At 34.1% G+C, this 144,179-nt stretch overlaps 3 protein-coding genes across 4 annotated transcripts; all 3 read right to left on the bottom strand.

Moving 5' to 3' along the window:
• Nucleotides 1-43,675: 43,675 nt before the first annotated feature.
• On the bottom strand, nt 43,676-51,569 carry LOC125059531 (collagen alpha chain-like). The gene is made up of 10 exons (XM_047663987.1): nt 51,425-51,569; nt 50,789-50,823; nt 49,926-49,962; nt 49,431-49,453; nt 49,182-49,233; nt 47,961-48,130; nt 46,858-46,933; nt 46,131-46,309; nt 45,035-45,223; nt 43,676-43,849 (listed from the first exon to the last, which is right to left on the bottom strand). The coding sequence occupies exons 1-10, from the start codon at nt 51,480-51,482 to the stop codon at nt 43,703-43,705; spliced, it is 966 nt and encodes a 321-aa protein (XP_047519943.1). The 5' UTR covers nt 51,483-51,569; the 3' UTR covers nt 43,676-43,702.
• Nucleotides 51,570-53,452: 1,883 nt separating this feature from the next.
• Nucleotides 53,453-75,811, bottom strand: LOC125059506 (collagen alpha-2(V) chain-like). 2 transcript variants are annotated; one of them, XM_047663958.1, is made up of 11 exons: nt 75,573-75,766; nt 74,943-74,995; nt 74,361-74,394; nt 74,006-74,025; nt 70,965-71,034; nt 67,491-67,669; nt 66,357-66,462; nt 65,153-65,245; nt 57,559-57,725; nt 55,456-55,665; nt 53,453-54,009 (listed from the first exon to the last, which is right to left on the bottom strand). In XM_047663958.1, the coding sequence occupies exons 1-11, from the start codon at nt 75,631-75,633 to the stop codon at nt 53,866-53,868; spliced, it is 1,137 nt and encodes a 378-aa protein (XP_047519914.1). In that variant the 5' UTR covers nt 75,634-75,766; the 3' UTR covers nt 53,453-53,865. The 2 variants fall into 2 exon arrangements, with proteins under 2 accessions (XP_047519914.1, XP_047519922.1); XM_047663966.1 differs by lacking the exons at nt 53,453-54,009; nt 55,456-55,665; nt 65,153-65,245; nt 66,357-66,462 and having other exon boundaries at nt 57,580-57,725; nt 75,573-75,811.
• Nucleotides 75,812-87,362: 11,551 nt separating this feature from the next.
• Nucleotides 87,363-99,960, bottom strand: LOC125059523 (collagen alpha-1(V) chain-like). Its single transcript, XM_047663977.1, has 11 exons — nt 99,745-99,960; nt 99,086-99,138; nt 98,491-98,524; nt 98,163-98,182; nt 96,844-96,913; nt 95,005-95,192; nt 94,218-94,323; nt 93,085-93,177; nt 91,207-91,373; nt 88,186-88,380; nt 87,363-87,569 (listed from the first exon to the last, which is right to left on the bottom strand). The coding sequence occupies exons 1-11, from the start codon at nt 99,803-99,805 to the stop codon at nt 87,423-87,425; spliced, it is 1,134 nt and encodes a 377-aa protein (XP_047519933.1). The 5' UTR covers nt 99,806-99,960; the 3' UTR covers nt 87,363-87,422.
• Nucleotides 99,961-144,179: the final 44,219 nt, after the last annotated feature.

Below are 144,179 nucleotides of genomic sequence, written 5' to 3'. Positions count from 1 at the left end.
AGCTCTTCGGTCTCATGTGATGTCGACTAACCTTTTTGCTATTTCCTTAACTTTTTTTTACATAATTTTAGACACAGACTTTCATGAGCCGTGCAGACCTCGCAGACTAACAGAACATTGAACCAATAAACCTTTTATTTTTATCCTGTGCATATATTTTTATATTAAGTCATTTTTATAGTTCCGAAAGATAGAAAACCTATTTACATCCTGTATAAGTTTTTAAGTAATTTGTGATGCAAATATAGTATTAGGATCATTGTTTCATTTAAATACTGAACATAGGGGAGTGAGATTTTAAGACGTTGCAAAACACCAATATCGATTTCGTAAGTACAAGGTATTGTATTAATTTTATCTCTGTTAGTTCAATCTATCTTTTTTTTATTTACGTTATTCATTTTGTTATTTTAATGCTTTCGTTTTTAGTAATTCATTGTGAAATGCGGTGTTAATCTTCAGGGAAACAAAATTAAACTCCGTGGCTTTTTTTGGTTAATATATAATGATTAAACAAATTATTTGCAACAATTTAAACGTATGCAACATTTAGCAGATGGTCAGAACCTCTTAATCAATGTTCATAGGGAGCAATTAAGAATATCCCGTCAACAAGGGACCAGGAGAACATAACAACGCAACACGTATATAAAATAATCCTAACACAAAACATAGAAACCCGAAAAAGATATAATCCTCTTTATACGTTATTTTTATCAATTGAGCACAAAGGCAGGGAATTTCATAAGGTTGCAATCAGCCGAGCAATTATTTCCCCTGAGTCTCGAACTCGCGCTCATACAGATAATATGTTGCCTCAGTTTGCCGACACATCGTATTTGTTTTCTTGAAACGTGTAATATAATATTAGATTGCGTACGTTGGTGCTTTTACTTTTCTTTCATGAATATTGCCTTTTGAACTGGGGGAATATGATCATATTATTTGCGTAAATCAAAATGTTTAAAATATAAAATAAAAATATATTCGCTCTCTATGTATTGCTTGAATGTAACAAAATACGAATACTAAATTAACTGATTTCAGTTCATTAATACACGCAAGAATGTTTTGAGATGATTTTCTGTTAAGCAGTGTTGGCCTAGTGGCTTCAGCGTGCGACTCTCATACCTGAGGTCGTATGTTCGATCCCCGGCTGTGCACCAATGGACTTTCTTTCTATGTGCGCATTTCACATTTGCTCGAACGGTGAAGAAAAAAACTCGTGAGGAAACCGACTTAGATACAAAAAGTCGACGGCGTGCGTCAGGCACTGGATGCTGATCACCTACTATTAGATTTAAAAATGATCATGAAACAGATTCAGAAATCTGAGGCCAAAACCTAAAGAGGTTGTAACTGATTAATTTTTTATGATTTTCTGTTAATATGGAAGAATAAAGTCAGACATTTTCAGCTCTATCAATCACCGTAAAACAGTCTTACAATTCAGGTAACTTCTGAGATGAGGCCACTTGAAATGTGCTTTATTTCCTATGTAAATACGCTTAAGGAGAGATTTCCTCAAACGACCCCATAGAATTATTACCTTAATGAATGGTTTGAGTTTTCCCTTACCAAAAGTTGTATAGTTAGTACCTTTTCAGAGAACTTCCGTAAATAGAAAACGAAATAATATGACCGCATTTTCGGAACAGATTATTATGTTAGGGTAACAAAAATCAAACGTGAGTTTGGGATTCATTTGAATGTATGGTGACTCAATAGTAAGAAAAGTGATTATTGGAGGTCTATTTAGATAAACAGGGCGTCCCAAGACTGTGTGGGACGTCAAAGGGAAAGTACCTTAAATATCGTAGACAGGATAGTAGGTTCGATCCCTGGCTGTGCACTAATGGAATTTCCTTCTATATGCGCATTTAACATTTGCTCGAACCGTGAAGTAAAACATCCTTAGGAACTCAACTTGCCAACAACTTGATCTAAACACTCGACGGCGTATACACAAATCTGAGGACCAGATCTAAAAAGGTTGTAGCGCTACTGATTTTTTTTATTTTTTCATTATAAACAAGAAACCGTTAAAAGAATGTTTAATAATAAACTACAACATTAGTTTATTACAGTTCTTATCTATAACAATTGAATAGCAAAATTATGGATGAACCAGTCACCTTATAACTTATTTACTCTAAATATAAATCCATTTATTTCCCCACTACAAATTAGTTGCACAATCTAAGCAAAAGACGCAGCAAAACTATCAACTCAGAACGACGAGCTATACAAATAGAAATTCAGAGAACATCTCCCACAACAAATTCAATTATTAAAGCGCTAATGCAAGCTGTATTAGAATTCGCTAGAGGCATCTTTTAATGCAACTAGATAAGATTTAAGGGAGTACTGGAGCGTATTAGCAAATGTTGTGATACATTCAAACTTTTACGAGCTTATAATAGTTACAATAAAGCTTCTAACGTGTTATTTTTTTTTTTTTTTTGTACTACACGAATAATATTGGTAAGTGGAAAGCTTTTTTTTTTTAAAGACAATTCACACCAATTGACGTAGTCCCAAGCTAAACTGGTAAAGCTTGTGTTATATCCATACATATTAAAGATAGATAGACATATAAATACATATTCGAACACCCAAGACCTAAGTCCAACACCAAATGCTCATCACAACGATGTTCGTCTCAGCCGGGGATCAAACCCGGGACCCATGGGTTCGCAGTCAGGGGTCAGTCGCAAACTAACCACTAGACCAATAAGTCGTCTTGCGTTGCAGATTTTGCCGCGCACCACCGCTATGTGGAACCAGCTGCTCGCTGAAGTATTTCCGAACCAATTCGACTTCAACTTCAAGAGAAGAGCGTACCAATTCTTGAAAGGCCGGCTACGCATTTGCGAGTCTTCTGGCAATGTGAGTGTCAATGGGCGGCGGTATATCACTTAACATCAGGTGACTTCTGCTCGTTTGCCTCCTATTATATAAAAAACTTACGCAAATGGTTGAATTTAATAAAGATTTTTTGTAACATTGTTGATATACACAAAAGAATTTAATCCTTCCTTCAAACTTATTTTATTAAAAAATTATATAAGCGACTATATCTAACATGGAAGTATGTAAAGGAATAATCAAGTATTGTTATTTTTATAAAACTTACAAAAATTTGCCGATTCCGCATTCCTATATACAAGAGTGGACTTTAATAATGCAAGCTGTAAAGCGTAGCAGTGAGTGGGACGCGCTAAATGGCCCATAGAAGGAATTTACTACGGGAACGTGCTTCAATACCAACTATGTGATAAAGGGGATGCACTCTGCAACTACTGTTGCAAAGAGTTTTATCATAAGTAGTATTTTTAATATCTGAACACGTTCATTGATTTTAGTGTAGGCTAAGATTTTGTATGCCGTTATATAGTTTCTTTTATATATATTTTGTTGCTTTGTTTTATTGATTTAATTATTTATTCACACTTCTTTACACACAAGAAAACTTCGTAGTATATATATCTATGAGATCTAAGAGTGCCTGTTACGCTATAAGCCATCTTTATAATGCAACCCGTGTTTAAGGTGAGCTTGAAGTAACACGGATAAATTCAAAAAGATTAGAAACAAAAGAAATATGTTTGTCTTAATCATAAAAACGATTCCAAAATCATGTTTTAATATATATATATATATATATATATATATATAATCGTTAACCAAAAAATAAAGTTATAATATACAATAAAGGCAAATTGCACGAAGTTTATATTACTAGGGAGTGCTAAGGGTAATTCTTATAGCCTATGGTAAAATACGATATTAATAATGTGTGACCGCGTCCTTCAGCTGTTTGAAGTTATATGATTACAGTAAACTGAAGTTTATTACTGATAAGGTAGCATATAAAACAGTACATAACATACAACTGAAATGTGATCCTATTATAATAATAAACAAAAAAATACAAACTATTGTAAAATACTTTATGTTTTTGTATTTGAAACAAACTATTGTGTTTAGTCTTTAGAGTGATATTCATGTTGTATGATAAAAAATTCACTAGAGACATTGAATCTGTAGTAAAATATATTAATTTAATGTCCAAATAACATAGTTTCTCTAGAGTGATAAGTATATATGACAGTTAATACATATTTTACGCGTCTACATAATTTCCCGCGAGAGTACGTACTATGAAGTATTACTTTTGTTCCTTCCTGTTCCAGAAGTATATATTATTTTATATTGTTGTATCCTCATAGGGAATAGAGTTCTATAGTGCCATACTATAATTATAGATTGTGTTTGTTCAGACCAGCTGCATGGCTACTCTTTAAAATTCTCTATTTAAAGTCAAAGTCAAACAATTTATTTCAATTAGGCCTATTAAAAAGGCACGTTTGTAAGTTAAACATATTTAAAAAAGTGACTCTAGTTGCCCCTTCAAAAAGGTAGTTTCATATGGAAAAGAATATGCAAGAAACTCCTTACTTACTCTTTTAAAGTTGTTTTTACAATTTTTTGAATACATTTATTTGATGATTAAATTATGTGAAGTTCATGTACCTTTAACAAAAAAAAACTACTTCAGTAAAATAAATTAGGCACTTTGTGTAATAAAACAATGCAGAAGATAACTAAATTATTGTGATACATGGTGCTGACAAATATTGCAACTGTAAATTTTACATTATTCTTTATAAAAAAGAAAAAAAAAACAATAAATAAAAAAATTGTTATTCTTTGCTCAAATCCTCTTTGCATTATTATAATAATATTTTTTTTGTTATCTTGTTGTCTAAATCTTTTAAAGAATTGTCGATTTGTTTCTGTGGAACTGTTATACGCTTCAATATTTTCAATATATTTTATTTGACTTTTCTGTTTCGGCCGGTGATCTACTAAAGTCTACTCTAATAAAGCCTCATTTCCCTCGACAAGTTTACCATACTATGCAATTTGTAAGTGTAGAAACTCGAGGGTAGAATATATTGAAATGAAATCTCAAAATGTTAGTCTTTCATTTTTATTCGCAGCCAACTAATTACTTAGCGAATATTACTAGACCTATGCAATAAATAAAACGGGCAATCCATTAAGTTTAATGTATGAGATCAAATGTGATACGTTGCATCGGCGAATAGCATTCAGCTGCATACACCGTGATAGAAATTTAATTTACTTTATTACTTAGGAGTTTTAGGAAAGGACTGAATAAGTAAGATTTAAAAAGCCGTTCTATGGTTCGTATATAAAATGTAGTGATTTGTGGGTATAATTAAAAAATGAAACAGGATTTATATTTTATCTGTGTTCTATATTTTTAAAGCATTGTATCTATAATATTTTTATTTTATAATTAACAAAACTACATTGTTTTCAGATGTCTGATAACTAATATGATGTTTGATAATTTTAAATGTTCTCTGAGATAATTATTTTCAATATGTAACTGTGATTGCTTTTGAATATTCAACGAAATAACTGAGTATAAAAACGAATCAGACAGATTTCATCATGACGATCGACTATTAATACGTTTTTTGTTATGCTAAGAAGGATAATTTAACCAGACCTTCATGGGCTAATTGAAAACAGAAATTTTCTTCCAAATTAAAAAAAAAAACCTCACTGACTCAGTTAATTATAAAAACGAAGTCAGTAAATGCATTATGTTAACTACTAGGTAATGATAATAACACGCCCATAAAACTTAAAAGAAATGTGTCTATGGTAGGAGAGCCCAAGAGGGGATTTCGGGATTTACTAAAGCGCGGCAGATTAATATATAGGGGGATACCTTGTACCTGGTTAAGTACCTCCACAAAATATGAGGCCCATATATAAAGCCGCACGTGAAGGAGACAGGATCAGTTTAGTAAAAAAAAATTGACCATCAGAAATTCCCGAGCGCGTCAGATTAAGGTAGGGTGAGTTAATTACATCCTAAAAAGTGTATATTCCACTAATCTGACAATTTGAGAGTGACGGAAAAAAAGGGGAGGGCAACAAAGTTGTAAAAAAAAAAACGTCATCTCGACATTCTCGAGCGTAGCTAATTTTTTTTTTATTTTGAAGGAAATAATTCAAGAATAATGAAAAATATATAATCTGACGATTTCCGCAAGCCGAAATAACAAAAATTCGTCGATAAAGTTAAATGCGTGCAGCTGCGTGATGCCTACATTTCCTTAAACCGATCGGAATCTACTAAACGGCGTTCTAAATATTTCCGTCAAAATTACATTTCAAAATATATTTTTTTAAAGTGGTTTCTTTATCGATCAACTTCAAAAACTAATCCGCCTTTGAGCTTGAAAAACCACGTCGATTGCCACCAAGCTGGTCAAAAGCGGTTGATTCGTTCGAGAGATATCGTACACGAAAGAAACCCGAAAAAGTGTTTTTTCGGGATTACTCCGAAATTTGTGGTTCGATCAATTACAATTGCAAAATTATTTATGAGGATGATAAAACTGTGTCGAATGCCGCCAACCGCGTGAAAATTGCTTGATCCATTCAAAAGTTATTGCGGTTTGAAAATTCCAAAAATAGTGTTCTATGAAACTTCTATCAGACTTTCGAGCTGGGAGAGCTCAAATGCATAGAAATGTTATTTCTTTGAATTAAGCGAGCTCAAAATATCAATTTTAAGCGCCCAGGAATGGAATTAGCGGGAAGTTGCAGGGATGGCCCTTTAGGTGAACCGTTTTTCTATTTTTTTTTTGGCAGATCAGGCGAATACCTCTAGATAATCGTCAGATTATGAGACAGTACGTTTAGAACATAAAGATGAACCACATATATCTTAATCTGACGCGCTTGAGTATTTCAAAATTGCGATTTTTTTTTGCAAATTAAGAAAATGGCTGTGGGTTTGCGTCCCATCGAAATCGTCAGATTAGTGAATGAGAGCTTTTTTTTGGTGCACTTAACACTCCCTTAGAAAATCTGACGCGCTCGATAAATTTTTTTTTTTTAAATTTTCAACCCTTAAATACAACCACCCGCATCATGCAAACGATCAGATTAACATACGTACATTATTAAAAATACGTAGGGCATAGATGCTATCAATATCTGACGCGCTCGAGGATGTCCATGCAACAGTTTTTTTTTACATATTTAACTATCTATAGCCGCTTCCCCCACCGATGAAAAGGAATTTATCATATAACATTTTTTTCTTCTTTTTATCTAAGCTTTGCATCCCAATAGGTCTCTACGACGCTCGAGTAAATCCCCATTTAGCATCGTGGGCTCCCCTACCACTACGTCTTATTGGCTGTCAAACATAACTGTCAAAGAGACTTTAAATAAATCCTTGCATAATGAAGTAAGTATATGTCAAGGTATAATAGGGAAGAAAGGAAAATTATGCTTTAAGTAAAACAACTAAGGTAACATATGTTATAATAAAAATAAATAAACTATAGTGGAAATGGGCGGGGCACATGGCAAGAACAGAAAAGTGGAGCAAACAAGTACTAAACTGGTGCCCAAGCTTCAGCAAGCGAAAAAGAGGGAGACAACTTAGAAGGTGGGTAGACAAAATTAAAGATACAGCAGGTGGTACATGGCAGAGATTGGCACAATGCAGAGATGAATGGCGGGATTTGGAGAAAAAAAGGGGTCACAGATACACTTAAAGAAGATTGAAATAGAAACGTGTTTAAATGTCTGAATTAAAGACTATTATTATTATGTCAAAATAACAAAACACGATGCATTGTAAGAGTTATTAACTTATAAAGGTAAAAAAGATGTAGATCTCTGACCATACTGCACATTTATAAGTTGCTTCTTCCTCATGTTAAAAGTATACTACTAATTTTATTTATGTACTCGCTAAACAATTTTATAATACTTTCCACTAGTTTGCAAATATTTTATATAAACTAATGGATGCGAGACACAATAAATGTTAGTTTTCAACTCCACATATGAACACAGTGAACGTGTTAAAGTTTGAAAGATATTTAAATTTATTTCTTCATGAATTTCCCCTATTATGGTCTTTGAATGCTTCAATTTTAATTCTACATTTTCTTAACTTAAATTATTTAATTCGTGGCCCAAGATCGAGGTGAAAAGACATGGCAAATGGCGATCATATTTACAATTTTTTAATTTATATATTTCTTTATACTCATTCAATAGCAAACTTATTAATAAAAAATACATAATATTACACATAAACAAAACAAGAAAACATAAAACCTTAACCTTTTTATAACAAATTATGATATTGCAATCCTTGTGAATGTGCAACTAAAACTAAATATACAAATCAATCTCGATATTGAGATGCGGTTTTGGTAAGTCTGATTAATAGTCCGATTTAATAGTGAAAAATAATAGTGACCAATACTAGGGGATTCTAGTATCACTCTGATACCCAAGTGAACAAAAGTTGAAGCGATACAAAATATCAAAGAAAGTTAGTCGTTGCGAAGAACATTAAAAGTTCGGAATACAGTTCATTAGCTTGGGGAGTTTTGAAAACTAAACAAGGCTTCACAAGCAGTGTTATACTTACATTACTCGTTAACTTTTTGAAAGTAAATAAATAGTAGTTTAAAAAAAACTAGAACACACGCTTTTAAAGCACATCAAACTAAAAAGTGAAAAATAATTCCTAATTTAGGCTGAAAATGGTAATGAACAAAAAATACTGGTTTTATTGAGAAAAAGCGTGGGGTGCTCTGTGCCATATTTTTCGTCTATCGAGCAACCCTGTAAAAGCGTGTGTTCTAGTTTTTTTAACTATTATTTATTTTTTAGTTTTTTTTTTTTTTTTTGGATTATTGCATTGTCATCGATCTTTGACAGGTGCGCAAAATCTGTCCGTTAAAAGTGGGTCAAAATCGAGTCCGAAGAAGTCGGTTACATACATACATACAGGTGAAGCTAATATAAAGCGTGTAAAGAAGCTAAAGTGTTAATTAATTATTTGCTTATCAACAAAACATCAAATAATATCTTATTTGCTTTAAAACTAATCTTGGACGCATAGTTCGTTGTTTAGATTTTTTCGTACACTAACTAGATTAAAGAGAAAAGGCGTAAAGGGATATTTTCAAAAGATAAAAGTCTAATACTCCTAAAAAGTCTTATGATACAGTTTTGACAGTAATTTTAATCACAACACAAACAAAATTTCGCAAAGAGAAAACTTTACTTTAAAGAGTAATTTAGTTTATTTAATGACTTATAAATTGAATTCGAAAATCTAGAGAGGTCAAAACCTTTGAGTCTCAAATAAACAATTTATAAGAAATAAAATATGCCAGTTTATATATTTGTTTTGAGCTAAAACAGAAAAAGAACTAACAAATATTTTAAAAGGAACTAATAATTATTTTGAAACAACTAAAAATTGTTTTGCTAAAAAAATCGTGCATAGAACTTTGTCTTACCAAATCCAAAAGCGGCTGAATTCTTACATAAAAAAACTTTTATACAGTAAACTAAGACATAATATTGCCTAAAGCATCTTATGTAAAAAAAACTTTAATTTAAAGTTTGTTACCAGTTTCCTGGCCGGTATTCGTGCAAACTGCACTTCCTTATAAGCTTATTTTCTTCAGAGGGACTCGAAAATTTTCTTTAGATTAGTTTCTCTTGTTGGGGAAAATAGAAAGGAATAAGGAATAATAAGTTTGTGTCGCCCCTTAAATTGGAATTCCCTTCTTTTATACAAAGATTTCCACTGTTAGCTTGGCTTGAGAAAATAATGTTACTTTGCTTATTACAAGTTGTTTGTGTCGTTAAAACTTTTACCCTGTATTTGATAATATTAGTATGAACACGGGGATTTTAATTCTTAAATTAGTTATATTAGATGTACGTATTTTGGGGATCATGAACCAAGAAGATTTACTTTTGCAAATGAGAATAGAATATGCAGTTGAAAAACGAAATTTGTTCTAGAGAAGCCGTTGATAAATCGCAATCGATCAAAATAATCCTCGAATCTCAAAAAATAATCTCAAATCTCTTAGAGAATAATAATATATGGTGTAACTGTTCGCAGGTATAGTAACTTTGAGAAAGTTACAAGAATACAATAGGTCATGTCACCTTGACTTTGATAGTAAAATTTGAATCCCAACCTGTATTTACCTATACAATGAAATCAACATTCTGTATTTCAAACTTTATTGAGACTTTTGTAAATATTAGATTAAAAACAGACAATTTTATACTATCTTTAAGGTATAAAGACATTTATGAAGTTTTTGTTTTTATTGTAACGATAACTCGATATCAACGAAAACTCGTCCGCATCCACAGTTCATTGAATATAAAGAGAAAGCGCTTTATAAGGTACATTTTCGCGTTTTTGCCAATTTCGAGACAAGGTGGTCCCCTTTCAGCAAACAGATTAAATGATTCGTGAAACAAGAGGCTTGTTTATCAGTGTGAAGACGCGTCACCCTACAGGGCATGGGACAGGTATGATTCTGTGTCATATGTCTAATTTACAGACTGGCAGGCTACGTATAAAAAGTATTCCTTTCGCAAATTTTTATGCAAATTCCCCACTAAGGCGCAGGCAATTGTTTATGAATATTTATCCTATGAAGATTTGGTGCTCCAGATTTTGTTGGGTATGTGATGCTTTTTCAATTCCTCCTACACTATCAATGCTATTTGGTTGTCCAAAGCTCTGCCTGTATCAGTGCAGACCGGTGTGGTTGCGGTGTAACCTCCAACTCTGATTTTGTTCCCTTTGTAGTAGAGACTCTTGGGTCGTAGGGTCCAAGTGCACATGCACTAATTAAAGATTTAAGTTGGCACCTGGTACAACCGGTGCCCCCAGAGCTGGTGCTTTCCTAGCTCAACGGATAAGTATCGCAATACAGCGAGTAAATGCCAGCATAAAAGATATACACTGCCACAAGGACCAAATTTGTTTTAATTTTCTAACTATCCATTATTAATTATTATTATTACTATGTAGGTTAATAATTTAAAAAATATTGTATATTTGTGTTTTGGAAATAAATATTTTATTACCAACTTACAACATTGTACCTATGAAAAATTGTTTGTTACCCTGTGCATGTACTTTAGTAAAGTTTTCGGTGTTGTATATGTTCCGGAAGAAATTGCTCTTAGCAATAAGACCAAACGTGTTAAACAATACAAAGTATGAAAGAAACAAGTTTTTTACATCCAGATATTATTATTTTCAGAGGCAAATAATGTCACCCTTTGAGTAAAAAATCTAAATTCATGTATTGTTTAAATAAGTACATTAATTAAAATTCTAATTAATCAAGTGTCAAAAGGTAAAAAAATATTATGCAACAAATTGTTGTGGGATATTCTGTAGGCACATGAATAAAAACTGATTGTCATATGCGTAACCAAACAGTTTGTTTTTGAAACGAAACTATTCCAATTATTCCGAACAAAGAGAAATCAAATATTGTATCGTAAAAATATATAGAAAACTCGAGCTCGATCAACACGATCAATTCGTTGAAAATACTTAATGGTATTTTTATACACGAGCTGTCGCCAGCGAACTTACGTGTGAAATATAACAGACTTCAAAATGGACTATAAATATAAAATAATGATTGCTATTTGATTTGGTTTTATACAAATCTACTACTAATCTTTGCGGCATTATCATTTTAAGTGTTCGAATTTGAACCGTCTGGGCGTCCAAAACTTGTGGATTTTCTATGTGAAATTAACACTATCCCAGCATAAATTAGACCCAAAAATCGAAGACACGTGAAGCATAGAAGGCTGATTATTATCTATAAAAGAAAATCATTATATACTGTCCAGTCTAAGCTGTAATTTTGGTATTGATAGTATATTCAAAATATACTATTCAAGGTAAAAAAGAAATCAGTGGCGCTACAACCTCAGATTTCTGAATCTGTTTCATGATAATTTAAAAACGAATACGTGATCAGCCTCCAGGGCCTGGCACACGCCGTCGACTTTTTGGGTCTAAGACATGTCGGTTTCTTCACGATGCTTTCCTTCACCGTTCGAGCCAATGTTAAATGCGCACATAGACAGAAAGTCTATTGGTGCACAGCCGGGGATCGAATCTACGACCTCAGGGATGAGGGTCACACGCTGTAGCCACTAGGCAAACACTGCTCAATTATTATTCAGGGCAGCATCGAACATATGCGCTGAATATCAACTCTATATCTGACCCCAAGGAGATATTTAAATGCTGACTTATTGACACGTCCGTTAAAATCATACAAGTTTTGGCAATGTCTATATAAATGTATATACTCGCTATTCGTTTAAAAATACGCGCGACTGAAACTTCTTGAGCAAAAGAAAAAGGCAAATATTTTAATTCCAATCCAATTTGATTAGCGAACCACGAAATGTAATGCGGGCTAAGGGCTGATTTAAAACTGTCACGTCGTCAATAGATGCGATTTCCTCAAATGACTTGATCAATATTCAGGAGACAAACGTAACAATGAATTCGATAGAACTGGGTTATAACATAATTATCAAATTGCATTATAAGCTTTATAAAATCTTTACTCTCTAAAAAGTCTCTTTCCATATAAAAATATAATTAATTTAAAGGCCGGCAATGCACTTGCGAGGCTTCTGGCAATGAGTCCATGAGTATCAGGCAGTCCATGCCTCCTATTACATAAAAAAATACTTCTTTTAACAAGTACTTTCAAAAAGTGCCTGTATTTTTTTTACTTAAACTATAGTTAATAATGTATCTAGATCCTTCCAGAAAAGAGCGTACCAATTCTTAAAAGGCCGGCAACGCACTCGCGACCCCTCTGGCATTGAGAGTGTCCATAGGTGGCGGGATCACTTAACATCAGGTGAGCCTCCTGCCCGTTTGCCCCCTGTTCTATCAAAAATGCCATAGCATAGCTATAATTTACTTGTATTATTTTCATTCAAATGTTTCACGAAAACGCCGACGAATTTTTCTTTATCACAATTAAAAAGTTCACCTGATTCTAGATTTCGTATCAACTAGCTCTAACAATGCCACTTTCACACTGGTCATACAAGTAATATATTCCGCAAAAAAAGAGATAATTACAAACAGGCGCCATATTTACCATCACCCTCTGAGTGTCTAAAAATGTATGCTGAATTTTCAAAAGTATCAAAGATGCCGCCGGCGTCGCATCTTATTTAACACCAAGAGGGTCGATTGGACCCCCACTTAATCACATTACGCGAATAAAGGATCTGGATAAAAGGATGAGATTTGCATGAAACGCCAAATTTCATTAAGATGTCCTTACGGTTAGCAATTTTGAGGCACAAATTGTGCTGAAATTAATATATAGAAATGTTTTCGTTCTAGATATAGTTTAGATCTCTATTACAGTGTTACATATATATATGTGTATATGTTGTATATATATAATGGTATTAATTGCTTATACGAGTACTGGGAATAAATAAGGCGCAACTGCGTTTCTCTGTGAATATAAAAGAAACAACATTTAAAGCCTATATTCTAGGTTTTGTAAAATAAAATAATACTGTTAGCGGACTAACGCCATCTTGTAGCAGAAACCTATATAAAGCGTGGCAACACCGGCGTTGACTCACTTTTATTTCGAGACTTCGTGCGGAACGGACTTGTTACTAACCTAACCTCAGTAGATTTTAAAAGTCTAAAGTACCTACACGTTCTAATCTTTTGTGTTAACTAATAATACAATAAAAAAAATAAAACATCTTACATCTATTATGTCAAGTGACAAATTAAACATCGTCGATCAGACGGCAAAGAAGAAAAATAAAATATAAAAAGAGCTTGTATAGGAAAATATTAAATATTATGTTTTTCTTACATATATATTAAGATTAAAAATTATGTAACATGAAAATTACAGCAGATATTTGAAAGCAATATAAAAAAAACAACGCAGAAATAATGCACAGGCGATAATTAAAGATTTAAGTTGGCGCCTAGTAGATAGTACCGGTGACCCCAGAGCTGGTGCTTTCCTCGCTCAACAAATAAGTATCACAATACAGCGAGGAAATGCTGTAAGCGTTAAAGGTACACTGCCACAGGGACCAAACTTTTTAAATTTGTTTTAACTTTCTTTTTATTCATTTTAATTATTTTTATTACTATGTTGACTAAGTAAATAAACAATCTATAAGATTTCACATTGTGCTTAACAATTCTAAGCCCCCCAAAGATTTTCAATTCACTCTCGACACTATGAAAAATAGTGAATAAAAACTCGCCTTTTATCTTCGTAAATTAATTGACGCACCCCAATATTATACAATACGGGCAATTCCATTCACATCTACAAAGTTGATCAGGCGTGAAGTCTTTTATATTTGAAAGCACGTGTCAGACGTCGACAGCACGCCGGCCGGACGAATTCTACCGAATCTAATGCACTCAAAACCATGCGACATTATATCGAATCTGGTAAAATAGGGTACGTAAACAAAAGCGAAATATAGTTTTGCGGAAAAATCAATGGTGAAATGCTTCCGACAGGAATTTTACGAATGGCAGGAGGAAACCGGATCATTATTACTGTCTATAGAATGAATTGAATAGTGGCGGCCGACTTCCGTAAGCTTTTTAATGATTATTGTATTTTTCTTTGCACTTAATCAACTTATTTTAAATAGAATACATAACATAACAATTGTAAAAAGTGGACGAAGGATAGAACGGTCTTGGTTGCCATGGTAACCATTTTTTCCATAGAAATATGTTTTATAATATGTTTAATTTAGTACTGCACTAAACAAGTCTTTAATGTATGCGTAGCCACGGTTAAGCTTTAAAATGAAAGGATGATACATACCAAATCTTTTTATAATCATAATTAGAATTTATTTATTACAATATATTCGGTCAAAAATTATCGGATTACATATCGTTTTCTTTTAACTGATTGAGACATTTGGACATTACAAACTAACCTTATTTAAAAAATACATACTAATAAGTAATTTAGTCTAATCTAATTTACTACTAGGGATAACAACATAATAACAATAACTTTATTGGACGCTTTTTTGGCAAAGACACTGTTCTTGTGTTCTATTTGTTCCAGGTCTTAACTCGTACATCGATTACATACATTATTCTAAGCCTTAGCGAACAAACTTATTTTATTACTCTGACAGAGAAAATATTCTTCTTAATAATCTGATTGAGGGACAATTTTTAAGCGACTAAACTATTGTACGTGACAAAAATTCTTAGAGCGATAATAAAATCAACTTGTGAATAAAGACCAAAGGGAAAGAAATTAGGGCCCTTTTATGTCAAAGGGGATGGATAACTTAATAAACGGCTTATGTGTGAATAACAAGTACTTTTAAATGTTAACAAACTCAAAAAGAATTCGGTCTCTGGACATGCATTAATATAAATTTAATACCATAAGTGTTCACTTGCTCAAACGGTGAAACAACTTCATGAAGAAATCAGAATGTCTTACACGACAAAAAAACGTTTGGTTGCACTCCGGGAGTGAAAACTTGAATATTAACGTTGTACATTTTGATATTTTGAAATGGTTAGGGAATCATTTTGCACGAATTGCTTTAATTATCAGTATAAAAGTACTATCATTTATGTGGTAGAATACAATATTTATTTATTGCGCTATCGTACACAAACATGACAATTTATATTACATTAAATACGCCGCGCCAGCTGTCTACTCTCCATCCGTCTTACGAATTTTCGATCAGGTCACGTGTCTTGCGCGAGTTTAACATTTTTTACCCATACCAAAAAAAAGTGAACAACGCTGCTAAAGAAGTTTTCACTTCAAAAATTTTTTATTTGTGAAAGAAAAGTCATGATTGCAGGAATATGTCACACCGCGGGCTGTGCGGTTGTAAGCAAATCTTCATCACCTGTCTGGTGTCGTCCATAGCTCTCAAAACCCAATGGAAACCCCGTATTGCTCCAATCACTATTTAGTGTTTGTCATATTCTATTTTCAAATCTTAAGGGTGTCTTCATTCATTTCTTTAACAAATATATCAATATTATCCTTTAATAAAATCAACGCCGTAGACTTATGAACTGTAAAAAATATTTTTATTCCCCTAAATGTGTATTCCCAATAATTATCTGGTCCATTAAATCTGTCTGGTATGTTATAAATTACATAATAGCGAAATTGACTTACCCGCATGACACATTATTCTGATTACGTTTTATATTCGATAGTTCAGTGGTGATTCGAATCTTGGGAAACAAATTTGTAAGACCTTGTAAAAACTCAAAATATCTTTATTCAAGTGGGTAACCAAGTACACCTATGAATTGTCAAGTTAAATTAATTGTAAATTTACATTTACTACCAGTTCGCAAGTCAAGGGCTTAGAGCGGGTAAGAAGAACTGGCAAGAAACTTTCCGCCACTCTTTTTAATCGCCAAGTATTGTCATACAAATTGTTTGAACTGGAGCAATTCAGTAAAATAGGAAATACATCTTTCTTTGATTTATCGTCATATTATTTACTTAAGAAGAATTGTATGTTATTTCACAATAGTTGTATAATTATTATGTAAAAGATAAACTCCCTTATTTAAAAAAAAAAGTGTAATCGCTTAAAATAGTTGGGGGAAGATTGGGAGAAAAATGCTCAAGATAGAAAGAGAGAAGTCAGTTGTAGGAGTACTATATTCTATAAGAGGTCCTTGAAAAGTATGATTATTTATGTATAAAATTTAAGGAATAAATGTGGCTTCATTATTATCATTATTAATGTAATTGCACCGTTTTACGTCAAGCACTCTGTCTGTAAGGCAAGGCAAGGCCAAAGATATACATTGATAAAAAAAAATATGCTTTTATTTGGTTCATAATAAAAAGGAAATATAACTTGCAATAGTATTTGTATTTTGGAATTTTATTATTTACGTAACTAGTCATAAATATTCTCATTTGAATTGGATTAAATATAGTGTAATATTTATACAAAAATAAATCTACTTTTAATATCACATCTTTGGTACGAAGTTGCTTGTACAAGGAACTCACTAAACTAAAAGGAAATTCACCCCAAGATACCGAAATATCTAACTAAAGATTAAACAGACATGATCAATACCATCCCCTACGCCCCTCACATCAAAGCCCCATTACGAGATAAATATGCAATTTATTACATTTACTAATTTACATACATTTGCGAGGTACTTGGGCACGTTAGTATGCAGGTTGAAGTATGTTATATTGTTATAAATTGAGTAACTTGAAGCTTTTATGGACTTGAAATAAATTCGAAAGGTATCCAAAAACCAATTTTTGTATCCGTTCTAGTACTAGGTGAAAAATTTCAAAGGCACCTGAAAGTACTCTAAATAATGGATTTGATTCTTATATATATCAATTATCGTCCCAAAGTATAGGATATTTCCGGATATATTACGAGCCAACAACTCTGATATAGCAAGTGTATTTACAAAAAATGTTTCGATACAGTTTTCTATTTAATTTTTAAAAATAACGGTATGTTTGACTTTATATGCGGTTTCTATAGAGTACATTTCCTCCACGTGGTAATTAACTACTTATTATTTACTATGGAGTACGACGCTTATACATATATAGCACATGCACGTAATGCGGTAACTGATCTCTTACCACTGAACCAGCTCTTATTTAATAAATTTGACTCATGCATTGAATTCATTGCATTTCATTTCACTTGCGTTTCAAATAGCATTTAGCACTCTAATAACTTAATGACTGTTTGTAACTAAATACTAAACAAGATAAGCATTAGTACTAAATAATAAAAAAACGATGTCATACATATACCTATATTATTTAATTTATTACTTTTATAAGTAAGCCACTCGATAGCCATAAATTGCGATTTCCGCCCGAGTTACTTAAATACAAAACAGCATTAAAAATATAATAGGTGGGGTTCCAAAAGTAAGTTGAAATTGAGTTTCTCTATTAGAATCGACATATAAATGGACAGAGGGAGTTTTTAAAACTTGCCTGCGGTCGTGTCGCGTGTGCCGATGGCAGAACGAATTTGGCAATACGAGATTAAAACAAACACAAGTTTGCTTTAAAAGTGCTTTTGAATTGCATAGTTGATTTCATTGTAGTTCTTTTATTGTAACACTAGTAGACTCGGCCAAGCGTTGCTGTGGCTAAGATGGTGGATGATGGTGTTCTCCTACCGTTTCCCTTGAATATTTTACTAATATGTAATATAACAAAAACCTTAGCCACAGCAACGCTTGGCCGGTCTGCTAGTCTAATATATAAAATTCTCGTGTCGCGGCTCGACCGATTCTCATGAAATTTTGTGTGCATATTGCGTATGTCTGAGAATCGGACAACATCTATTTTTCATCCCCCTAAATGTTAAGAATAGTGCACCCCAAAATATATTTTTTTTAATTAATAAATATTTTTTTTCTGTTTTTATTTTTTTATGATACAGCATTAAAAAATACATACAACCCCTAACTTTCATCCCTCTACGATCAACCCCTATTTTTTATTATAAATGAAATAGGTACATGGCAAAAGTTATTATGTATTAAGATGATTTGCTGTCAGATTCTTCTCCATTACTGCATCAGTTTCGTGAAGCGTGTCTTGTTCTGTGCCAGATGCAACAACTTTTCTGCAGTCACAATACCCGTCCAACTAGCTATCACACTATAATGACGTTATAGTATTATCAACCTGACAGAAAAGATATATCTATGGTATATGGTTGGTGGACTCAGTTTCCCCACTTAGGGAGCGTTCAAGTATTACGTAACGCGTTTTTTTTACTTTTGTAAAACGTTACGATGCGGGGCGGGGATTGAATTACGCGTTATTGGTAATATTATTTTCGACTTACACCACATAATAGTAACTAAAGAGACACAAGGTGGTCACGAAACGTTCTACTATACTTGAGTACAGTACTGTACTAGGGTACTGAAAAACGTTACGGCGAGATACATGGGGGGGGGGTCAATAATCTTCAAAAATTGCGTTACGTTATACTTGAACGCTCCCTTAGACGCTCATTAGGTCTAACTAAGCCAGCCTAGCCCCTTCCGAAGGACAGAAGTCTCCTGGACACTTCGCAAGCTTCACGGAGCGACTTCACTGCTCCGAGGATTTGTGCACTTTGGGAAGCCACAGCCACGCATTCCAAGCTACGTGGGTGACTGATTCCTTTGCGCTGAAACAGCCTCTGCACAAGGGATTGTCTGTCGCGCTTAGAACCAAAAGATGTTTATTAAAGAGACAGTGCCCCTAATTGTCAATATAATTTTGAGACTAGTTCTGATGAGGCTAATAATTCCCTTTGTCACTAGCGGGTTAACTGCTGGCAGAGCCATTTGTAACTGTCTGCGTTTCGCGACCATCGGTGATTTTGGAGTTCTGTGGATTCTGTGGATCAGAAGGGCACGCAAGAAGGGCAAGGGAAGAAGCGGGTACGAACCAGCCGACATCATTCCTAAGCCTCACCTCGCAAATTCGCCGAAATAGTAATTTGGCATTACAGAGACCACAAATGTTACGACTGTATTTTTCCGCACCGACTAGTTATTATTTTCAAGATGTTTATTGTTTAACAAAATGTAAATGTTACAACTTAAATAAGTTTCAAAGAATAAAACTCCATTCTCAAACTTTGTGAAGCGATTAAGACAAATGAAAAGTGCAAAAGAGCTGTAACTTAATGAAAAGCGGTTAAACAAAACCTTCTCAACCAAAGTTCTTTGCTATACATCTTGGCATGAAATTAATTGTTACTTGAAATATTCATCTCATGATGAAACGAAGTTTAAGACAAACGTGTGACTTGGTGAATTATATGTAGTTTAAGTTTGTTTAGCAACTTAAGTTTTCTTTGCATTAACTAAAGGAAATGCTGCCAAGGATATCGTAGGGAAATTATTGTTATAATATAATTACTATAATTATAATATTAATTTAATTTTGTATCAACTTTTATTACTATATTAATGTACCTACACCTTTAAATCTTAATTTATTTTTCTTCGTTAAGTTATTAATTTTATCCTATTTATAGTTTCTACAAATAAATATACACTAGTAGTCTCAGATTAATTTATTGATTTTCTTATTTTCTATTCTTACAGTAACTTAATAATACAATATAAAACTTATTAATACAAATTTTAAACTAAGAACATACAATTACATATAAACAAAACAAGAAAACCTAAACCTTTTTATAACAAATTATATCCTTGTGAATTCAGCCAGTATGCAACTAAACATATCGGTCTCACATGCAATAGTATTCATGGTGAAACTTCAATATGCCTCTACGGCATAGTGATTAACACACATAGCGGTCTTGAGTTCGACTTATAATGAACTAATTAACGGAAATAAATTATTAAGGTCTACAGACAAAATATTAAACTTCTGCACTAGACACACTGACTTTTGTAAGAAATGCCAAAAAAAACTTGTAGCGCTACAACCTTTCTAGATCAGATTTATGTATCTATTTAATGATCAGTTGTCAATCTAATAGGCAAATAGGTGATCAGCCTCCTGTGCCTGACACACCGTCGACTTTTAGGTCTAAGGCAAGCCGGTTTTCTCACGATGTTTCTATCACCGTTCGACCGAATGTTATATGCGCTCATAAACGTATTCTTTCACCGTTCGATAGTAAATTGCATATTTATATTAAAATAGCAGACTTAAAAGGCACATCATGAGAATTTTTTACTTCAAGCAATATTATGCATATAAAACTAAATTATTTATTTGAGTAAATAGCTTTCTCTACTCAGCGAGCAGTTTTAAACACTATCACTGTTTTTGCACTAGTTAGCAATTTGTACGTCAACCGCACTAGAGCAAATATTGATGAAACTTGATACCCGAAATTTGGACAGTGATATAAATCCCTATACAATGGCAAATAATCTCGTCTGCAATTCGTTTCACGCAACCCCTCACCCTAAATCAAAGCATGCGTCGCATCGATGGAAAGAGCGAATCAGTAAACGAAAAAAAAATCCATACATATTGTGATGAACGCTATTTTTTGTTACCAATACACTCTGACATAGTATTTGTTACTGTTTATAAAATAGACAGCTTAATATGGGCTCATTTAGGCGGCGGGTAAATAGGCATCTCCTGGATAGGGGTCCTCCACGTCTCACTTTTTTTTTATTTTTATAGAACGGGGGGCAAACGGGCAGGAGGCTCACCTGATGTTAAGTGATACCGCCTCCCATGGACACTCTCAATGCCAGAGGGCTCGCGAGTGCGTTGCCGGCCTTTTAAGAATTGGTACGCTCTTTTCTAAAACTTTCACTTATCATCAGGTCCTGTACAAAAAAAAATGGCTAACGGGCTGGAGGTACAAACAATAACGCTGTTTTCTTGTGGGATATTTTACTATGTGAGGCAGTTGTTTAGTTTTTCTTTCAATTTAATTTTATTTGTAGATTAGAACATTCTTGCTGGGTTAAATTTAAGTTACAACAGTTATTAATAATTTCATATATGTGTTACGAATGCACTATACTAAGTCATAATTGTAAACTATGTTACTATAATACTAAGTCATAATTCGTTAATCGTAGCAACGTTCGAGAGTGAAACGAAACGTTACTGTAACTGTCACCCGCACAATGCTACAGCGCACATACTATTATTATATTTTATATTTCTTAATCGTTTTAGGAACTAAAAAGGCCGGCAACGCACTCGCGAGCCCTCTGGCATTGAGAGTGTCCATGGGCGACGTACCACTTAACATCAGGTGAGCCTCCTGCCCGTTTGTCACCTGTTCTATAAAAAAAAACTTATAATACTAATGGTATAGTTTTATAAAAAAATATTCCTCTCAACAAAAATTATTTTAAATATTACTTTATATATCGTAATACACAACCCTAAAACTCGTTATTTGTCGGATTGTATTAAAATAATACATTCCGTTTTACCCTCGCAAGTGTTATCTAAGATCGTGATTGCATAAAATACTCATCTCTCTTGTCTATGACAACGGTGAGTATAATATATTTGCCCGAAATCAAAATCTCAGTATTATTTATAGATACCGATTAACATCTATATGTATGTGTACTTTGTATATGAATTATCGCGAACACTTTACAGGAATAAACAAAAGTGGACAGTGTTCTTTGGGCCTCACTCATTTGTTTATTAATTAAATTTAATTTACAAATTAATTACGATATCTATTGGAAAAGTATGTTCGGTAGTTTTTTTAGTTAACTGCGTTTATACAGACACGGTCAGGGACTTTATGCTACAATAAAATTTCATCATCGAATGTCAAGCCAGAATACAAAATATCATCCGTTTCACCTCAACGTCCGTCGTTCCACAACTGAGCGTTTCTTAAGGCAGTTTTTGGTGCGCACCACCACGATGTAGCACCAGTTGCCTACTGAAGTATTTCCGAACCAATTTGACTCAAGGTCCTCGAAGAAAAGAACGTACCAATTCTTAAAACCAGCAACGCATTTGCAAGCCTTCTGGCAATGTTGGTGTCCATGGGCGGCGGTATCACTTAACATCAGGTGAGCCTCCTGCCCATTTGCCTGCTGGTACATAAAAATAATACAATTAAAGTTGGGTGAACTTTATTTAAAGTATTTACGTAAATAAAACAAATTAGATAAGGTATATTTTTGTGCTGTATTTCTCATTACAAATGTAAAGAGTATTTTGGCAATTTCGTATAATAACCACGATAATGGCACTTGCGGGCAATTACTTACTGAAATAGACCAATTAATAACATCTGAGCTCGAATAAACTCCACAAACGTGATACTGCAAGACCGAGTTACTAAATAACGTAAATGTTTTATTATTTTTTAAATATTAGACATAAAAACATCTACAATTATTCACACAACAATTCAGGAAAAAAATCATAAAACTAGAGACCTCTCATTTACTCTGCTCTGACTGGTTGGACAATCAGAATAATCAACTTGAAAATATGTAATTATTTTGCTAGAAGACACTGAAAGTAAGCTATGTATTAAGACTATTTAAATTAACTACCGAATGAAGAAATAATCTTATCTCATAAAAAAATAACACGCCGAAGCTTAATTAAATATTAGATTTACTCTTTGTTAAATTACTTACTAAAATAATACATATATACTATCTCGTCATCACAATTCACAAACTAAAGCTTAAAAGAAAGACGTATATACGTTAGTTTAATCGATATTTTTTTACGATAATGTCGTAAGTGTTTTACATTAATTGAAGAAACACAATTGAATTCTTAGAGATGTTTTAATAAGTAGTTTTTTAAACTAATCAATAAAGTTACGTATTAATAACTGTTATATTACCCGTTAATTGAAGTAAATTGAATTCAATTTAAGCATAACATAGGCGCCTTGTCGCAAAACCGCTTCAGGGTATGCACGTGCTCTTATGTAATTTACTTCCGAAGCATATGCAAATGTGCCGGATTACATAAGGACTTTATATAATATGGTGTAAGTGTAATTAAATACTTATAACCTAATTAAGTGTTACTGAATTTAGAATATGGGTAATATTTACTATGCAGTAACAAAAGTCCTTATTAAAAACCTGTTATATATTATTTTACTTTGATATTATTATTTAGATAAAATTCTGTAATTGGCTATAAAGCTGTAGATTTTTTTAATTAGCTTATTTCGAGATTCTGGCTCTTATTATAGCGGCTTAAAAAGAAACACAGATTACATATTTGCACCGTAGGAATCTACTGATATGTATTTTTGGTCCTTCGAGCCGGATGGTGGAATATATTCTTGAACTTTACAGAACTATTGAAAGCCAAATTCACCAAACAATAAAATGTTAGCCCCGCTCTCCAGAGACAATTCCTTAATCGCAACAAGTCAGAAACGTTTACGCTACGGCCTCATAATTACATTAACTACGCGATTTGCTTTTATTACAGGACATTCTTATACGGGGAGTTCCTTTTTATTGGGTACTGATATGTATCTTCGTAGTACGCCTTTATGTTTGGATTTTATCAAACAAAACTTTTAATATTAATTAGATTTTTTTTGTTTTTTTGTTAGAGCTTTGGCTTCAGCGTGCGATCATCCTTGACGTCGTAGGTTCGATGCCCGATTGTGCACCAATGAAATTTCTGTCTATGTGCGCATTTTACATTCGCTCGAACGGTGAAGGAAAACATCGTGAGGAAACCGGCTTGCCTTAGACCTAAAAAGGCGACGGAGTGTGTCAAGCACAGGAGGCTGATCACCTACTTGCCTATTAGATCATGAAACAGATACAGATATCTGAGGGCCAGGCCTAAAAAGGTTGTAGCGCCACTGGTTGTAGATTTATTTGTATTGTGTGTTTGTGAAGTCCAATTTACTCATTTAATGACAAATTAAGTTACGTTAAATGTCATCGGTCGTTATGAAAATTAACATTATAAGTTTTATGTTAGAAAAAGTCATTTGAACACCTTGTATAAGTGGGAAGACCCTACCGCACCGGTCTAGACAAATTGTCGCACCCCATGTTCACATTATTGCCGATATTTAATTGTTTGCGTAATTTATTTCCCGAAAGTAGGGACTGAGTTCATACCTACAAGACAATGTTCATACTGCGATACCGTTCAGGTCAAAATTCGACCTAATCTAAGCTAAACATTCACTCATACATTCTTTCCAATTATAGTCAATTGAAATTACGCAAATTAATGACATCATCAGATCAAACAATGATCTTAAATGATGTGTATGTGTAATGGTAATCATTAAGAATTATTATGAAATCTAAGCTTTCATTTGAATTCGAAATAACTTTAAACTAAATCTACTTTAAGCACTTTTTTATATTACATAACTAAAATATACTAAGTAAAAATAAATCAGTTACCATGTTCACAAATATTTTATAATTTAAAATATTTTGAATATTAAAAATGATTTTATACGCCGTAAAATTTGATTGGTTTTGCTATTAAAAATATGATGAAACGCATATTCCACAATACATTTAAAAACCCAAACTCCAATCCTAATTTTTTTTTTTTTTTTTACCATGCGCCTAGTATGAACATTCACGTTACGGACTACCGTAGGGCACTAGGCATGACTAAACGCCGTTCCCAATTTCAACTGCCGTCACATTCAGTACCCCATCCCGACACTTGCATATTTCAGTGTTAGTAACGCTTTCACTCCAGCTTTCAATTTACTCTTTGAATAATTGGACATTTTTAATCTGTATCGCAGATGGTCAGTAATTAACAAATTTATTAAAATTTTGCTGTTAATTTTATAAATTACCGTTTTAAGCGTTAAAATCTTCAATTTTGGATTTATTAAGTAAAAACAGTGAATATTAACGTGACTCTTTTAATTTAAATGTTTAATGCGAAATATCGTGTTAGTAATTAACAAGGTGACACAAGAGTACTCAGTGCAAAGTTGGCCTTGTCGCTAATAACCGACTACTTCCAACTCAATTCATTGCAATTTTATCTTTAGTGTTCACTGCAATGTCTCCTATATTGAGATTACCTAGTGAGGCAAGATAAAACTCACGCTAGCCCCCCAACATTCAAGATGCTTATATGGGCCCATATTTCTCAATGTAACTTGGATCAGTTATAATCTAGTGCTGTCTATCACTATCGATAATGGGCTCGGCTAATTTATCCAATAAGAGAAACGAGCTTCATCCGTGACGGCTTATCTTAATATGTTTCCGCTGATAAGACTATTGGATATCCCGCACTATCTATATATTCAATTACATTAATGTCCATTAGCTTTATTGTGAAAAATTAGATTGCTCCAACCAGTTGTATGGCAATATCAAAATCAAGTCAATAATCATTGTCTAAACAATATAAATTGATATTTTTAAAGGAAACAGATTGGTTTTCTAATTTCGTAATGGATAAAATAAAAAATAAATGGTATTTATTACAGATGATTATTTCCAAATTTTCTCAATAATCAAATATATATAATATAAATAATAAAAATATATATAAATTTAAAGTTTTTGCCGCTATGTGGAATGAGTTGCCCACTGAAGTATTTTTGAACCAATTCGACTTAAGATCCTTCAAGAAAAGAGCGTACCAGTTCTTAGAAGGCCGGCAACGCACTTGCGACACTTCTGGCATTGTGAGTGTCCATGGGTGGCAGTACCACGTAGTATCAGTAAACCTAGAAGCATTATACGCGATTTTTAACTTAACGGGGGATGTCTGAAATTAAAAAATCGAAAAATTACGCGCTTTGCTTGTACGTGATTGGTCAAACAGGATGATGAATTTAGTTAGGTATTTAGATTAGGATAGAGATGCTGTTAACTATCATGTCGTGTTTAGATGTAACACTTTTCGAGTGCAATTATATTCACGAAAACAATACCGCTAGAATATCCTAATATCCGTATTGTGTTTCGATCCGTAAAACTACGTTTATTTAGTATCTTATTTCTTTTTATGTGAGACCGCAAGATGTTTTATGAAATTGTTTTTCCGGGACATTAGCCGGCCCTAATTATGGGCCCGAACTAGAGGCCAATTTCCTTGGACGGTCATGTTGACTATGACAAAGTGCGGGGAAGAAACAATTTGGTGAAGACGTGTCTTATTAGGCGGACAAAGTCGACTAAAATGAATTTTTCCTACATGTTGCTCTTATCTATTACGGCTTTTTCAGAGCGTATTTGATGTATGTAATTAAAGATGTGTCTTAATTGATAGTGGAATATTTGAAATAGATTTGGACATTTGATATCCATTAGCATCAAAAAACCGAAGAAGTGTTCGATGTGTAATATTCTTTGTGTATATTTAAGTCTAGCTCCACCGTTGGTGCACCGATCTCCATGATCTTGGTGTCGAATGATTTATAGATTAGCGTATAGGGTTTTTTTTTTGACAGAATAATACAATTAAAATGTTGGTGCCTTACATTGTGGTTTGTATTAATATTAATCAGGGGGCGCGACAAATGCATTAAAAAAGAATTCTAACACTTGCTTTTTTTTTGGTTACCGTTAAGCTATTTAATAACTGACTGTCCATTTATTGGCCGTGATAGTATATATTTTTTAGCAAAAATTACTTTAAAAAACGCTTTAAAAATACACATACAGTATTAAATCTCCTGTTGACGTGCAATTCACATCATAATAAAGTTCTCATGAAAAAAAAAGTGCGTGTGTACAAAGTACACATGTCAGAAGTGAAACTTTGGCTAACGAAATTGTAACTCACGTTCATATTTATACAAATCTAAAACTTTGACTTAAAAAACACGTGGCATTTTAATTTACAATTCTTCATTTGAGATTTCAATAAATTACTAATATTTCATAAATTTTCTTTACGAAATTGAAAGAGCATTTCTATAAGGTAATTTACCCTTCTCACTCTCTCTCAATCGGTCTCTATCGCTCTCTCCCTTTTCTTCGACAAAAACGCTGCACATATTCGTGACGTTTTTTAGAAATATTACCCTCAGGCGCCTAAAGAAGCGCCTTTCACTTCAAAAATTTGTTGATGACAACAAAGTTCTTTAAAACTTAAATCTATCAAAGGTTTTAATATTAAATTCACGTAAACATGAAGCTTGTGATGAATTTAAAACGTCCCAGTGAAAGAAATTATTTAATACTCATTAAGAAATGTCAATAAAGCGTGTTCAATTTACATAATTGATAGGCTAGTCAAGTTACATATGAAGTCCTTTTGGACGGGAAATGAAATGATTTGTCGCGGAGGGTGCTCGTCATAAGGGATGAGGGTGAATGAACTCGTTCACAGATGTCTATTGACTTAATCTTAAGGGACCGTTTCAAAGAGAATGTGTAAATGTCGAAATTTAAAATCGTCGTTCTTAGAGTTAGTAAGTCGACTGAGCTTTTTAGGTATTATCTAAGCGTTATTACGTCACGCAATTTGGAGATTATTGACCCCCCCTCCCCAATACCGCCGTAACGTTTTTCTGTAGCCAATAGTAAAACGTTTCGTGACCACCCAGTGACTCTTAATACCTAAAAGTTACCATTTTAGAACAGGATAAAAATTGTTACGTAATACTTGAACACTCCTAAATGCTTACAGTTCACCAATAAAAAAACTTTATTTAAATTTTATATTTTAATTTAATTGGGTTAAAATTATTATAAATGCGTTTAATAATCACTATTTAACTCAATCCGTAGCACTGAAAAAACCGTCGAAACATTTAAAATAAATTCATTCCAATTATTAACTCATTTATTTTATTGAAGTTTTTCTTTAAGCACGTAACAAATATAAATTTTCACTTATTTTTTTTTGGAATCAGGATAATAAAACATTTGCAATCAGTTAGAATTAAACAAAGACGCCATTTCCGTATACGAAATTTGTATAAATGATACACCCGGTGAATAATGGTTCAATCTTGGGACTACATAAAATAAGATACGTGAAAATTGCCAATTCTTCATAATAAAGTCTACGAATGTTACATATCTCTTGCCCAGATCCTTGTTGATTTGTTGTCTGAACGATACGCAGGCGTGGCTTATTTTCGTTCTGTTTTGCTGACAATCTTCACTATGAAAGAGTTATATTGTACGAGCCAAGGCTGTACATTTTGCTCACTCAGACTTCCTTAGTTTTATAAGCGTGATGATTCCCTATGTACGTTCCAAGGCTCGTACAGTTTGATCTCTAAATCATGGGAGTTACACCCCGAGAGCATAGCCAGACGTAGGCACTCTCTTTGACTGTTAAATTGCACTCATTTGTTACATAGCAATTAACATTCCATTATTTAGCTCATATACTATTGTTATACGCGAGTGATTAATACAGAGTAAGACAAAAATCTTCTATTATTTAAAACACCCGATGGCCAAGGAACCGTACGTATATAGATGTCACCGTAAAATTGTAAACACCGTTAGATTGTAATCTATCTCGCGAGATTATAAACTGTCGAAAGATTGTGAACCTCAACGAACTGCTTACAATTTAACGTATTATTATTCGGTAGTTATATGAAATTGTTGAAAAGTAAAATTAATCTGTAATTGACCAAAGAAGTTTGAATGATAACTAAGTTAGTGTAGTACAATCGACCGAATAATAATACGTCAAATTGTAAGCAGTAAGCTGAGGTTCACAATCTTTCGACAGTTTATAATCTCGCGAGATAGATTACAATCTAACGGTGTTTACAATTTTACGTTAACATAGACACTCTTGCGCTGATCAGAAACAATATGCACATAATACAAATTATTAGGGGGTTCTAACACAGACTTTAACGTCCTTGCAACAATCCTGACTGACTGTCCAACGTATATTGTATAGCTAAAGCAAATGAAAGACATGAACATCACAGAAACAAACTTAAAAAAACAAAAGTTTAAGAGACATTGCTAAAACTTACTAAAAAGAACACAGTTTGCTAATAATAATATATACACATAATATGTCACTTATAATACGACAATACATTTATTTAAGCTTCGTTACAATAAAGAAAATCTAATAACATAAATTATTAAGGAAGCAACGGGCTAACAAGCGATCTCTTCCAGGCAACCCTAGTAAAAAGAGAAAAATTAAGGTAAAGTACAAGAAGTGCATAACCAAATCCACTAAAATAAAATTTCAATTAACACTGAAAAATTATTAAAAACTTATGAACTAAATGCTAATTTCACGGTTCATGAATTACAATACAATAACAAATAAATAAAGTATAGGATATGGTTATTGGTCATGTAGAAGAATTTGAAAAAGTGGTAAGGGAGGTAGTCAAGTATGGAGTCTGGGAGCGTATTCCTCAACTTAATGGCGGTGATCCTCAACGCATTGCCTAAAAAGGATGAGTTGTGAAATGCAATTTCCAAAAATCATCTATTAGAGAAGCGTACCGTAAAGTTATAAGGACCTGAGAATAGTCGGGGATTTAGGCACAAAATATATGTTATATAAAAATGACCTCCGGGTGAGAAGTAACGTATTTGAACTTGAAATAAAAATAAATGTACTGTGTACTTCGGTACCAATCTGCCGAATGTTTAGTGGTAAGATGTTTTTAATACCACGCTAGCAATTTCGTAATCTTTACTCACTTGAGATTATTTACAAACAAAACCTAATATACAGTAGAATGTTGTGTTAGCAAAGGTCATGTGCACGGTGACATTCGCCAAATGAGGTTATATGTGGCGAACCGTAAATAATAATATTTATTACGCTTACTTAGCAGTACGCTATCGTATACTTAGTTTTATGTCAAAAGAGGGCGTTATTGTTTTTGCAAATGAATCTACGATAATATATGTTTTTATTGCATTATAATCCAAAGAGCACCTTATAAATTTATTAATTGCAAATCTATGTAGTATTTTGTATCTACTAGGGATGTTGAGGGAAGAAAACATCAAACTATTTTATAACTAGCTGACCCGGCAAATCTTGTTTTGCCATGTATATTATTTCTGGGAATTTTTTTTTTGTTCAATAAAAATTACTATCTACTATACTAAAAAATAGGGGTTGAAAGAGGGGTGAAAAATAGGAGATGTACCTATTTATTTTTGTATGCTGTATCATTTAAAAATAAAAACAAAAAAATTGTCTAAAAGATAAAAAAAAATTGTTGGAGTGGACACTGGACACCCCTTATTACTTAGGGGTTTGAAAGATAGATAGTAGCCGATTCTCAGACTTACTGAATATGCATAAAAAAAAATCTTAAGAATCGGTTTCGGAGCAGGAGTATGGGAACGAACATTGTGACACGAGAATTTTATATATTAGATTATAAATAATGCAATTCTAATGAATTCTCAATTACTAAACATAGAGTAAGAACAAAGTCTGAAAGCCTCTTTCGAACGTTTCATCTACTAGTCATAGCTCAGAACACGTTCAATCATGCCTATACTTACATTCAAAGTTTTACCCGAGGGAAAGAATAGCGATTTGAGCAAATCCATCTAAGATTGAATTGAGCAAGTTTTCTTCCAGTGTGTCAAAAAACTTCTAATTCCCCTCACCGCTATTGAATTTCCCAAGCAATAAAATAATATTAATCTCAAGGGGATAAGCGGGATTTCATTCTTTTACTCCCAGTTGTAACTTCGTATAGCCCCAAATTATTGCCAGTATAACGTGGATAAGGGTAAAACGGGCTAATCTATGGAGCCTTATTATTTTTGGAGCTTAAAAGATCTTAGCGGAACAGGAAAATATTGCCCAGGTTTCATTGCCATTAAAAAATATAAAGATTTGATTTTGTGAACTATTATATTTTTATATACAACATTTACTAATTGATTAAATTGAATAAATATTCCTGTTCGAAATATATAATTTTAGTTTAATAAAATTTGGGGATCCAAAATATTTTTACTCGGCAGATCGTGACAATTTATTAGTAGTCTTTGTTTAGTTTTACTCGAGTTATGTTGGACGCATTTTTATTTATACCATTTTGTTAATTTTATTTGTTAATAGTTGCGTCCTCAATTTATAAGATTATAGTGAGTGTTTTTGTGAACTATTGTGAGGCAAGATATCAGTATCAATCTAACCTCTCTTTCTTCCAAAACTAATACAATTATGACTGAGAATATTGTGACTTTCTTTTTGGTAAGGATATATCGTAACGAGGTATGTACTCAGGACGTATTATCCTAGTATGAGATTGTCTATCGACGGCCACCGAACCGTTCTTTATGGTACAGTCCCATACACAGGATTTTATTTATTAACCTATATTGTATGTATTATATGACATGAATGGAAAAATTACATATGGAAGTTAACATTCAAGATAAATAGAGGCGTACAGTGTTATTTAATACTTTTTAGTACAATTTAGAGTCCGTTATATTTTTTGTTTAAAAATATTTTTTTTAAGAAAGCCATAACGTAAATCTTTCGTTCAAAAAAAATTTGGAATTTCTCAGTGAAACTTATAGGATATTTGTTCCTCTATAAATCATGGCGAATATTATTTTTGTATTATTTATGTCTTATAAGCAATCATCTCGATATAAGTTCGCTTGAAAGGGATTATGTTTTCGATAAGTTGAAAGAGGGGAGTGAACAATAAATTAAGGAAAGAATGTATGAGCACAACAAAGTAACAATACAAAGAAATTCTCTAGAGGCCAATATTTGTGTTTTAATTAAATGAGAATGGGAGGGCTTTGCGAATCCATAAAGAATAATATGAAACAGATCCTATATACATTTTGTAGCTTAACACTTAATTAGGAAATTGTAATTTTAATAAATTTTTATTATAGTAAAAATAAATTTAAATTTATATATTCTTTTTTTTATTTCTATGAACGTTAAAAACACTGTAAATATTCTATATTTGTGGGTTATTAAAAGAATCCATTTGTCACTTAAAAAAAAAGGAAAAAGTCATAGGTGGAATTTTTAAAGGTGCCTGTGGTCGAGTAGACCGTAAATTTGACAATAATTATAAATAACTCAACATATTATTATGACATTATATTAATGTTCTTATTATATGACATTATGAAAATTAATTTGACATTTTCATGCCTATTTTTATATGACTGATTGTGCGGATTTTTATAATTAATCGATCTTAATGTACCACTTTCTTTACAAATAAACGATTTATTATTATTATTGCTGCTACATTTTTGCTAAACTCTAAGAAAATGATATTTCTTTATAAAATTAAACAAAGTTTATAATATCATGAAAGCAAGTTCATAATATCTCACTATAGACAGACCTCATTTTAAATAAAAAAAAATATCTTCCGAGTCCCGTAATTGTTACCGATAGAATTTTATTCCACAAAATACTCAAGATAACTACAATACCAAATGCCAACTTGTGGTCGAGAAAAACGCAATATTGCATGACTTTGAAGGGAAGTAAGTGTACCCTGTGGATTTACTGTATTAAATTGGTTCAGCCAGGGCTGCCACAAACTTTTAAAATTTCGCCCATTTGCGTGAGAGTGCCACATGAAAGTTTAAGCAGGTTCGTGAGTACTCACAAAGTTTTCTACGATAAAGGTGATAGGACGAAATAAGCTAAATTAAATGCTTTAAATTTTAGCTCCCTACTTGCGACTATATAAATCGTCGTTCCGCAACTGAGCATTTCTTGAGGCAGTTTTTGCCGCACACCACCTCTATGTAGAACCAGCTGCCCACTGAAGTATTTCCGAACCAATTCGACTTAGGGTCCTTCAAGGAAAAAGCGTACCAATTCTTAAAAGGCCGGCAATGCACTAGCGAGCCTACTGGCAATATGGACACTCCATGGGCGACGGTATTACTTAGCATCAGGCGAGCCTCCCGCCTGTTTGCCTCCTTAGAAAAAAATTAAGTCTTTTAAATCTTACAATAAGAATATTGCAGATGTATTCTTCTCTAACTTCAAGTTATTGGAGATATTTCTTAGGTACTCTGTATTGTCAATCTGTAGCCAAGAATAGAACACGCAAAACTATTCAAATTCAAAAATCATTTAATCATATGGGTAACACATGGGTACACTTATGACTTGTCAGTAAAGAAATACATATTAATGCTTCTAATTTTACATTTAGTGCCAGTTCTCAAATCAAGGGCGTAGAACGGAAGAGAAGAACTGGCAATAAACTCTCCGCCACTCTTTTTAATCGCTATATTTTTTTTTTACACGTTTGTAAGGATAGTGTAGTCAATTCAAGTTTATAACTGTTGACGACATGTCAAATTAAATAAGAGTCTCATTTATTAAACATCAAAATAGAGTTATCAAACGTATTAAATATCTTTACTTATCCTATTACCGCATATGGCACAGGGCGTCCACAGAGACCTCCAACGCGTTCTTGAGCTTCGCATTTACTGCTCCAAGACTTTCCGGCTCTCTTCAACTCATCTGTCAGTCGCCTGGTTTGTTTATCGCAGCTACCCTTTTACTATTATAGTGAATTTCATCACTCCTCTGTATTGGATAATGAAAGGAGTCCTTTGAATGTGGCCTTATTATTTAAAAACCGAATCCTATTTATTGTTTTTAAACAGCTTAATGAAAATCACGAACTATGGAAATACATTAAAGTCAAAATGATTCAGCGCTGCCACCCCTACGTTGTTTGAGTGGAATGACAGCAGCATTGTCATCTAATGGCGGGCAAAGCCGTCCTCGGAACTTGAGTGGTTATTGCAGTTATTGCTTACAATAAGACGTCCCCTAAAATATTGATGCGAGCGCCTTTTCGTTACCAAACGGCGTCGTGCCAATTTTTTACTACAATAGGTTTTTGACGTGATAACGTCTTATAATTCGATGGAGCCGGCTGCACGCACGAAAAAACATGACGAATGCGGCGTTACCTCGCTCTGAGGTGTATGGAACACCAAAGGCTTGAAGTGCAAGCGAGAGCGCGGAACGGGCGACAAAGAGGCACAATCGGCCTCCGCGTTCGGCAGCGTTCGACATCTTTATTGTATATAAAGTATATTATATCGTATTACATCGTTTATATTGTAATCGATCAACTCAATTGTGATTTCCATTTACCTCCTTCTCTATATCCATACAAAATATCTATCATACAAATAAAATTAAACTTTTCTTTTGAAAAATGCAACCATTCCGTCAGTATTATGAAGTTTTCACGTTTCACTATCGTCAGTAAACCGACTTTACAGACAACCGATATTTTAAGTTATTTTGTCATTTGATATAAATGGAAGTTATAAACATTTTAATAATGATAAAGCTCGCACAAATCTCTCATAGGCATTATATGGGCGCCCACGAGAGACCGTCCGGCGAGGGATTCACTGCGCGGACCTTTTCAACTTAGGTACATTATCATAGGTCTTTGACCTCTGTCCTTTCACGTTACCGTTCACCACATGAGGTGATTTGGTTGGTCCTTCCCGTTTACCTAAATATCAAAGTTAGCATAGTTCAAATAAAATTATTATTATATACATTTATTAGTTTTTGAATTAAACACCTAACGCACCATTGTCACCTACATATATATATATATATATATATATATATAGAGGTGACAATGGTGCGTTTAGTAACTGAGACCAAAATTTCCTACATGCAATTGTTAATACAATTAACAATAACAAAGGCAAGAAGGCTGTTTATGATCTCAGGCTTTCTTTCTTAGACATTTCGGCACCTCAATAGTTTAGTTTTATAATCTGATAACAAAAACAATTACACTTAAGTATGTTGTTCATGTCTAAATATGAAAATATTTCTTCGTAATAGAGAAGGGCTGTGCATTATAAAGACTGAATTAATGTATAGGTTTTGTGTTAAACCAAACAAAAGTACCTCATGTTTACGTTATAGAGAGTTTTTCGTTTATACTGTATACATGAACGATTCTAAGAACAACCTTACCTTATACTAACTACTCACAAAGCAAGATAGCTACATATGAATTACACATTTTGCTCATTACGTATTACATTCGGGGAAGTTTCGTATTAAATTCCTTTTAAAGTAATTTATATCAGTTTACACAACACACGTGTCTTCCATTTACTAATCTTCCAAGACTTCAACTTTACGAAGAGATTGCGAAGTTCGCTCTCTTCGTACTTATGACAATAATTAATGCTCATTCTATTACGGTTGGCTTGATTTAAAAATAATGTATGTAATCGCTGGAAATACGAAAGTTATAATATGAAAACAGAATCAAACATTTTTCTAACTTTCACTCATTATAATATATTACGTAAAGTGGCGTAATGTACGTTTCAGAAATGATGGTTTGTTTAACACTAGGCCTAATAGTACTTTTTGTATGTTACAGTTAATTGTCATTAGTATTTGTTGAGTCAGTTATGTGAATAGTTGTTGACGCTAATGTAACAGAAAGATTGAGTTTGATGACAAATATTGTTTAATCTTTGATTTGATTAAATTTTAGAAAGGAACGAAAGGCTGTCAAGTCATCAATGAAGTTTCGTTTAGAAGTTTAGCGAAAATGTCTGAACTGAAATTTCATGATCCAATTTAGTTACTTTAGACGTAGACATATAGTAATAACAAAATCACACAAAATAACAATAATCAAAGAATAAAATAAAATAAAAAATATAATGAGAGAAATAAAAAAAAATCCCTTTTCCAATTCGGTTCGTTTCAAATACACAGCACACACGTATTATACATGCGCTGGTCATTCTGCCAGAGACCACAGCAGTTGCCAGAGAACAAACACAGTTTTTCTACGGTTGTAAAAAAAATATAATAAAACTATTTTAGTAACACAAGGAAAGTTCCAAATGTATGAAATATACTAAAGACGCGTGCAAACTGCAAACTATCTCTAACTTTGAAAATTCCGTCCGCGTAATCGCCCAAACATACTTCCCAAGGGACGCGGTCTTATTCAGTACTACCCTATCTCAAACATTCTTACAGTTTAATGTATGCAAACGCATTTTGTTTCAAAGCCTAGCTCCCGCAAGGAACTGTTACTTGAACGCCCCCAGGCATACAATTCTTCAGTTTTTCAACATCTCTGACACACATGCTCTTTGATCTCAAATGCGAATATTGTGTCAGAATCAGTTAAATATATTTTTCTTTCCCCAGTGATGTAATAAGTTTAACTTAAGTTGCCTTAGACCCTAGTTATTTCTAACAGGGATTGAAGTCTATATATTCTATTATATATTTTTGGCTCCTGCCCTATTTGCAATAGGGTGAAACATATTTAAGTTGTAAGCAGTAAGCTTTGCCTGTCTATATAAGTATTAAGTACACTAGGTAAGCCATCTGATGTTAGGTGATATGACCCACTGCCAGAGGGCTCGCAAGCGCGTTGCCGGCTTTTTAAGAATTGGTAGGCTACTTTCTTGAAGAATTCTCAAAAAATTATAATAGCTCAAGGTGGTCTGTGTTGACTCCTGTTTCTCGCTTCTGCCTCAAATAGCACATAAACTGAAAATACTCCCGAGCTCTCTTATAAAAAAAATGTTACACTGCTATCTTTGTTTTGCATTATTAAAGCTATTGCATAATCACGCTCAAGTGCCCCATGACACTTAGTCAAAGGCCCTACCTAGTTCAGTCACGCCACTGATTCGAAGGTACACAAAAATGCAGGATTCTTTCAAGTTTACGTAAAGCAAAGACTGCTCAGACTTTTGCATGTATTTGAGGAAATATCTGCCTTTGTTGTCTTTATAAGATTGTTAAAAGGGCAAAGAGCATAATTCATAAAGGGGCTAGACTTGTCAGGTTTGTTACGACGTATAATATATCAAGAGGGCGTTAAAGTCAAGTTAAGCTCACAAAGTTGGCATCATCAATCCGTCCAGCTAAAAATAACCGTCCCCAATGCGACTTCGACGACAAAATATCAACAAAGCACCATGTGGTATTAACGCCGAAATAGAACGCGTCAGAATCACACGTGGCATCCGAAAACAGATCGTTTCCTTTAAAAAAGTTAATTTGGCGTTTTTTGTGGGACAGTCTCATTTTTAAGGATCGCGGGCATGTGCCCTCATAATGACACTTTGGTGTAGTTATGTGACCCTTGTTTTCCGATATGGGGTGACTTTTTTAATTAAATGCAATCGATTACGGATGTTACATATTCTAATACACATGGTAAGATTTACGGGACTCACAGGAAGTAATAGTGCTATGGGAAACTAATTAATACAAAGAACACAATTACAATTAATATCGAACTTTTAAGTTTTTAACAAATTCATCAAAATAATTAGCCAGCAGTGTTGGCCTAGTGGCTTCGGTGTGCGAATCTCATTCCTGAGCTCGTATGGTCGATCCCCGGCTGTGTACCAATAGACTTTCTTTTTATGTGCGCATTAAACATTCGACCAGTGAAGGAGAACATCTTGAGGAAACCGGCTCGCGTTAAGCCGGTTGCAGACCAAAAACTAAGCTATGCCAAGGCTAAACTAAGCTATGCCAAGCAAGCTAGGCTAAGCTAAGCTAGAAATAAATAGCGTGCACACCAACAGCTAAGCCAAAGCTCAGTCAAGCCGGTTGCAGACCGAAAACTAAGCTATGCCAAGGCTAAACTAAGCTATGCCAAGCAAGCTAGGCTAAGCTAAGCTAGAAATAAATAGCGTGCACACCAACAGCTAAGCCAAAGCTCAGTCAGTGTGGCGAAGGATGTGCAAATGGTGTGCGGGCTAGCGGGAGGGGCTTAGCTTAGCTCGTGTAGCTGCGCATCGGCATACACAACTAAATTAGCTTCGCATATTTTAGTTAGCTCACATAGCTTAGTTCGCATAGTTTGCGGTCTGCACACAAGTATGGAAAACTGCGTCAGCTATGCGAGCTAAGCTAAACTAACTTAGCTTAGCTCTTGGTCTGCAACCCGTATTAGACACAAAAAGGCCGACGGTGTCAGTCATAGGAGGCTGATCACCTAAGTATCACTTAATGATCCTGGAACAGACACAGAAATTTGAAATTTTTGATTTTTATAGTTTTTTGTACATGCAACAAGGCTTCAAGAATATATTGACCAGATAGTGTCATAATATTTAATTCCTTAAACTTATTCGTAAATACTAACAACATTTGAAATGTAGAGATATGGAAATAAAAAAGGCTTTATTATTGTTATTATGTGCTCCGTATTTTCGAAAATGTACCAAATTCATATTAACGTCACCGTAAACGTAGCAAAAATTTCCAATACGATTAAAATATTATCCTCAATAACGCGTTTCAAAAGAAATATATCCAATATTTATCCTCTTTGAGTACGCAATGGCTGTAGTCGGATCGAAAAGTATTCGCATTAACTTATTAAGAACAAAGGCGGAGTATATTAATAAAATTCCAACGAAAACCCGCGGCTGAAGTAGTTCCCAACTCGAAGAGATTAATGATTATTGCTTTATGAATGGTTCTACTTTAATTATGAGCTTTATCGCATTGCCCAGTTTTATTGGGTTTTACGTAAGGTCTCGTAAAACGAATTTCAGTTTCTGGTGCTTATTTTTGTCGTCTTAGGAAAGCACTCTCTTCGAATCTGACTTTTGTTTTACTGGTTATAGAGCAAGATCCCAGGGCCGCCAGACATCACGTATTTTCTGACGGATGAAATGTGGACGATTGGGTAGTGTTAGTATGTACTATGATCGTATGCCTACCTGCTAGCTTGGTCAAACGGCCAATTTCCAGGTATCAGGTAATCAAGGTACACAAAAACATTACTTACTTCACGTAAATTCTCATGGCTGATTTTTATATATGTTTTCGAGTGTATAGTTAAAAATAAATTGTCAATACTCCCAGACACTTTCCGTCGGCCATATTGCTTAACAGACGCTTTAAGGGTCTCAAAATAATTAGTCAACTTCACGTAAATTCTGACGCTCCATTTTTATATATGTTCATCCGACAACTATTTTAAAAGCTTTGACAAGAAGACAGACCGATCCAAGGGGCCAATCATCCCCTAAACTAAATTTTAATATCTCTATGAGTGGGAGAGCATTATCTACGCGCATGAGACTGAGTGAGACCGACTGCGCTGTTAAAGCCATGAAAATTACTTGAACAGATATTTTATATTTTTTAGAATTTTTGTTGACAAGTAAATTATAGCAACAAAAATAAGAAAAAAATTGACACATAATAAATAATACTAAAGTTAGCCGACATTTTTTTTTTTTTCAATTTATTAATTAGAACTAAAAATATTTTTTAAAAATACCACTTATATTTAAATAGCAGCAATTTTTTTAATTAATTATTTATTGGAGATTTGGAATCAAAGTGGAAAAATATTAATTCTTCAATATTTCTTAACAGTGGCTTTTAATCTTCATTATCATCATCATCAAATATCAATCTTGAAATTGAATATCTAAATCGTGATCGTCATCATCAGCATTATCCTTATTTTCTTCCTCTGTAAAAAACAAGTTAAACAATGAAGGTCTGAAAAAACTAAAAAGATACAAATAATATGAGAAACGAAAATAATTTACCTGATTGTTCTTCCAGCGACTCACTGACAGAACCCGGTAATTGATCTCCATCGAACCAATGAAAATCATATTTACCATTTTGTAGTGTCCAGCCATTGTTTTCGGGGTTGAAAATATTTATCATCTTCATACTTGCATTGTTCCAAAGCTAGCCCGTCGAAATTGTTGCCAAAGCTCACTTTTACAAGGTGGTAAGTTACTGGCATCGAAGTTTCTTAAATTCTTTCGATTGAATTCTTCATTTATATCAGATACCGTGTATGTAAATGATAAACAACTGTAGTCTGGCAGCATCTACATCAATTATTCCAGGAACGTTGTAAACATCACAGATGAATTTTTATTATTATTATTATTATGTTGAATACACGTTCTTCTTCATCTACATCACCAACAAAATCCAACGTACCAAAACGGTGAAATGCTTGTTGGTACTCTTCATTTTTCTTCAAAATATTAAACGGCTTTTGCTTGCCCTTTTTGAATAATAATAATTTTTCAAGTAATTTTCATGGCTTTAACAGCGCAGTCGGTCTCACTCAGTCTCATGCGCGTAGATAATGCTCTCCCACTCATAGAGATATTAAAATTTAGTTTAGGGGATGATTGGCCCCTTGGATCGGTCTGTCTTCTTGTCAAAGCTTTTAAAATAGTTGTCGGATGAACATATATAAAAATGGAGCGTCAGAATTTACGTGAAGTTGACTAATTATTTTGAGACCCTTAAAGCGTCTGTTAAGCAATATGGCCGACGGAAAGTGTCTGGGAGTATTGACAATTTATTTTTAACTATACACTCGAAAACATATATAAAAATCAGCCATGAGAATTTACGTGAAGTAAGTAATGTTTTTGTGTACCTTGATTACCTGATACCTGGAAATTGGCCGTTTGACCAAGCTAGCAGGTAGGCATACGATCATAGTACATACTAACACTACCCAATCGTCCACATTTCATCCGTCAGAAAATACGTGATGTCTGGCGGCCCTGGGATCTTGGACCATTATATCAATACGATATTGCGTACTAAACTTTCTTATGATCAACTAATTTACGTAAACTAAAGACCTCTCTTACTCAGAGTTTCGCAGTGTTATCCAAAATTTTGTTTGTAAGTGTTTTTAAATTTACGTATTATGTATTCTATTAGTTAGTAATCATTGTAAAGTATAAAGCCTGCCGTGTGTTAGTGTATAATTACATATTATTGTTATTTTTGTTTGTTTCTAGATGTAGGAGTTTATTGTTTTGAACGAACATTCATAAAATAAGACTGATATAATTAAACATAGTATGTTTAAATTGATTTAGTACTACTAAATAGCTACAAAGTGAACACAAAAGAGTTTATAAATTTAAATTAAAATTTATAAAAGGCTTCGGATGTTTTGAGTATGGACTCGTGCATTTTTATTACGTGTTATGTATTATGTAACTTGTAATTGATTTTCAATTTCCACTGTTGATATATATAATAATTGCGCTATATTATTAACCTATATCCTCAAACCGAAATCTTTATCCGGGACCGAAGGAGTTCACGAACTTTGAACCCAGGAACTTTAGACTTGTTTTTTTACAAAATCAGGCAAAAGCCTTTTTGCCCCAACTGTTTTGATATTTTCTGATATAAAAATTTAATTATACAACTACAGCTAACATTAATCAATTTAACAAAAAACAATAACTAGCTTTAAAATATAATAACTAAAATATATAATTAAAAGGAGTCCCTTTAGGAAATGTTCCGAAGATACTGGCAGCGTTCCCGCTTAAAATAGCTAGACTAATTCTTTGTCTGAGGTAGCTGCCCGCTCTTCGGTCTCCTGTGATGTCGACTAACCTTTTTGCTACTTCCTTAAAAAGCCTTATAGCACTAGGACCAAGGGTCTCAAAACCGTAATTGCAAGCTTTAGCTTTTTCAGCCGTTTCACAAGCCACAACAGTGTATGTGCGGCATGTGTTTTCTGATATATGCAATAATTCTGATACTAGAGATAATATTGTATATAGGAAGTCAGGATAATCATTGAGAGATAGGTATTAATTCTTCAATAAAAATGTAGGCAAGCATCCTGTTATAAATATTTTCTTGATATAGTCACCGATTTTAAGAATATGGTAACAATTTTAATGAGACAAATGCAAAGTTCATTATCAAATTGTATTTTTTGTTACAGCGGAAGTTTCGTTAAAATACCACATTTAATGGCTTAGTCATTTTGCGTTGTATTGATATAATTTCAATGACTCAAAGGAAAGGATGGTAGAGAAAAAACGATGTACTGCTTTTTGACGTGAAACTTCTTTAGGCGCATGAAGTTAAAATTTTTATGGAACGTCACGAAGATGTGCAGCGCTTTTATCGAAGAAAAGGAAGAGAGCTATTGAGACCTATTGAGAGAGAGTGGGAAGGTCCTATTTTTAAGGCGCCGTTTAGTTCAAAGGCTAGGCCGTTAATTGAACGGATAATTAAGCTATTTGGCTGCGACATATTATATATGCTCAATGAAAACACTTTGATAGCGCGATTCAAGGTATGACGTATTGCAGAATGTAGATGTAATGTATGTATGTAGAACACATAGTAATCTATAAGTATGGTGTACACTAACGGGTTACAAAGAATACTTACATGTTTATAGTCTAGACTTTACACTTTGGGTTTACGCTTAACTTTGAACAAACACTTAAATATTCATATTAGCCGGTAGCTCTTAAACTTGGAAATTCTTAAGTTTAAAAGTTATAACTTACCTATAAAAACAGTACCTATTTCCTAAGAGGCATGAATTTTGCATAACGTTATAATATATTTTAATAATGTGATAATTTATCACTATAAATAATATAAAAATTGTCTATAAAGGTATGTCAAAGTCAAAATCATTTATTCATATAGGTAACACAATGTACACTTATGAACGTCAAAAAATAAAAACATATTAAATGCTTCTAATTTTACATTTACTTTCAGTTCTTGAGAACTCAAGGGCGTAGAACGGAAGAGAAAAACTCTCCGCCACTCTTGTTAATCGTCAAATTGTTTGTTTCACACAATGTTTGTAAGGAGCTGCAACCATTACATCATGTTCCACATGACTTCTTAGGTAATTAATAGTTAATTATTAATAATAAATTAAAAACAAAGATTTGTCCTCTATCAGCAGGAGGAATGGTGAAATATGAGCACGCACTTACATTCACGTGGGAACAACACGCAAATCATAGTCGAAATAACTAACATCACCGCATACATGAATTCAAGTCCGACCAGTCACCACAAGTAGCACCCGTTCACGAGTATGACGCATGGCCAGCCATCGGCCCCCTCGCCATATTTTAGGGCCGCCCGACGCATGGACACCGTCACAAGCAATGACATTATGACTCATAATGTATGTATTTTCTATGTAAAATTAATTTTAAGACAAATTTGCACGCTATTATGTGTGGCAGAATATGCGAACTTTAGAACACCATATCATTTTTGTACAATATTCTTGCAAATAAATTATTATTATATTTTGAGTCTTACATGAAATTGTGTTTTAAACATTTCTGCATCTGGTTTGTCGCCTTTCCAATCATGCTTCGGGAAGCAATCCTCTAAACATGCATAATTATATCCGTTAAACACGCGGTTTATAGACATTTGTTGTTTTTTTAAATAAAACAATGTTAAATCATTTACTTATTGATTGTAACAAATTACTTATTGTAATAGAAGCACACTTTAGTGACTTTAATAGATAGTTCCGAATGCTTTGTACTATCCTCGATGTAAAGGTCAGTTATTGGCAAAAATGGTCCAGCCAATGTTATTTGTAATTCAGCTTTACCAGCCTCGGTGTCTCTCTGAAAAAAAAAAACATTTATATAAATTTTTTAATTAAATTTATTAGGTCAACATTTACATTTACATAAAAACTACATTTAGTACTCGTTTCCATATTTGCGGCTAATTAATTTTGAAAGCTATTTTTTTTGAGATACCAATCATTCCTTTTACATGTATAAGATCTTTGTACAAATTCCATTTTTATCTACAGCCGGCAGCCCAAATATATTAGATAATATGTAATTTGCTGACAATCATTTGAGCTTCCGGCTTCCGGCTGATTACTCAATTAATTAACATTTAAATTCGTCTATTATTTTTATTTGATTACTTATCTGCCATTTCCGATAAGTAAATTGACGCATCTGAGTATAGTTAGAATAACAAGAACAATTGGTATGTTTTTGTTAAAACTTAGTTTTTAAACTAGGCAAAGTACTCGGCGCATAATATTGCTCAATGATTTTGACAGGCGTTATATTAAATAAACGGTATATCAATTCCGTAAATTGATTTGGAGAATACTGTAGGCTTTTGTCACAACAAAATTCATAGCAACACAGTCTATGAATAGATATATTATTTTAGAATATTTGTATTATAAATGATAAATTTAAAAAAAGTATTTATTGATTACTCGTAAAACAATTATATTTTATAGGTATAGATAATAAAAGAAACAAACAAAATTTACATTATCAGTTATTATGCTTAACTTTCTTAACAACTGTGTTGTTTTTACAGTATATATATAGCAAACAGCATTTACGCAATATTGCTCCATATTTCGAGCAGGCGCCTTATAAAAAAACATTTTAATACGTAAAGTTTAGACTGTTGGTTCGTACCAACTAAATGATAATTCTAAATTTATTCGTATAAATTTAGAATTATCATTTAGTTGGTCAATATCAGTCATTATACCAATCACTAAAGATCTCGCAAGTTTTCGAATCCAAACCTAGGAACCTATTAATAAATATTAAAGAGAAACATGGGACAGAAGATAGCAATGGGTTTTTGTATGTTTCATTGATAATTGTTTAATTAGACAAGTAGGTTAGACGTTATGATTAGAATGTATTTAAGATTAGCTTAATAAATGCTATACCAACCCCATTTAGTTGCTTTTGTTTTATTTCTTAAAGAATTCGCGTTAATGTTTTTTAAAATAATATATTTAAATAATTATTAATACTCACATTACAAGTGGTATTAATAATTTCATAATACACCGATGTTCGATCTGTAGCTTCTGTTCCAATTTTGAGGCTGTGTAGGAGTAAAATTCTCATGTTCTCTATGCTAACGTATTTGCAGTCAATTTGAATTGTTTGCGTGTTATAATTCAACCTCGGGAATTTGCTTAAATACTCAATATTGGCATACATCTGTAATAAATATATGTTTATATTAAATAAGTATATGTACACACAAAGCAATCTTTGTCTTTGTGTGTGTGTGAATCTTTTTGGAGGAATGATAGTTTCGTGATGACAATAAACAAACAAATTAACCCATTGTGGTTAATTTGGAGGTGGCATTGACGAACCAGAAGATGTTATAATTTATCGTCCTTCACAGACAAGAATACATAATATTCGGTAATAAATTAAAGATATTTAATCTAATTTAATTAATTAATTTTTTTTTTAAGACAATTCACACCAATTGACCTAGTCCCATGCTAAGCTGGTGAAGCTTGTGTTATGGGTACTAGGCAATTATAGATAGATAGACATATAAATACATATTTAAACACCCAAGACCTAAGCACAACACCAAATGCTCATCACATCGATGTTCGTCTCAGCCGGGGATCGAACCCGGGACCCATGGATTCGTAGTCAGGGGCACTAACCACTAGACCAATGCGTCGTCGAGTGATATAAAACTATATAAATTCGTGAACTGACATAAGGTTATGTAGAAGCATAGGAGAGAAGAGGAATTTTACTTGAACAATTTTCTTGTCCGTCCCATTGGTTAGAATTTCTAGTAACCCCTAAAAGCCTTGAGAGGCTAGTTCGGGCTAGTGTCGGAAATCAATATCATGAATATATGGCCAATAAAATTGATACTTATTTAAAATATCGATAAACTTGAACTAATATAATTATATTTAATACTAAACAATAAAAGAAACTGAAAACAAAAACGAGGTGTGGCCAAATTTTTATTATCATTTTTATTTTAATAAAATTGTTTATGATCTATTCTCACACCTACCAAACATACAAACAGAGGAATTTGGTTAGAAATACGTTACCCAAGAGTTTTATATAAAAATGTACTCACCTTATTACCGTATAGTTCGTCCATATTTAAATTTGACTGTAGGAGCCAACATGGCGAGGTTTTTTCGCAGACTTTATGCCATCTCTGACTTGTATTTGGGAAATCGACACATACATTATTGCTTTTAATGTCACATCTTGCGGTGAATTTGTTTACTGGGTTAAGGAAGTAATATTCGCCTGAAAATTTAATTTAAATAATATTAGCCAAACACAGACATTCAAAGCATACACACACACAACATAGTAAAAAGTTATCAATGAACCAGACGCAGTAACATTATGTTTAAAATAATTTGCACTAGGTTTTATGGAAGCGTTTATTCGATATTGTGTTGACGAAGTATGTTAGAGGCGCCTTGGAGTTTTAGTGGGTACAATCGCGAGTCCCGCTTTAGGCAGCCTACGCACTGGCGACCATAGACGCGGCCAGGCCGCCGCGACCATGGTCGCTGGTGCGTAGGCAAGCGCGACATGCGGACATCAAATGTGAAAATCGCGTGGCATCAAATTAGACGCCGCGGCCAACGGTGGCCGCTGGTCGCTGGCCGCAAAGTGCGTAGGGGCTATAGCGATGGCCATATAAAGTCCAGAATTCACTGGCCGCCGCGGCCAGGTCGCGGCGACCATGGTCGCCAGTGCGTAGGCAGCCAAACCCTCCCGCACTAAGCAGTCGCGCCGCGGTAGGGAATGCGCAATGCATTTCCCCAAGTCAAAAAAAATCGTACCCTTGCATTGGTCCGCTGGACCAGGAACCGTGCCCGGGGCTCCAGGAAGACCGGGCAGTCCCCTTATCGCCTGCCCCTGAAAATGTTTTTAGTAATAAAAGTTTTATAATTGGGCGTTAACGTAATTACAAAACCATTCAGAGCTAGACTCAAATACCATAATCAAAATCTATGAAAAATGATAAACTATTTGGCAAATCTTAAACTCTTGTTACACGTGAAAATGAACCTAACGCGAGAAAATTTTCCGGTCGATCATTTATTATGACTTTCGTTGTGGGTTTACTCCACAACAAAGCTATGATAGGCTGCGATTAGCATTTTTTAATGAAACCCCATCTCGTGGCACTATTTACAATTGGTTTAATGAGCTTAAGCGTGGTAGTAGCAATCTCAATGATGATCCGCGTGAGGGACGTCCTTTGACAGTGATTACTGAAGATAGCATCAGTGCTGTGCGACGCATGATAGAGGAAGAAAAGAAAGTGACAAATAGTAGATACGGGCAAGCCTAGGCATTGGTATGAGTCAATTTCAAAAAATATTACACGAACATTTAGGCGTCAGGAAGCTGTGTACCAGATGGATTCCCCATACTTTACCGACGACCAGAAACACCTTCGCATAGACTGGCGTCGCTAATTTTAGATAAGTACAATGGCGGTGACTCAAATGCTGTATTTGACATCGTCACAGGTGATGAAAGCTGGATAAATTGCTACGAACCCAAAACTAAAGATAAAATTCGAGGTATTCGCTTTACGAGCCCTGAAGATGCGGTGAAAGCGTACGAAAATGCCATAGAAGAGCGAAAATGCTAAGGAAGAATGGGCCCACTGCTTTTCTCATTGGTTCCATCGAATGCGACGATGTGTAGAGAGGAATGGAGATTACGTCAAAAAAGTATTGCCAACTTTCTACATTAAGCCCTTTTTCATCTGAACATTTTCAGTGTTACCTAGGTATTTTTTATGTTTCTTAATTAACAACAAGTTACTGTGACTTTTACGTAAGATATTAGTGAGGTATAAGATTATAATTTGACCAACAGATGGCTCTACAGGCATATTTAAAACTAAATATTAGATTTTTAAAAATCATACCGTTTCTCCTTTTTGACCAGTCTCTCCCGGTATGCCTTTATCTCCCTTTGGTCCCCGCACTCCTGGTGGACCTTGGTCTCCACGAATTCCCTTTTCTCCCATAGGCCCTCGTATACCAGGAGATCCCGGGTCACCATTCATACCAGGAGGACCAAGTGGTCCTCGTTGACCTAGATGTGGATATACCATATAATAGCGAGTAATAAAAGCGAGTTTTTTGAGATACGAAAAAAAAACCTGTGTTTGAATTCTGACCGTGTCCCTAAAGATTTTTCTTTATATGCGCAACTAACTTTTGCTCGCACGATGAAGGAAACGAGTATCCATCACTAGCAATACTAGCCATTAAAATGATTAACATGTTAACGTAAAATTGTAAACACCGTTAGATTGTAATCTATCTCGCGAGATTATAAACTGTCGAAAGATTGTGAACCTCAGCTTACTGCTTACAATTTAACGTATTATTATTCGGTAGATTGTACTACACTAACTTAGTTATCATTCAAACTTCTTTGGTCAATTACAGATTAATTTTACTTTCCAACAATTTCATATAAATACCGAATAATAATACGTTAAATTGTAAGCAGTTCGTTGAGGTTCACAATCTTTCGACAGTTTATAATCTCGCGAGATAGATTACAATCTAACGGTGTTTACAATTTTACGGTGACAAACATATTGTTATTTGACTCTATTCATTGTATAAAAAATACATTAATGTACGGCAAGATTAAATTTAGTAAGTATGTTCTTTAAAGTGGTTTAAAAGAAGAGCCAGGTATCTCCTTTTAAACCAATCTCTCTTACACCAGGATCTCCTTTTAAACCCTGTTCTCCTGGTAGCACAGATTCCCCTCATAATCCGAGTTCACCTCGTAATTCTGGATATAGAATTATATAGGTACTTTGTTATACATTGTGCCGTTTGTATGACTTTATATGTTGATATTTTTGGTTTTAAACAATATATGTTATAGATACGACAATAGAGGCTCTTTTGCGGTTTTCTTTAGCACCGCAATCAAGAGTACATGTGCAATATACCATGCTGTTTTAGAATTTTAAATGTTTAATATCTGTAGTCTCACTTTTTATTTCATTTAAAGTATTATTATTTAAATCTGGTTCATAAAATACGCTTATTTCATAAACAGTGATCTTTCTATATATAAAGAAATTATTCTGCAGTACAAAAGGTGCCTGAGGATTACGTACCTTCTGCAGAGCAGGCATTGGTTTTTCCCTTCCATTTCAAGCCAGAACCTGTCTAAAAAATGATTTTATGTTAGGTAATTTGTTACAACACCAATGGCACATAAAGTAAATGTTAGACAACTCAGAAGCTAAGAAAATCTTCGTGAATTTTTCACATACCCACATTCAAATTTGTTGTAATATGAAGGTAGCGTGGACTTCACTTTCTCTTATCAACGTATACGGTATATATTAATACTCCATACTTACTATTCGTATTGCGCATTCTTCATCTAAAACAAAAATATATTTTTTTTTAGAAAATTAATTAATTTAGAAAATATACGGAACGGATTGATAAATACATCAGCATCGCAGAGAAGTGTTGGCCTTGAGGCTTCAGCATGCGGCTCTCATCCCTGAGGTCGTAGTTTCGATCCCAGACTGTGCACCAATGGACTTTCTATGTACGTATTTAACATTCGCTCGAACGGTGAAGGAAAACACCGTGAGGAAATCGGCTTGCCTTAGACCCAAAATGTCTACGGCGTGCGTCAGGCTGATCACCTACTTGCCTATTTGATTAACAAATGATCATGAAACAGATAGAGAATGAGGCCCAGAGTCAGACCTAAAACGGTTGTAGCGCCACTAATTTATTTATTTTTATTGAAAGTTATTTCAATGTAGTCTTGTACATCTGAGATATTGTTTAAAATAATTAACAACACGATTAAAAAATAATTATATTTAGATAGATCATACCCCAAACCGCTTCTATTTTAGGCCCCTCTGGAGTTTCCTGTAATATTAAAAGTATTTGTCTCTTTCATCCTGTTGCAAGTAAAACTGAATAAAATGTTGTTGATCCTTTTTTATTGAAAATATGTATTACAAATCAGTATCTAAAATCTTGAAAATTAATTATTTTCTACAGATTTAATTAGTTTCAATGAAGCTAGCATATCACAAAAAATGAGTTTTGGTAGCACAGACAATCGTTCTATAGTTTCTGATAGTTTTTAGAAAGAGTTCTGGACGTTTACATCCAGAAAATGATGTTTTTAATGCGTTAAATGCCGTCAAATTGATCACAGCAGAGCATTTCTTTTGAATTTCGAAAAATAAAGTCTTAATAAAACAACACATACAAACGAAATAGTTCCCTGTAATTTAAGTGGAAAAATAATGTTATAAAAAAATAAGAGTGAGAAAAAACCTTTTTATTTTTCTCACATTTTAATAAATTAAAAAAAAAAACTATGATGCATATACAGAGGAACTCCACAGTTTACAATTGGTTATTATAAAAGCTTAGCGCAGAACTTTCTTTCAGCAGAGAATAGGCTATTTAATGGCAATTGTTAATACATTTTGCAAAAAAAAATTTGGGTCCCAAACATGGGAACTCGGGTTTCTATCTGATCTTGTATCTTGTGGTAAATGGTCAGCTAACAGAGACGCAGTAAATATTAGTACTTATACAAAAATAATATAAGATAATAATGATTGTAAGATAATTTAAAATTTTATAGTTTTTGGTATTATTACAAACGAATATATAGAGTATCAAAGCTTTTTTTATATTTTATTAGAATTTAGAATAGTGAAACATATAATTTACTTACATTAGGCTGTACTGAAGTAGTACTGAATTCAGCGACTGGAAATTAAAACATTTACTTTTATAATATATATATATAAACCACATAAATCAATCTTATATCGGTTTTATCACAGAAAAATACAAATATACTACTTTATTAATCGATTTAAAGAAACAGGTTAACTGTTTTATCTGTCTATGGAAAATTGCATCATATTTGATTATGTTGATATGTTTTTCCAAGCACGAGTTTTCGTGTCCTCAAATTTCGGAAACTGAAATGACTTTCACATTGATTTCAGTCATAAAGATTTCGATATGAATATTCTTGCTGATGGAAAACCTTCTTAGTTTTTGACATATTTTATTTGATATGGGTCAACGCATTTTTATAGAGAACATACACATTATGTAGTCAGTTTGTAAATGTATTATTTTTATATGAAAGTTATTTGTAGTCTATTTAGGGTCTTAAGTACATTAAAACAGTAATCTGATAACGTTTTTATAACCTATTCTACGAAATATCAACGTAAATGTCAAGCCATTGATTTGTAAATTACGCTTAATGTGATTCGTAACCACAAAACCCAATAATTACATTAACATATAGTAGCATTAGCGTTATTTTCCTAGACATATTTACTTATTAACTTACCATCTCCACATATTACATAAAAACACACTAAAAACACAAACGTCCGAACAATAACCATTGTTAATTTACGCTAAAAAGAATTGTATGTATAAAAATAACTATTCGTTATCCTGTTCGAATAATTATGACGCGGGTTTATCCCGTTGGTCAACTGAATTTTGATAATAATATTACGGCGTGTACATAATGGTTTGCTTTTCACAAAAAATATGTTCTATGAACCATGTGATATGAATTAACCGATTTATGACTTTACAGACGACAAAACATTTAACAGCTACTGAACGTTTACAGTTAAAAAGTTTAAAAAATCTAATTACTATATTATAGAAAGTGAAGTTTTTTTTATTGATAAAAAGCTTGCCAACGCTCGGCACACTGACATATTAGTAAAAACAAACACAAAATACAATTTTTAATGTGACAAGCACTTAAAGGCAAACATGATAGACATGTAGAGATCATACAAATATCAAACCAATTATTAAACAAAAAAAAAATACAAAAAAAAAAAAACAATTAATAATCAAAAAAAGTTCAAATTACAAAAAACTAAACAAAAATCGATTTTAGAGTGAGAGGGGTACTTTAATTTACTATTTATTACTTTACAAAATATATACGTAAAATACAATTCAAAAAAATCCTGTTATACATTAACCTCCTCTAACGTAGTTAGATAATGTTAGAAGGTGTAATGTTAAATCATACCTATACGCTAACGTTTTGTTTTAGGCAGCGATGATAACGGCCCAAATTGAACAGTCTTCTGAAGGAAGGATGGTGAACAGTTCCTGCAACCTAAGGGGCCATCCATAAAGTACGTCACACGTTAATGGGGAGGGAGGGTATCACCGAAGTGTGACATCGTGTGACAAGGGGCATGGGGGGTCAATACTTTTGTGACGTCATGTTAAAATTTTAAATACTAAAACGCAAAGTTTGCATGTGAATTAAAAATTTACGAACTTGATCTATATTTATTATTAATTAAGCATTCTCGCTATGCGATAATCTCTCATGCAACGTCATTTAACTTCTAGAGCGGCGTTGTAATGCAAGTGAGACACTCAAATTCACGAGAATTTTGAATGGTAAGGATTTAAATAGGTTTAAGTCGTCGGCGAGTGCTCGTGAAATGATGGAATTTATGTTGATTTTATTAGATTATTATTTAATAAAAATAAGTAAAAAATGAAAATAGCTGTTTTCTCTCGATTATTTTTAAATACATACATGAATTTAAAAAATGTGTGACGTCACATCAGAAGGGGTGGGGGGGTTATAAAAATGTGACAACCTGTGACAAGGACGGGGGGAGGGGTTCAAACGTCCTAAAATTCGTATGAGTACTTTATGGATGGCCCCCTAAGGGTAGGATCCTCGACCTAACCAACCACTGTCTGGCCCAAGTCAAAGTAGTTGAATATATCTTAACGGTCGGAATAACTTCGTAAGCGCGTTTAATAACATCGCAGTGTTTGAAGCCGCAGAATGTTATTTATTGTCTTTAAACCAAATATTTTAATATGGTTATGTATTATTAGGGATGCATCCGATACCGATACCGATATATCGGCGATACTTTGGGTTTGCCGATATGTCAGCATCGGCTATATTTTATTTGCCGATACAACAATACTTTTCAAATTTCGCGCTAGTAATGTAAACGCGTATCTGTATCGAACTAGAACAAACTCTAGTTCGTTGCAAACGAGCCACGGACTGTCTATGCCCGCGTTTTGTTCAGTTTGTTGTTTCTCTCACCCGCTTTTTCCCCGCGTATTCCATTTCGCTAGACACTAGTTTAGTAGTAGCTTTTAACTGCTATCGCGAGTAGTATTTTTTCGATACCAAATAAAATAAAATAGAGAATTACAAAAATCTTATCAATGTTAATTTTAATTATTAACAGTTACTATTTATTTTATTTTAACAACACTTGTATCTCACTAGGGATTTTGTTGAAAAAACGTATCTATACAATTGCCTTGGAAAGAATTACTCGTTTTATGCAGCCTTGTGGGTGGTGCGCTAATTTTGTCTTTATTACGAGTACTATAATTATGGAAGTTACTATTATTTTTGAAGATATCTATATTTTTCCGCACATACAAAATATTCTCATATATGTATTGACTTGCCAAAATCAAAATATGTAATATGTAATTCCTTAAACTTCCTTCGGACTGACTCCCGTGGGGACAACCCACAATACCGTCAGGTGCATTGATCATTTTTCTGCCTCGCTGCTATCAGCTCATCAGTCGAGGCTACCCTTGTAGTATCGAAAATGGATTTAAAAATATGTGCATATAATATAAAGTACCTATAGGTCTGTATAGAAAATTGCTTAAAAAATGTAATTAAAATTACAGAAATAAATTTGGACACATTAATAAATTTATTTTCTTCACACAAATAACAAATTAATTGTACGTTTATTTATAATAAAAACAGACTTCAGTGTTTTCAAATATAAGTTCAGATTCTTCATTAAAATCCCTTATATAAAAGTCCGTGATTGGTAAGAACGGACCGTTTATTGTCAATACTATTTTAGCAAATCTCTCATAATCTGTACTCTGAAAATAATTATAAATAATATTTTTAAATAAATTAAATCTCAAAAATAAGTTCAGTCTCGTATAACCAAAATTAATTTAAATAAACTGTTGTATTTCTAAAATAGCGTCATCTAGGCATAAAAGCTTAAAGCTTCAAAGTAAACTTTATGTTCTATACGGACTAGTAATAAAATGATACTAGATGGCATATGGCAATGATACTTCTACAGTTTTCTATTGAACTAGTTGCGCCTGTAACTTCACTTAGGTACGTTTATTCCTAGGAATATAGCCTGCCTCAATAAAATATGGTCTATGCAGCGGATAAGAAATGTTTCAATGTGAACACGCATCGTCTCTCTATATCTTAGAAACTACGTAAATCCTGAGATCGTTCACGATATTTTTTCCGCTTTTACATTATTTATCATTGACCGCTCCTATTAAGGCAATATTGTGCGTTTTCCAATTACAGCACTAGATCGCATTATGCGGCATAATGCTCAACGTCGAGTGTTCCAACTACAGCAATGCTTCGCACAATTGAGCACTCTCAAAACGAATGCTCTCGCGAGCTTCTCGCAAACAATACCAACACAGTGATAGAAAATTGACCAGTATTTTTCTTTAAGTTGGCATTTATCGAAATTTTCGTTAGTAAATATTATTTATTGTTGAAAAATTTGTAAGGCTTTCGTTTCGTCGTAGATTTTGAAAATAATTAAAGTTATTTCAAACTGCTAAAAAAAAAATTAGTATGGATGATAAATAGTTACTTTTTTTATATTCCACATTTAAAATATGAATACAATTTTATTTTAAAATTCGGATCTGTAAACAAATTTATTGTACAGGATTATACTTTAGAAAAAAATGCAATGGTTTTGAAAAAGTATATAATTTTTTTAGAAATCATTAAAAAATATTACTCAAAACGTAAATGATGTAAACTTCTTACATGAAACTAAATATTTTACTGTTAATTTAGCTTGTTAAAACCTTATATTCTTTAAAGGTTTTCTATTATTTCAATAAAAAAAATTTTAATGAAATAATTTGATGATTAAAATAAGCGTAAAAAGATTTCAACCAATTATTATTGTTTACCACATTATTTATACATTAATGAGGTGGCTAACTCAATTCATACAAATTCAACATTTTTTTTACAACACTGACTTAGCGCAGCTCTGATTCATTTGAAAACTAATTCACGTTCCAATTAAGCTTCAGCATTATGCGGCATTGTGCGGCACTGAGTCGCAAAATGCTCTGTAATTGGAAAACGCACATTTATAGGCAAGGCGTGTTATTTGTAAATTTATATTGGTGGCATAAAATTTAAAATCGGCTTAGAAGTTTTAGATTTAATGCTCTACAAACCAAAAATTATTAAGACCATTAATTATATAATATGTTTTATTTAGTTTTTTTTTTAATTTTGAAATCAATATAAATACCTACCCTGTAATAAACGGTACAAGCGTCATATTGGACTTCATAATACAATGGCGTCTCGTCCGACGCTTCAATTCCAATTAACAGCATGTGATTTAATTGTATTTGCAAATTGGAATATTCACTCAATGTCAGGTATTTGCAAGAAATGGAAAACGTGTGAGTGGAATGTGTCGTTCCGTTTAAGGTGCTTAGATATTTTATATTGTGTAATTGCTGAAAAATACAGAAAAAATTAATCTTCATTTGCAAGTAGAATAAAAATACTCATTCAAACAGTTTGTGAGGTTGTATGGATCTCTGGGTCTACTGAATTGATTATTATTATTTTTTTACCAATAAATGCGTTTCTTGAATGTATAGTACACACGCCAGAAGTAAAACTTCTTTAGTTAACTTATTTTTAAGTCTTGTTCATATTTATACAAATCTTAAACTTTAGATTTCCGAGACTTAGAGGGAGGGAAAAAGGAATTTAATTAATTTAATTGTCATTAAAAAGTGTCGAAAATTAATACAAATTTATAATCTTGCACCACGGCTTTTAGCTTCTTGCTTCGTTCGCCCTTTCTCACTCTCTCTCAATCGGTCTTAATCGGTCTCTCCGACAAAAACGATGCACATCTTCGTGAAGCTAATATTATTATGGCGTTTTATCCGTAGAAATTTTACGCTCATGTTCAAGAAGTTTCACTTCAAAAAATATTTTCTTGGAAGTCGGGTTTGCAACGCTGGAGAGAAAACGGTCGAACCTAAACGTTTCTTACAAACGCTGGCTTAACAATGAGTGATAATGTTAAAGGAAAAAAATAAATACTGTCATGCATAGCCTAGATACCTAACTGTACAAATAAAAAAACTCGAAGACAGCTGCACCAATTCTGGAACTCTAGGAAGGTTTTTAATGAGAGAAAAAAACGACGGGTTGCACTCCGGGATTGCCGGCAGAAGTGAAAACTTGAATATTAACGTTGTGCATTTTTGATATTTTGAAATGGTTAGGGAATAATTTTGCACGAATTGCTTTAATTATCAGTATAAAAGTACCATCATTTATGTGGTAGAACACAATATTTATTTATTGCGCTATCGTACACAAACAAGACAATTTATATTACATTAAACACGACGCGCCAGCTGTCTTCTTACTCTCCATCCGTCAGTCTGACCAAATCGTTAATAATAAAGCTTTAGACGTTTCGCAAAATTAAACCTTGATGAATTGACTTAAGGTCCAATTCCACATGCATCAATGTATTTGAGGAAAGAGACAAATGAATTAAAACCGTAATTATATAGCACGAATGTTCATAATCTTTAAAAAAAAACATCAGTCTTACGAATTTGTCCTGAAGCGAGTTTTAAATTTTTTACCCATTCCAAAAAAGTGTACAACGCCACTATAGAAGTTTTCACTTCAAAAATTAAAAAGTTTAGTTTTTAGTAGTCCGGACGATCAGTATCTTTGGGGTAGCAAAGCAAAATGTTCCATATTATGTTAGTACGTAGCTTACTAAAAGGGTTGGCTAAGTAAAAAAATAATATTAGGGGCTTTTTTATGGAAGTAATTAATCTGTTTGTGTCGGAAATCTAAGTTACTTTACGGAGATTGAACCCAGATGAAATACAATCCATATTAACTTAAAGACTGTTTGGCCAGAGCAATCTCCTATCTCAAAAAAAATGTGTGGGTGGTACTTATGTACACGCGTTAGAAGTTATACGGCTTTGGCGTAACAAGATAAATTTTTATCTTTCGCCTTATTCAACGTTTTATTATATCCTATTCCTAACAATAGAAAAAAGGTATTTAATACATTGAAAGTTTTATTATATCGCATTATCTAGCTAAATAATATTAAAATAATAAATATACAATTTATTTAAATTATAACAAACAAATAATTTTTACATAATTAAAAAATTTACATTTTTATTTTAAGATGTTGACTATGCTAACTTCAGGGAGTCGGTTCTTTATGACGGTATGCGCGCGCATCGTAAAAATTCTGGCATCATTTTTCACCAACAGGCCTAAAGAAGTATAACTTCAAAAAATAATTTAAGAAAGCATTCAAGCGCCACTGGATTAATTATTAATTGACTTACATCACCATAAAATTTCCTAATATTGAACCCAGACTTGAACAGCCAACATGGCTTCCTGTCGCATAGTGTAGGTTTCTCTTTATACGTTAGAAGTAGACAGGCGCTTTGTTCCTCAAAATCACACTTCACCATAAACTCGCTTTCGGGGTTTAGATAGTAATATCCATCTGTAATCCATCAATCAATTAACCGACTTCAAAAGAGCAATATTGATCTGTATGTGACAAAGTTGCAGTTGTCAGCAGTGTTGGCCTAGGGGCTTTAGCGTCCCTCCCCACCGCAGATGTCCATCCTGCGGGGTCCGAGCCTTGACGTGGCCGGGGAGGGCTTAGTAACTGGGGTGCAAGCCAGCACCTTGGTGAAGCGAATCGGATATAGAGGGGGGCCATTCTATCTGGCCCCAGCGGCGCTTCATGCGCGTGGTATGGCTGGCCTTTAAGGCTGGCGAGGCTCGTCGAATTGACGGCGAGCCCCTAACCTCAAGTTTCTGGCGCCCGGCGATGGGGTGAGTGGCCGGGGGGAGTTCGGTCCCGAGGGCGTCCCAGGGTGAGCTGTCTTACCTGGATAAAAATTAAAGCGAAAATGAAGACAAATACTTGTAAAACTACCCCAGGCGGGTCAAATCCCGCCACCTGCTCGCAAGAGCCGGTGCAAAAGTCCCACCGTACTCTGGGGGGGGACAATCTTCATGATTCCGGCGCTTTTGCCGAGGCGAGCGAGGAGAAAATCATTAGAAATAATACATGCGATAGTAGAATGATATCCACGGACCAACCAATAAACCCGGATCTGAGAGAATTACAAGAAGTGACCGTGGTGCCTGAGAGCACTCTATGTATTACGCCGGTGCCGAGCGTTTCCAGGGACATTTTTGGCGACCATCCAGTTGACGCGCCTACGTCTGATGCTGGAAGGTTATCGGATTCCTCCGCGACATCTATGGTCAGCGCCAGATCACTGGATTGTACAGACCCTACATATCCTAGATTCTGGAGTTCTCGCAAACGAACCAGGAGTGGCGAAGACGATGGCGACAGTACAATCAGCGAGTCGTCTGTTCGGACCCCACTAAAAGTTGCTACAACAAGAAGAGGAAGAGGCCGCCCACCAAAAACCAGAGGGTACTTGGGCTTGGCGCCTGCTAGGTCTGCTTATTTAAAGGCCAAGAAAACGGAAAAGGAAGCCCAGGCTGAGGAGGAGATCCTCGCTTCATTGACTGAGCCGAGTAAACCCGCACCAACACCAGCGGCAATGAATGCAGAAGGGGAAATTTTGACGGCAGATCTAGCGCAGAGGCGCATCGAAGCTAATCTGCAAATGGTAGAGAAAGTCGCGACTAAGTCAAAAAATCTTAAGGGTACATTTGTCCACGCCCTCAAATCCGTCGCTAAGTCGATTAAAGAGGACACAGAGGTACTCGCTCAGATGTCTGTTTCGGATGAGACGCGAGCTCTTCGAAGTGAAAACGAGCGGCTTCGAAACTTTCTGGAGGCGCTCCAAAAAGAGATGGGAGAGTTGCGAGAGCTAATAAAGCAACGCCCTACAGAACCGGTACCAACACCGGACTTAGAGGACCTTGAGGCAAGGCTCATGAGCCGCCTTGTGGATAGGATCAATGCTAGAATAGAAAGCATAGAACCAAGACTCAACCCGGAGCCTCGCATACGACCACCTCTCTCCGCTGACAAGTATAAGCCGGAGGCTGTGGCAACAACGTCGGGGTCCTCCAAGGTTAGAAAGGCGACAGCAGCGCCCACTTCGAATACAGCGGCAACTCAACCGGAGGACGGCGTGAAAAAGAAGAAAAAGAAGAAGAAACCTAAGAGAAGGCAAGAGAGTGTGCCTACAGGGACAACTGTCCCTAATGCTGCCCCTCTGTCACCACCGTGCCCACTGCCAGAGCTCCCCTCTACTAATGAAACGTGGAATAAGGTGGTAAAGAAAGGATTGCGCCGGAAGAAGAATGAAGGTGCTCAACAACTTCCAGCACAACCTAAGAGACAGGCAATGGCAACAGCTGCACAACTGAAGCTCCGTACGCCCAGTTCCGCAGCAGTTGTTTTAACGCTTCCGCCGGATGCCGAAGAGAAAGGCCTTACATACGTAGCAGTCCTAAAAGAGGCGAAGACAAAACTAAATCTGGCTGAGCTTGGTATAGAAGCGGTCCGGTTCAGACGAGCTGTCACGGGGGCCACCATCATTCAGGTCCCCGGGACAGGTGGTGAGGAGAAGGCGGATATTCTGGCGTCGAGATTAAAGGAGGTCTATGGTGACGGAAGAGTCCGGGTTTCCAGACCTGTTAAATCAACTGAGTTGATGATCTCGGGGCTGGATGAAACAGTCACCCCAGAAGAGGTCAAACAAGCCATTTGCTCTAAGGTCAGCTGCTCGCCGGACAATGTGAAGGTCGGTAGCGTCCGTCAGAACAGGACTGGCCTTTTTGCGGCATGGGTCAGGTGCCCAGTGACGGCGGCCAGAAAGCTGACCGAAGGAAGGTTATTAGTGGGGTGGGCTTCTGCCCGAGTTGTTCTCTTGAGGGCCCGAGAACTGAGATGTTTCCGCTGCTTTCAGGGCGGTCATGTAGCAGCACGGTGTACTGCGGATATGGACCGCAGTCACCTTTGTTTTCGGTGTGGTCAATCTGACCACCGAGCAGGAAGTTGCTCTGCAAATCCGCAATGCGTTCTGTGTGCTGCGGCTGGCCAAAGAGCAAACCATCTACTGGGGGGTAACGCGTGTTCGGCCCCCAGCAAAAAGATGCCCAGAAGGACGTGGACCGCGAACAAAACGGCCACTGGTGCCCCACCGATCGGGGACACAGAGCAAATGGAGATAACACCTGGTTCATAGATGGCCCTCCAAATCCTACAGGCGAACATCAACCACTGCGCCAAAGCTCAGGATCTTTTACTCCAGAGCATGGCGCAGTGGTTAATCAATATCACAATAGTATCGGAGCCGTATATGATCCCCCAGAGGGAAAACTGGTTTGGCGACCGCAACGGTTTAGTTGCGATTGCCGTTTCGTTGCCTGAAGGCTTGCCTCAAACCTCGCTAAAAGGAAACGGCTGCGTCGCTGTTAAACTAGAAAAAGTCGTTGTAATTGGAGCTTATTTTTCGCCGAACCGGAGTATTACAGAGTTCGAGGCCTTTCTGGCAGAAATGGGCTCCCTGGTGGAATGGGCTCGACCATTAAATGTTATTGTTGCAGGGGATCTCAACGCGAAGTCGTCTATGTGGAACTCTCCGGTAACCGAAGCCCGTGGCGATGCGGTGGTTGATTGGATCGCCACTCACAACTTGGTGATATTGAATCGAGGATCGGAACGCACATGCGTGCGAATGCAGGGCAGTTCTATCGTTGATGTAACTTTTGCATCCCCGGAACTAGCAAATCGCGTCTCCAACTGGCGTGTACTTACAGAGGTTGAAACGCTTTCGGACCATAGGTACATTCGGTGCCTGGTGAGTCCCCATCAACAGCTATCACCAGCAACTGGTAGATCAAATCAGCCTCCACCGGAAATAGGGCCAAAATGGTCCCGTAAAAAACTGGACTTTGACTCCCTGTCTTTGGCATCTTTGACAGAGGCGTGGTGCCCTAAGCCAAATACTATCTTAGCAGATAGAGAGGTGCAATGGTTCGGAGAGGCTTTGCGACGTATTAGCGACGCTGCAATGCCAAGGATCCGCCCTATTCCGCCCCGCCGACAAGTGTACTGGTGGTCGCCTGAACTCACCCAGCTACGGACGGCTTGTGTAGTTGCCCGACGTCGCTACACCCGATTACGTCGAAGACGCCTTGCTCCACACGAACCGGAAGAAGAAAGAAGGTGCTACGGCGAATACCAAGCAGCAAAATTAACTTTGCGCATTGCAATTGGAGAGGCCAAAGAGAAAGCTTGGGAAGATCTTTTACAAACTTTAGAGCTAGACCCATGGGGGCGGCCATATAGGCTAGTGATGACCAAGCTGCGCCCCTGGCTTCCGCCACTCACTACCACTCTAGAACCGGTGTTCCTGGATACGGTAGTCTCCGCACTATTCCCGGCTAACAGTTCGCATCCAACATCTCGCGACGACCTCCACTATGATGAGGAAGTCCCAGAAGTGACGCCTGAGGAACTCTCTGTTGCAGTACTTAAGCTTCAGAGCAAAAAGACAGCCCCCGGACCAGATGGTGTTCACGGGAAGGTCTGGGTCCATGTCCTCAATAACGGGCTGGAAGAGAGGTTTCGGGAGTTGCTAACCCATATTTTAAAGAACGGCCACTTTCCGAGTAGCTGGAAGACGGGAAAACTTGTATTATTAAAGAAAGAGGGTAAATCACCTGAGTCCCCATCGGCCTATAGGCCAATTGTTTTATTAAATGAAGCAGGCAAGCTATTCGAGCGAGTGCTAGCATCCCGCATAGTAAAACACCTTGCAACGGACGGGCCGGATTTGGCCGATACCCAATTCGGTTTCCGGCGCGCCCGGTCTACCATCGACGCCGTTGCAAGGCTAAGAGACGTTTGCGAGGAGACACTCGCGCAAGGAGGGGTGGTGCTGGCGGTGTCACTAGACATAGCAAACGCTTTTAACACCATTCCCTGGAATACGGCTTAATCTTCCATGACGTGCCAGTATACCTCCGGCGCATGATAAGATCATACCTTTCGGCCCGTACCGTCATCTACCCGGGCCGGGGAGGTTGGAAGGAACACAGGGTTGAGTGTGGTGTTCCACAAGGGTCTGTTCTAGGCCCACTCCTATGGAATATCGGATATAACTGCGTCCTTCGTGGCTCACATCTGCAAGGCGTCAGCCTAATATGTTATGCCGACGACACACTTATCACTGCAAAAGGTCGTACATACAGAGAAGCTTGCATCCTCGCAACGGCGGGGGTGGCACAGGTTGTGGCGCAAATAAGGCGCATTGGCCTCCAAGTCGCCCTCGAGAAATCTGGGGCGGTCTGTTTCCACGGTCCAAGACGAGCTCCTCCTGACGGTACACAATTGGTCGTATGTGGTGTACCCATAAGAGTAAGCCCCACTTTAAAGTATCTCGGGCTAGTCCTCGATTCTCGATGGACTTTTAAGGATCACTTCTCGGCACTTGCCCCGAAGCTCGCTACCACGGCTATGGCACTCTGCCGGTTAATGCCAAATCTTGGTGGGCCGAGTGCGGGGTGTCGCCGGTTATTTGCAGGTGTGGTCCGGGCGAAGGTCCTCTACGGATGCCCCATTTGGGCCGATTGTCTATTCGCTCAAAACAGGGCGATTCTAAGACAGTCGCAACGGGCGATGGCCATAAGGGTGGCAAGGGCGTACCGCACCGTCTCTTGCGAGGCAGCGTGTGTTATTGCAGGAACTGCCCCCTGGCACCTCGAAGCGGCTGCCCTAGCCAAGATCTATTGGCATAGGGCAGATAGTAGAAGTAGGGGTTTCGACCCCCTTCCTGAGCACATAAACAGCTGGAGACGGGAAGCCCAAGTGACCGTCCTTCAGAAATGGATGGATGAGTTACAAGATCACAGGGCAGGAGTCTGGACAATTACATCTATACGTCCAGTGCTCAACTTGTGGGTAAATAGAAGATGGGGGGCACTCTCGTACCGACTCGTTCAGGTCCTCACAGGCCATGGATGTTTCGGTGGATACCTTCACAGGGTTGCCAGGAGGGAGGCATCCCCCATCTGTCACGAGTGTGGTTTTGCAGACGACACAGCGCAACACACTTTAGAGGTTTGTCCGGCGTGGAGCTCTCAACGTAGCCTATTAACCGCCACCTTCGGTTTGGACCTGTCGCTTCCAGTTATAGTGAAAGCTATGATGGAGGCTGACAGTGACGGTCCGTGGAACACTTTCAAAGCGTTCTGTGAGGCCGTCATTACACTTAAAGAGAATGCGGAGAGGGTTCGGGAGTGTAACCCAGACGCCGACCCTCAACGCAAAAAAAGGCCTGGAAGGAGACGTCGCGATTACGCACGCACTCCACTGGGACCTTAGGACAGTATTTGGGCAACGCAGAAGTTGTGCTCACCAGCAGACTTATGACGGAGGCACGGATTAAGGGAAACTGTTACCGTGCCTACCGTCCATAGTAACCAGATGGGGCTGTTGGGTTTTAGTGGGTAGTGTCCATTGCACCATACGGACTGACTCCCACACTCCCTGCGCCACTTTTAAATCGTTGCCCCGGCGCGGGGGTCAGTAAATAGATTTCCCAACAATAAAAAAAAAAAAAAAAAAAAAAAAGGGGCTTTAGCGTGCGAGGTTCGATCCCCGGCTGTCCAACAATTGATTTTCTTTCTAAAGCGGGCCATAGACGGACCGCATGTTGCAGTCAAGACCAACTGCAATATGCGGTTTGCTCAGGAACTGCTCGAGCGATTGTGTATTGCGAATATGAATTTAGTATGGAAACTGCAGATCGCCGTGCAGCGACCGCATATTGCAGTCGGTCTTGACTGCACATGCGGTCCGTCTATGGCCCGCTTTAGACTCGAAAATTCGACCTCATGTGTCATGCAGAGGAGGCTGACATGCCTATTCGGCAAATAATCATGAAACAGATAGGAAAATCTGAAAAGATATTTCTAAAATTTAATAAAAATTTGAAATAGAATAGATTTTTTGGAACTAGACCTAAACAGAAGAATAAAATTCGTGTAAACTATTCTGAAAAAATAGCATATTATACTTATTATTAATTTCACATAATATTTATAATCTAAAAGTAACTTTATCGATATCTTAATTCTTATTATCGACACTTGCATGAACACTAACACACGTCTTGGACGTTCCGCGCGGATGTGTGCACGCAGGTAACCTGGAACCGTGCGCCAGTGCGATTTGTGACTTATTGTAGAAACCCATAGCTTGTCTTTATATATATTTTTACCGTTAAACATTAATCAATTAATAAATTTTAAAAAATGGTGGTTGTTTCATCTTCCCGCATACTAAAAACATGAACGCGTTAGCTCTATCGAAGCTTTTTGTGTTTTACGATCTATTTTACAGTTCCACAGTGTGTTATTTATAATGATTTTAATAAATACCCCATATCCCAATCCCGCGTCCATGCGTCGGTTTGTCTCTTTCCCTAATATATGGCGAGGGGGCCGATGGCTGGCCATGCGTCATACTCGTGAACGGGTGCTACTTGTGGTGACTGGTCGAACTTGAATTCGTGTACATATGCGGTGATGGTAGTTATTTCGTCTATTTATTTGCGTGTATAATATAATGTAAGTGCGTGCTCTTATTTCACCATGCCTACTTCTGAGACAGGGCAAATCTTTGTTTTTATTATTAAGTAACTATTTATTACTTAAGATGTCATGTGGAACATGGTGTAATGGTTGTAGCTCCTTACAAAAATTGTGTGACACAAAAAATTGGCGATTTAAAAGAGTGGTGGAGAGTTTATTGCCAGTTCTTCTAGTCCGTTCTACGCCCTTGATTTGAGAACTGGCAGTAAATATAAAATTAGAAGCATTTAATATATATTTATTTTTGACGTTCATAAGTGTACAATGTACATTGTTTTACCTAAATGAATAAATAATTTTTTATTTGATTTGATTGTAAGAAATACATACAAGGATCGCCCTCAGATTCAATGTTTGCGCACGATTTCGCTGGATTCACCAGGGTACCGGGATTCGTCTTGCTCGGTTCAGGCATTGATACATCTATAAATTATGAATCGCAATAAATTTTTCTTTATTTTTCAAAGCTGTCTAAAACGTCTTTTATATTATATGCGTGTTATATTTTGTTCACTGTATAGGTATATTGTAGATTAGGTATGTAATCCTACTCTAAATCCTATAGGTTACTATTAAACTGAAGATTAAGGAGAGGAGAGTAAATGCTGTACTCTCATCCCCGAGGTCATAGGGTCGATCCCCGGCTGTGCACCAATGGAGTTTCATTCTATGTGCGCATTTAACATTCGTTCGAACGGTAAAGGAAAGCATCGTGAGACCGGCTTGCCTTAGACACAAAAAGTCGACGGCGTGTGTCAAGCACCGGAGGCTGACCACCTACTTGCATATTAGGGGCCATCCATAAAGTACGTCACACGAATTTTAGGACTTTTGAACCCCTCCCCCCGTCCTTGTCACAGGTTGTCACATTTTTATAACCCCCCATCTTGATGTGACGTCACACATTTTTTAAATTTATGTATGTATTTAAAAAAATCGTTGTAATAACAACTTTAAACAATTCGCGTAAGGTTGATTTTGCAATAATATATGGTTGTAACTTATAGAAAGAGACAGAAATAGTGTTTCGGGACACTTTCGAGCGTTACTTTTATTCGAGATTGTGCATCTTGGGTATTTTGGTTTTAGTATTTAAAATTTTAACATGTGACGTCACAAAAGTATTGACCCCCCCATGCCCCTTGTCACACGATGTCACACTTCGGTGATACCCTCCCTCCCCATTAACGTGTGACGTACTTTATGGATGGCCCCTTAGGATCATGAAACAGATACTGAAATCTGAGTCTGAGTCTGAGACTAAAAAAGTAGTAGCGCCACTGATTTTTTCTATGCTGCATCTCCAATTTCATTTGTTAAGCATTAATTGCCTCTTATAGGTATTATGTATATTAGGAAATCTTGAAGGCACTATTAAAATATGAAACACTCGATATATGAATGTAGGTACTTATCACTGTCTGATCTATGACCACAGATATAATTACATAGCTTATTTTTTTATTTTAATGCCCATTTGCTTTTACAATTAAATAATTCATAACAATTTTAAAGTTTTGCAAGAAATAAATACCAATTATGACGTCGTTCTTCGGTAATTCGACATGCAAAAGATGGCTGTATACATCATCAGGGCCTGGTGGACCGGGAGGCCCCGGAAGGCCAGGAATTGACGCACCCTAAAAGTTTTTCTTTAATTAAAAATTTCGGATATTCATTTAACATTGCTAACAGGCTTGTGAGGGCGTTGCCGGCCTCTTAAGGAGTAATACGATTTTGAAGGAAAAAGGGGGCAAACGGGAGAGAGCCTGACCTAATGTTAATTGATACCGTGCGCACGGAAACTCTTGAAGCCAAAGGGCTTGCGAGTGCGTTGCCGGCCTTTTAAGAATTGATACGATTTGGAAGGAAAAAGAGAGCCCGCTCCCTAATATTAATTGATACCACCACCTAGGACACTCAATGCCAGAGGGCACGCGAGTGCGTTGTCGGCAGCTGGTTCCACATAGTGGTGGTGGGCGGCAAAAACTGCCTCAGTTGATACGGACGCGATTTAAGTTCGGTGGCGGTTGTTGTATGGAGTTTAAAATTGATCGTAGATAGGTAGGTACTGTTTTCATAAAATCTTAGGTTTAAAGACATTTATTCTCATAACAGACAAGAGTCACTGACATGAGAATTTATATACTAAAGATACAATATTTATCACGTCGTGGGTCATTGAAGAGCTTCAAGGATCAATTATTAGCGAAGTAGAACTTGGGTGGACTTTCATTTACGCAGGTAACTGGGATCACTCAAGAGATGGTATTTTAGTCTAAATTTAAATATTGCCAGGCTGTCTGCACTTTTTATATTTTGTGGAAGTCTATTATACCGCAGCACTCCCCCAACGCTCAATGTTTTTTTACCGTTAGTGGTTCTAAAGTCTAAACTTAAGTACAATAAGATTGTGTGGGCGTCGTGAGCTGCGCTTCTGAATTTGATTTATTTTAGTGAAAGTAATGTAAGTGTTAGTAAATCTTTAATAATAAATTTAAAAAATGTGATTAATCTTTATAGCTCTGCGCTCGTCTAAGAGCGCTTTTTTAACAAAAGTAAAAGCTAGACTAATCAGTATAAGCTCCTTCTATGTTCATCTTGACCCGTCGGAAATCCAAACGGCGGCGATCCGACGCTTCCTTCAATTTTTTTTTTTAAATCTTACCTGATCACCCTTCGCTCCTTTGAGTCCTGTAGAACCTCGATCCCCCTTTTCTCCCCCACTACCACCTTCACCTATCGGTCCTTTGTCACCTTTCTCCCCCTCTAACCCACGTTTGCCTTTTTCTCCCATCAACCCTTGCTTTCCTAGAGCACCTGCTTGTCCATATATTTTTGGTATCTCTGAAATATTAATGTGTAAGTTTAAGAATGTTTATTATTTCTTTGTATATCGATTAAAACGTTATAAGAACGTCTAGTTCTTTACCTATTATCGTGCCCTATCTTAATTATTAAATAGGTAAATATTATAATAAATTGCAAAATTTATATTAATAATATACATATTTTTTATAAATTATTTCAGAGTAGGCTATTTAGGTTAGAATTGTAATTTTGTTGATGCTTGACTTCGGTAACCTAACATTAGTTAAGTTTCATTTATATATTTTAGTTAATTATAAGAAGCGCAAACTGAATGTTAGCAATCATCGCACACTTGAAGCCAAAATGAGCCCTTTACTTTTTCCCACACACATAAATTGTATTAATATTATATAACATTCTCGTTTCCGATAATGTCCAATTGGTCGACTACACTTATATTATTTATAAATAGCAGAAGTGTCACATAGATTTAAGGTCCCTTAGGGTGCGTACAGACTATGTAACATATTATATAACTTGTGTTTTATAACACGTCCACAGTATGTAACCTTGTTATTCAACATTATAACATAAAACAATACTGTACACATTAGAATAACAATGCAATATAACAATGTTATATAACCATTTTAAATAACAAAAGAAAAACAAAAAACGTAGATGCTGGGTTCGTCCTAGCATACATATCAATAACATGTTATTATAACATGTTTTATAACATTCAGTGTCCACGTTATCTGAAACATGTTGTATAACATGTTATGTTATATAGTCTGTACGCACCTTTAAATAAGTCGAGTCCCTTTTTTTGAAGTGAATGTTCTCATGGTGGCTGTACACACTCGGCGAGAGCCTCTCGCCGAGAGTCTCGACCGAGAGGACCGAGAGAAGAGCGCAGCCTGTACACACTCGTTGCGTTATTTGTATTTAAAACACCGTTAATAATGGACGTGGAAACCGCTGCTGCTGTTTGTCTTTGTGCAATAAGTTATTATAATTTTCTTCACGTTTACCATAAAAAAAAATTACGAAGCCATGGCGAAGAAGAAGATGGTGGATGGTTACTATGCACCGCAACAGAAATAGGTAATTAGGTTCATAAAGTTTTAATATTATCCAAAATTGTAAATTGCTACTTGTATGTATGTTTTACCTTTTGTATGTCATTCATTTATTTTGTACATTATTTCAGCAGCACCATGGACAATCAATTGGCAGAGCTAGTGGCAGAACCCTCTGGCCAATTTGATAATTTTACAAGAATGTCTTTAGTCGACTTTCAATTTTTACTGCAAAAAGTTGCTCCGTTGATAACTAAGAAGAATACTCTTATGAGAGAAGCAATACCAGCCAAAATTCGCGTTCGTTAGACCACATTGTGCGATACGTCCTGTCACAACCACAGTCATCGAGCAAGTGATTGAACGAGTGTGTACAGGTCGCTCTCGTTTTACTCGCGAGACCCTTTGACTCGTGCGCAAAAAACCGACAGGCGACCGATACAGGCGAGACCGACTGCGAGGAAGCGAGGCGAGACGAGAGCTCTACTGTACACTCTCGCCCTCGGCCTGTCTCGGGGTGTCTCGCCGAGTGTGTACAGCTACCATTAAGGCGCATGAGGTAAAATTTTTTACGGAACGTCACGAAGATGTGCAGTGTTTTTGTCGAAAGGGAGAGAGCGATTGAAAGAGAGTGAGAAGGGTGAATAACCTTATAGAAATTATATTTTTAAAATTAAAATTTCGTTAACAGAATTTATGAAATATTAGTATTTTATATTGTATGCAAAATAATTTATTGAAATCTCAAATGAAGAATTAAAATGCCACGTGTTATTATAATCGAAGAAATAAATTAAATTTATTATTTTTATTAGTTTTCGACCTTTAATATTTTAATGACAATTAAATTCCTAAGATATCTTTCTTGTTCTCCCTCTAAGTCTCGGAAATCTCAAGTTTTAGAAGAAATAAGAACAAGAGTTAAAAATTAGTTTACCAAAGAAGTTTCACTTCTGCGATGACGTGTACTTTGTACGCACGCACTTTTTTAAATTCTAGCGTCGCAACGATGAAAGCCAGTTGACACCTAGCTTAAAGCAAAGTGTTTCATTTTTTTGAACATTCCTCCAACAACCGCCCCCTAACGCCACCGAATGTAACTCTTGTCCATTTTATTTTTATTAATAACGCCTTAAATTGTATATTATTTTGTGAGTGTTTAGTTGCTGTGTACTAGTCTAGTCGAAGAGTTGAAAATGGTACAAAATAGAGATACTGCTCTTAAAATTATGTGCGATAGCTCATTGGATACGGAATGACGTCTAGAAAAATGTGCCAAAAGCGTGTATTAGCACATAAAAAATTGCAAAAGTTATAAACAATTAAAGCTGAAAAAAAATGGCATTTCGTTTTTTGCCAATATTTAATAAAAAAAAATTATCACTTACAATTAAGACGGTAGTTCGAGAAAATTTCGTTAGTTAACAATTGTTTAACTTGTTGATTCAAATTTAAAAAAAAATATTCAAATGTGCCGTACTCGCTTTTGACGGCACGCGCGAATCCTAAAAATGTCATGCGCAGACCTATTTTCTGCGTTAAATTAAAATTATAAATAATGGAGATAGAGTTCCGGGAGTTGGGAGTTTTTTATTGGAAATTTCCTCCTCTTTCAGAATCTTCTCTTCTTTTTGAAATCTCTTAAATATTAATAGTTTATTAAATATTGGCAAAAAACGAAATGCCATTTATTTTTTCATCTTTAATTGTTTATAACTTTTGCAATTTTTTATGTGCTAATACACGCTTTTTGGCGCATTTTTCTAATCATCTTTCCGGATCCAATGAGCTATCGCACATAGTTTTAAGAGCATTATCTCTATTTTGTACCATTTTCAACTTGTCGACTAGACTATACTCTACGTTTGTACTTAAGGCAAGGTGTAAATTTTTATCAGTATGACCTGTGTTCCTGTATTAATAGTTTCCTTATCCCTGACTGAAAATTGTGTGTCTTTTTTGCCTAATTGAGGAAATGTCGGGGCATAACTTTAATTGTTAACTTTTTACATCAACGGCCACAGAACCACTCGTTGTGGTACAATTCTTTATTAAAGAGTATTTTTTATTTAAAGCATTCGTGTGGTTTTAATGATCATAAGTATTTTGATTAGACCCTGGACGGGTTCGATTGTTTTGGAGTTGATCAGCTAAAAATATAACAAAGCTAAAAGTTTCCTTATTACTGGGTTACGGGATTAAAATTAGGAAATATCATTTTTTAATCCAAATTTATTATAATAACTTACCTGGTGGATCGGCGTACGCTGTGGAGCAATCATCAACTTTCTCTTTCTCCCATTTCAAACCTGGTCCTGTCTAAACAAATATGTAAATTATTTACCAACATCTTACAGGGAGCTTCCACTCTAAACAAAAGCTAACGTAATCATTCATTTTATTCTATACGTCACGATCAACTAGGAAGGACTAACGCTGGCCATAGACGGACCACTTGTTACAGCCGAGACCGACTGCTCTAGAGTGGTCGTCGCACGTCGATCTGCAGTTTCCATACTAAATTCATATCCGCAATACACGGACCGCTCGAGAAGTTCCTGGGTTGTCGGAGCAGTCGCCGTGCGGTCTTAGCTTAGAGCTGCCGGACACACCATACACGGACTGCTACAAGCGGTTGCTGACAACCGCGCGCCACTCCCTCCCCGCTGAGTACCAATCCCTTCCTCATTATTCCTCATACTACGGTGTCTTCTAAGCCTACGCTTGCGTAATAGTAGTACAAGTAGTAGTGTTTCTTCATCGAAATACATCTTGTAAATACATCTTGTAAATCTTGTAAAATAACTCGCATCAGTATTATTTTGCGGTCGAACACAACTGCTCCAAGCATTCGTAGTCGATTGCATTATGCGGTCGTATTGCATTCGTGTACGATATCAACGCGTCTCGACTGCAACATGCGGTCTGTCTATGGTGACCTTAAGGCTCCGAGAAGCGATTGCCCGAACTATAACCTCTCTGCCCTGTCACAACATACGGGGCACGGGTACCACAGTAAGCATTTTCTCCGTGCCTTTCTGCGATCGTCCTCTCGAAATCTTCACAGCACTGGTTATAGGTAGCAGAAGTGAGGCACGTCAGTCTAGCGCTGGCCGATACGTGGAGGGGATTGCTGCGAATATGTACTGTCGCGCACGCAATACATTATATGCCACTTTGATTAATGATTACCTAAATAACGATATTAAGCTGAACGAAATGTGAAGGATAGCTGCTGCGCATGATTACTGTCGCGCATGTAAGTAATATTACCTATCTATAAGATATAATAAGACAGACAAAAAAGTGTCTGTACATAGAACGTATTTCCAAAAAATACCTAAGATATTTTAACAAGTTTATGGGATGTAGAAAAATAAAAACATTATCTTTTAATTTGTAATCTTTTATTAATCTGAATCAGAGAACGGTATCACGCCTTCAATGGTCTCGCGACAAGGCCTTTTGCTTACTGAGGGCCCGGGCTCAAGACTGCTTCGTTCGTCGGCACTAGCGTCATCTTTATTGCTATCATCGGCACTATCTCCATCGACATGAATAATGAATTGTTCTGTTACCAAATCCACGACATGATCACTCTTTGCATATTGCTCTTCTATATCCTTCACCTTTTTACATAACTTTTGCCAATCCCATGTACCCATTAGTAAAACCTTTTCTTGTATTAGGTCTATACATTTACTGACACTCCATTTTATATTTTTGCTGCCTACATATTGCCAGGCCTGCATGTCAGCTTTTTTAGAAGTAGAGGTTGGTGCGTGATCCCATTGCTTCTTCTTTAACAAATTCAAACGTAACAAAAACAACAAAACGTAACAACAGTAACAATAATATTAATGACGCGACTGTACACGGGATGTGCGCGGGGCGTCGTATCGGTGCGGGGGACGGAATGCGACTGGAGACTGGAGAGCCAATCGACGGCTACGCGCGCCCGCTGTTCATTCCGCTAGCCTTAAGCATGTGCTACACGGTATGAAACGGCGGTTTGAAACGAAATAAAAGCGAGTTGCGCTTTTCGGCTACACGGTTTAAAACCAATAGTGTCCAAAATAACGTTGCGCTGATAAGACGTCTCCGTAGGGAAGTGACATTCTGCATAAAAAATCGTTTTTTTATCAAGCGATTATTTTTTTAGCATGAAAAATCGATTAATAAATAATCGATTTCTCTTAAAAAAATAATCGATTTTTTCCTAATTCTTGAATTAATTTCAAAATAAACACCCTAATTTTTTTATTTTTCATGGTTTTTTTAATTAAAAGTAAACAATAGAAATTATAAACACAAATTAACGTTTAAGAATAATCAAAATCGAAATTAACTAAATCTCGTTTTGATAGATTTTAGGTGAAATTTGATAAATGCTGAGTGTATGCCTTTTCAGTAGCACATTGCAGTATTTTTGTTGTATTTTTAATTGTATGTAGTCTTGTGCTGCTGAATAAATTTATTTTACTTTTAAGTTATAGTTTTATCATCCTCTCGATGTTTTACAAAAAAACAATACATCTTCAAAGAATCGGATTCAATGTATCGCATTGTAAACATCGTTGTATATCGAATATCCCTAATAGTTCGAGGTCCGGGTTATAAAATACCAGACATAATGTCGGGAGGTGGCAGATAAAAAATCGACTATGATTGATTTTCAATTATAAAAATAATCGATTATTTTAAGTATAAAAATCGCGTAAAAAATCGATTTTTTTTCACATCCCTATCCCAAAGACATGGCAGTTCTCTGTATAATTCGAGCAATTCGGTAATAACTTCACGTTCATTTGCTTCTTGTGCCATTGTGCAGAATGTCGTCGTCGCGTGCGTATACCCTCGCCGCCGCAGCACGACTGCCGAACGCGTGGTTTTAAACAAGCGGCTAGACGGTTTCAAACCAAGGGTTTTGGTCGCGGTTTGCAACGCAAAGCGTGCTGCCAAGGGCATACCAAGGTTAAACGAAATTTGGCATAAAACAACTATCCACACGGTTTGAAACCAAAGTTTCAAACCGCCGTTTCATACCGTGTAGCGCATACTTTAGCCTTCAGGTTACCTTATTTTTTACTTCTGCGCAATAACGGTCAGCGCTAGAGTTTCGTGCCGCTACTTGTACTCGTTGTAATACGTATTGAGTATTACGAGTACGAAAAATACTCGTACTTCTTAAAGCCTAGTTTCACGAGTATAATGGTTCATTACCACATACGCATAGAAAAATATTTATTTGAGAATGGTTAATTTTATTGTTATAATGTTTAGTACTTACTATTCGTATACCGCATTCTCCTAGAACAAAAAGTTCAGTTTAAAAGCCAAATTATTTATTTATCATTTTAAATCTGAATACACCAATATTCCTTGTAGTAATTTGGCGCGTTTCAAACCATTACATTATATTTTTATTAAATCTGCCATATCGTGAGAAAATATATGTATTACTTATTGTAAAAATTTATAATTGTATAGGTTATACGGACACCAATAATCACAGCGATGACGTCACTGGGGTTTTTGGGCCGGCCGTGGTTTAGACTGGGCGAGTCTTCCATAGCTGTTGTTGGATGTGAGAATTTTATAAAGGATATTTCTTTAAGAGAAATGTCTTATGTCATAGAGCTTACTCAGTTCAGCTGATATTGTACGGGCTTGAGATTCCTGAAAAGAGAAAACAAGTCAGCAATGATTTACCGAATTAAGTAGGTACTTTGCGTCTTAATTAGTAATACATATATATTACAAAAAAGAACATACATGATACATCCCAGCTCCTGATGTAGTAAGAACTGAATTCCAAGAGTAGGTGTCCAGTACAAAAAAACGTAATTTCAATTAATTAAGGATAAGCTAATGAATTATTAGGTAACTTTATATAAATGCGTCCGTTGTTCCACAACTGAGCGTTTCTTAAGGCAGTTATTGCCCCACTGAAGTATTTCCGAACCAAATTGACTCAGGGTCCGTCAAGAAAAGAGCGTACCAATTCCTAAAAGGCCGGCAACGTACTCGCGAGCCCTCTGGCATTGAGAGTGTCCATGGGCGGCGGTGTCACTCAACATCAGGTGAGCCTCCTGCCAGTTTTTTTCTAAAAAAATGCATTATAATTGTTTTAAATACTGAAAGGCTACATGCAATTACACGATGCTAAAATTACTTGAATTAATTTTTATTAAAATTTTAGATATTGTAAATTTATTTCCACTTACATCTGGTATTGCAGCCTCTTGACTTGAAGTGGATACAGTGCTGGATTCCACTGCTAAAATATTTGTTCAGTATATATAATATCACATAGTATGTGCTGTTAAATGCTTAAATATATGTGTTAAGTTTGCATTTAAACAAAACTAGTTGGTAGTCTGTAGTTTAGTTTAATAATATTAACAATTTTTTTTTCTTTTACGGCTCTGGCACGGTTTGTGCATTAGCCAGCGACAAGTAAGTTATTAACTATTTGGTATTAAAATGAACTTTCAAAAATCAAATTATTTCCTGTATTATATGATAATATACTACAGTTTCTTGCAATTAATTTGTTATAAAAAGCCATATTGATCTATACTAAAATTATGAGTGAAGGTTAGAATTCGTGGTTAATGCAGCAATATGGTGAGAGAATAGTTTAATAAGCATACAAAAATGTATGCTTGTAATGTAATGTAATATTATGTCCAGTTGTGCGAAATCGAGAAGTTCTAGTTCTTATAAATTAATTCTTAATTGTAATAGTGAAGTGAATATATCAAAATAAATTTTATTTAAGAGATATACCATACTTATTTAGTAAAATATTAACAAAGTACAAATAGGTTAACAAAATATAATAAAACACATACCCTCTCCATTTACAAATTGAAAACTATACACTAAAAATACTAAAGTCCGAACATTCACCATTTTGAAACAGTTTTATTCTAAACTTGATCACTATCACTATCCTGTTAATGAGGCAATTTCCTATGATATGGTTTAGCCGGCTGGTCAACAGAAATAGATAAGAATGACTAAATTAGAGATGCTTAAATAATTAGTTTGTGTACATAATGGTATTTTGTGGTTCATTGTAATATTTATATAACCTCATTCGGTAATATTCTAATTATGAAATGAAATACAGACTTTTATTGGCATATTTTATTTACATACTTCTTTAAGAAAAATAAAAAATTAAATTAAAACATTATTCTCCTAACAAAACAATGCTTTAAAATATTTTTTTAATTATTAAAGTACAATGTGTCCCGACCAAGGAGGTTTCAATTCAATTTAAGTACACATAATCTGTAATGAGCGCAACGCACTAGTTTTTTTTATTTTAAACTAGCTGGCCTGGCGAACATCGTACCGCCTAACAGTCGATTCTTTATTTTTTTTAAATACTTATTCTGCTATTCGGGACATCGGTCTAGCTAGTAAGATAAAAAAAAGAAAGTTGATAATACAACAAATACATTATGTCAAAAAATAAAAATTTACCTTCCCGGAACCCCTCCACTAACACTTGAACTTTATGATATGGTATTAAAGTTCAAATTGACTTTTAAGTATTATTACGAATGTTCTGTATGGGAATATAGAAAAGTGTTGTTTTTAGACTTTTTCACTCAATTTTTTAAATTTTTCTCCCCGTAAGAACCATCCTCGTACCTCAAAGAATATTATAAAAAAAGAATTGGCCAAATCGGTCAAGCCGTTTTCATGTTATGTCGTGACAACGGAAAACAGGTTTCATTTTTATATATATAGATTTATCCGACGTTTCGCGTGCTCTACAGCGTGCGTGGTCACGTGGTCACCGTGACCAGGTGACCACGCACGCGCGAGATGGTTAAAATTATGTTAAATAATTGTAAATTTTTAATAATACATAACTTTAATCCGGTTAAAAAGTTTTTTCTTTAAATGCGTAAAGGTTATGTCAATAAAAGACAATACTGTGTGCAACTAATAATTTATTAAATATTTGTTTAACTACACCAATTATTAAAATATATTAAAATATTGGAATAATATAATATAACGAATTTTAATATATTCTTGTCCGCCCCATCTCGTTTATTTGTTTTGTACTTTTACAAAAGCACAAACACTGCTACAAAGCAAAGAATTTGGTTTGTTCCTAAATTGATAGATGGCGCGCATTAACATTTTATCGTGGCCCTATGCCCTCAGTCCTGTTTTTTTTTCATTATTCGACATTAGTCTTTGACATTTGTTAAAGAATATATTATATTCGTGTTCTTTATATTCACAAGTACTTCGGTCATAGGCCTTCTGCGCCGTTCATATATATTTTTGGATTAAAGACAAATGTTACTTGATGTTCACGATATTTTTTTTACCTTACTGTAAAAGAATAAATGTAATGACTTGACATAGAAACATTCATCCAATTGATGTACATTTATATATTAATCTATGTTTATCCGCGAAAATATCTCATCAATCACTAACATTTACTTGCAATTGAAACAGCAGCCACTCTGAAGCGCCAAGCCCAAATTTGCTCACAAACAAAATCATACGACCCTCGGCTATTTACAATGGAAAAATAATAAGAATGAAAGATTGTTCTTGTCCAAATATGTAGTTCGGATAGGTATTACCTAAAGATAATATTTCACGGAAGTGGAAATGACTCATTTCAAATGAGTGACGGGACGATTGATGGCACCTCCCGTTTGTTATTTGAAAAAGCGAGGCCCATTTCTAGTGTTAGCGGAGGATATCAATGGAAACGTCAACAGAACGGAAAATTCAAGTCATTATCCGTTGGAGAGTCATAAGGTGACGGTGACGTAGCGACGAAATTAATTTTCTGTTGATTTTCTGTTGTTTTATGAATTAAACAATAGCAATCGAAATTCGAATTGTCTTATTTATAGACACAAGAGTGCCGACGATGACAGCAACCAGTGGTTGAAACTGTTTTTTTTAATGAAAACGCATATTTAGCATATTTTATTTTGCGTAATAAATTAGAAATCTCATGCTCTCACTATTCTCGTGGGTTCCTTGGTCTTATTCTCCACTTTAATGGGTCCCCGTAACAAGTCGGAAAATGCATATATTATCTATATAATGGTGTTCCTTTTACTCGATTAGGTACAATACTTTTTAAATCATTGAAATCGGTAAATTGGTTGCGAAGATATTACACATTTTGTACAAGCCAACCGCGGCGCGGCCGAAATGCTCATGTGACGTCACGATTTCCCTACGGACCGCGCGGCGCGCGCTCGCTCTTCGCCATTCATTTATTAAAGTTCACTCGATCTGCGCGGGTCGTGATGTGGTTTTGTGGTTTTTATGTGAAAATATGCCGCATTATAAGTACTGTATAGTACCGAAATGTACTAATACTTCAACTAGTACACCTGAAAAACTGTTTTTTAATGTGCCAAGGGACCTGAAAGTGCGCAAAAAATGGTGTACTGTCATGAAGAGGGGTGACAGTACACCTTACATTACTCATGTGGTAAACAGTATCTTAGTAAAACTTGTTTACGAATGTTAAAGAAAAATACAGGGTCGTACTAGGTGTATTTCAATGAATAAATAAATGATAAAAAGTGTAAGTAGTGAAATTTCTAATAACCCTTCCTCAGTAGTCTGGTAAAACCCAGGGTCGTACTGAGGCTCAACTAAATGAAATGTGCCGTTCCCGGGAATATTTCCCAATGCCGGAACATTCCCGCTTTGGGGAATATGTATCTGTAGGTAATAAAACTGTAGCCAAAGTGAATTCTATACATTGAATATTTTTTTGAATAATCGAGGTATGAGAGCTCCATACACGCAATAGAAACCAAAAATATTGTTTTTGAATTTCTTGTCTGTCTGTTGAACGCAACACGTGAATTTTTGACGCCGTTATCTTAGTTCCCTCCATAATGGTGAATCAGCTTGCGATAATGTTGCTTCTTCTGCTTTGCTACAGTCATCTATAGTCATCCGACTTGAGCAGAAGATTATTTCATTCTCATTAGGATTGCTTGTTCAAACAATCCAAGGTAAACGAATAAAGTATACCTACTGATTACTTTGTTTCTTATATTCATTTGCACTGACAAAACTAGACGACAACAATACGCAAGTCGATGAGATTGAAATAAAATTAATCATTTCGTCGGGCACTTTTCTTACTTACTTACCAGCAATGTGCTGTCCGTTGCCTACTAACAATACTAGGAACTAACTCCCAATAAGATTTCCGACTGGCAATGCACACAGAAACATTGAGAAGAATATTCCCGGTAACATGTTCATATCCATAAACCTTACTGGGAATTTTCCCGGGCCTGAATACGACCCTGTATTCCTGACCTACTTATTATCCTGCTGTTTTGATTAGGTTGACAATGAGATTTGCTTACCTCTGAAGTTTCCAACCACGAATTTCAGCGCTTGTATAGTTTAAATGATTACTAAGATAATTAAATACCATTTAGGTAGATTATCGGATTGCGCTTGCTCAAAACCGATATCTACCCTTTTTCTATCACTGATTTGTTATATTATAATATTAAACAAATCAAATCACTTATTAATCGATTGGGTATAAACTGGTGACGTTACGCTCCGTGTTGGACGAGTATCGCGAACAGAATAAACAGCGCGGGGCGCGCTGTGGTTCAGCGGCAAGCGTTGAGATATTGTGACGTCATTGCTTTCGTTCGCGCGGTCAGTAAACCTTGTTTGGTATTTTGCCCATAACTTTGTCAGTTTTGGTCGTAGAACAAAATTTTTTACACCTTATGTTTTAGTTTCTCAAGGACTATAAAACTGCATTTATAACATAAAACCGTTACGGGTCCCCATTGTTTTGTTTACGACATCACGTACTTCAAAACAACAATATAAGAATTTCGCTCAACAAACTTAGATTTTACTTAACCACAAAGAACTTACCGAGACACACGTATCTAAAAAAAAAGTGTGTGTGTAAATAATAAATAATAAATAATAAATAATAAATAATAAATAATAAATAATAAATAATAAATAATAAATAATAAATAATAAATAATAAATAATAAATAATAAATAATAAATAATAAATAATAAATAATAAATAATAAATAATAAATAATAAATAATAAATAATAAATAATAAATAATAAATAATAAATAATAAATAATAAATAATAAATAATAAATAATAAATAATAAATAATAAATAATAAATAATAAATAATAAATAATAAATAATAAATAATAAATAATAAATAATAAATAATAAATAATAAATAATAAATAATAAATAATAAATAATAAATAATAAATAATAAATAATAAATAATAAATAATAAATAATAAATAATAAATAATAAATAATAAATAATAAATAATAAATAATAAATAATAAATAATAAATAATAAATAATAAATAATAAATAATAAATAATAAATAATAAATAATAAATAATAAATAATAAATAATAAATAATAAATAATAAATAATAAATAATAAATAATAAATAATAAATAATAAATAATAAATAATAAATAATAAATAATAAATAATAAATAATAAATAATAAATAATAAATAATAAATAATAAATAATAAATAATAAATAATAAATAATAAATAATAAATAATAAATAATAAATAATAAATAATAAATAATAAATAATAAATAATAAATAATAAATAATAAATAATAAATAATAAATAATAAATAATAAATAATAAATAATAAATAATAAATAATAAATAATAAATAATAAATAATAAATAATAAATAATAAATGTGACGGTAAAGTTTTTTCCAACGCCGATAAAGAAGTTTGACTTAAAAAGGAACATGACGCGTAACCGAAAAACGTGACGCGTAACGAAAAAATGTTACACTAAATTTTTTTCCAACCCCGATAAAGAAGTTTCACACAATTTATATTGGTGGCATAAAATTTAAAATCGGCTTAGAAGTTGAAGATTTAATGCTCTACAAACCAAAAATTATTAAGACCATTAATTATATATGTTTTTTTAGTATTTTTTTTCAATTTTGAAATCACTAATAGTACCTACGCTGTAATAAAAGGTACTTACACAATCGTCACTATGGACTTTATAATACAATGGCGTCTCGTCCGACGCTTCAGGTCCAATTAACAGCATGTGATATATGTAACTGTATTTGCAAATTGGAATCTTCACTCAATCTCAGGTACAAATTTGCAAAAAATGGAAAACGTGTGAGTGGAATGTGTCGTTCCGTTTAATATTTTATATTTTGGAATTGCTGAAAAATATAGAAAATATTAATCTTCATTTACAAGTAGACTAAAAATACTCATTCAAACAGTTTGTGAGGTTGTATGGATCTCTGGGTCTGCTGAATTGATTTTGAATTTTTTTTTACCAATAAATGCATTTCTTGAGTGTCATATTGTATACGAGTTAAGAAAAATGAAAGTGCGTGCGTGCATAGTACACACGTCAGAAGTAAAACTTCTTTATAATCCGGTCAAATTAGACTAAAAAATAGGGGTAAGGTTACAATAATTCGCACTTGGCTGAATATTGGTAGGATTGCTCAATGCACTATTATAATAGTATAAGATCCCGCTATACAACGACCTTCACCGAGATGCTTATTTAATGAAACTTATTTTATATTTAATTTAATATGTCAATAAATATAATCCATATGGGTTGCCTAGCAAATTTCAGTCCAGAGTATGTTTAATTAATATTTAAAAAATTTTTTTTTTTATAATTTGCATGTAGTAAATTTTTTGAACTTTTTTCAATCAATATTTTTAATCAGGGTAGTATTATATATGTATCACTAAAACCGTCTTTTATACTAAAGATGTATATATATACTTTAGTGTCACATAAAAAATATACACATAAATAATTAATGGATTAAAAACAACCTAACTTTTGCATATTCTATGGGCTTCATACTTTCGATTGGTATAGAATTTATCTAATAATCATACCGGTGAAATGTTTAAAAAAATATTTTTTTTTTAAATTAATTAAATATACTCTGGACTGAAATTTGCTAGGCAACCCATATGGATTATATTTATTGACATATTAAATTATATATAAAATAAGTTTCATTAAATAAGCATCTCGGTGAAGGTCGTTGTATAGCGGGATCTTAGACCATAAAGGAAATGTGAAAAGTCCTCATCGATCCGGCACGTGCAAAAAAATTTACTCCGGGTCAAAGATCACAAAAATGGGTTTTTCGCGATTTTCAGCAAAATGGTAAGTTTTATCATAAAATTAGTTTAGACAAAAATTGTAGATCAGATAATTATCTATAAAAAATGTCTAAATACTTTTTTTCCTAAGAGCCACCGTTTTTGAGATATAACGATTCAAAAAGTTGAAAGAGTTGTAATCGTCATAATATGTATAAGTACACCACGTATATACATCACTGAAGCCGTAATACATACAAGCAAAAATATCGTTCTAACAAAAACAAGAAGTTATCACCAACGGAATTCGCTTTCTTCTCGCTATGTATGGAGCTCCTAAAAAAATTTCGTGCTTAGATAAATTCAGATATGCATGTTTCGTTAAAAATACTCGAAATAAAAAAAACAAGTGCAGTTAGCATGTCTTCCTCCAACCTCAGCAGCTGCTCTTCAACATCTTTTTCGGGTATATTACCAAGTTCAAGTGTGGCTTGGTAATCAGTTAGACCGGGGTTGGAAGTTGGTCGACAATTCATTAGAGCCAGTTCAGACTTTACTTCCACCTGCACCAGAACAACTACTAAACACCATTTTTTGCAACTGTAAAAAGGGATGTAGTGCTAAATGTGGTTGCAAAAAAGTTGGACTGTTTTGTTCTGTAGCATGTACAAACTGTCAAGGCCGGTCATGCTCCAATGTTGAATTGCCAACAATTGAAGATTCATATGATGTTGACGAAGAGACATGCGATGTGTCATTATTGGGACAATTTATTAACACCCAGAATGAAGAAGATAAAGAAGGAGAAGGAAGAGAAGAAGAACAAGAACAAGAGAAAGCAGAGGTTAATGATGATTTAGATTCAGACGGATAAATTTTCTTATTTTTTGTAATTTACACCCCTTTCATCATTTTCAACCCTTGTCAATATCTACAGTTATTCAATAGTTTCAAATTAAACAGAATCATAAAAGATCAGTGGAATAGGCCTACAGGGGAAACCACATTTAAAAAAAAAGCGCTAAGTACACTACCTCAAAGGTGGCGTGGAAACGTGTGCATATTATGACGATTACAACTCTTTCAACTTTTTGAAAGTTATATCTCAAAAACGGTGGCTCTTAGGAAAAAAAGTATTTTGACATTTTTTATAGATAATTATCTGATCTACAATTTTTGTCTGAACTAATTTTATGATAAAACTTACCATTTTGCTGAAAATCGCGAAAAACCCATTTTTGTGATCTTAGACCCGGAGTAAATTTTTTTGCACGTGCCGGATCGATGAGGACTTTTCACATTTCCTTTATAATAGTGTATTGAGCAATCCTACCAATATTCAGCCAAGTGCGAATTATTGTAACCTTGGATGTCTAAATTGACCGGACTATTAGCTAACTAATTTTTAAGTCTTGTTCATATTTATACAAATCTAAAACGTTAGATTTCTGAGACTTAGAGGGAGGGAAAAAAGAAGATATGTTAGGAATTTAATTAATTTAATTGTCATTAAAATAAAGTGTCGAAAATTAATACAAATTATAATCTTGCTCCACGGCTATTAGCTTCTTGCTCCGTTCGCCCTTTCTCACTCTCTCTCAATCGGTCTCCCGTTTTCTTCGACAAAAACGCTGCACATCTTCGTGAAGCTAATATTATTATGGCGTTTCATCCGTAGAAAGTTTATCCTCATGTTTAAGAAGTTTCACTTCAAAAAATATTTTCTTGGAAGTCAGGTTTGCAACGCTGGAGAGAAAACGGTCGAACCTAAACGTTTCTTACAAACGCTGGCTTAACAATGAGAGATATACGAGGATTGTTCAATAAATAGTGATAATGTTAAAGGAATAAAATAAATACTGTCATGCATAGCCTAGATATCTAACTGTACAAATAAAAATGAATAGCAAAAATATTTGCTAAGCTCAAAACTCGAAGACAGCTGCACCAATTCTGGAACTCTAGGAAGGTTTTAATGAGAAAAAAAAACGACGGATTGCACTCCGGGATTGCCGGCAGAAGTGAAAACTTGAATATTAACGTTGTGCATTTTTGATATTTTAGAATGGTTAGGGAATAATTTTGCACGAATTGCTTTAATTATCAGTATAAAAGTACTATCATTTATGTGGTAGAACACAATATTTATTTATTGCGCTATCGTACACAAACATGAAAATTTATAGTACATTAAACACGCCGCGCCAGCTGTCTACTCTCCATCCGTCAGTCTGACCAAATCGTTAATAATAAAGCTTTAGACGTTTCGCACAATTAAACCTTGATAAATTGACTTAAGGTTCAATTCCACATGCATCAAGTATTTGAGGAAAGAGACAAGTGAATTAAAACCGTAACTATATTATAGCACGAATGTTCATAATCTTTTAAAAAAACATCAGTCTTACGAATTTGTCCTGACGCGTGTTTTACATTTTTTACCCATTCCAAAAAAGTGTACAACGCCACTATAGAAGTTTTCACTTCAAAAATTGAAAAGTTTAGTTTTTAGTAGTCCGGACGAACAGTATCTTTGGGGTAGCAAAGCAAAATGTTCTATATGTTAGTCTGTCATCATTTTTCACTAACGGGCCAAAAGAAGTATAACTTCAATAAATAATTTAAGATAGCATTCAAGCGCCACTGGATTAATTATTAATTGACTTACATCATCATAAAAGTTCCCAATATTGAACCCAGACTTGAACAGCCAACATGGCTTCCTGTCGCATAGTGTAGGTTTCTCTTTATACGTTAGACATAGGCAGGCGCTTTGTTTTTCAAAATCACACTTCGCTATAAACTTGCTTTCGGGGTTTAGAAAGTAATATCCATCTGTAATCCATCAATCAATTAACCGACTTCAAAAGAGCAATATTGATCTGTATGTGACAAAGTTGGAGTTGTCAGCAGTGTTGGCCTAGGGGCTTTAGCGTGCGACGTTCGATCCACGGCTGTCCAACAATAGAATTTCTTTCTATGTGCATAATTAACAGTCTATAGAACGGTGAAGAAAAACATCGTGAGGAAACCGGCTTGTCTTAAGCGCCAAGACCGACTACAATATGCGGTTTGCTCAGGAACTGCTCGAGCGGTCCGTGTATTGCAAATATGAATTTAGTATGGAAACTGCAGATCGCCGTGCGGCGACCGCATGTTGCAGTCGGTCTTGACTGAAACATGCGGTACGTCTATGGCCCGCTTTAGACTCAAAAATTCGACGTCATGTGTCATGCAGAGGTGGCTGACATGCCTATTCGGCAAATAGTCATGAAATAGATAGGAAAATCTGAAATGATATTTCTAAAATTTAATAAAAATTTTAAATCGAATAGATTTTTTGGAACTAGACCTAAACAAAAGAATAAAATTCGTGTAAACTATTTTGAAAAAAAATAGCATATACTTATTATTAATTTCACATAATATTTATAATCTAAAAGTAACTTTATCGACATCTTAATTCTTATTATCGACACTCGCATGAACACTACACACGTCTTGGACGTTCCGCGCGGATGTGTGCACGCAGGTAACCAGGAACCGTGCGCCAGTGCGATTTGTGACTTATTGTAGAAACCCATAGCTTGTCTTTATATATAGTTTTACCGTTAAACATTAAATCAATTAATTAATTTAAAAATGGCGGTTGTTTCATCTTCCCGCATACTAAAAACATGAATGCGTTTGCTCTATTGAAGCTTTTTGTGTTTTACGATCTATTTTACAATTCCACAGTGTGTTATTTATAATGATTTTAATAAATGCCCCATATCCCAATCCGGCGTCCATGCGTCGGGTCGTCTCTTTTCGTAATAAGTAGCGAGGGGGCCGATGGCTGCCCATGCGTCATTCTCGTGAACGGGTGCTACTTGTGGTGACTGGTTGGACTTGAATTCGTGTACAAATGCGGTGGTGGTAGTTATTTCGACTATGTATTTGCGTGTTGTTGTTGTAAGTGTGTGCTCTTATTTCACCATGCCTACTGCTGAGAGAGGGCAAATCTTTGTTTTTATTATTAAGTAACTATTTATTACTTAAGATGTCATGTGGAACATTGTGTAATGGTTGTAGCTCCTTACAAACATTGTGTGACACAAAAAAATTGGCGATTTAAAAGAGTGGTGGAGAGCTTATTGCCAGTTCTTCTCGTCCGTTCTACGCCCTTGATTTGAGAACTGGCAGTAAATATAAAATTAGAAGCATTTTATATACACCTATTTCTTTTTGACGTTCATAAGTGTACAATGTACATTGTTTTACCTAAATGAATAAATAATTTTTAATTTGATTCGATTGTAAGAAATACATACCAGTATCGCCCTCAGATTCAATGTTTGCGCACGATCTCGCTGGATTCACCTGGGCACCGGGATTCGTCTTGCTCGGATCAGGCATTGATATATCTATAAATTATTAATCGCAATAAATTTTTCTGTTTTTGATTTCTCAATAAGCCCACAGCTCTACAAAACTAATTTTGTCTTTATTACGAGTACTATAATTATGGAAGTTACTATTATTTTTGAAGATATCTATATTTTTCCGCACATACAAAATATTCTCATATATGTATTGACTTGCCAAAGTCAAAATATGTAATTCCTTAAACTTCCTTCGGACTGACTCCCGTGGGGACAACCCACAATACCGTCAGGTGCATTGATTATTTTTCTGCCTCGCTGCTATCAGCTCATCAGTCGAGGCTACCCTTGTAGTATCGAAAATGGATTTAAAAATATGTGCATCACTACATAGTATAAAACAAAGTCGCTTTCTCTGTCCCTGTTTCCCTTTGTATGCTTAAATCTTTGAAACTACACAACGGATTTTGATGCGGTTTTTTTTAATAGATAGAGTGATTCAAGAGAAAGGTTTATATGTATAATAACATCCATTAAATAGTGGAGAAGTACTGTTATTTTTGAGGTTTCTAATGTGATGTCGTAAATAATTACATTTTTTCCGCTTACATTGCAAACGCAGGCTGAACCCTACGAGTTTTATCAAAATAATGTACTAAGTATTGTACACATTAAAAAGGTCTACAGAAAAGTCCGTGATGGTATATGTCTATCTCTTATGGATAACCCACAATAACTTTTTTTTGTCATTTACTTTTACGACAAATAATGGCTAATTTTCGAAGCGATTTTAACCAATACAGCATTAATCCTTAACCAACTAAATATCTTGAATATATTGTTCATTTAATATAGATTTATATGGCCCTTTACACCGTATGATTTAAGTGAATATTTTCGAAGATATTACAGATTTAAAAATTGCGGGACGTAGCGTTTGCGGCGGTACCGGCCGGCCGCACAGTTTTTCTGTAGTGTATTTAGTATCAGCATTGCACCCGTGCGAAGCCGGGGCGGGTCGCTAGTATAATATAAAGTACCTATAGGTCTGTATTAGAAAATTACTTAAAAAATGTAATTAAAATTACAGAAATAAATTTGGACACATTAATAGATTTATTTTCTTCACAAAAATAACAAATTTATTGTACGTTTATTTATAATAAAAACAAACATGAGTTATTTCAAATGTAAGTTCAGATTCTTCATTAAAATCTCTTATATAAAAGTCCGTGATTGGTAAGAACGGACCATTTATTGTCAATACTATTTCAGCAGATCCCTCCTCATTCTCTGAAGTCTGAAAATAATTATAAATAATATTTTTAAATAAATTCAATCTCAAAAATAAGTTCAGTCTCGTATAACCAACATTAATTGAAATAAACTGTTTTATTTCTAAAATAGCGTCATCTAGGCATAAAAGCTTAAAGCTTCAAAGTAAACTTTATGTTCTATACGGACTAGTAATAAAATGATACTTGATGGCGCTTCTACAGTGTCCTATTGAACTAGTTGCGCCTGTAACTTCACTTAGGTACGTTTATTCCTAGGAATATAGCCTGCCTCAATAAAATATGGTCTATGCAGCGGATTAGAAATGTTTCAATGTGAACACGTACCGTCTCTCTATATCTTAGAAACTACGTAAATCCTGAGATCGTTCACGATATTTTTTCCGCTTTTACATTATTTATCATTGACCGCTCCTATTAAGGCAATATTTATAGGCAAGGCGTGTTATTTGTAAATTTATATTGGTGGCATAAAATTTAAAATCGGCTAGAAGTTTTAGATTTAATGCTCTACAAACCAAAAATTATTAAGACCATTAATTATATAATATGTTTTATTTAGTTTTTTTTGTTTGTTTTGAAATCAATATAAGTACCTACGCTGTAATAAAAGGTACTTACACAATCGTCACTTTGGACTATATAATACAATGGCGTCTCGTCCGACGCTTCATTTCCAATTAACAGCATGTGATTTAATTGTATTTGCAAATTGGAATCTTCACTCAATCTCAGGTATTTGCAAGAAATGGAAAACGTGTGAGTGGAATGTGTCGTTCCGTTTAAGGTGCTTAGATATTTTATATTGTGTAATTGCTGAAAAATACAGAAAAAATTAATCTTCATTTGCAAGTATGTAGAATAAAAATACTCATTCAAACAGTTTGTGAGGTTGTATGGATCTCTGGGTCTACTGAATTGATTATTAATTTTTTTGACGTGATAACGTCTTTAAAATCGTTTTAGTCGGGTGACATGTTCAGAAACTTGTGTCACATCAAAACCTCACGAGCGCGATCGCAGGTATAACGAGAGAGAGACGGACCGATCTCCCGTCTCATATCGAGCGCTGCCAGTCATTCCGTGAATGTATGAAGAAAAATGTATATCATAGTCGAATAAGTAAACTTGTCATTTTACACCCGAAATTTATCATCAAAAGTGTGAATAAAACGATAGATGTAATTTACAATTTGAAAAAATTGTTATCTTCATTAATTCCTTACTTCCCAAAAACTTATATCACCAATAAGACGTTATCACGTAAACATCTCGATCGTAAACCTACTTTACAAACAACCAATATTTTTTTTTTACCAATAAATGCATTTCTTGAATGTATAGTACACACGTCAGAAGTAAAACTTCTTTAGTTAACTAATTTTTAAGTCTTGTTCATATTTATACAAATCTTAAACTTTAGATTTCCGAGACTTAGAGGGAGGGAAAAAGGAAGATATGTAAGGAATTTAATTAATTTAATTGTCATTAAAAAGTGTCGAAAATTAATACAAATTTATAATCTTGCACCATGGCTATTAGCTTCTTGCTCCGTTCGCCCTTTCTCACTCTCTCTCTTTCGGTCTCTCCGTTTTCTTCGACAAAAACGCTGCACATCTTCGTGAAGCTAATATTATTATGGCGTTTTATCCGTAGATATTTTACGCTCATGTTCAAGAAGTTTCACTTCAAAAAATATTTTCTTGGAAGTCGGGTTTGCAACGCTGGAGAGAAAACGGTCGAACCTCAACGTTTCTTACAAACGCTGGCTTAACAATGAGTGATAATGTTAAAGGAAAAAAATAAATACTGTCATGCATAGCCTAGATATCTAACTGTACAAATTAAAAAAACTCGAAGACAGCTGCACCAATTCTGGAACTCTAGGAAGGTTTTTAATGAGAGAAAAAAACGACGGGTTGCACTCCGGGATTGCCGGCAGAAGTGAAAACTTGAATACATATTAACGTTGTGCATTTTTGATATTTTGGAATGGTAATCAGTATAAAAGTACTATCATTTATGTGGTAGAACACAATATTTATTTATTGCGCTATCGTACACAAACATGACAATTTATATTACATTAAACACGCCGCGCCAGCTGTCTACTCTCCATCCGTCAGTCTGACCAAATCGTTAATAATAAAGCTTTAGACGTGTCGCAAATTAACCTTGATGAATTGACTTAAGGTCCAATTCCACATGCATCAATGTATTTGATGAAAGAGACAAATGAATGAAAACCGTAACTTTATAGCACGAATGTTCATAATCTTTTAGTCAGTCTTACGAATTTGTCCTGACGCGAGTTTTACATTTTTTACCCATTCCAAAAAAGTGTACAACGCCACTATAGAAGTTTTCACTTCAAAAATTGAAAAGTTTAGTTTTTAGTAGTCCGGACGAACATATCTTTGGGGTAGCAAAGCAAAATGTTCCATATGTTAGTATATAGCTTACTAAAAGGGTTAGCTAAATAAAAAAAATAATATTAGGGGCTTTTTAATGGAAGTAATCTGTGTCGGAAATCTAAGTTATTTTACGAAGATTGAACCCAGATGAAATACAATCCATATTAACTTAAAGACTGTTTGGCCAGAGCAATCTCCTATCTCAAAAAAAAATGTGTGGGTGGTACTCATGTACACGCGTTAGAAGTTATACGGCTTTGGCGTAACAAGATAAATTTTTATCTTTCGCCTTATTCAACGTTTGGGGAGAAAACGACACTAACAATAGAAAAATAGTATATTTCATTACGAGTGCGGAAAGCTTGTCATTGCAAAGAGTTCCATTTCAAGAGCACTATTTCTACATACGACGAATTTATTACGTGGAGAGAAGAGAAAAAAGCAAATAGTTTTTCGGAAAATGTTATGTTGGCATACTTCTACGAACTCTCAGAAAAATTAAAACCTTCTACGTTATGGTCGAGGTTTTCGATGATAAAAAGTATGCTGAAAATAAAGAACGAGTTTTTTTTTGTTTTCACCCATTCTGTGTAGCCAAAGGGAATTATGCCCAAACAGCCAAATCTTCAGTAGAATTTTTTTATTGATATGAAATGGAAATGAAATTTAAACAGATGAAATGAAATGAAACCCAACCTAACTCATTGAATCAAATCATTAAATCTGATATTGAAACAAATTAGTAGCTTCTTTAAAGAAATATATGCATGAATCATACACACTTCTATGATTTTTTTAGTAAAAACTTCGTGGTTGGTTTTTTCTTTTTAATAGACATTATTTTGACAGTTGGGAAAGAGAACGCACGAGCTCGGAAATGGTAAAGAAAAAGCACGAGTGTGTAATAGCCCACATCCTGAACGCTATACGTCCTTGCAATACGTCCTTTTAATACATTGAAAGTTTTATTATAACGCATTACCTAGCTAAATAAAGTAAGCATTTAAATATAACAAACAAATTATTTCTACATAATTAAAAAATTGTCATTTTTATTTTAAAATGTTGACTATCCTAACTTCAGGGAGTCGATTTTTTGTGACGGTGTGCGCGCGCATCGTTAAAATTCTGTCATCATTTTTCACTAACGGGCCAAAAGAATTATAACTTCAAAAAATTATTTAAGAAAGCATTCAAGCGCCAGTGGATTAATTTTTAATTGACTTACATCACCATAAAATTTCCTAATATTGAACCCAGGCTTGAACAGCCAACATGGCTTCCTGTCGCATAGTGTAGGTTTCTCTATATACGGTAGACTTAGACAGGCGCTTTGTTTTTCAAAATCACACTTCGCCATAAACTCGCTTTCGGGGTTTAGATAGTAATATCCATCTGTAATCCATCAATCAATTAACCGACTTCAAAAGAGCAATATTGATCTGAATGTGACAAAGTTGCAGTTGTCAGCAGTGTTGGCCTAGGGGCTTTAGCGTGCGAGGTTCGATCCCCGGCTGTCCAACAATTGATTTTCTTTCTAAAGCGGGCCATAAACGGACCGCATGTTGCAGTCAAGACCAACTGCAATATGCGGTTTGCTCAGGAACTGCTCGAGCGGTTGTGTATTGCGAATATGAATTTAGTATGGAAACTGCAGATCGCCGTGCGGCGACCGCATATTGCAGTCGGTCTCGACTGCACATGCGGTCCGTCTATGGCCCGCTTTAGACTCAAAAATTCGACGTCATGTGTCATGCAGAGGAGGCTGACATGCCTATTCGGCAAATAGTCATGAAACAGATAGGAAAATCTGAAAAGATATTTCTAAAATTTAATAAAAATTTGAAATCGAATAGATTTTTTGGAACTAGACCTAAACAGAATAATAAAATTCGTGTAAACTATTTTGAAAAAAATAGCATATTATACTTATTAATAATTTCACATAATATTAATTATCTAAAAGTAACTTTATCGACATCTTAAGCCTATGATCGACGGGCGAGTAAGACCGTGGTTTTAAATACCGACGAACCTGGCTCGCGGCTCGTTGGTGCTGATCGATTAGCAAGCAAAACAGTCGCAAACATGTCTTGTTCTCTTTCCGACACGCGGTTTTGCATGGCGAGCCGAGTAAAAAATATAGCACGTGAGCCAGGCTCGGCGGTATTTAAAACCGTGGTTTTGCAATGATACACCGGCGAGCTTTACCGACGAGCCATAAAACCGCGGTCTTACTCGTCCGTCGATCAGGCCCTTTAATTCTTATCATCGACACTCGCATGAACACTAACACACGTCTTGGACGATCCGCGCGGATGTGTGCATGCAGGTAACCTGGAACCGTGCGCCAGTGCGATTTGTGACTTATTGTAGAAACCCATAGCTTGTCTTTATATATATTTTTACCGTTAAACATGAAATCAATTAATTAATTTAAAAATGGCGGTTGTTTCATCTTCCCGCATACTAACATGAACGCGTTAGCTCTATCGAAGCTTTTTGTGTTTTACGATCTATTTTACAATTCCACTGTGTGTAATTTATAATGATTTTAATAAATGTCCCATGTCTCAATCCGGCGTCGATGCGTCAGTTTGTCTCTTTCCCTAATATATGGTGAGGGGGCCGATGGCTGGCCATGCGTCATACGGGTGTACGGGTGAACGGGTGTTACTTGTGGTGACTGGTCGAACTTGAATTCGTGTATGCGGTGATGGTAGTTATTTCGACTATGTATTTGCGTGTTGTTGTTGTAAGTGCGTGCTCCTATTTCACCATGCCTAATGCTGAGACAGGGCAAATCTTTGTTTTTTTTTTAGTAACTATTCATTACCTAAGATGTCATGTGGAACATGGTGTAATGGTTGTAGCTCCTTACAAACATTGTTTGACACAAAAAAATTTGGCGATTAAAATGAGTAGTGGAGAGTTTATTTCCAGTTTACTTCTCGTCCGTTCTACGCCCTTGATTTGAGAACTGGCAGTAAATATAAAATTAGAAGCATTTAATATCTATATTTCTTTTTGACGTTCATAAGCGTACATTGTGTTACCTAAATGAATAAATAATTTTTGATTTGATTTGATTGTAAGAAATACATACCAGTATCGCCCTCAGATTCAATGTTTGCGCACGATCTCGCTGGATTCTTCTGGGAACCGGGATTCTTCTTGCCCGGTTCAGGCATTGATACATCTATAAATTATTAATCGCAATAAATTTTTCTGTTTTTGATTTCTCAATAAGCCCACATCTCTACAAAGCTGTCTTAAGGTCTCTTACATATGCGTGTTATAGTTTGTTCACTGTATAGGTATATTGTAGATTAGGTAGGTAATCCTACCCTAAAACCTATAGGTAACTATTTAACTGGAGATTAAGGAGAGGAGAGTAAATGCTGTACTCTCATCCCCGAGGTCATAGGGTCGATCCCCGGCTGTGCACCAATGGAGTTTCTTTCAATGTGCGCATTTAACATTCGCTCGAACGGTAAAGGAAAGCATCGTGAGACCGGCTTGCCTTAGACACAAAAAGTCGACGGCGTGTGTCAAGCACCGGAGGCTGACCACTTACTTGCCTATTAGGCAAATGATCATGAAAAAGATATAGAAATTTGAGGCCCAGACCTAAAAAAGTAGTAGCGCCACTCATTTTTTTCATGCTGCATCTCCAATTTCATTTGTTAAATATTAGTGATTAGTAAGCATTTAATTAATTCCCTCTTATAAGTATTATATATATTAAGAAATCTTGATGGCACTATTAAAACATGAAACACTCGATATATGATATCGAATGAATGTAGGTCTGATCTATGACCACAGATATAATTACATAGTTTATTTTTATTTTTTATTTTAACGATTTTGTTGCACATAGTATTGTCTTTTATTGACATAACTTTCAGACATAGAAAATCCCTTTTTTAGATTATTAGTCGATACCAACTCCGGGGAAATAAATACAGATAACACAACATTTTCTGCAGCTGTGATACTTTTTGACATTCAATACCTTTTGTCTTCAGTCACCGTGACAACGCACACTGTAGGTAAAGCTCGCGAAACGTCGGTTAAATTTAAAATTATGTAAAATAATTGTAAATTTATAATAAAACATAACTTCAAATCCGTTAAAAAAGTGTTTTCCTTTTTTAACGATTTTATTTTAATGCCCATTGGCTCTTACAGTTAAATAATTCATAACAATTTTAAAGTTTTGCAAGAAATAAATACCAATTATGACGTCGTTCTTCGGTAATTCGACATACAAAAGATGGCTGTATACATCATCAGGGCCTGGTGGACCGGGAGGCCCCTGAAGGCCAGGAATTGACGCACCCTAAAAGTTTTTCTTTAATTAAAAATTTCGGATATTCATTTAACATTGCTGACAGGCTTGTGAGTGCGTTGCCGGCCTCTTAAGGAGTAATACGATTTTGAAGGAAAAAGGGGGCAAACGAGCCTGCCCCCAGGAGGAGAGAGCCTGACCTAATGTTAATTGATACCGTGCGCATTCAAACTCTTGAAGCCAGAGGGCTTGCGAGTGCGTTGCCGGCCTTTTAAGGAGTAATACGCTTTTGAAGGAAAAAGGGAGCAAACGAGCCTTCCCCCAGGAGGAGAGAGCCTGACCTAATGTTAATTGATACCGTGCGCATGGAAACTCTTGAAGCCAGAGGGCTTGCGAGTGCGTTGCCGGCCTTTTAAGAATTGATACGATTTAGAAGGAAAAAGAGACCCCGCTCCCTAATGTTAAGTGCTACCGCCACCCGTGGACAATCAAAGCAAGAGGGCTCGCGAGTGCGCTGCCGGCCTTTTAAGAATTGATACGATTTAGAAGGAAAAAGGAGTTATTAAAGATTTTATGAATTTATTTTGTTATTGGGTTCGGGCGTAAGAGCGCTTTTTTAACAAAAGTAAAAGCTAAACTAATCAGTAAAAGCTCCTTCTATTTTCATCTAGACCTGTCGGAAATCCAAACGGCGATCCGACGCTTCCTTCAAATGTTTTTTTTTAATCTTACTTGTTCACCCTTCGCTCCTTTGAGTCCGGTAGAACCTCGATCCCCCTTTTCTCCCCCACTACCAGCTTCACCTATCGGTCCTTTGTCACCTTTCTCCCCCTCTAACCCACGTGGTCCTTGAATGCCTTTTTCTCCCATAAACCCTTGCCTTCCTTGAGCACCTGCTTCTCCATTAATTTTTGGTATCTCTGAAATATTAATGTGTAAGTTTAAGAATGTTTACTACATATTTCTTTATATATCGATTAAAACGTTATAAGAACGTCTAATTCTTTACCTATTATCGTATCGTATCTTAATTAATAAATAGGTTAATAATATAATCAATTGCAAAATTTATATTAATAACTAGTAGACTTGGCCAAGCGTTGCTGTGGCTAAGATTTTTGTTATATTACATAGTAGTAAACTATTCAAGAGAAACGGCAGGAGAACACCAATCCACCATGATTTTTTGGTGGTTATGCCATTAAATTATATGTGAAACGTTGGCACTTTCAACACAGCGCCATCTGTTACTATCAAATAATAAACAAATATTTTGCAATAAAAAATTATATTGCGGGTATAAATTGAGATGCAAGCTATCCTGTCTTTTAAGTTGGATCAAACAACACACGGTGTGCAAATTTGATTGATATCGGTTCAAACAACATTGACAAACAACGTGACACGTAATTTATATATATTAAGAATTTATGTATATTAAGATATACTTACATATTTTTTATAAATTATTTCAGAGTAGGTAGAGTTCATTTTTGGTTAGAATTGTAATTTTGTCGATGCTTGACTTAAGTAACCTAACATTAGTTAAGTTACATTTATATATTTTAGTTAATTATTAGAAGCGCAAACTGAATGCAATCATCGCACACTTGAAGCAAAATAAGCCCTTTAGTTTTTCCCACACTCATAAATTGTATTATATATAACATTCTCGCTTCCGATAATTATAAGTAGCAGAAGTATCACTAAGTATTAAGATCCCTTAAATAAGTCAAGTTTTTTTGTAGTGAAACTTCTTAAAGGCGCATGAGGTGAAATTTTTTACGGAAAGTCACGAAGATGTGCAGTGTTTTTGTCGAAAGGGAGAGAGTGATTGAGACCGATTGAAAGAGAGTGAGAAGGGTGAATAACCTTATAGAAATTCTATTTTTAAAATTAAAATTTCGTAAAGAGAATTTATGAAATATTAGTATTTTATATTTTATGCAAAATAATTTATTGAAATCTTAAATGAAGAATTAAAATGCCACGGGTTTTTATAATCGAAGAATTGAATTAAAAAAATTAAATTTATTATTTGCATTAATTTTCGACACTTAATATTTTAATGACACTTTAATTCCTAAGATATCTTCCTTTTTCTCCCTCTAAGTCTCGGAAATCTCAAGTTTTAGAAGAAATATGAACAAGAGTTAAAAATTAGTTTGCCAAAGAAGTTTTACTTCTGATGTGTTCTTTGTACGCACGCACTTTTTTAAATATATGTATTGTTAATCTAGCGTCGCAACGATTAAAGCCAGTTGACACCTAGCTTCAAACAAAGTGTTTCATTTATTTGAACATTCCTCCAACAACCGCCATCTAACGCCACCGAATTTAACTCTTGTCCATTATGCATTACAATTCTTTATTAAAGAGTATTTTTTATTTAAAGCATTCGTGTCGTTTTAATTATCATAAGCATTTTGATTAGACCCTGGAAGGGTTCGATTGTTTTGGAGTTGATCAGCTAAAAATATAACAAAGCTAAAAGTTTCCTTACTGGTTAAACTGGTACTGATTAAAATTAGGAAGTATAATTTTAATCCAAATTTATTATATATAACTTACCTGGTAGATCAGCGTACGCTGTGGAGCAATCATCAACTTTCGCTTTCTCCCATTTCAAACCTGGTCCTGTCTAAACAAATAGATTATTTACCAACATCTTACAGGGAACTTCCACTCTAATCAAAAGCTAACGAAATCATTAATTTTATTCATATTATACGTCACGATCAACTAGGAAGGACTAACGCTGGCCATAGACGGACCGCAGGTTGCAGCCGAGACCGACTGCTCTAGAGTAGTCGCACGGCGATCTGCAGTTTCCATACTACATTTATATCCGCAATACACGGATCGCTCGAGAAGTTCCTGGGTTGTCGGAGCAGTCGCTCTGAAGTCGAGTTCGCCGTGCGGTCGACTGCTTAGAGTTGCCAGACCCACAACACACGGACTGCTACAAGTGGTTGCTGACGACCGCCACTCCCTCCCCGCTCTCCGCTGAGTATCAATCCCTTACTCATTTCGGAATCTGTCCGTTGTCCGTAGTACTAACTAATTCACCAAATGAAACCACGGACATTCTAAAGTAGTTGAAAAACTTTTTAGTGTCTTTTCTCAGCGGATGTACAAAGTATGAAATATTCCATGCTGATCTCTTGACTGTAGTATTGGACGCACCCACAACTACGGTGTCTTCTACGTCTACGCTTGCGTAATAGCAGTACAAGTATCAATGTTTCTTCATCGAAATCCATCTTGTAAATAAACTCGCATCGGTATTTTTTTGCGGTCGAAGACAACTGCGCCAAGCATTCGTAGTCGATTGCATTATGCGGTCGTGATGCATTCGTGCACGACATCAACGCATCTCGACTGCAACATGCGATCCGTCTATAGTGACCTTAAGGCTCCGAGAAGCGATTGCCCGAACTAAAACCCGTCATAACATACGGGGCACGGGTAGCACGGTAAGCATTTTCTCCGTGCCTTTCTGCGATCGTCCTCTCGAAGTCTTCACAGCACTGGTTAGCACAAATATTACAATAGCAAGTAGAGGCCTAGGCTCTTTTCTCTGTTCTGTCTCTTTTCGAGTTTTACCCCCATAATACGTTAAGAGTGATAAAATCGCTAGCGTATTTTTGACACATTCTCTCATTTATTTAGCGTAATCCATACACCCTGTACTAAAAAGGCAATTGGTCAAAGGTAATATGAGGTCCTCTATAGTTGATCAATCACAATCGAACAGATTACAGAATGCACAATTGTTACGTCTTTTGTTTTACATTCCCATTCGTACTCGTTGGTTTATTACCACATACGCAGAGAAATATATTTATTTGAGAATGTTTTATTATATTGTTATAATGTTTAGTACTTACTATTCGTAAACCGCATTCTCCTAGAACAAAAAGTTCAGTTTCAAAGCCAAATTATTTATTTATCTTTTTAAATCTGAATACACCAATGAAACCAATAAAATTATATTTTTATTAAATCTGCCATATCGTGACAAAAAAAAATTTAAGGTAAAAATTTATAATTGTACAGAACATAGGTTATAGGGATAAGGGACACCAATAATCACAGCGATGACATCACTGGGGTTTTGGCGCCGGCCTCGGTTTAGACTGGTCGAGTCTTCTATAGTTGTTGGATATGAGAATTTTATAAAGGAGATTTCGTTAAGAGAAATGTCATAGAGCTTACTCAGTTCAGCTGATATTGTACGGGCTTGAGATTCCTGAAAAGAGAAAACAAGTCAGCAATGATTTACCGAATTAATTAAATGCCATTTTGCGTCTTAATTAGTAATATATATTACAAAAAAGAACATACCCAGCTCCTGATGTAGTAAGAACTGAATTTCAAGAGTAGGTGCCCAGTACAAAAAAAACATAATTTCAATTAATTAAGGATAAGCTAATTAATTATTAGGTAACTTCATATACTTTCTTAAGGCAGTTATTGCCGCGTACCCACTGAAGTATTTCCGAACCAAATTGACTCAGGGTCCTTCAAGAAAAGAGCGTACCAATTCTTAAAAGGCCGGCAACGTACCCGCGAGGCACCCTCTGGCATTGAGAGTGTCCATGGGCGGCGGTATCACTCAACATCAGGTGAGCCTCCTGCCAGATTTTTATAAAAAAAATGCATTATAATGGTTTTAATAACAGAAGGTTTTCCACTTTGTCATAAGTAAATACTGAAAGATTACATGCAATTACACTATGCTAAAATTACTTGAATTAATTATTTATTAAAATAGATTTTTAGATATTATTGTAAATTTATTTCCACTTACATCTGGTATTGCAGCCTCTTGACTTGAAGTGGATACAGTGCTGGATTCCACTGCTAAAATATTTGTTCAGTATATATAATATCACATAGTATGTGCTGTTAAATGCTTAAATATATGTGTTAAGTTTGCATTTAAACAAAACTATGTAGATAGCACTCCTTATAATTTAATAAGGTAGTTGGTAGTCTGTAGTTTAGTTTAATAATATTAACAATTTTTTATTTTCTTTTATGGCTCTGGCACGGTTTGTGCATTAGCCAGCGTAAAGTAAGTTATTTACTATTTGGTATTAAAAGGAACTTTAAAAAATCAAATTATTTCCTGTATTATATGATAATATGCAACAGTTTCTTGCAATTAATTTGTTATAAAAAGCCATATTCATCTATACTAAAATTATGAGTGAAGGTTAGAATTCTTGGTTAATGCAGCATGCCTTTGGTGAGAGAATAGTTTAATAAAAATACAAAAATGTATGCTTGTAATGTAATGTATTATGTCCAGTTGTGCGAAATCGAGAAGCTAGTTCTCATAAATTAATTCTTAGTTGTAATAGTGAAGTGAATATATCAAAATAAATTTTATTTAAGAGCATTTACTTATTTAGTAAAAAATTAACAAAGAACAAATAGGTTAACAAAATATAATAAAACACATACCCTCTCCATTGACTAATTGAAAACTATACACCAAAAATACTAAAGTCCAAACATTCACCATTTTCAAACAGTTTTATATATATAAACTGTCCGAGATATGGTTAAAAATAACACAATATATTTAAATACATAATTATCCTGTTAATGAGGAAATTTCCTATATGGTTTAGCCGGCTGGACAACAGAATTAGATTAGAATGACTAAATTAAATTAATAATTAGGTTGTGTAATATAATGGTATTTTGTGGTTCATTGTAATATTTTTAAAGTTTAATAGGCTGTTCACAGGTTTTTGGAAATTTTACATTTCACCTGTGCTAATTCAGTAGTCAATAAAAAAAAATGTTTTTCAAAAATATATTGTCACTGATATTATTAAAAGTTAATGATTGTACCTATTGATTTTATAAAAGACGTTTCTCTTTTTATTTTTTTATTATTAGTTTAGATAAACTTGAAATAAATCAAATTATTTTTATTTCTAAATTACTTTTTTACATTCTTTTAACTGCAGAAGAGAGTACTCTCCTCTGTCCACCAGAGGAGAGTAGGTACCACCATCAAAAACATAATATAATTATAGAAGGTTGTAAATGTTAAAGACTAACAAATTTCCATATTATTAGATATAAATAGATTTGATAAAAATTCAACATTTAGTAATATTTTTTAAGGTGAAATCTAAATCTTTTAAATGTTTTTGTAATTAATTCATGCATATACTTTTGCTATTGCCAACAACTTTATTATATAACATACCTAAGGCTTTCAATTTGAAAAGTTCTTACCTTTCCTTTTTTTTAAGTTTTTAGTTTGATTATATATTTAGGTAATCATTAATAACATCGAACTAAACACCATAGGTATTTATTATTATTTAATTATTATAATGTTTTCCTGTTTGCCGCAGGAAGTTATTGGTTATTTTAATGAATAAATTCAAATTTGGAAATTTAGTTTAGCCGCTAAAGTTTAATATAGTTTTGAGTTATGCTATTGGTAGCAAAACTTAAACAGACATATTTATACGTCTATAATAATGTTGGTTTTAGTTTTTATGTCAGTGTGAAATAACAAGCATAATTTATTAGCTAATTATTGAAAGTAAAACGGTTAATTTATTAAATATTCGTTTAAATACACCAATTATTAAAAGATATTAAAATTCGATATATTATAATATATTCTTGTCCACGCCCTCTCGTTTAATTGTTTTGTACTGCTACAAAAGCACAAACAAAGCAAAGAATTTGGTTGTGTTCTGTTCTTAAATTGATAGATGGCGCGCATTCACATTTTATCGTGGCCCTATGCCCTCAGTCCTGTTTTTTTTTAATTATTCGACATTAGCCTTTGACATTTGTTAAAGAATATATATATATTCGTGTTCTTTATATTCCCAAGTACATCGGTCATAGGACGTCTGCTTCTGCGATCAAAGACAAAAAAATTAATATATTCTTGTCCGCGCCCTCTCGTTTATTTGTATTGTACTGCTACAAAAGCACAAACACTGCCACAAAGCAAAGAATTTGGTTTGTTCCGAAATTGATAGATGGCGCGCATTAACATTTTAGCCATGGCCCTGTTTTTTATTATTCGACATTAGCCTTTGACATTAATTGTTAAAGAATATATATTCGAGTTCTTTATATTCACAAGTATATACATATATTTCTCATGTGTTTCTCATGTTCATATATATTTTTGGATCAAAGACTAATGTTACTTGATATTCACGATATTTTTTTTTTCGTAAAGTAAAAGAATAATTGTAATGACTATATAGAACCATTCATCCAATTGATGTACATTTATATATTAATCTATGTTTATCCGCGAAAATATCTCATCAATCACTAACATTTACTTACCATTGAAACAGCAGCCAAGCCCAAATTTGCTCACAAACAAAATCATACGACCCTCGGCTATTTACAATGGAAAAATAATAAGAATGAAAGATTGTTCTTGTCCAAATAGTTCGGATAGGTATTACCTAAAGATAATATTTCACGGAAGTGGAAATGACTCATTTCAAATGAGTGACGGAACGATTGATGGCACCTCCCGTTTGTTATTTGAAAAAGCGAGGCCCATTTCTAGTGTTAGCGGAGGATATCAATGGAAACGTCAACAGAACGGAAAATTAAAGTCAATATCCGTTGGAGAGTCATAAGGTGACGGTGACGTAGCGACGAAATTAATTTTCTGTTGATTTTCTGTTGTTTTATGAATTAAACAATAGCAATCGAAATTCGAATTGTCTTATTTATAGACACAAGAGTGCCGACGATGACAGATACCAGTGGTTGAACCTGATATTTTTAAATGAAAACGCATATTTAGCATATTTTATTTTGCGTAATACATTAGAAATCTCATGCTCTCACTATTCTCGTGGGTTCCTTGGTCTTATTCTCCACTTTAATTGTTTTGTTTACGACATCACGTACTTCAAAACAGCAATATAAGAATTTCGCTCAACAAACTTAGATTTTACTTAACCACAAAGAACTTACCGAGACACACGTATCTAAATAATGTTTGTTTTAAACTTTTACGTTTCCCTTTTGCCTATTAAATTATTTAAAATAAAAAGAAAATTGGTATGAAAATAAGGCTCGCATTAATTCAATCTGTTCGAGAAGATAATAACATATCATTGTTAGTAATGGGCTTATACATTTTTTACCTTTCCCTTTAATATATCCTGATGGATATCCATAACAGATAGACATATATACCACCCTGGAGTTTTCTGTAGACATTTTCAATGTGTACAATACTTAGTACATTATTTTGATAAATCTCGTAGGATTCAGCCTGCGTTTGCAATGTAAGCGGAAAAATGTAATTATTTACGACATTACATTAGAAACCTCAAAAATAACAGTATTTCTCCAATATTAAATGGATGTTATTATACATATAAACCTTCCTCTTCAATCACTCTATCTATTAAAAAAATCCGCATAAAAATCCGTTGCGTAGTATTAAAGATTTAAGCATACATAGGGATATAGGGACAGAGAAAGCGACTGTGTTTTATACTATCCACTATAAACTTTCTTATTTGGCACGATCGTTCGTTCTATTTTTTTTCATTCAAGGTGTGCGTTTGATGCTTAGCCGTTAAATCAAATGCTTGAATGATCATTCGTCCTTTGAAGTGAAGGTGCCTTTCATGAATAATACATTATCAGAAAACAATGTCTATGTTTAGTTGTATTTACGTAATTGAATTAATAAAAAATAAATCAGTGGCGCTACAACCTCTTTAGGTCTGGGCCTCAGATTTCTGAATCTGTTTCATGATCATTTTTAAATCAAATAGGCAAGTAGGTGAACAGCCTCCAGTGCCTGACACATGCCGTCCACTTTTTGGGTCTAAGACATGTCGGTTTCCTCGCGATGTTTTCTTTCACCGTTCGAGCAAATGTTAAATGCGCACATAGAAAGTCAAACAATTGAATTAATTATATACCTTTAAACTTACCATCTTGCGATGATTTATCAACGCATCATATTATTATAAAGATCTTTAGAATAAACATCTCTAATACGGGAAAATCTGTGGCGCCTTAACCTTAGGTCTGGGCCTCAGATTTATGTATTTGTTTCATGATCATTTGTCAATCTAATGGACAAGTAGGTGATCAGCCTTAGTTCCTGACATACACTGTCGACTTTTTGGGTCTATGCAAGTCTCACAATATTTTTCTTCACCGTTCGAGCGAATGTTAAATGCGCACATGCAAAGAAACTCCATTGGCGCACAGCCGGGGTTCGAACCCATCACGTCATGGATGAGAGTGGCACGCTGCTTTTACTGCTTTTATTATTAAAACTGAAAAATAATTATTAGTAGGACCGGTACCCTTTCTCTGTAACTTATAATAATGAAAATAATTACCAATACTCAATATCGGCAATTGGTCTAGTGCTTTTACAATAATTGGAGACTTTTAGAATTATGTGCATATATGGCTAAGTTTTTTAAAGAATTTCATTCTTGGTTTCATGATTGGAATCGATATTAAGAGTTATTCCCCGTTATATTCCACTGTTCCCCGCGCATCCAGCGGCTCCACTTGCACCAGTTCATCTGTTCACCAAGTGAGGCCTACACTTAAGTGTTATATGAAAGCTATATTTCTTCCCAAGATTGGTACGCGAAGCCATTGAAATCAAAAAACACCCCAATTTCAATAGAGAAGACGGCCTAAAATTGTCAAACACCTGGGATCCAATAATATCCAAATTAAAATCTCAAAAAGAAAAACAATCCGCGAAAATAGAGGACACCGTGAGCCATTTTTGCCAAAACCCTCCATCTTTTAGTCGATACCAACTCCGGGGAAATAAATACAGATAATGCAACTTTCTCTGCAGCTGTGATACTTTTTGACATTCAACACCTTTTGTCTTCAGTCACCGTGACCACGCACGCTGTAAAGCACGCGAAACGTCGGATAAAATTTTAAATTATGTTAAATAATTGTAAATTTATAATAATACATAACTTTAATCCGTTAAAAACAGTTTTTTCATTAAATGTGTAAAGGTTATGTCAATCAAAGACAATATTATAGCTATATTTTCAAAAAAACCCGCGCGCAAAATATAAATTCAAACTCTTGTTGATTAGTATTGGCATGTGTTATGATTGGAGCGAAACTTACGTCTATTTTCTGAAAAGAATAAAAATAATTAAATTTATGAAACTGTTTTTAATAAACCGGCTTTTATTAAAGTCGATCCGAGGCCAATGTTTATACGAAAACAACGCAGCACGTGCGATAAATAGCGTCACATTTTTACTTTATCGACAACCAATACACTGATTTGCTTGGGGCTTTAGTGAGATTATTAAAAAATATTAGTGGGGTGGATCCGACCGAAAATATATCCGATCAAAAATTACAAGCTACGAAGATTATTAATGCGATATTTATATCTAGAACGGTAGAATACTTTTTTTGATAATTTATAAACCGTGTTTAAGCAGTATTGGCCTAGTGGCGGACTCTGATCCCTGAGGTCGTAGGTTCTATCCCCGGCTGAATGGAGAACCCCGGACAATGGAGTTTCTGTCTATGTGCAAACATCGTGAGGAAACCGGCTTGCCTTAGATCCAAAAAGTCGACGAGTCGAGTCTAATCCATCTATTAGATTGACAAATGATCATGAAACAGATACAGATCTGAGGCCTAGACCTAAAAAGGTTGGAGCGCCAATGGTTACTAACCGTGCCTATATGTAATCTAAAAACTTCTTAAACGTCCTGTTAGTTCTAAATATAATTACGAAGCAGAGCTGTGCAAAAAATTACTGTTATTATTCTAAAAATACTAATATTACACAAAACAAAAACACATTTAAATATCAAAGAGTTTTTAAGGGAATTAAGAAAATCGATATTACACTGCATTCATCAGACATAAAAGAATTTTCAATTCTTTGAGTTCCCCTTTTAACTATTGATAGTGGAAATGTTTTAACAAAATTAACCTTTTGGGATGTCTAGCCCAGGGACATACATATAGGTATAGACAGGGACTTTTACTTCCCATAAAATACATACAAATGGGTTTTGGTTTTTTAATAAGAGGGTAAGCCGAATATTAGTCTAATATAAGAGTGCAAACCTATGTTACCCTCCCAGTGTGTAGTCGGCTGTGACGTTTTTTACGTTTTGTTGCTTAGATGAACGTCATGGTGCATTATGTAGATAAGAAAAATATCTATGCTTTAGCATAGATATTTTTCCTTTACATCCGCATTTTCTTAGTGGATTTTAATAGATACTTTTTGATATGAAATTATACCCAATATGATATATTTTATGACATAATCGTTATATACAGTGCCACATACATTTCTTGGCCGGTAAGAGCGTCGCTGTAACTTTTTTTTAATTTATTTCATAACCGTGGATACAGAGTCCTTCAGTCTGAATCATAGAGATTACATAAAGTTCTTAATAAGTATGTAATAGATTTATATCATAAATATAACATTTTCTTAAGCAATTAAGTTAATACAAATTGTAATTATATGCAAATTAAGTACAAGATATTAAAACTAAATAACATTACATAAAACTATTCTATATTATTAAACTAAACTATGAATACTAGTATTGCCAGTAAATAAAAATTAAGCATTATAAGGGGAATAATTTGAAGACATGCAGGCTAACTTAATAATTTATTGAAATATCTTAACAAAACAATGTATCTAGAAAATACAGTTCTAGGCTTAAATAAATGTGACACAAACCTAGGAACAATTTTAATATAATATCTTTTAAGATAGCTAGCTATCAGAACCGTTCGATAATTAAAACTTTGTAATTAATAATGCAAGGAATAAAAATAGATACATTTTATATTTTTTATGAGATAGTAAAATAATTTATTGTACGCACCAAAATGGCGACGGTAGTAGTAATTGGAGCCGTCGGCCAAGAAAAGTATGTGGCACAGTATTTTTTATTATTATTTATTATGCATTGCTAGAATATAATATGCCAGCAGCTGCCGGCATTTAATTTAAACAACAAATTCCATAATTTTTAGGGTTTTCATATTTTTTCTCAGAGTAATTCTTACAAGTAAACAGAAATTTTAAGCATTTAAGATTACTTATATTTACCTACCTAATTATACTATACCTTAGATTACCCGGGAGTTAAAAAGGGATGTCGCTATTATTAGTATAATAAGGAACTTATCAGGAATATATCATACCGATTTGCTTGAAATTGAGTGAGATGTGCACCTTTGTAAAAACGTAGTGTTTCGTAAAAAAGTTATTCTTATCCATACTAATTTATTACTTCTTAGACATAATCCAAAAAACGCATCCATGCACCCCACAATGCAGTTAATATTAAAATATTGCGCCCATGCATTTTTTGCGAAAACATGGGCTTACCCCACAAACACCACCCCACAAAAATAATACAAGTATTTGTACTCTTTTATATTATCAGGGGAAAAATCTCATTTAAATAGTGAGTAATATGAGAAACGTGCGGGAGATATTCGTTAGTTTTTTGGTAGAATTAATTGATATGTGTAGAGACTTAGTGATTGTAGAGGCATCCTTTTTCTACATATGAATTTATTAATAGGTTGAAAAAGGATGGCTGTATAACCTTGGCCTTAAGTCTTGGCCTGGGATTTCTGCATCATTTTTGTGGTTTTTCTAATACACGTAAGCCTGTAGGCGTTCTGTTCCTAACACACCGCGTCCACTAATTAGTTGTTAGTCCACTAATTAGTTGTTAGTTCACTAATTAGTTGTTAGTCCACTAATTAGTTGTTAGTCCACTAACTGTTCCTTCATCGTACAAGCGAGTGTTAAATCAAAGTCAAAAGTCAAAAATCATTTATTCATATAGGTAATGTACACTTATGAACGTCAAAAAAGAAATATACATTAAATGCTTCTAATTTTACATTTACTGCCAGTTCTCAAATCAAGGGCGTAGAACGGAAGAGAAGAACTGGCAATAAGTTCTCCACCACTGTTTTTAATCGCCAAGTTTTTTTTACACAATGTTTGTAAGGAGCTGCAACTATTACACCATGTAGTTAGTTGCGCACATAGAAAAATATGTCTATTGGCACACAGCTGAGATTTGAAGGCACGAGCTTGAAGTTCATTGACGCACGCTCAATTCACTTGGCCAACACTCCTCTGAATTCATATACGTATAGATGAAAAATGATTGGAAAATTTATTTAGGTGTCGTATTTTATACAAAATATGTTTAAAGGTTTTCATGTAATTAACACACTACATAATAACAATCATTATCTTGTAAGGTACACAATAATAATTGTATTTATTGCGAAAACATCAGGTTTCCTAACACGTATTCCAGGCTACTGTATTTCAGAAGCCTATAACTTCCCAGCTGCATCTATTGTGTAGCACTATCAAAAAGAATTACAATAATTTAAATAAATATAAAATTAAACAAATTAAAGTTATTTTCTTTTGCGAACTAGCGAATTCCCTCAGAGATACGACCTCCAAATGTTCAAAAAGGGAGTCTACTCCTCCCTGAAAGGCCGGCAACGCACCCACTAAAATGAGTGTCTATGGGCTGCGTAGACTGCCCTTTTTGGTCGTCCCGCAAGCTCGTTTGCCCCCCTATAATATAAAAAAAATTATAAGGTAAGTTGATATATTTTTATTTCATAAATGTCTACCACACAATTAAAGCTTTATAAATAACAAAAGCTCTATTTGAAATGTGGGTGTGACTGTTCCGAAATTTCTTGAACAGATAAACAATCATTCTTATCGCATTTTTATTGTGTTTATTGGGCACCAATTCCTCAAATAAAAACCCTGTTATCTTAGTCGTAAAACAATTCATAGCGCTGGCAATCAAGTAATAGCAGTTAAATATAGTTGCCACTAAACTGATAAAAGGGAGAGGTGTTGTTATAGAAATGTATTGTTTCTTGTAACAATTATAAAAACGCAGTTTCTGGTATTTATTAGGTAAATAATTAATATTAGCTTACTTGAAACCAATATGTCTAGAAAAATTCACCAATACAAAGTCAACGATTTAGTCAATTATTAAAATCATTGGTACGGGCACTGATGCCTTAATACTCAATAAATGAACGGTATTTTCGTACCACGAACGGCTTAGGGCTCCCACAGAACTACGAACACATACAGTCGAAGATATAGTCGCCTGGACCTACAAAAACGTATCACAGTTTGCGCCCTCAGACCAATTTACGATTGCGAAAACTCTCTGTTTACTTCACTTCTTTTACCCTGGCTTCGTACAGTTGATGATGAGGCAAAGAGAGCCGGAGAGACTTGAAGCGAGGTGAAATAAGAGGCAAAAGACCGAACGCGATGGAGACTGACTGAGGACGCTCTCACACTCATTGTGGGGTTATAGGACATTAAGTCAAGTCAAGTGTTAACTTTTAAATAATAATATCGGTTGACCTCTTGTAAATACAATAACATTACAACTAATACAAGATGGTCATTTTCAGGCCAGCAAGCACCAGTCATGAACACACATATACGATTTAATATACTTTATAAATTTTATAAGTAATAGTTGATTAATATTAAATATGTGTTGGAGATATCTAAAGATATCTAAAATATTGTAACGCAATTTATTAATAATATTTTATTTACTATTATTTTATAAAATATGAGTTGTATTTATTAATTAAAGTACTACATTTACTACAATATAACTTACAATCTATCTATTTGAAATACATGACAATTACATAAATTAGAAAAAAATTAAAAGAAAAACTTAATAGAAAAAAAAATCACTACAAATTTTAGTCTACAGTAGTGTGGTGGTGAGGGTGGTGGGAAACACATACTATAAAACTTGTCTATCTAACAGGACGTTTTACAATTGATTAACCAATGATAAATTAGTGTTCACAACAAAAATAGAATCGTGGAAACTACGAAGCTACATTATAAACACGCCATCGCAAAACATTGATGCAAAAACCTGTAATCGACGACAAACCCTATTCATGTACAGTGTACATGGATGGATTATACTGTTGACTTCATAAAGTAACCCTTCATTTTAAATTTAATATGTATTAGGTTTTTGAATATTTTTTTTTAATTTAATTATTTAAAATTAACTTATATTTTAAATTAATTATTTTAAATTTGAAATTGGTAATCAAGTCTATGAAACAAAGTAGTATTATTTTCTCATATAGGTTATATTTGGGTAATTTTTTCAAAGTCTTAATTAGTAATTAGTAGTAGTTTCAGTGTAGTATTTATGATATTTTGGTATATTTAAAAAATGCAAGTTATTTGAAGTGCCCTTGATACAGTGATTATAATTTAGAAGGAACAATTGATTTAAATTATTTTGCAAATACTCCGTACCTGTTCCATATTGATGTACAAAATTGTATATTTCAAAAAGACTAATGTTTATTGTGGGTTATATTTATGGTGACTGTCAAGCAGGTAATGGTATGAAAACACCACATAGTGTAAGAATGTGTATCAAATGCAATTTAGGGGTTGCCCTTAGGGGCGGGAAACCCGTATAATTCGGTATCATGGAGTCCTTTAATATTAACGTATTTATTTACACGACCTCACATTATCTGTGTTAAGACGCATCTAATAGCTAGCTATCTCTGACACTAATTATGTGGACGTGAGGAAATATTTGAAGAGTTCCCGACTTTGTTTAGCATTAATAATTTAATTTTTTCTTTTAAATATTTGGTATTAATTGTCCTTTGTTTAGTATTAAATTTCAGTTTTCTTTTTGTCTATTATGGTATATTGTTTATCTATGTAATCTGTTTTGAATGTGTAATGTGTATGTTATAATATATAAGTGTTTTATTAAATCAATAATTAAGTACTTTACTGGCCAGCATTTTGATTCGAAACTAAAGAAGTTGTCTTTATATTTATTAACTAGCCGTTTCGCGCCCGCTTTGCTGGACGAATTAAAATAAATTTTGTTTCATTATTTTATTTTTTTTCATATTTTTATTATTCTTCTTTTTAACTTCCCGCTAAGAAAATTGAAATATTTCGAAAATCGAGTTTTTAACAGATGTTGACGTTTAGAGGTTCTAGGAAGCCTCCCCGAATGTTTCCGCGGTGAAGTCCGTATGGATAAATTTTCATAAAAGTAAAACAGCAATAAAAAAATGAAGAAACGTTGGAATTTAATAAATAAAGTGTGGTTGTGGTTTAGGCGTGATTGAGCCTCAAACGAAGACCATTTTCATTATATATATATAGAAGATATATATTTATTAATAATGGGCCATGTCGGAATATTAAAAGAATAAAAAATATATAAAGATGCACAGCGCATGGTGGTTATAAACATAAGTTAAAGAATTGCTTGTTTAACTGTTAGTCGATAAATAATAACAAAAAATCACTTTCCAATCGCTCATAACGTCAAACGAAACGAAAAATACGAAACTGCGTGCTTTCTTTCTATTTAGAAATTGCGCTTTTTCTTATGAATAAAGCTAAAAGTTATATACAATAACACCCAAATACTGCAATAAAAATAATACCACAGTTACACACGTCAAAACAAGAAAAACGATAGTTAAGTCATAGTAACGAGTTTATTGTAGCTTAAGAATAATGGAAATTAAGCGGTTTAGAGAAGCTATCAAACAGTGTAAGTCAGCAACGCATCCGGGCACGAACTATACTTACATATTATAATACATATAATGATTATCCTAATGTATTTAATATTATAATAATTTTGAATAAGAGAACGTGTGAGTGTGCATAGAACCGCTCTTTCGCTATTAGACACTTCTTTGTATAAATTTGATAAAAATAGTTTAAAATATTTATATTTTTGATGATTATCCTGTTATATTAAATAAAGTCACTATACGGGAGTCAATATGTACTATGGCAAAGTATTGAACACATTCATATACAGTAAGCAAATTTTTTCAAACAGATATGATGTCTTCGAATATATTTTATTTAAAGTGCATAGGGCGCGAACTTACACAAAATTTTTACTATACATTTCGCTTTTCCATTCCACAATAACTTTAGTGTGGCACCCTTCAATATGAATAATGTGTCAAAAGTCCCTTTTATCTTAGACGAGGGAACTAGGTGCTAGGGAGAACACTGCACTAAAATTCTTATGACCCAAGATAAGGGTATTGATATTGCCTTTGAAAAATGATACAAGGTTTATTTGTAAACTGAGAAAACACTTCAATAAGTAAAATCGAACACGCTTTAATATATATTACGTTATAAAACATTAGTAAGTACTTAATAAAAAGTGCCTTACTAAAGTTGTGTAATTGACTATTACTTATATTTGCCCGTTAAATTTTGGCAGGCGTTATAATTTGTGAATATAATGAAATTTATATGTTAGCATAATTGTCAAACTTTTTTTAAATATTCAGTTTAGTTTTAAATTATAAGTAATATGTTTCATAAACATCTTTTGTCATTCATAGTGTCTTGATTTTAAATATTCAGAAGAATTAAATAAATTGCTGACACATCCATCCAATATAACGGTATTTTATTATTTATTTTTGATTTCGTATATTTGTAATAAAATTGCTGCAATATCATAGATAATTAACTAACATAACTATGTTTTTATTGCGCATACCATAATTACCAAAGATCATCAATGCATCAGACAGTTTTTTTTTGTTTACTTTATTGTCAAGCTTACAATTGACTATAGAAATAAAAAGTCTTAAATCTTATAACAATTACATGTTAATTATAATTAGTACGTGCAGAAATACTCGGAACAGTGAGGTCGCTCCGGGAAGCCTGTGAAGTGCCCAGGAGACTTCTGCGCTTCTGGAAGGAGTTGGGCTAGCTAAATTGGCCAGGAAACTGAGTCCACCAACCCTAACCCTATGTTAATTAGTACGTAAACATGAAAATGTATTTGTATATGTATTATATATTTCTGTATGTCGAAATATTAAATGATTCGAATCCTAGATTGTAGCGACACCTACAACCGAGGCTAATATCACTGCGATGACGTCATACCCTGAAACGCGCTTTCCACCGCTAACGATTTAAAGTCTTGAAAACAGCCCTGTCAAGAACTGACAAGACTCTTCGGATCTAAAGCAAGATTCCATTTAAAAAAAAATGTCTTTGGGGCCTCCGGCCAGCCAGTAGCTTAGAATGCTCGAGGGTTCATTCTTTAAGTCCTTTCTCCACAAACACGGAGTATCACGGCTTTACCTCCCCTACTTATTTTACACATACAAAATCTATGAAGTGTTAATTTATCACGCTCGGTATCGACACGACTGCCCCCTTATTTTAACCCACATATCTCTAATTTAATTTTCAATGAAGGGGTCATAAATTAAAAAGTTTAAAATGACCAATGACCGGAGCAGACGTTTTGACGATTAAAGGCGTCTAATCAAATTGAACTTAGTTTTAATATATCTTTCACTAAATCTTTATAGTGATGTGCAAAACTTTGTGATTGCAACTAGTATTACGAGTATTTAGAAGTTTTTAAGAAAGTTTGTTGCGGGTCAAGATTGCGACTCTTGACTAATTCAAACCTCATATAAAACAATATTTATCTACTTAACTTAACAATTATTCTTATTTTTAACTTTTAATTTAATTTTATTTACATTTTATAAATTTTACTATACACAAGACTTCATTACTAACACTGGTAACTTTTATTATTGTTTTTTTCTACTAAGTATTTATTACATTCCTTTTCTTTCTTTTTTTGCGACTGAGGCGAAAACTAGCTGCTGTAGTCTCTGGCAGTTTGACCAGCGCTGTGGAACATTCTGCTCCTCAGCATAATGCCAGTTCTTCTCTTCCGTTCTACGCCCTTGATTTGAGAACTGGCACTAAATGTAAAATTAGAAGCATTAATATGTATTTCTTTACTGACAAGTCATAAGTGTACAATGTGTTACCTACATGATTAAATGATTTTTGATTTGATTTGATTTGAATGCTGAGCCAAGGCCAATTAAAACCACATCACACACGCATTACACACTTGAAACGAACCGAATGGGAAAAGGGAATTTTTGTTTTTTGTTTTTGATATCCCCCATTTTATTTTTTCTTTGATTATTGTTATTTAGTGTGTTTATCTGTGTATGTTTTTGTTACTAATAAATTTTATGTCTATGACTATATAAGTAAACGTGAAGAAACTGACATAGGCCCAAAATTCTCGGTATTAGATTAGATTTATATATTTTATTAGTTTTTCTTCTGTATGTATTGTCTTATTTTGGTCAGAACAACTAAGCTAAAATTAATTCCTACATTTCTTTAAAACATCGAAAATCTAGAAGCACGCTGGAGTAAAAAACAGCAGAGGTGTAGAACTCTTGGTTTCTTCCCCATTCATTTTTCATAGACTGTATGATATGGATTCATTCAAGTGGCTGTTGAACAGACATCTCCTGGACAGGCGTACCTCCAATAGGCCACATTTTACATAACATCAGATGGGATTGTGGCCAAACCAGTTCTGTAAATAAAGCCTAAGCTAACCATCCAAAATTTAGGATTATTCGTTTAAACGTACATAAGACATTTTGATGAAGTCTGCATAGAAAGACATGAACGCCGAATTAAATTTTTTAGTAGAACATCACTAGTTCAAATGAAACAATAGATTATATGACTGGCGTGACGGATCCATTTAATGTAAAGAAAACGTGCGGGTGTATTATTTAGTATTTTTATTTGATTTGTGCTTTAAATATTTAATTGAATTTAAGCGTTTTTTATGTTTTTTATACGTTTAAATTTATATCGTGAAAAGGCCTAAATTCTTTTCAGTTATAAAAGCAAGGCATATCAATAAATAAAGATAACATATCACAAATAGTGCCAGTGCATCAGACATATAGGTGCTGATTCTGTTCCAAGTGATATTTTTTGCATTAATGATAGTGTAATTGATGACCAACGATGACCTGAACAATTTAGATAAATATATTAAGATAAAATCTTGAGTAATGACAATTATTGAATTATCAAAGAAACAAAATTGTGACGGGTTGGAAGGTGCATAAATCTATATATAAGAGTGTTTCCTCCAACTTTGATTTTGTTCCCTTTGGAGTAAAGACTCTTGGGTAGGTACGGGTAAGTGCACAGGCGCTAATTAAAGATTTAAGTTGGCGCCTTGTTCTACCGCTGAACCCAACGCTGGTGTTTTCTTCGCTCAACGAGTAAGTATGGCAATAAATGAAGGAAATGCTGCCAGCATTAAAGGTACACTGCCACAGAGAACAAACTTTTTAAATGTATCCATTTATAATAACTATTATTATTACTATGTAGGTTAAGAATATCGTAAGTACTTTATATTTAGGTATTACTGTCAAATTGGTTCGTGTCCGAAGTCCAGAACTACTCACACATAGGGCTAATTTCTGTTTTTAATGACTTTTTCTTAAGGCTGTCCCATAACTGTGTACATATTTTTGCGACAGCATGTCTGTCATAGCAATACGTCCCCGTTATAACGTCACTACGCGGTTAAAATAGTACGATCGCAACGATATATTCGTGTCACAAAATATCGTATGTAGTAGAATCGGACTGTATGTTTTTGGGTATCTGCCAAAGTACAGGTACGCACGAAACTGAAACTTTTCTAACTTGATTACACACAGTCTACTGGAGTGAAATATTTAGATACGTGTGAATAATGCTTTAGGTCTGCTATTCTGAATGTACTGGCTTAATGGTTTCTGTCTAACTTTTCTACTATTTCTAGACCGGATTATATGTATTGTGTATGTAACATAAACAAATGAATAAAGGATATTTATAAAAACGAATCTGCAATTACATAGTGACTGAAATAAAACTTGACTACATTTTCACAATATAATAACTTAATGAATAAAGGAGGATTTTTGGATTATCCTACCAAACCTTTTATGTTGTTATTTTAAACACATAAATTAATGTCTCCTATAGATGGTACACATTATTTAAGGACGTTTCCCAAAGTTGTACAAAAAAATAAAATATAAAGTATAATTTCACTAAAAAACTATTTATTTGTTTAATTAATAATTAAATTTCAATTCCCTTTTTTATCTATTAATTATTTAATTGACTTATATTTTCTGTTTCGTATATTTTGTTTATCAATGTAATATGTTTCGGCTTTGTATATTGTCTAAGTGTTTTCTTATCCTATACGAGTAATATGGATAGGTGTAGTTGTAAGATTACTTATAAATAAATAAAACGTCAAATATACGGCAATAACCGTCCGTAGCCGATACGTACCAATTTTTTATTCCCTACTCTAAATCTATACCTGACCAATCTGGATAACAAAACCTAGCCTCATATGAACTTCATATCCCGTATATATATAAATAAATCTAACCTAATGTTATTCACTGGGAACTGAAACAATATCACTTACATCATGCGTGTAATATTATCAGTTTTTTTTTATTTTTTTTATCGGATCCAAAGCCATGCGCCTCCGTAATATTACTTGGGGTACAACATACAAGTGGTAAAGAACGATAGAAAAAAATTGGAGTTGTTTTAATTCATTGAATTCTCTTGGAAGAAGTCTAGAAGATAATATTATTATTGATTACTTTTCAGTGAATCATTTTTTAATACAATCAAAACCGTTTACGACGACATCGTTTTGAACAAGATACCGGTTATATTGACCAAAATCAAAGGTCTCGGCTGAATTCTATTGTATTAGGTTCTTAATAACAATGTCATCGGCTGTTACGACTATCGGTTTTTACGACCAAATATGAGTAGTCCCTTAGATGTCGTTATAACAGATTTGGCTGTAATCAATTTGCATATCTTAACAACGCGTTCCAAATTAGCTATAAATACTAGCCAGTATCGACCCAGTTTAAAGTGACAGTCTCACCGCAATGCAAACAAAAAATCAATCTAAATTGTATAAATCCAGGCATTCATTGTACGCTGAATAAATTTCATTGACGTGCTAACAAAGATAAATGGGTGAAATACGCATTTAATAGTTATTTAAACATATTGGCTGTCAATAAAGATAGGCCCGCATATTTGAATGTTTTACCAACATTTTGTTTGTAATGAAATAGTCATTTAAATACGTAATGGGCAATACCTTATTCGATATTTAACTAAACTGCTGTTTATTATATTAGTTAAAGGCTGTGTTAATAGAGGTCTCAAGAGGTATAGAACATGTTAAGTGCCCATGGACACTCTCAATGTACGCTCTCGTGGGCAGCGGTACCACACAGTGGTGGTGCGCGCCAAAGACTCTCAGTGGAACGACGGACGTCTAGGTGTTACGGGTGGAATATCGTATTCTGCCTCGACGTCCGATGATGAAACTCAGCTGCTGTTAATAATCCAAACAACTCCTCTGAACACTCTACGTGGTAAATGTAGAAGGTGCAGAAAGACCACACATATTAACAACGCTAAGGGATTAAGGGATGGGGGTCGACGATTCCAATTGCTCTTTGTTGAATTCAAGTGGAAGGACTACTGGGCCCAGAAGTGAGAAGAGTACTCCACGTGGAGTCGAACTATCTTTAAAAAATCCGCCTGTGTACCAATGGTCTATGTTGAGGAATTGACATTCGATGGTGAAGAAACACATCGTGATGAAACCCAAGCCGGTTTAGACGCGTTAGACGTAAAAAGTTAAAAAGTCGACGGCGTGTGTCAGGCATAGGAGGTTAATCACTTACCTATTAGATTGACAAATAATCATGTAACAGATACAGAAATATGAGGCCCAGACCTAAAGAGGTTGTAGTGCCACTTTTATAAATAAAACATGACCACACTGAACGTATTCAAATTATAAAACAACAACACTAATTTGCATACACAGTTTTTAACATTAAAAATCAGATCTCCATTTGTTATCGTTACTGCAAAAAACACGAACTTAGCCGTGCAAAAATATCAAGGGATTCGAAATATTTTATTACAAACCACAAACATTGAAACGCAAGTAAAATAAACAAAGGAGAATTAAAAACCAGACGCATAAATCTGAATAGTTCTACCCTTTTCGATTCGGCATCGAAATGTTTAACACCCACATTATAACGCCGGGTATTGGAAATTTAGGAAAAATAAGCGAAAACAAAAGATTTATCTGAAACTATAAATATGTAGACATTTAAGTTTGTTTACATTAAATATATGTGCAGGTTGATATTTGAGTTTTAAAACGTGTCTATGATATTTCGTAGATATATTTTATATGATGACATCAAATATAATAAAATTTATTTATTCAAGTATGTTTTACACTTATAGTCCGGTCAAGTAAGACATAAAAATAGTGGTCAAATAACAAAAATTCCCGGAAAGCCAAAAATTGGTGGAGAGTAGGGTTTACCATTACAAATAAAGTTTTAAAAATCCCCATCGGATCTCAAGAAAAGAGCGTACCAATTCTTAAAAGGCCGGCAGCGCGCTAGCGAGCCTTCTGGCAGTGTGAGTGTCCCTGGGCGGTGGTGAACTTAACATCAGGTGAGCCTCCTGCCCGTTTGCCTTCTGTAACATAAAAAGGATGAATTTGAATTTTATTTCGAAATTAAAATATAAACTACTTATCTCTGAACGGTAACTTTGAAACTGTAGAAAGTCTTCTGAGGCTAATTTTGTTAAAGTTTCATAGAATTCTTGTTTTATGCTAACTTTTAAACTGTTTGCCTCGTGGATTACTTAAAAGAATATATTATTCTCAAGAGAATTTTTTTATACTGCGTTTCTCTTATGATAACTAAGTCTCTTGTTAAAGGATTTTCTTATTATCTAACTTGCTTCAAATATAAAAAATTATCCTATTCTTTCTCAAAGATAATCGTGTCTTTTAGATATGTATTATATATTATAATAGCGGATCCGACAGACGTTGTCCTGTACACAAGTCTTACATACAAAAAAAAATTAACAATGTTAATCATTCTCGACTCCACTTGAAAACACAAAAATATCAAAATCTGTACAGCCGTTTTGGAGTTTAATTACGAACACATGCACAGAAGATTTATTACATTTTTTTTATAGAACAGGCTACAAACGGGCAGAAGGCTCACCTGATGTTAAATGATACCGCCGCCCATGGACACTCTTAATTGCTTGGCTTGCGAGTGCGTTGCCGGCTGTTTAAGAATTGGTACACTCTTTTCATGAAGGACCCTAAGTCGAATTGGTTCGGAAATACTTCAGTGAGCAGCTGGTTCCACATAGTGGTGGTGCGCCGCAAGAACTGCCTTGAAAAACGCTCAGTTGTGGAACGGCGGACGTCGAAGTGATACGGGTGGAATATCGTATTCTGCCTCGATGTCCGATACCTAGATACCGACTGCAGTGCCATCTGCCGGGCTGATTTCTGAATCTACACCATCCTGGACGCCACCCAAAATGACTTGTCCTCTATCAGCAGGAGGCATGGTGAAATAGGAGCACGCACTTACATTCTCGTGGGAACAACACACAAACACATAGTGGAAATAACCAACATCACCGCATACACGAATACAAGTACGAGTAATTGTTAGCATTAGTATTACTGTAGGAGCTAGTCCCTTGGTAGAATGCTAACGTTTCCCCAAGTTTATCCAAGAGATTGATGGGTGAAATGGCAATTATCGCGAGTACCACACGTGGAAGTGCATTCCCCTCGGTAAAAAAGGCTTAAATTTGTGCGTTTTTCTTAGAGTTAATCAATAAGATTGTGACAATTTCTTGGCAAATAAACGGTTTATTATTTATTTAATTTAACACTGGTCTAATAACGTAAAATAAATAAAGGTTAAATTAACACAATACGTTGCATCGTTATCGTTATGACGCGTAACGCGTGGACACAGTTTCTTTATGTATTTAATTTGAACGGCTATGGTGTTAAAATGGCGGCAATGTGACGCCGTGGTCGGCGACTACAATCTCATGTATAGGCCGATAGAGCGCGATCAGCAGGCATGAGCTCCTAAAAATATAGCTATGTTATTTTAGATAGAGATCAAGTGTATGTAAAATTTGTAATAGAACTTATTGATGGAATTTAGCAGGCAGTGATAGAGTCGAAAATTAGACTAAATATAGTGTATATTTTTTCTAAATGTCTGGCTTCCAGCTGAGGTCTATTTCTTTTACCTTATCACCCGGAATCTTGTGGTGCGGGATTATATTATTCACGTGATTTGAAAGATATCCAAAGAAGAGAAACCCTCTTGCTTTGAAAACACGTGTGAGGACTGGCGTAGCCACTTCTCAAATCTCTAATATCCATAGATCCCTACGCTTTTGTTGCAGTGAGTAACGAATTTTGAAATTCTATTGCAAAAATCTTTCAGTTGCGATTTATATACATGCGATATCGTTTTGTTGATCCAGGTGGCATCTGGAGGCTCCAAATACTGGACACGAAGAGATTCATTACTGTCTGACTTGTTTGTAGGTACTTGTCGGATCCGATTTAGACTTTGGTGTTATGAATCTTTCATTTGCATCATACGTACCATTCAGTTCTAATAGCGTAAATAATCTCTAATAATTCAATTAAATAAATTTATAATCAGAAGTTTTAAGGAAGAATAATAACACTAAGTAGTATGTAGAACAATATTTGCTAAGTCTAAGTCTAAGGACTTTTCCTAGACTCATGTTTAAAACTAAGACTCTATATTGTATGTAATGTGCATATTCTAAGCGGTCAGGCGTAAATTCTAGACGTGCGGACGCAGTTTAATATCTCTCTATGCTTATGTACGCACGTTGCTATTATGTTAAGGCAAACCTATTACATATAATATTTCTATAAATACAATCTACATACGTAATGTTAAAATATTTGAAATAGATGTTTACTACCATTAGAAGTTGAGTACATACTATAATAGACCAGTGCCGATAATTTTTGAAACCTAAAAAAATTACAGTAGGATGAAACCCATTAGAAAAGCAGGGGAATATGATCAAAATGAAAGGAAAAATAAATTACGGTCGATCTGAGGTCGGGAAGGGGAAGGGGGGGAGTTTTAAGGGTAAAAAACGGTTTATCTCGATTTCCGGCAAAACTACAAGTCCTATCGAAGAAAGTTAAATGGCAAAGTTGGAGGTAATAAAAAGATCTAAAACTTTTGTATTCACACATTTTTCACATAACCTCAAAATTTATGTGAAAATTTCAAAAAACCAAGTTTTTGGTTTTTTATTTTTATCTTTAACAAAAAATTTTTTTTTTTAACGAAATTTGGTGAAAACTTACCTTTCTATGTCCCAAATACACTGTAATTTATTTGATTAAAAATATTTATTTGTTCACCTTATTTTGAATTAATATCGAAAAAACACGCTAATTTTCAATCGAAAATTCTGACGTCAAAATTTCAGCTTTTTTCAAAAAGTTGGTGTGCTTTCAGTTCGTTGAAATCTCTACTTTCTTATGGTAAAAAAATATATATATACTACCATAGTAAATCTTCTCAGAAAACGCAAAAAATCGTATACATTAACGCCCAGACCTGTCATCACCTTCCTTACTTCTCTATGAAATACGAAAATTTTAGCCCATCTAAAGGCTAAATTTTTTTTTTAAGTCACTCAGGTATATATCTTAAAATAGTAATAAATAGCCATCTGATTATAATTTAAAGAAGATTCATAGAGAAGTAGGGAAGGGGATGACAGGTCTGGGCGTTACTGCATACGATTTTTTGCGTTTTCTGAGAAGATTTACTATGGTAGTATATATATATATTTTTTAACCATAGGAAAGTAGAGATTTCAACGAACTGAAAGCACACCAACTTTTTGAAAAAAGCTGAAATTTTGACGTCAGAATTTTCGATTGAAAATTAGGATGTTTTTTCGATATTAATTCAAAATAAGGTGAACAAATAAATATTTTTAATCAAATAAATTACAGTGTATTTGGGACATAGAAAGGTAAGTTTTCACCAAATTTCGTTAAAAAAAAAAATTTTTTGTTAAAGATAAAAATAAAAAACCAAAAACTTGGTTTTTTGAAATTTTCACATAAATTTTGAGGTTATGTGAAAAATGTGTGAATACAAAAGTTTTAGATCTTTTTATTACCTCCAACTTTGCCATTTAACTTTCTTCGATAGGACTTGTAGTTTTGCCGGAAATCGAGATAAACCGTTTTTTACCCTTAAAACTCCCCCCCTTCCCCTTCCCGACCTCAGATCGACCGTAATTTATTTTTCCTTTCATTTTGATCATATTCCCCTGCTTTTCTAATGGGTTTCATCCTACTGTAATTTTTTTCACTTTTTATTTATTTTAAAGGCTATCTGCACTGGTCTATAAATCTTTTTTTGACATGTTTTTTAAAATTTGCATACGCAATTATTTTTAATTATACTAAAAAGGCACATTGCAGTGCTGAACTAGTGGCTTTAGCGTGCAACTCTCATTCCTGAGGTCGTAGGTTCGATCCCTGGCTGTGCACCAATGGACTTTCTTTCTATGTGCGCATTTAACATTCGCTCGAACGGTGAAGGAAAACATCGTGAGAACAAGTGATTTAAAAAAATGATCGTGAAATAGATTGAGGAATCTGAGGCCCAGCCCTCAAAAGGTCACCACAGATTGCAGAAGTGAGCCTGAAAGTCAAATATCATTAAATTCGTCTTAGAATAGCAATTATGAGCGGTTTTATATAATAAATAAATTGTATTGTTTTATTAAACAACAATTTTCATAACACGACAAAAATTTCATGAAAATTAAAAAAATAAAATATCGCATCTATAACATTACTAATAATAACGTGTTAAAATGTAGGAAGTTGACATATTCGATTCTATATTGAAAGCACAAAAAAGTCGACACAGTTTTATAATTGTATTTTATTACGAAATTGTTATTGCCCTTTAAATCGGAATTGGAATAAAAATATTTGTATTGTGCCTTAATTAATCGGTGTAAAAACTGTGCAAGTAAAATGACAAGCATTTCAATAGCTTACACGTAGCCAACGCAATGGTTTAATTAACAACCATTTATATTGAATCAATCAATTTAATTGGTTCTCTTTGCTGAAACTCTTGGCGAGTTTTATTTCGATTTTCGTGTTTTAATTTTAAAACAAAATGTTCCATTTTTTATTTATTGGGATGCAGCCGTAGAAGTGTTTCCTTAATCAATTTGTTTTGTAATAATGTTTATGACTATTACGCATTATACATTAGTAGTTAGTTAGCAATAGTTATTAAGTATATAACATGCCGTTTGCCTTTTATAGAGTGAATAACCAGGTATGTTTCTAGATGTGAAAGTAATGATGGCCGTTGGAAAACCTTTTTTAAATAAATAACTAAAACACCTAAAACTTTGTAGTTGTCTTTCAAATTCCTTCCATCAAAAACCTAATACTAACATCCTCTAAACCAGAGTTCCCCAAACTTTTTTGTGTCGTAGACCCCTTGCCATGTTTTTCCGTGTTGGGTAGACCCCCTACTTACCTGATATTGATTTCCTGTAAATTTCTAACAGTAGTGAAGTTTAGTGTAATAAATGTTAAACATATGTTAATCTATACATTTATTAATTGAATTTAAATTAAAACTACTCAAAATATTTTTTTTTATCTGATATGTAGATACTTTTATAAATAATGTATATGTTTTGATATTATAAGATAGTATGATGTAAGTAAATAGGTACAATCAGTGTATGTGTTGAGATCCACTACCGTGGACCCCCATTTTCATTTCATGGACCCCGAAAATTTTTTTCGCTGACGTAGACCCCTTGCAGGTTGTCGTAGACCACTTTGGGAATCACTGCTCTAAACGATAACTATGTAATCTAAATCTGAACTTTTAATTAAACGTTAATATCTGTGCGTAATAATTCGCACAAGATAAAAATGCAAGTAGGTCATGTGATCTTTAAAGGAACTTCAGTTGAAGCATAAAAATATTTCCGTAAACGATCACACGAATCGGGTCATAAGTATCGGATTCTCGGTATTAAATAAAAATAATCCAGCATTTTAACTTAGCGCTCTCTTGGATATATCTTGAGTACATCGTTGAAAGTAAATGCTGGTATAATTCCTACTTCCATTGCATTCGGATTGCATTTAAAGACGTTAGGGGATGAAACTGGATAAACTTTATGTTAACAGTAAGCAATAAAAATGGCCTTTATGACGATTCGTGCGTTCCATACTACTGCAGCTTGAAATTAAGATCGCTTTATTGAAATTATTTTATTGTTGTGATGTGGAGAGTTACTGGATGTATTAAATATGCGAATTTGTTACATTGTTTTCATACAAAGAAATTAAATGAACGGATATGAAATTCTTAAATTGGGATAGACAAAATGAAGCTTTGGGGTTAAACTTATTCGTTGAGAATTCGATTTCCTATTAACGTCTTTGTAATAATATAAATATATATTATATTTATACATTAACATTACTAAAATATTATATTATATTGTATTATATTATATTATATTATATTATATTATATTATATTATATTATATTATATTATATTATATTATATTATATTATATTATATTATATTATATTATATTATATTATATTATATTATATTATATTATATTATATTATATTATATTATATTATATTATATTATATTATATTATATTATATTATATTATATTATATTATATATAATAATATAAATAATAAATTACTGTAAATTTACTATAATTTGTGGAAAAAGGAATAAAATAAGAACAGAATAGTGTGAATTATTTAATGAGTATTATTAAGCAGCTCGTGAGTGTGCACTGGTGTGTGAATAAGCTCCCAATACCTGTTTTATAGAAAAATAATTAATAATATAATAGATATAGATTTCAAGAGATAGTATGCACATTGCACAATTATAATTAGGTTAGTATAAAAATATTGCAAATAAATTATAAAACTTCTTATGAATCGTAAAAATATTTTGAATGTTTTCATCTCGGACAGAGTTATTATACTGACATCATTATCGTTAATCAAAGTCATAAAATACATCTGTAATCTTAAAGTAATAGTACATATTTTCTTAAGAAACGTGCATTAATTAATAAAATTAAACACATTTGTCAGTCAAGAAGTAAATACTATTTTATTTCTTAATTATATTTATGTATTTTGGACATAAATATAGCCTTTGTTACTCAGACATACTGTATCAATGTAATGGAGAATGAAGTGAAATCGGACCAGTTTTTAAGTTTATTTATAACATTAATATAGATATTATGAAGAATAATAAGATTTATATTCTAATATTGTCGTTGATCCCTTGGAAGATGGGATGGGCTTTGGAATGGGATGCTATTTGTGTTAGCCCAGTCTCACCTCCTTGGACAAGCAAAAACGCTTGGGCGGCTACAGAGCAGGCGGAAAATAATAAACGGCTCAAATATAAGAGTCTTTCCTCCAACTTCGATTTTGTTCCCTTTGGAGTAGAGACTGTTGAGTCGTGGGGTTCAAGTGCACAGGCGCTAATAAAGGTTTAAGTTGGTGCCTGGTAGATAGTACCGGTGACCCCAGAGCTGCCCTGCGATTCTGTAACTCACTTCACGAACTCACACAGCGGTTTTCGCATCGGCGGTCGCTCTCAAATCAGTCGTGAAGCAGTCATTTTATGATTTGGCATTCTGAAAACGTGGGAGCTTGTACTTTATTGTTTATCAGAATGCCAAATCATAAAATGACTGCTTCACGACTGATTTGAGAGAGACCGCCGATGCGAAAACCGCTGTGTGAGTTCGTGAAGTGAGTTACAGAATCGCAGGGCTGGTGCTTTCCTCGCTTAACGAATAAGTATCGCAATACAGCGAGGAAATGCTGCCAACGTTTCAGGTACACTTCCACAGGGACAAAACTGAATTATTTAAATTTCCTTTTTTTTATATTAGTGTTAATACTGACTGTTTTTTTTATATTGTTGTTATATTTAGGCTTTAACAAACAAATTTTATATAGAAATATCAGTGGCATGGAAAGGTATATATATAAATTTGTGTTGATAGAATACTTTCAATTTTATATAATGGACAGTGATCGTTAACTACGTATAGCACAGTTAAATAAACTACAAACCACTTTAGTAAGTAAAAAAAGCCAACTAGATAATCTATATTCCATTCATGTTGTCCGTTCATTACCCATAATTTTGTTTTTATTTTCATTAAGATCGAGTAAAGCAAACTTATTTCCTCAAATAAATTTTTATAGAATACAGATTCAGCAAAGTGAATTTTCTGCCTTTTATTTTCTGAAGGCTCACTTACCTTCGCTATTTATTCCTTTTAGGTTAATGGAATGGATTCCTTTCATCTAAGTATATTCTGAACGTAACGAGAAACTGGTCAATTAATGAGATATTTTAATAAGTAATTTCGCTGTTCGCTTAATGACTTAATTATATGGTACTGAATATTAATTATGTTATTTTTTGATGTATGTCAATTTTAATTTAATAGAAAGGTCCAAGCAAGTTATTTTATTTTCATATTTTACGATTAGACGCTTGACTTCCGTCGGTGGAAATACGTCAGTGCCTTAATATCTGAAATTGTTGTACACATCCCAAGTACGAATCACATACCTAACTATTACTGTATGATGATATTTCATACACATATATGAAAGTATTGTAAACAATGCTAGTATTAAGCATTGGGCTTAGCTTGTGATTATGAACCCTAATATCCGAGTCCCGAACCGCGAATTATAAATTAGATATCGTGAAAGATCTAGTAAGTTTGCCCAAAAAGACGTGTCAGACACAATTATGATCACCAACTTGTCTAGTAAAAATTAACAGTGAAACGGAAATGTCTATGCCATGTTATGCAACTTCTAATAAATATATGGTAGTAAAGTTACGCAGATAAAATAACGATAACATCACAAGATAATTTTATAAAGAAGTAATAAAAACAATGCAGGCAAAAGGGGTGAATCTGACAAAGTTTTAGATGTACCTATGAATAATTCAGAATGCGTTCAAGCAGTCAGTCAAACCGCGGTACGGTTGCATTTTGCACGTCTGGTGTAATATCGGCGGATAACGCATGCTGTTCATGAACAATATCTTTCATCTAGATTTCCCGATACGGTGTTTGCCATATACAATTCCATAGTCAATAGCTGCAAATGTATTACTGTGTTTGATGATTTATATAAGACTTACTAACTGTCCGGGCAAACGTCGTTTTGCCATGTATATCATTTATAATAAAAAAATAGGGGTTTATCGCAGAGGGGTGAAAGTTAGGGGTTGTATGTATTTTTTAATGCTGTATCATAAAAAAATAAAAACAGAAAAAAATATCTAAAATTTATTTAGGGGTGGACTGGACTACCCTTAACATTTAGGGGGATGAAAAATAGATGTTGTCCGATTCTCAGACATACCCAATATGCACACAAAATTTCTTGAGAATAGGTCGAGCCGTTTCGGAGGAGTTTAACCACAAACACCGCGACAAGAGAATTTTAATATTAGATTTAATTTTTGTTACAATATGGTATGGTATAAGTTAAACTCCGATTCAAACTCAAAATATCTTTATTCATATAGATAAACAAGTACACTTATGAACGTCAAAAAATAAATTAAATTAATTGTAAATTTACATTAACTACCAGTTCGCAAGTCAAGGGCGTAGAACAGGCAAGAAGAACTGGCAAGAAACTTTCCGCCACTGTTTTTAATTGCTAAGTTTTGAGTCGTACAAATTGTTTGAACTGGAGCAAATCAATCCCAGGGATTAGGATCATATAAGTATTATTGATTAATTTACGTTTAATTTATTTAGTGCCAATTCTCTAATTTTACTTGGGAGTTTGTTGTAAAAACTAATACAATTTTCATATAAGGAGTGGTTTATCTTCTGGAGCCTGGTTGGTCGTACACTCAAATTAGTTCTATTTCGCGTAATATACTGGTGAAAGTCACCATTTGTTTTAAAATCGTTTATATTTTTTTTGTACATTTAACAAGGCTTCAAGAATGTATTGACCAGATAGTGTCATAATATTTAATTCCTTAAACTTCTTCCGTACCGACTCCCTCGAAGAAACACACTCCCGAACAGCCCGCTTCTGCAGCACAAATATGGTTAAGATTTAGTTCCAGATTATTTATTATGAAATTAGTTTGATATTTGGTGTAAATATTTTAGTTATTTTATATACTTATATAATATATATTAATCTAGTATTGTATTAGTCTAGTTAAAGTTCATAGGCAAGTGGAATCTGAAGATGAATTTCGTACCGTAATTCCGCGCTTAGATTGCCTCAGCGTCGGTAAACAATGAATCACTTTTCTGAATCAATTCAGTAATAGAATCCAATGCTCCGTCAGTGGAGTTGCCAATAAGTCAGTTTGGACACGTGCCTCTGAACATCCGTTACCCAGTCGACGCACAAATCGGTTCGTTTGCTAAGACAAATGGCTGCACGGCTGCATACACATTTCGTTTTCAAAAAATTACTTGCGAAAAGTTTAATAACTGAATATTTTTCATGGGATTTTACAGTTTGGTTTATTTTGTATGCGCTTAGTTGTTTCAACCTCGAAATAGATTTAGATAAAGGCGTAATTGCTTTATACGGTAGTCATTGCAATCGTAACGTATAAACGCATCATTAATTTAGCAATCATACTTAATTGATTTTATTAAGTAGTAATGCAAAAAAGTTTTGTGCAAAGTAAACCAAAAGCTTATACAAACCTAATTATTTCATTTGTTAAAGTATGCATTCTATCATTGTTTTGTAATAGTATACATTTATATAATACTAGCAATGCCCCGCGGACTCACTCGCGTAGATACTTTCATGTTTTAATGTTATTTATCTAGGTTAATTGGTGTGGGTATAAATATTGTGTCGTTCAATCGAATTAGTAATAACTGTAAAGATAGAATAATGATATGGAGTAAAATAAATAAATAAATAATTTTTTGTAGTTCAGTTTATTTAGATTTTTTTTGTAGATATTGATACGTTCTATAATACTGTACAAGTGTACAACATTATTTTGTTCTATCATCAATACTTTCTACAGTGCACACGACATATTTTTTGTGGATAATTTTTCGCATCTTGGGTTATATGATTTCATTTTTCCTAAGGATCCCTAATTTTTTTTGAAAATGTAATATAGCCTATGTCAGTAAGTGATGATGCAGCTTTCTAATGGTGAAAGAATGTTTGAAATCGGTCCAGTAGTTTTTGTGTGAAAACATTACAAACAAACATACAAAAACAACAAACTACAAATGTTTCCTCTTTATATTATTAAAATATATTGTAATTAATAAGTTGCATGCATTTAAATATTTTCATCCATATTAACTAATGTAAATTATAAATTTATATCTCAAAAGGAAGAACACATGCCGAATTCGGGCTTATATTATGAAACTAAAAACTAAAGGCGCGCCAAACAATATTATTACAAACACCAGATGAATATGGAACAGTAAAAAGAAATTTTATGCACAGCCAAATTCCTACACCGTGTTAATATCGTGTTTTGCCAAAAAACAATGGAATACCAGAATGTTATTCCATTGTTCGATTATCGATAGACACCAAAAGGTACACAATTCGGTATTTAACACCGGTGGCATCACAAGGCGTTGGTAGCACACCGTTTAGAATCTAAATTGCGTTTTTAACTTTGTAATTAAGATAAATATCGGCGATAAGAGTTGGGAACTACGTGGTAGCTGTGTCACCCTATCAGAAGCTTACTAATGATCAAAAAAGTGGACGCGTCGCCTGAGGACATATTGTACCGGCTCTTATAATTCCGACTACACGTTCTCTGTTTTAATCAATACGTTTTTCTAATGTCGTGCATTTTATTGGGAGTGGTTAGGAATGTTATATTCAACGCTTTAATGATGCTTATAAAGAAATAATAGTATTATAAGGAACGTGCTAAGACTTATATTTATTTTATATTTATGTCTAAATAGTTGAGAGCATTTAATATGAAGACCCGAAGCATCAAGTAATGATTCTTACAGGATGTACACATGGAAGGCTGATCACCGTTTTTCTTAAAAAAAAATCAACGGAGAAAATGCACTTGCTTTTGCTTACCTGTATAAAGTTCTTTCTTACTGATTTTAGCCATTTCAAGAGTATTGTTTTATATAAACGTAAATTTGAAACCCTTCATTTCATAGAAATTCAGAGAATTTCGTTAATTGGTGAAGTCGTATTTGTGTCTAAACATTAATTGTGATGGGGTGGTCCGGTGACCCCATCTGAGGCTAAAATTACTAGACAAAGAAAATTTAAGTGTATTTTGGTACAATTAGTGACATTGCGTGGGGTGCGAAATTACGCAAGGGTTCCAATTTACTCCAAAGTGTCAGTCGACCGGTTTATAGCACTATGCAATTTTCTTGATGCGCTTAAGTTTAATTTACTTTTTGGTTACAGTTAGACAATTCGGGGCTTAAAATTTCAAAGCAAAATAAGTCTTATCCTAAGACTAGACGAAATTAAGATGATTTGCTCTGAAAATATTTTAATTTAAACTAGTTATGTAAAGTTTTTGAAGTAATAAAGTTATATTTCTTTTGGTGCGTTAGGGAAAAATTATGAGAGTAAATTTTTACGATACGTGCGCACACCGTCACAAAAAACCGACACCCTGAAGTTAGCTATAGTCAACATTTTAGTTTTTTCTATTGTTAGTGTCGTTTTTTCTAAAAACGAAGAATAAAATTTAAAATCAAATTTCGCGTGTACATAAGTACACACGTTTTTTTATTTTTATAAAGTCTAAAGCTCATACATACTCATAGACATATGGCGTCCAACTGTGGGGCAGCGCAAGTGATGTCAACATAATTATACTCCAGCCACAACAGAACAAGATCCTAAGAGCAATAGCTAAAGTATCATGGTACAAAACCAACGACGAAGTTCAGGAACACCATGACATTAGAAGGAGAGCAGTAGCTCTAGGCAGCAGATGAGTAGGTGCCTTCAATGGGAAGCTATTCCACGTGACAGCACCACAAAACAGATTCGCTCATAGCCTTAGGGCTGATTGCAAATACCTGCAGAAGAAAAAAAAAGCGTATTTGAAGCTAATAAGTAAAAAGATTATTTATTGAGACTCATCAAAGAACCCATTCGCAATTATTAACACCACAGTGCACAAACTTTTCATATAGCTTCATGTAAACAAAGGTCTCACACGCAACTCATATTAAAAGGACGAAGGAGGAATTTGTAAAACAAAAAATGGCGGAGAGTTTATTGCCAGTTCTTCTCGTCCGTTCTACGCCCTTTATTTCAGAACTGGCAGTAAATGTAAAATTAGAAGCATTTAATATGTATTTCTTTATTGACGTTCATAAGAAAAACTTATGTGTACATTGTGTTACCTAAATGAATAAATAATTTTGAACTTTAAAAAGTTAAACTCTAATCAGTATTCTATGTTATAGGATACATAAATTATGTATATAGAATCTGCAAAATAAACCATTTGCTATTAGTATAAGCAATAGGTATACAGAGCTCCATATAAACACCATTATACTAGAGAAACAAGCTACTACGAACATAAATTCAGTAGTAACAAGACTAATCAACATAGAAATCGTAATACGAATATCGGCTCAGCAATTACAATACATTTACATACAGATTTGGTTGGATTGAATTTGAACAGTTTCAGCTTGTTAATTTGCCTAAAAGGAATGTAATAGGCCGGATACAATTTAGCACTCGTGTGAACGGAGTATGGAGATTCTTAGATTTTCTTGTAATCAGGGGTGTCGACAGAATAATACTAAAATATGTATCTATTATTTGACTTCATAAAACGTTCACAGTTCAAACGAGGTTATTTGAAATTACACATCACCACATTCGTTGTGTATTGAGCCAAAAATGTATAAAAAAAGATAGATCTGCTATCATTGTAGCATTCAATTGAGGTGCTTATTTATTTTTAACGCCAGCTTTTGTTTTAAAACGCGACGATTATTAAAAACTTCGTTATGACGTGTTGATAGCCGTGTGTCGGCAATTTCTTAGCTAACGTTATTAAGATTATACATGTGAATAAAATGTTAAATAATTTAATTATTATTAATCTGTACCATACAACCCTACAAATAATTGTTCTATTGAAAACATCAGTGACGCGTGCGGGAGTGTTTTGGTTGATGGCTTTGAAAGACGAAAAATCCCGTGCAATTGCCACCGTTTATGTTATTGTACCAAATAGCATTTTTTTCCTAAAATTTCAATAGAATTTTTGATTTCAACTCCAATTTTTTTGCCATTGTAAGTACGGTCGTATGGGTTCAGTATTACGGTGCACTAATTATATTCGCGAATAATTTTCTGGGTGTACGGTAAGAATTTCGCCAGGATTTTTATATTAATACATATATTTAAATTTTATAGTAACAAAGTTTGGTGATACCTTAACATACCGGTGTTTTCCTTAACCGTGTACTTTGCGTTGATTTAAAGAATCATTCATTGTTGTGAGGATTTAAACGCACAACAGGTGGCGATTCGTACCTTTTACCGTTTATCTAAATATATTGTCTCTTCACTGAGACATCATGATTTAAGTGTGACTTATTATTTATAAGGATATTTAGCATAAGTGTGTTAGTGTATAATAAAGTCTCTATTAAGGGAAAGACACTCTGTTCTTGTGTTCTATTTTGTAACTTAACACTGTTTAGCACTTAAGACAACGTACCTTTAGTCATATAAAAATATTACTAACACATAATAATGAACACTACATCTGTATCAAAAACCATTTTTACCTACGGTAATAATTCTCAAGTCTACACATAGTAAATTAATTTATTAAAGATTTCGTTGCTAACTAAACAATCATTAAACAAACAACATTACATAGGCCTTTTCTTATTCTGTATAATATATATACTAAGAAGATAAATTTTTAATGAATCACTCAGTTAATATTTTATTAAAAAGTGTAATAGGCTTACTAGAATTTTAAATTATCTTTTTTAGATTATCCACATGGCCCCGTGTGACTGTATTTGCCTAAATTTAATGCAGTTTAGGGGGTGCATAATTTACTTCGGGTAATTATTTCGCAATAAAGTTACGCAGATGTTCAACTTAAATTAGGTTGGAGACAATTGTAATAGAATAGAGTGTTACCGTATAGCTTTGAACCTGACCACTTAAGCACAACCTGCCTGAAAGTTTTAAATTATATATAACACACACACACACATACATATGGGAAGTTTGATGATTCGTTGTATTTTTAAATTGAGTAGCGTTGACATTATTTATTACGATGCAATACGAGAAAACTTTACAGGTTTTTATAATTTATTTATTTATACGTTCTAAAATAATATAAGAAAATATGGCATCTTAAATTCAATACACATACACATCAAATACATTAGAACATAAGCAATCTATCAAGAGAAAAATTAAACAAACAACCACAAGAAAAAAACTAAAACTAAAAAGATAAAAAATAAATAAAACAATAACCAAAATAAGAAAATAATAATTAAAGTACGTGATTTACTTTTTATGCGTCATGCGTTCAATTATTCCAATAATAAAAATATTAAAAGTGAGCGTTACAGGTGCAAATGCATATGCCCCCAAAAGTAGCAGGGTCTGCTGTTCAAAAACTAAAACCACCTTGGGTAGTTCCTACAAGGCCGCGTTTCGCTCCGGGGTAGTTCTCTTATTCTACCGGGCCGTTATCGATATAATTTATAGTTTATTTATTTATATATTCGTGGCTTTTTCCCGAAGTGGTAGGCAGAAACCATGGGACTCAATTTGTTACTCTCCCACTTCATCCACTTTCATAACATTCACCATGCTCTATTACCTTTGACCTGTCTCTTCTCAAGTATGTAATAGTACTCAAAACCTCCGGCGTAAGACTACATATGAGGTAGAAGAATGACATATCTTCTTCTATTTTCTCCTCGTCTTCTCAACCTAGGTTTTATCCTAGAGTGTTCTCTGTCGTTCAGCTGTCTCTTTAAGTAACTATTAAGTATTACTTGCACACAGGAGAACACTACTGCATTTAAAGAAAACACTTTTTTAACTGATTGAAGCTATGTATTATTATAAACTTATAATTATTTTACATAATTTTAATTTTTTCCCGACGTTTCGCGTGCATTACAGCGTGCGTGATCACGGTGTAAACACGGTATTTCACACGTCATCACTGCCGACCATGAAAGTGCGTTTCACGTACTGGTTCAGCCTAAAAGAGCATCACTATGTGCCTGTTAAACGAAATATAATTAACGCAAATAATTTTGCATTGAATCTCCAAATGGAAACTTTCTTATATCTTAATCAAAGTATAGTAAATCCTTATAACACCACAACATAGTAACAAGTGATCTGTTTAATATTGTAACAAAGTAATTTCGGATCCCAAACGATATCCGGTCGAACAGGGCCGAGTAATTTCGCACAATCGAAATTAAATTCGCTAATAGGAAAATTGTAAAGGGTAATTTTGGGCTCGTTGCTTGCAAAGCTGTCTACGTATGTTCGACAATCACACATTTGTTGGAAGTTTATTTTAATTCAATTCCGTAGATAAGACTAATAATATAATCGTGATTTGCTTTATGTATAATACATTCAAAGTATAAAAAAATGCATTAGTTTTAAATAAACTTTTTCATTTACATATCTAATATATAAAATTCTCGTGTCACAGTTATCGTTGCCATACTCCTCCAAAACGGCTTGATCGATTTTGATGAAAATTTTTGTGCTTATCCGGTATCTATGAGAATCGGCCAACATCTATTTTTCATCCCCCTAAATGTTAGGGGTAGTCCACCCCTAAATTTTATTTTATTTTTGAGACAAAATTTTAATTTCTATTTTTTTATGATACAGAATTAAAAAATACATACAACCCCTAACTTTCACTCCTCTACGATCAACCCCTATTTTTTTATTTTAAATGATATACATGGCAGAACAACGTTTGCCCGGTCAGCTAGTTTAAATATAAATTAAATGGCACGATATTTGGATTCCTTTTTAACGAAATATTTGCGATTGTATTATTATATCCTGGACAAGATCCTTCAAAAATAAGCTCTAAGATTAATGTGACCAGATGAGATATATAAGGTTTATTCTTTAGGTCTTAATACGCAGGACTACGAAATCAAATCGAAGGCTCCTAGGCTAGGCTTTTCCAATTTCTCCTTGCGACCTTTTTCACTCGGATGTCACATGCTCAACAAACGAGGTGTCTTTGTTCAACAAACGTAATTAGAAAATTCCCAAATGACGTCCTATTTTGCTTTTCGTCGGATTTCAGAAGTTCCGCTGCGACTGGACTCGTAAATTAGTTTTATTCCGGTTTGACCTCACTCAAAGTTGGAGTTTAGATTCAAATAGTACTTATAATACTAGAAAAAATCACGTGATTAATTATAGATAACTAGCGTACCCGACAAACGTTGCCCTGCATGATATTTCAAGCAGGTAGGATAATAAACAAAGTATGAAAGTAAAGTATCCAGGGCTCCACCCAAACGCATGCAATAAAATCATTCAAATCGGTCCAGCCGTTTAAGAGGAGTTCAGTGACATACACACGTACAGTAGAATTATATATATGTAAGCTATCCTATCTTTTAAGTTAGATCAAACTGCACGCGGTGTGCACATTGGATTGAAATCGGTTAATTAGTTTAGGAGTCCATAGCGGACAAACAACGTGACGCGTAATTTATAAATATTAAGATTAATAAAAATATTTTTTTCATCTTAGTCATTGTTATAAATTTTTCGTAACGTATTTTGTAAAAATGATAAAATAATAAACAATAAAACTAAAATAATTGGTGATCTTTAATTTTGGTATTAGTATAATATAAATCTGGTGGAGGTAAAACGCCATATATTTTACTTAATAAGCAAGTTTGTTGCAATGAGTTTCTTTTTCTGAGTTTTCTTTGTCTCCTACTACTCGTAATTTTTGGATTTAAGACATACTGGTTTCCTCACGATGTTTTCCTTGCGTACATATTAAGAAAATGCATTCAAAACTGGGGTTCAAAAGCAATAGCTATTTTTTTTAAATTACACATTTCTCCACTAAGCTAACACTGCTCTATATTCATGAAAACATTAATGAAATTGTAATTAGCAAACAAAATAAGAATTAGTTATTCCATTATCACGTAATTTCTGAAATCACTTTAAATTAGCATAAATGATGACAATTTCGTTTTTCTTAAAAGAATTACAACTTTTTACATACAAAATGGAAACATAATTGGTTTATTAATTAGACAAACGTCGCACACAATTAGAATTTGTCGTTTTGGAAGTACTTTGTTAATTTATCTGAAATAATTAGGAAAGTACCGCAAAGTGAATCTAGGGTAAAACCGCGGGGTGGGGTGACACCCCACTCTTTTGTTTTCGGTATATCCAGGTAAATTATTGCTAGTTATATAAACAATATAAAACCCATAAATATTTATCTCCTTGTAATTTCCAGTATGCTAAATATCAGGAAGTCCAAGCTAAAAGTCCGATAGAATCAATAATAAAATCATACGAAAATTGAAGTCACAACGAGGATACGAAGTTTGAAATGGAAATGGGCTGGTCATATAATAAGAGGTATAGAAAAGTGGAATAAAAATATCATTAATTGGTACCCAAGAAATGAGAGAAGAAAACGTGGTAGACAGTTTCGAAGAAGGACGAAATAAAATCCGTAACTGGGAAAATATGGACAAGGAAAGCTCAGAACAGAGCAGAGTGGAAAGAAATGGAGGACGTCTTTGCCAAAGTTGGGTAAACAGATGGGTTGTAGGTTACACCGACTCACTAGAGACACTAGTTTAAGATTAAAATTATGTCTGAATAAAGGTTATATTATTATTATTTGTAATTTCCACTTATTATTAGTGAATCTTCGATAGCTAAATTGCTGTCCTCATTATTGAAGTTTTGATTTAAATAATAAAATTTGTTGTTTTGTTTAAGCAACATTGATTGCTTCAGACCCCAAAAATGTAAGTATAGCAAACAAAAAGATCGCTTGAACAAAATAGACGCAGAAATCGGTACCACCTTTGGACGGACTTTTAACAGTAACATGTATACAAGCATTTAATATAATTTATTTGCGGGTTAGTTTTAATGGAAATTAAAGTGATCGTGTAATAGCGTGGCCCGGTTTAATGAATATCCCTTGAGGCAATCCTATGTAGATAGCACATATGGAAAATAATTACTTAACTTATCCGGAATGTAAGTAAGATTAAGGAAATCGAATGTACAGCTATTTAAACATTCTAAGTCTGTTACACAACTATAACTTCCTTGGGGACAAAGAACGTTGGTTATTATGGTTGAGTTTTCATCCCTAAAGTCGAGTGTTCGAATCCCGTCTTCACCAATGGATTTTTCATTTTTTATACGCAAACAACCCTTGCGTTGTCTTTGTATGGTATCGAAAAATCAATGATGTTATGTGAATATTATGTGTACTAGAATGGGCTAAAAATAATTTTGAATAATTACACATTTTTGTGTTTTGCATTATAATCCTAACTAGCGACCCGTCACGCACGACTTGACCTTTATTTTTTTAAATTTCGGAAATAAATATCGCCTATATACAAGGATAAATGATAGCTTTCTATTGTATCATTATTTATTTATTAAATAATCTAATATATAAAATTCTCGTGTCACACTGTTCGTTCGGGTTCTAATTTTCACCCCCTATTTTTTATTATTGTAGATAGTTATTTTTATATATGTTTCCTAGTAATAATATACATTGCAAAACAACGTTTGCCGGGTTAGCTAGTGTTAGTAAAAATATTGTATAAACACGTATCACATTATAATTATTCGCATGTTTGCCTTAAAAATAAACGCTTATATTTATTATATTTAAAGCAAAAAATACAGCACATCTCATGTTAAGTGCCACTTATAAGCGTAATGCTTAGCTTCACAAGTAATATCTCAGTTCTATGCATCCGCCAGAACCTTACGACCGCTGAAATCGACAAGCGCAAAGATATGCAGACCCACTCAGCAAACCAAGCGTGAGATGTGCTTGATATATTAATGTTGTATACTAGTGACTTTGACTATACATGGTACGTTTTCAAATTATGAGCTTTTAAACGTTAACGTACCTACATAACGCTTGTGTTTCTTGAATTCAACAAAAATCCTACTGTATAAGTAATAAAGAAGGCGCTTTCTTCTGTTCGCTTAGATTGACATTTACAGTCGAGTCGAGTTCCTTTTTTTTAATTATACTTTCTAGCTAATTCACCAATTATATTGTCGAGGTATTTTTTTTTAAAGACAATTCACACCAATTGACCTAGTCCCATGCTAAGCTGGTGAAGCTTGTGTTATGGGTACTAGGCAACGGATATACATACATATTATAAATAGATAGACATGTAAATACATATTTAAACACCCAAGACCTAAGCACAACACCAAATGCTCATCACATCGATGTTCGTCTCAGCCGGTAATCGACCCGGGACCCATGGATTCGCAGGCAGGGGTACTAACCACTAGACTGAGTCGTCGGTTATTAAATAACTTACGTATATGTACCACTTAAGTAAATGGTATTTGTAACTCGGATGATTAAGCACAACCAATTTCTCGCTTGTGTTTCTTTAATTCAACAAAAATCCTACTTGTATACTATACAGTAATAAAAAAGGCGCTTTCTTCTGTTCACTTAGATTGACTTTTACAGTCGAGATTTAGATTTTTTTTAAATTATATTTTCTAGCTAATTCCCCAACTATATTGTCGGTATTGGTAACCCAGATGATTAAGCACTACTACCTATTTCTTTTAACAACTTTTTGTATAACATTAACAGCAAATTCCAGAAAGATACCTCTCAACCTATTGTTGAACATTATTTATTTTAGTTCGTCTCTGTTACTTTTATTACCATAGCTTGTTCAGTGTTATACCTGTCTTATTCATACATTGGACGGTCGGATATGTAACAACGTCTCTTCAGCATCGTATACAGTCTGTATCCAATAAGTTTTTGACATATGGAATCATACTACAGCCTTATCTATTTAAATACAGTCAAAATCGTTTACGACGACATCGTTTAGAATGACGGTTATATTGACCAAAATTAAAGGTCCCGGCAGAATTCTATTGTATTGGGTTCTTAATAACAACGTCATCGGCTGTTACGACTATCGGTTTTTATGACCAAATATGTGACCAAAGATTTTGACTGTAGTTCATTTACGTACGAAAGAAATAAGTCACGTAAGCTATTACCTAGCTAGTCTTCTATTGCACATATTATAATTAAACTTTTATTGTGTATGGAAGTCTAAAAACCTGTGAAAGCAGAACAATTGAACCGTGAAGCTCAGGTGACTTATAGTTAAAAGGGCAATGGTCGAAGGCAATCATTGCGGTTAACCGACCATCAAAGGCTCTTGAGGTGAACGATTTGAATTCGGTTTTGATATATTTTCCGTATTTTCTTACCGGGAAATGGTACTTGGTAATATATGGTTACGTAATGTGTGTATAGGTCATTGACATTATATTTAAAGTTATTAACGTTGTATATAAACGGATTATGTGTTTGATTCTATATGAAAGTTTAAATTTCCACTTTCATGACTTAATTAAATGTATAACTCTGGGGTAAATTTTTTAAAGGCAAGGTGCCTCTTTAGCGTAGGCGAGTATTTAGATTTTAGACCATAAGTGTTACAACAATTATTAATAACTTAATATTATGACATTATGTTAATGTTCTTATTATATGATTTCATGAAAATTAATATGACATTTGCATGCCTATTTTTATTTGGCAACTACTCAAACTCAAACTCAAAATATCTTTATTCAAGTAGGTAACCAAGTACACTTTTGAATAGTCAAGTTAAATTAATCGTAAATTTACATTTACTACCAGTTCGCAAGTCAAGGGCGTAGAGCGGGTAAGAAGAACTGGCAAGAAACTTTCCGCCACTCTTTTTAATCGCCAAGTATTGTCATACAAATTGTTTGAACTGGAGCAATTCAATCCCAAGGATTAGGATCATTTAAGTAGTCCTCAAATTTATAAAAAGCTTTGTTGATTAATTTTCGTTTAACGAGGACTTTGAATTTATTTAGTGATAATTCTCTAATTGCGCTTGGGAGTTTGTTGTAAAAACGAATACAATTTCCATATAAGGAGTGATTTATCTTTTGGAGCCTGGTTGGTCGTACACTCAAATTAGTTCTATTTCGCGTATTATACTGGTGAAAGTCACCATTTGTTTTAAAATCGTTTATATTTTTTTGGACATACAACAAGGCTTCAAGAATATATTGACCAGATAGTGTCATAATATTTAATTCCTTAAACTTATTCCGTACCGACTCCCTCGGAGAAACACAACAAATACCCCGAACAGCCCGCTTCTGCAGCACAAATATGGATTGAACCTCTGCAGCAGCACCCCACAATAAAATGCCGTACGACATAACGCTATGAAAGTAGCTATGATACACAATTTTAGCCGTGTCCTCATCAGTAAACTGTCGGATTTTCTTTACTGCATATGCTGCAGAGCTCAGCCTATTCGAAAGAGTCTCTATGTGTGGGCCCCATTGGAGTTTACTATCTATTGTTATGCCTAGAAAAACAGTTTTGTCAACAAAGTTTAGTTCACTGTCCTTAATTTTCAGGTTACCAATATCTCGCTTTACGCTAGTAGTTGTAAATCTAATACATTTTGTTTTATTCTCATTAAGCAATAAGTTATTTACATTAAACCAGTTAACTATACGAGAGATAGAATTGTTTACATCGTCCAATAATACGTTATTCCTATTCACTTTAAATAGAAGTGAAGTGTCATCAGCAAACAATACCATCTCATGAACTTCGTTGACAAAGAATGGGAGGTCATTTATGTAAATCAGAAATAAGAAAGGCCCGAGAATCGATCCTTGGGGGACGCCCATTGATACCTGCGAACCCGGAGAGGTGACTCCATTGACATGAACTCTTTGAATCCTTCCCTTTAAATATGAATTCATCAGGCTGGAAGCTTTGCCATCAACGCCATAGTGTTGAAGCTTTCCAACGAGTATATCAGGATGAACACAGTCAAAGGCCTTTGACAGGTCACAAAAGACGCCGACTCCATCATATGATTCTTCCCAGGCGTTAAATATGTCCGAAATCAACTTCACACCGGCATCGATTGTGGAGCGACCCTTAGTGAAACCATACTGTTTATTATGTAAGAGTTTATTTTTATTAAAATGTAAAGAAAGCTGGTCTAGCATTATCTTTTCAAAAACTTTGCTCAACGCAGGGAGCACGGAAACAGGTCTGAAGTTTGACGGATCAGACTCACTACCTGCCTTGAACAACGGTGTAATCTTACTTAATTTCATTTCGTCCGGAAAGACTCCACAATCGATACAGCTGTTAAAAATTATAGACAATTCAGAGCTTATTACATTAATAACGGAATTTAAAATGACTGTTGACATACCCCATATATCTTTACTTTTTTTTAAATTAATAAGCTTAAAAGTTTTAACGATATCTATCTATACTAATAAGTGTACCACTTTCTTTGCAAATAAACGATTTATTTATTTTAATTAGTCAATATAAATTCTTGAGTAATCTATACTAATATTATAAATTAGACATTTTTATGTAAGTATGTTTGAAACGAATAATTGGCTCAATAAGTACTGGACCGATTTTAAAAATTCTTTCACCATTTGAATGCTTCATCACTTATTAATTAATAAAATTAGGATCCCTACGAAACTACAATACTGTTACCCAAGGTGCAAAAATGCCTAGAAAATATCTTTCATCACAATATGCGGTGCGAAAACTATTGATGACAACAAAAAAGTGTTCCACAATATTAAAGAACATATCAATATCTACAAAAATGCGAAGCAGAACGGGCCGCTAGTTAAAATATACATTGAAAAATTTAATAAATGTTTACTGTCTGGACGAAGGTTAGTTTTATGCAGTTTCAAGTGGCTTAAAAATCATTATCCAATGGCACTAGAACCCATTTTAGGTTTTGGTCATATGGTCATCGTTTATTTATATACAACATAATATATATTATATCTACGTATATGTATATTGTAATGTATATAGATAGATTATGTCGTCAATGTTCAAACATACCAATGTCCTCACAATGTCAGTCACCTAGCCAGTGTTCATTGCACAAATGTATTGGTCGGGTCTCAAATTCACGATCAAAGACCTATTTATTTTAATAAATACCATTTACCCACACTTTTGGTCTAATAACACAACGAAGTCACGAACAGATAGTTATTAATATAAGTAATACTCATTAATAGTGTATAAATTTTAACGCAAAATTGCATAATGATACATGAAAATTATAATATTCGTAATTTTCGATGCATTACAGATAATCTCGTAGCATTATACTTGATTTTATCGCTTCAATAGCTCATTAAACTGCATTAACACGTTTGTTTTCATTATCACTTTAATATCTATACTATCTATATTAATATCATGAAGCCGAAGAGTTTGACTATTAGGTTGAAAAATAATAATAAAGCCACTTTAATTCCATACTATCAAAAGTACAAATCAAATGGGTATTAATATTGTACACTTAGTAAGTCATGGTTATTTCATTAATTCGTATTCTGCAGTATGGTCCATATTTTCCATTTCTCATTCTGTTTTTCAGGATCTGTTCATTGCTTCCTCCATCTATTTCTCCTTACGACCTTTACTGATGTCGTCAGCCCAGCTTTCGACCGTCCATATTTTATCATTTCATCATCATCATCGCATTAGCTGAAACGTCGGTTAGCGCATTGGTTACGCTGCGGAAATGTTTAAAGATACGTAGTAATCATTTACGATACGATGGTTCTGTCTTAAAAAGACCTAAAACATTTGCTACAGCAAATAATACGTAAGATACATATTAAAGTTGAGTCACTTTTAAATTTGCTATTTTGTTTTGAAATAATACGAGGTTTTTTCTATAAATATGATATTAATCATCCAAATAAAAATATTAACGTATATTTAATTTTTTTACAGCATAAATGCAATACTAATTACAATAGTTCATTAAAACCTAAACATAACAATCAAATATACGGGTTTTACAAATTTAAAAGATTGCTAGATCTGTAGATCATAAAAAAACCTATACGATTCTAACAAATCGCAATACAGCGAAGAAATGCTGCCAGTGTTAAGGGTATGCAAGGAATTTCTAAGGAGCAGGGATGGTACCCATCATCATCAAAGTTGATGAAGGCAAACTCATGCCTAGGTTTCTCGCATCCGCAATCTCGTAGTTTGTAGAATTAGACCTAAGAACCTACCAGATTGCTAGATTTGTGAGTAGATGACACAAAATTAATACTTTTTACCCATGTATATTTTGGTAGCATTCTAAAGTTCCAAATTTGTATTTAAACGCAATGTTACATCATAATCGAAGCTAAAGATAACGTAGTAAACAGATTTGGTGTTTAATAATAATAATAGTAATAATTTATTGCAAGAATATGGTACAAAAATGTGTCAGGTGGTACAGTCATAAGTTCGCATATTCTGCCACACACAATGGCGCGCAAATTTGTATTTAAAGGAATTTTACATTTTACATTATTAGTCATATGAATTGGTCAGTTTTTATATTATTTGTATCATTATATTATTGTACATATCATATCATACGTTATTAAATTTATGTTCTAAACTTATGTTCTAAATATTCATTCATTGTTAGCTCGCTATAGAAGCACCTTGACTTCAAAAACCTAATCATGGTAAAGAGTTATTATATTTGAAATTTTAAAAATATATGATTATCTGTACAATTTCAAATTTCTATTTTCACTTGCGAAGGAATTGGTATAATGCTCTTGCGCCTAAATATAATTTTGTTATTAGAGACATAATTAACAATCACGAGACACCTTTAAAAACAATCTCTCACATAACAAATGGTGTTTTTCAAAGATTATCACATGAAAATGACTAATGACAAAATTTGTTCCTTTCAAATTGTTTATGTGCACTCCTAACTAATTTACACTATGTTTGTTTAACTATTGACATATTTAACACTTCACTTAGGATTACTGTGTCAAGCGAATTTACACTTTATGTCGTTTGAATACAGCTTGTGCTGTAGGATGTAATTTTAAATATATTTGTCTTTCGATAGATCAACTGGGGTTATGTTGTCATTTTGGCTTCGTTTCTGACAGACGATTTAATTTTTCATTCTGATGAGATATAAGGGGATGGAATTTATTTATAGCTGTGTGATTTGGTCTATTTATGGAAATAAAAATATTAAAACAATTTTTTTTTGTGTACATCAAAATTATTAAAATGTTTATTCAAAAAAAGTTTGTTTTCTGTTCATATCCGAGATAGACTTGATTTGAAGTGAAGTGTAAGTTTTCGTTGTTTTATTCTATTTTTTTAAATAATATATTTAGTTTTTGAAGTTATACTTCTTTAGGCGCGTTATGAAAAATTGATGAGAGTGCAATTTTACGATGCGCGCGCACCGTGACACAAAATTAACAGAATGAAGTTGCCCACGGAAGATGCTACGGCATTGGACACAATTTAAAAACAACATTCGAATAATAACAGAATTTATGTTACACTTAATGTAAGAGAATAATAATAAATTTTTATTTATTTAATTTTTCAAATGTAAACTGAACTTTATTGACTATAATGACTCCTTTT

This window comes from Pieris napi, chromosome 2 (assembly GCF_905475465.1).
Source record: "Pieris napi chromosome 2, ilPieNapi1.2, whole genome shotgun sequence".
Lineage (NCBI taxonomy): Eukaryota > Metazoa > Arthropoda > Insecta > Lepidoptera > Pieridae > Pieris > Pieris napi.
Note: the sequence above shows the minus strand (reverse complement) of the source record. Positions and strands in the feature narration are given on the sequence as shown.

Coding starts and splice junctions, on each gene's coding strand:
- LOC125059523 (XM_047663977.1), bottom strand. CDS start 99,805: ATGGTGAATGTTTGGACTTTAGTATTTTTGGTGTATAGTTTTCAATTA. Junction 96,914..98,162: donor GAGAATGCGGTTTACGAATA/GTAAGTACTAAA, acceptor CTATTTGTTTAG/ACAGGACCAGGTTTGAAATG. Junction 94,324..95,004: donor AAGGAGCGAAGGGTGAACAA/GTAAGATTAAAA, acceptor AAAAACTTTTAG/GGTGCGTCAATTCCTGGCCT.
- LOC125059531 (XM_047663987.1), bottom strand. CDS start 51,482: ATGGTTATTGTTCGGACGTTTGTGTTTTTAGTGTGTTTTTATGTAATA. Junction 49,963..50,788: donor CTACTTCAGTACAGCCTAAT/GTAAGTAAATTA, acceptor TTAATATTACAG/GAAACTCCAGAGGGGCCTAA. Junction 49,234..49,430: donor AAGAATGCGCAATACGAATA/GTAAGTATGGAG, acceptor ATCATTTTTTAG/ACAGGTTCTGGCTTGAAATG.
- LOC125059506 (XM_047663958.1), bottom strand. CDS start 75,633: ATGGTGAATGTTCGGACTTTAGTATTTTTAGTGTATAGTTTTCAATTT. Junction 74,395..74,942: donor AAGAGGCTGCAATACCAGAT/GTAAGTGGAAAT, acceptor TTCTCTTTTCAG/GAATCTCAAGCCCGTACAAT. Junction 65,246..66,356: donor GAAGAACGACGTCATAATTG/GTATTTATTTCT, acceptor CATAATTTATAG/ATGTATCAATGCCTGAACCG.